Source organism: Onychostoma macrolepis, chromosome 11 (assembly GCF_012432095.1).
Source record: "Onychostoma macrolepis isolate SWU-2019 chromosome 11, ASM1243209v1, whole genome shotgun sequence".
In the NCBI taxonomy this organism is placed as follows: Eukaryota; Metazoa; Chordata; class Actinopteri; order Cypriniformes; family Cyprinidae; genus Onychostoma; species Onychostoma macrolepis.
Window position 1 is genome coordinate 2,484,349 of NC_081165.1, and position 120,722 is coordinate 2,605,070.

Sequence of the window (120,722 nt, forward strand, 5' to 3'; positions counted from 1 at the left end):
CTGATCTTCTATCGGAGTTAGTGCTGACTGCAGATAAAGTCCTAATCGTTGGTGATTTTAATATCCATGTTGATAATGAAAGAGATTCGTTGGGATCAGCATTTATAGACATTCTAAACTCAATTGGTGTTAAACAACACGTGTCAGGACCTACTCATTCTAGAAATCATACTCTAGATTTAATACTGTCACATGGAATTTTTGTCAGTGGCGTTGAAATTTTGCAGCAGAGCGATGATATCTCAGATCATTATCTAGTCTCCTGTATATTCCATATAACTAAAGCTGTAAAGCCAACTTCTTGTTACAAATATGGTAGAACCATTACCTCTACCACAAAAGACTGCTTTATAAATAATCTTCCTGACTTATCTCAGTTCCTCAGTATATCCAATAGCTCAGAACAACTTGATGATGTAACAGGAACTATGGACTCTCTCTTTTCTAGCACTTTAGATGCGGTTGCTCCTTTACGCTTAAGGAAGATTAAGGATAAGAGTCCAACACCGTGGTATAATGAGCACACTCGCGCCTAAAGAGAGCAGCCGGAAAATGGGCGCAGCTGGAGGAAAACTAAATTAGAGGTATTTCGTTTAGCTTGGCGGAAAGTACCCTATTCTACAGAAAAGCATTAAAACTGCTAGATCTGATTACTTTTCGTCTCTTCTAGAAGAAAACAAACATAACCCCGGTATTTATTCAATACAGTAACTAAATTAACGAAAAATCAAGCATCAACAGGTGTTGGCATTTCTCAAGAGCATAGCATTAATGACTTTATGACCTACTTCACTTCCAAGATCGATACTATCAGAGATAAAATTGTATCCCTGCAGCCGTCAGCTACAGTATCGCATCAGATAGCGCACTATAGACCCCTGAGGAACAATTCCACTCATTCTCTACTGTGGGAGAGGAAGAATTGTATAAACTTGTTAAATCATCTAAACCAACAACATGTATGTTAGACCCGATTCCATCTAAACTACTAAAAGAGCTGCTTCCAGAAGTCATAGATCCTCTTTTGGCTATTATTAATTCATCATTGTCATTAGGATATGTCCCCAAAACCTTCAAATTGGCTGTTATTAAGCCTCTCATTAAAAAACCACAACTTGACCCCAAAGATCTAGTTAATTACAGACCGATCTCAAATCTCCCTTTTCTGTCAAAGATACTAGAAAGGTAGTATCCTCACAATTATATTCCTTCCTAGAGAAAAATGATATCTGTGAGGAATTCCAGTCAGGATTTAGATCGTATCATAGTACTGAGACTGCTCTCATTAGAGTTACAAATGACCTGCTTCTATCATCTGATCGTGGTTTTATCTCTTTATTAGTTCTACTGGATCTTAGCGCTGCGTTCGACACTATCGACCACAACATTCTTTTGAATAGACTACAAAACTTTGTTGGCATTAGTGGAAGTGCCTTAGCATGGTTCAAATCGTACTTATCTGACCGCCATCAGTTTGTAGCAGTGAATGAAGAGGTATCATATCGATCACAAGTGCAGTATGGAGTGCCTCAAGGCTCAGTACTAGGGCCGTTACTTTTCACGCTCTATATGTTACCCTTGGGAGATATTATCAGGAGACATGGTGTTAGCTTTCACTGTTATGCTGATGATACTCAGCTCTATATTTCTTCGCGCCCGGTGAAACACACCAAATTGAGAAACTAACGGAATGCATAGTCGATATAAAAACTGGATGACGAGTAATTTTTACTGCTAAATTCTGAAAAACAGAGGTGTTAATTATCGGACCTAAAACCCCACATGTAATAACCTAGAACATTATCTAACACTTGACGGCTGCTCTGTCAATTCTTCTTCATCAGTCAGGAACCTAGGTGTGCTGTTCGATAGCAATCTGTCATTTGAAAGCCATGTTTCTAGCATCTGTAAAACTGCATTTTTCATCTCAAAAGCATATCTAAATTGCGACCAATGCTCTCAACGTCAAATGCAGAAATGTTAATTCATGCTTATGACCTCAAGGTTAGACTATTGTAATGCTTTATTGGGTGGTTGTTCTGCACGCTTGATCAACAAACTACAGTTAGTCCAAAATGCAGCAGCTAGAGTCCTTACTGGAACCAGGAAATATGATCATATTAGCCCGGTTCTGTCAACACTGCACTGGCTCCCTATCAAGCATCGGATAGATTTTAAAATCTTGTTAATTACTTATAAAGCCCTGAATGGTTTAGCTCCTCAGTACTTGAGCGAGCTCTTATCACATTATAGTCCTCCACGTCCGCTGCGTTCTCAAAACTCCGGCCGTTTGATAATACCTAGAATATCAAAATCGACTGCGGGCGGCAGATCCTATTCCTATTTAGCACCCAAACTCTGGAACAGTCTACCTAACACTGTTCGGGAGGCAGACACACTCTGTCAGTTTAAATCTAGATTAAAGACCCATCTCTTTAGCCTGGCTTACACATAACACATTAATACGCTTCTATTATTCAAATCCGTTAAAGGATTGTTAGGCTGCATTAATTAGATCAACCGAAACCGGGAACACTCCCCATAACACACGATGTACTCGTTACATCGTAAGTTGAATGGCATCTACGCTAATATTTGTCTGTTTCTTTCCTAGTATGTTTCTCAGTCCGTATCCGATCACATGGTGGATCAGCACCAAGAGATGATGTCTACAGCCCTGATCATCAGCGGAGACCAGGACACCCAGATGACCCCCAGAGATATATCCCCAGATATATCAACCAAAAATAACAAAATAACTAAAATATAATAAAATATCTAACTACATAATACTACTATTGTTAGAAATTGCAACAAATTAAAATAGAAATATAAACTTTTGAACTGCGGGTTTCGTCTGGTCAGAGGAGAACTGGCCCCCCGACTGAGCCTGGTTTCTCCCAAGGTTTTTTTTTCTCCATTCTGTCACAGAGGGAGTTTTGGTTCCTTGCCGCTGTCGCCTCTGGCTTGCTCAGTTGGGGACACTTAATGATTGATTTGATTGCACAGATACTATTAAAACTAAACTGAGCTAGACAATGACATCTCTGAATTCAATAATGAAATGCCTTTAACTGAAAATTGAAAATTGAGTGTTTAATCTTATCATTATACATTACTGACACTCTATCCTCCAATTTGATACTGTTAAGTGCTTTGACACAATCTGTATTGTAAAAGCGCTATATAAATAAAGGTGACTTGACTTGACTCACATAAATAGTATTACAATCACACACACAATGTTGCCTCATTTTAATATAATCTTAATTTGTGCACACTTTATAATATTCCTGTAGCTCGGTTAGTAGAGTGTGGTGCTAGAAACACCAAGGTCATGAGTATGATTCAGAAAGGCAGAACTTAAATAAAAAAAAAAATAATGCAGTGTATGTCTCTGAATAAAAGCATCTGCCAAATGCATAAATGTAAATGTGAAGCAGATACCGGCTTTGTTGCAAACCTAGTGATCTGCCTTTTTTTAAGGCAACATCCTAACGGAAATGAAACCCCATAAGCAGACTTAAATGTGTCTAGTGTGCTTGGATTTGCGAGCAATTCTTAGAGCATCTTAAACATGTTGGTATTATTATAAATCTCAGTTTTCTCCATGAACCACTAGGTGGAGGTAATACTTTAAAATTGGTTTCTCCACCTGGTGAAAATAAAGGGAATTTTACTGGGGAGTAAGTGCTGTCAGGGTAGATTCATATTATATATAAACAGGTGCTGGTCATATAATTAGAATATCATCAAAAAGTTGATTTATTTCACTAATTCCATTCAAAAAGTGAAACTTGTATATTATATTCATTCATTACACACAGACTGATATATTTCAAATGTTTATTTCTTTAAATTTTTATGATTATAACTGACAACTAAGGAAAATCCCAAATTCAGTATCTCAGAAAATTAGAATATTACCTAAGACCAATACAAAGAAAGGATTTTTAGAAATCTTGGCCAACTGAAAAGTATGAACATGAAAAGTATGAGCATGTACAGCACTCAATACTTAGTTGGGGCTCCTTTTGCCTGAATTACTGCAGCAATGCGGCGTGGCATGGAGTCGATCAGTCTTGTGGCACTGCTCAGGTGTTATGAGAGCCCAGGTTGCTCTGATAGTGGCCTTCAGCTCTTCTGCATTGTTGGGTCTGGCATATCGCATCTTCCTCTTCACAATACCCCATAGATTTTCTATGGGGTTAAGGTCAGGCAAGTTTGCTGGCCAAATAAGAACAGGGATACCATTGTCCTTAAACCAGATACTGGTTGCTTTGGCACTGTGTGCAGGTGCCAAGTCCTGTTGGAAAATTAAATCTGCATCTCCATAAAGTTGGTCAGCAGCAGGAAGCATGAAGTGCTCTAAAACTTCCTGGTATACGGCTGTGTTGACCTTGGACCTCAGAAAACACAGTGGACCAACACCAGCAGATGACATGGCACCCCAAACCATCACTGACTGTGGAAACTTTACACTGGACCTCAAGCAACGTGGATTGTGTGCCTCTCCTCTCTTCCTCCAGACTCTGGGACCCTGATTTCCAAAGGAAATGCAAAATTTACTTTTATCAGAGAACATAACTTTGGACCACTCAGCAGCAGTCCAGTCCTTTTTGTCTTTAGCCCAGGCGAGACGCTTCTGACGCTGTCTGTTGTTCAAGAGTGGCTTGACACAAGGAATGCGACAACTGAAACCCATGTCTTGCATACGTCTGTGCGTAGTGGTTCTTGAAGTACTGACTCCAGCTGCAGTCCACTCTTTGTGAATCTCCCCCACATTTTTTAATGGGTTTTGTTTCACAATCCTCTCCAGGGTGCGGTTATCCCTATTGCTTGTACACTTTTTTCTACCACATATTTTCCTTCCCTTCGCCTCTCTATTAATGTGCTTAGACACAGAGCTCTGTGCACAGCCAGCCAGCCTCTTTTGCAATGACCTTTTGTGTCTTGCTCTCCTTGTGTAACGTGTCAATGGTCGTCTTTTGGACAACTGTCAAGTCAGCAGTCTTCCCCATGATTGTGTAGCCTACAGAACTAGACAGAGACCATTTAAAGGCCTTTGCAGGTGTTTTGAGTTAATTAGCTGATTAGAGTGTGGCACCAGGTGTCTTCAATATTGAACCTTTTCACAATATTCTAATTTTCTGAGATACTGAATTTGGGATTTTCCTTAGTTGTCAGTTATAATCATCAAAATTAAAAGAAATAAACATTTGAAATATATCAGTCTGTGTGTAATGAATGAATATAATATACAAGTTTCACTTTTTGAATGGATTTAGTGAAATAAATCAACTTTTTGATGATATTCTAATGATATGACCAGCACCTGTGTATATATATATATTATCCAGACATGGCTTCCTGTTTCACCGAAATATAATTAGGAGGGAAAACAAAGCCCAAATTCCCTTAATCATCCATCACAATGAGAAAAACCAAAGAATATATTTCTGATGTGCAGCAAAAGATAATTCAGCTTCACAAATTAGTGAAGTGGCTTTAAGAAAAGAGCTAGAGCAGTGAAAATTCCCATTTCCACCATCAGGGCAATAATTAAGAAGTTCCAATCAACATAAAATGTTAAGAAACTGCCTGGAAGAGGACGTGTGTCCATATCGTCCTAATGCACAGTGAGAAAGAGAGTTTGAATGGCTAAAGATTCTCCAAGCACCACAGCTGGAGAATTGCAGAAAATAGTTGAGTCTTGGGGTCAGAAAACCTTTAAAAAAAACATCAAACAGCACCTAAATCACCACATGTTGTTTGGGAGGGTTTCAAGAATAATTATCCTCGCTCATCCAAAAACAAACTCCAGCATATTCAGTTATCAGACACGACTGGAACTTCAAATGGGACTGGCTTCTATGGTCAAATGAAACTAAAAATGAGCTTTTTAGCAGCAAACGCTCAAGATGGGTTTGGTTAACACAGGGATAAAAAGTACCCCATGTGTACAATGAAATATACTGCTGTATTTTTGATGTCGTGGGCCTATATTTCTGCTGGAGGTCCTGGACATCTTGTTTTGACACATGGCATCATGGATTCTATCAAATACCAACAGATAAAAAATCAATAAGTGACTGACTCTGTTAGAAATCTTATAATGGGCCATGTTTGGATCCTCCAACCGTACAATAATCCAAACACAAACCTCAAAAACAACACAAAAATGGGTCACTGAGCACAAAACCAAGCTTCTGCTGGCCATTCCAGTCCTCTGACCTGAACCCTGTAGAAAATGAGTGGTGAACAAGAGAAGCAGCACGAACATGGAGCTGGGAATCTAAAGGGTCTGGAGTGATTCTGGATGAAGGAATGGTCTCTGATCTCTTGTCAGGTGTTTTCTAAACTCATCAGCCATTATAGGAGAAAATTTAGAGCTGTTAAACTTGCAAATGGAGGTTTCAGAAAGTATTGAAAAAAAGGGTGCAGTTAATTGTGGCCAATGTGTATTAGAGAAAAACATTTATTTCATAATGATATTTCCCCCCTTTTTAAATTCTTATTATCTAATGAAAGGTTAGATTTTTGTGACTTTTTTTAAATAAAGATTAATTTTTTATAGGTATATAGGCTATATAGTGATTGTCAAAATCAGATTAAAAATATTTAAATGTTTAAAATATATGTGTATCTTTTTGTTGGTCTTCAACATAAATCACTGAGGTATTGAATAAAAGATTAAAAGAAGGATTTCATGAATGGGGTACTTTTTTAACCAATCATTATAGTAGACTTAATTATAATAACATTTCTCTTTCCCTACAGTCTAGAGTGACTGGACTGATCACTCTCCCATATGAAAATTATCAAACTCACAGAACTCTACTAAATTATATCTCCCTGATCAGGGCCTTTGTTAAATTGATTAGTATTTGTAAAGTCCATCCCACATTCTTTGCATGGAGATGTGGTAGCTACAGTGGGGCAAAAAAGTATTTAGTCAGCCACCAATTGTGCAAGTTCTCCCAATTAAAAAGATGAGAGGCCTGTAATTTTCATCATAGGTATACCTCAACTATGAGAGACAAAATGAGAGAAAAAAATCCAGAAAATCACATTGTAGGATTTTTAAAGAATTAATTGGTAAATTCCTCGGTAAAATAAGTATTTGGTCACCTACAAACAAGCAAGATTTCTGGCTCTCACAGACCTGTAACTTCTTCTTTAAGAGGCTCCTCTGTCCTCCACTCGTTACCTGTATTAATGGCATCTGTTTGAACTTGTTATCAGTATAAAAGACACCTGTCCACAACCTCAAACAGTCCAACTCCAAACTCCACCATGACCAAGACCAAAGAGCTGTCAAAGGACACCAGAAACAAAATTGTAGACCTGCACCAGGCTGGAAAGACTGAATCTGCAATAGGTAAGCAGCTTGGTGTGAAGAAATCAACTGTGGGAGCAATTATTAGAAAATGGAAGATATACAAGACCACTGATAATCTCCCTCGATCTGGGGCTCCACGCATGATCTCACCCTGTGGGGTCAAAATGATTATATGAAGGAGTGGCTTCGTAAGAAGCATTTCAAGGTCCTGGAGTGGCCTAGCCAGTCTCCAGATCTCAACCCCATCGAAAATCTTGAAAGTCCATGTTGCCCAGCGACAGCCCCAAAACATTACTGCTCTAGAGGAGATCTGCATGGAGGAATGGGCCAAAATACCAGCAACAGTGTGTGGAGACTTACAGAAAACGTTTGACCTCTGTCATTGCCAACAAAGGGTATATAACAAAGTATTGAGATGAAATTTTGTTATTGACCAAATACTTATTTTCCACCATAATTTGCAAATAAATTCTTTAAAAATCCTACAATGTGATTTTCTGGATTTTTTTTTTTTCTCATTTTGTCTCTCATAGTTGAGGTATACCTATGATGAAAATTACAGGCCTCTCTCATCTTTTTAAGTGGGAGAACTTGCACAATTGGTGGACGAACAGGCCCACATATACTGTCTTTATGGAATTTCTGTCTGCACCTATAATCTGTTCTCATCAGGCAACATTACATATTGTCTGTCCATGCTGACCTTGAAACCTATTTATAACAGTCTACTTACTAATGGAACAGCCATTAATTACAAAATTACAAAACATCTTTACCTATTCCTATTCCTAAATCGTGGCCTAATGGTAATCCAAAGGTTGCGAGTTCGAGTCTCGGGCCGGCAGGAATTGTAGGTGGGGGGAGTGAGTGTCCAGCGCTCTCTCCACCCTCAATACCACGACTGAGGTGCCCTTGAGCAAGGCACCGAACCCCCAACTGCTCCCCGGGCGCCGCAGCATAAATGGCTGCCCACTGCTCCGGGTGTGTGTTCACAGTGTGTGTGTGTTCACTGCTGTGTGTGTGCACGTTGGATGGGTTAAATGCAGAGCACAAATTCCGAGTATGGGTCACCATACTTGGCCGTATGTCACTTTACTTTCACTTTCACTTTCACACTATTCCTGCATCATGTCATTACTAACATACTTGTCACTTAACGTGTAAAATACCACAGTAAATACAGAATGCCTCCTTCAGTGTTTAACTGGGAGATGACAAAATGTGTTAAATCTAAAAATGAAAATTCTGTCATTGTTGACATTCATTTGGCAAAATGTAGAGGCTGCTGTTTTATTTTAGACAAGTGGGACAGTAAGCTACAGATATTTAATATTACTCCACATCCAGTGTAGTCATGAAAAATTATCTTTATTTTCACAAATTAAAAGAGTGCATGACAGCTGGAATGGCACGACAGTTGTGAGGTTATAGAGATCTCAGAAGAAAACATTCACTAAACAAACATTTTAATTACGAAAATTAAGAAAAAGTAAGAAACCGGCACTTTCCACTTCAAGCATTGGGTCAAACGCAAAAATACATTGGTACAGGCCAATCATACATTTTTTAACTATTTCCTTCACGGTTTTGTAGATTCTTATTTTTTCCACATTTTAACTGTGTAAGGGTAAGAAGGCATTTAAATGTCTTGAAATACAGATCATTGTAGTTTCTCAAATTGAGATAGTAATAACTTGTTTTTGCAGGTGCAATGGCAAGATTGACAAGTGGCAAACTGATAAATGTGGGTTGTAAAAATATGAGCTCAACGTTCTCTGACCTAATGTTTGACTGAATGTGTGAATGTTGGCATGTTTGAATAATTGCCATTTTTCTCAGAAATTCCGAAAGAAACAATGCTATCATACCAACCTATTTAAGACATAACATCCATTGTGAACAAAAAGATACTAAGATATATTCTTTCTTTCTTTTTGGTAGCAAAGTGACCAGTCCTGAATAAGAAGGTGAAACATCTTCTTCCTCATCATCACTAGACTATCTGATCCCATTCTTCATCACTTCTGGTTTTGACAGTGTCCCTGGGTTACAGATAGAAGCCAGATGCTTAAATGCTGGTCCAAGGTCTGAGAGCATCTCACGATCAAACTCATTCATAGGCAGGTCTATGGGGTCCAGGTCTACAAATTTATCAGAGTTGTCCTCAAGGGCGTAAAGCTGAGGTTCATAATCAAGCAATTCATTTTCTAGGCACTGTATTGAATGGAGCCTCTGAAAGTTGAGAAAGAAATATGTTTAGTCAATAAATGAATGTTGAATTAATCTGTTGCGTGTTTGGGTGGAAACCTGAAGGCAAATGTACCTGAGAGAGCAAGCTTTGTAATGTCGAGCGGCTGATGAAATAGGTACCCTGTCTTCTTTGTGAGCTCCTCCTACTAAATGTTGAACCCTAAGGGTGTAAGAAAAACCCTGTATATTACTGATTTTAAGATTTAATGAGTTCCACTGAACAGTAACAAGTTCAGAAGTTTCACCTGGTAGCGGTTGTCACTCTGATACTGTTTCCACATCCATGTCTGTTTTTTAAGAACAGAAGACAGTACAATAAATACTGAACTTCCATTTTTACGTTCAAACGAAATTTTATTGGGACAATTTCATACATGCACCGTTGAACTGCTGTATTACCTCACTGGAATGACACTGTGATCTGTCTCTAGACCAGCACTCATCCATTTGAACTGGGAGACTGTGAGTGGCTATATTTTTGCTAGATACCTGTAATCAACAAATAAAATGAATGCAATACAATGCTTTTCAGTGTAAAGAATGACAGTTGCTCTAGAAGTATTTCTTCGTGTTTCCAAGATCTAATTTTGAAACAAATAGAGATGTTTAGCATACCCTCTGAATGTCTGCTGTCTGTTGAACCCCATTATCGATAAGAGTTGCTTCCTTTGAGTTACTAACAGATGTCTTCTTTAATAGAAAAGTCGGGACCTTTATGAATGTATATAAAATAGAGTAGAACATTCATTTGTTATATTTGTATTAAATGTCACTCTGAAAGTGCCATTTAGCTTTTCATAAGAAATCTTAATTTAATGCATTACCACACAATCAGTGCCAGGGTTCTCGATGTTAGAAGGCAGAAGGGCATCTTCTAAGACATTGTCTACTTGCACCAGAGACTTCACAGGCCCACAAGAGCAAGTAAGAGCCAGCAACAGACATGCTAAAAGGAAAAACAGTTTTCAAAAATTCATGGGGAGTGCTTATTTTAGTATTATTTTTTGTGTTTTTAACAAGATGAGAAACAACAGAGACTTGGAAGTGTTTAATGTTCAGTTATGTTGATGGAAATTTAGAACTATTTCAATCAGTCTTGCTAACAGTTGGCCATAATTCAAACATTTAACAAAAAATATTTAAAGTTGTCATGAAATCACACAAAATCACTTTGCAACTACTTCATTTGGTCACATCAAAATAACTTAATTTGTGAAATTTGAGAAACAATTTAAAAAAATTGATGTTTCTTAGCTATCCTCCTGCCCCAATAATAGTAGGACACAGGATAGGAAATGCGTTTCTCAAATCATTTTATAGGGAATTTAACAGAATCCTGTGCTCACCCAAAACCATCAGCGGGGCAAAGATGGTAATCCCTATCACGCTACTTCCCGCTTTATGCTGTGTGTTTCGCTGCATCAGACAGTTCGGTGAAACCGCACAATCACACGCAGCAACAGAGAGGTTCTGGAGGACAAACCTGCCCTGTTTATCAGCGATTTTCACAACCAGCGTGTACAGACTGGCATGAACGCTTTTATCCTTCACCAAATGCACTGTGTTTCCTAAAAGACAAAGCAAAAAAGATGATGACCATGTGTTTTACATCAGAGCTTAGTAAAATCTAACCTAATGCTGAGAACACTGTATAAGGTTCTATATTATGCACTATATAAAACACAATGTTGTTGTTTATACTATTATTTACCGTGACTGGGGTCAAAGCTCCATTTTTCCTTATGATCTCCCATAATTTCAAAACTAAACGGATCGCTGTACGGATCTCCATCAAGGTCATAGGCTGTGATCTCTGTACTTGACTTTTCATCAGACTGACAGACAGAAACCAGGTTCTCCTTTAAAATAGGGACATTGTCGTTTTTGTCTTCAATGTGGATCTGAATGGTAGCAGTGCTTGTCATTGGAGGATGGTCATCTGGTGTGAAAAATCAGAGAACAATTGAAAATAATACTTCTATAGAGATGATAACAGTTTTAGTAAACTATGTAGGTTTTGTCTCTTTCTACAGCCCAAGACGCTGAAATAGGCTCCAGCATCTCTGAGACCCTACATAAGACAAGTGGTTTCGAACTTGGATGGATGGATGGATAGATGTAGTCGTTATCAGTTATTTGCAAGCTAAATGCAAAACAATTATATTGTATTACCCATCTCTGTCACAAGGACAGTGACTGTATAAGTCCCATTGGTCACATGACTTGACTCTCTGTCCAAAGACTCTTTTACAAAGATTTCCCCAGTTGTTTTGTTTACTCTGAACCAGCCTGCAGGATCTTGTTCAATAGAATACCTGGTGCGAGAGAAAATAAATTGTTTATTATTAACAAACATACTGTCTGGATTCCCCATATGGAGTGGCAACAAAAGTATTTGGACACGTTTAGATATGTCACTATATTAAATAAAAATATCAAGCATATCATGGTCAGGCCCCATGGTTTGGTATTTTATAAAACACATTACAGGACACATTTTAACTATGGCTTTATTGTCCAGATATATTTTGGAGCCAAGTGATTCTGATGATTGAACACATACTCCAGTTTGTGGGGACGTCCCTTGTCAGGATCGACTGCTGTCACTTTGTCTACAAAAGCTCCAACAGCACCGTTTTCTTCCAAAATTACTTTTCTTACTGGATCTGGGAAGAATGGAGGGTCATTGGTGTCTTCTACAGTAATGGTAATATTTCTAGAGGACGGTTTTGGTGGATTTCTGATGATTGTCCAGAGTCCATCTGCAGGTTTCTCTTTTATCTCACAAGAGAAATAAGGCTCTTCGTTCTCTACAAAGATGGTGAGTTTTTGTTCTGTGTTTTCTTCATAGTCTAAAGGCTGGCAAAGAATTGCATGAAAACAATACACACAATATCAGTATAGCAGGTAAATTTATTGCATGACAGGCATTTTTACTGAACATATGTCATAATAGCAAGACTGTGAATTTAATGATTTCACTTAATTAGAATAGATTTTAATGAATAGCAAAGACATCTGAAATGTTCATCTAACTTGTGGAATTACTGAATAATAACACCATGAATTACAATAAGGATTAAAGGTGAATATAATAACACTAGTACCAACATGCTGCTTGGGTCCTCACCCTCACAAATCTTTCACTTCGTAATATATATATATATATATATATATATGGTTTACTCAAAAAATCTAAAGACATTAAAGGGGTCATGAACTGCCTCTGTTTTTTTAAATTATTATTTTGTACTGTTCTCTGAGGTCCAAAAAACATAATTTAGAAGTAATAAGCTATTTTCTGTCCTATTTTTAACCCCCCTCATCAGAACGCTCTGTTTGAATAGGTGTGGCGGATTGTAGACTCGAAAGTAAACATCCACTGCTATGATTGGCTAATAGTTGTGTATGTTTGAAGTGTAAATTCCTCATAGATGGACACTGCTGTGATTTAGGTCAAAAATGCATAAATAAATACTCAATACATATCAAATGATCTAAGAAGAAGAGACAAAGCAAAAGTGACCACGTAATGAAAACCCTTACTCACACTTGTGTAGTGCAACATTACTGTCAGATCAACATAGTCGGCACAGCATCGTCTTTTAGTTTCAATCTTTTTGAAAATCCAATGTCGAATTGTAATCGAATTGTGCCTTGTTTGTAAACTAATCCATGGTCAGGTGCGGACAGACCATCGGGAGCACCGTGGGATGATGATTCGCGTTGGCCTGCCGGCTGATTTGGCTCGCTGCCTTATGTTTTTTTTTTTTGTACCCAATGTACTAAAGTGATTTTTTTACGATTTTGTCATTCGCTATAATGTCATTTATAATGAACTAATTTTGGCATTTAGGCAATTTGTTTTAATATATTTGTATGAATTATAGGTTTGTTAAATTTTGGGCATTTAAGCCATTTTAAGAGAAATAACAACATTATGTGCAAAAAAAATTGCAATGAGGTGGTTGTTTTGCAACAAGATGGACACAGTTCTGTTTATAACAGTAGACCTGCAGGTAAAGAAGTGACACGTACACGAAAAAAGGGAGAGACAGAGATATTGGAGAGAATGAAGAAAAGAAAAAGGGAAGTGAAGGTGCTGTTCAAGAGAGAACATTTATTTTCCACGGCCCCAACCAAAGATTTAGACCATTGGTCTCAAACTCAATTCCTGGAGGGCCACAGCTCTGCACAGTTTATCTCCAAACCCAATCAAACACACCTGATCCTGCTAATCAAGCTCTTCAGGATCACTAGAAACTTCCAAGCAGGTGTGATTTGGAGCTGGCTGGAGCTAAACTCTGCAGAGCTGTGGCCCTCCAGGAATTGCGTTTGAGACCACTGATATAGACCCTTTTATGTTATAGTCATACAAATAGGCTAATAGGGTTGTCTGTGTTTCAGAATTTGTTGTGGGTGTACGGGATGGCCTGGATGAGTTATTTCCCAGCTTAAATTTTTGTCCCAGTCAGCCCCTGTCCATGGTAAAATGAAGTGAAAAAAGGACCAAGTTCTTACTTACATGGTCTGGATCATTAAATATCCATTAAAAATAAAGTTCATTCACTCTTTCCTAACGTTGGGATCAGAAGGAAGATAACACAAACACTGTTTTTCCATAGCTTGCCACTGCACAGCGTCTTGTTGTCTTCAGAGCATTTTTATAGTTTGGTTTCTGCGTAGACCTGCACGTTCGCCTCTCTCGAAAACACTATATGCGCGAATCGATGGGAGGGGCTTAACAGGCAGTGATGTAGAAGCAGGCGTTGATCTAAAGCTGCGTAGACGGTGCTTACAATGACCTCTTTTGGTTTCTCAGTTCATGACCAGTAGCGTGTTTACCCACCGCGCAAAGCATGCAAATATGTGGGTCCCTGCGAGTCCGGGGGGATTTCCACGATTTCTCCCGAGGGGGACCCAGCCAATCAGATTAACGTGCTCATTACCGTTTACCTATATAACTAGGACGTATTCAATGAACACTGTGTCTGCATGCTCAGCGTGTCCTCTAGATCTGCTACAGGGATCTTCCCCTCAGCAATAGCAGCATGTTGCCTTTTAATTTTATGAGCTGAGCATTTAGCAGAAGCAAGTCTACTTTCTTTGCAGCAGATCTAGTCCGCCAAGACCAAACCTATACACATTCTATTTAACAATCTGAAAAGTGACTGAAATGTGTCTTTTTTGTGTAATCTGTGGTCAAGACAAAAACAAGGTGGAGAGTATAAGATGCAGTAAGATGCCCAACGGGGCAACTGTTGTGCATTTTACCACATCTTACCCTACTAATGACCTATAAATGAGTCAATATCCCTGAATAATTTATTTCTGCTTTGTAATGAGATTAGTGAACATAGCATGACATTTACAGAATAGATGCCTAGAGAGTGCAAACATACCTTAACCACTGTGAGGATTCCATCATTGGTGTCTGGATCAGTGTGGATGGCAAAGTGGCCACATTTATCCCCTTTTATGGAGTATCTGACCCTCCATGCAGCAGAGGGACGCGTGTCAGCATCAGCTGTATGTATTTTGAGAGGTGATGTACCATTTGTGTCTTCCATCACATTAGCTGAACCCTAGTGAAGTGGGAAAATGTAAAAACAGTTCACCCAAAAATGAAAATTCTGGTAACATTTGATAATATATTTGGAAGAATGTTGGTAAACAAACAGTTGCTGGTAGCCATTAACTTTAACTGCATGGAGAATATATATATATATATATATATATATATATATATTAATGGAAGTCAGTGACTTAGCAACTGTTTGGTTAAAAGCATTCTTCAAAAAAATCTGTTCTTCAACAGAAGAAAGAAAGTCATGCAGGTTTTCAACAACATGAGGGTGAGTAAACGAGTAAACTATCCCCTTAACATTTACCGTTTGCCCTGTGACAACTGGTAAATGGTTGTTGCCATCCTGAAGGTTGACATTTATGGTCGTTGTGCTTGACAGCTTTACAACTCCACGGTCCTTTGCTTCAACTGTTATAGAGTATTTATTAGCCACCTGAAAAGAAAACCAGTTAAACTTCATATGCATAATAAAAAATTCAAATTTTAAATAACCTGGCAAATGTCAAGATATTTTACAGGCATGTTTTCACATGTTACATGAACAGTGAAACTGGACTGTGATGCCTGTTGGTCTGTCAGGCACAAACATGATAGCTCATGTCTTTTTGCTGCAAAATCCCAATCCTAGCATGACACACTGGCTTTAAAGGCATGCATATGCTATAGGCTATTGTATGTTATGCACTGTGCAAGTCACAACAAAGTAACTATTTCTGTACTTGAAAATTATGCATTCCTTGGGCTTTTATTTTACCTCATAATCAAAGCATCCTTTGAAAGATATTGCACCACTTTCTTGGATGTAGAATTCCACATTCTTAGTTGTTGGAGTGACAGAAATGATTTTGTAATCAATGGTGGAATTCGGAGTTCCTGGTGCGTCCTTATCAATTGCTAAAACACCTACAATAAAAGCACCTGCAAACAGACAATATAAAGAACATGACTTCATTTCTTTAAGGAATATTTATTCTGAAAATTCAAATCTATTATTTGCTCATCGTCATGTTGTTCCACTTCCATATAACTTTTTTTTTTTCAAAATGAGAAAATCTAAATACTTTACTAGTCACTCTTTTCCATACGATTACAATATATAGGAACTAATTATGCTTCAAAAATGATGCAAAAGCAATTTCCTGTATCCTAAACAGTAGCACAAGCAACACTAAGGTCATGAATTTTAGTATTTTTATAAGCCATTAACTGCTGCTACTGAATCAATTAAATAGTCATTTGAAGTGGATCAAGCAATTAATTGAAAAGATCTGAAGCCTTAAAATCAGACACTGTTACTTATGTTGGGGATATCACGATTTTCAATAAATAACAAATTTAAGTTTTGTCACACGAAGATTGTATGGCATCAAAAAAACCTGAAATATAGCACACAAGTCATAAGGACCACCTTCATATTAGGTTTCATGGTGCTCTTTTTAAAAAAAAAAAAAAAAAATTATTGTAATTGTATGGGGAGCAACCAATTAGTTTAAAATATTGTGTTCCACATAAGAAAGTAAGTTGTATGGGTTTGAAATGACATAAATGTGAGTGAATAATACATGTTTTCCCTTTAAAATCTCAGTGAAGTATACATATCACATATTTTCGATTACAAATTCATATTTTGAGGGCTTATAAATAAAAGCCTATTGATAAAAGCTAAATTTCTTTTTATAGTGTTTCTTCAACAATAGGAGTATTTTTTCATGAAGGTTAATATAATAATTATAGATTCAGATTTTTTTTTTTTTTTTTTAATCATAGTAATTTTCAGATAACTTTACAGACCTAGACTCATAATCTTAACATATGTAAATCAGTAATAAGTTTCATTATTTATGCAATCTTGGTGATACAGAACAAATATATTTCAGTAATTGTTGTGTGAAATTTACATAAAATATTACAGTTGTCCCATATGAGACATACTGATTAAAAACAGAATTGAATGTAATTTCTGACAAAGCTGTAATTTTGTCAGATTATGCAAAAAAATAAAGCAAACAAAAAAAAATCTAATTGTATTTGCATGTATTTATGATGCTACAAAATTCAACTGTTTAGAAATTAATTTCCACCACTATCATTTCTATTTCAGAATCAGTGGTGATTTCAAATGTGGCAGAAATGACCAATTACGGCAGTGAAGCTGGTAGACACATTAAACTAGTCATAATGTTAAAAAAGCAACAACTCTGTTTTAAGGGAGTTTAAATTCTAAAAGTCGAGACCAGACATGTCCATAATTGAAGAAACAGCCATATCCACCTTATTTTTCAATGCGGAAGTAAGCTGTTTTCTGTGAATGTGCAAGACTTCCGGTTCATTAGCCGCTGTAGGGGAAATAATGAAAAGAATAACAAAGTGCAATAAGCGGTAAAACTGTTTGCATTACAAACCAGTGTGTTCATAATTAAGATAATACATTAAAATAAAATGGTAAGACACCAGTTTGCAATATCAAGCAGCAAAACGAGCTGTTTTGTGCAGCTAAAAATAGCTGGACGCCAATGACACCGGAAGCCAGAAACATTACATTTTCCCGCTCTTACGGGAAAAATAAGGTGGATAGGATTTACAAATTAATGTGCAGTAAATCAAATCTGAAATACACCTAATTACAGTTGATGAAAATTCAACAATTCTGCAATGATACTGACCTTGTTTTGCTGCTTCGTTTACAGTGATATCATAAACCCTCCTCTGGAATACCGGCGCGTTGTCGTTGATGTCCAGTATGTTGACCTCCATGCCTAGTTGTGTATCTATGGCCAAGTTGGACTTATTTCTTGCTTGGAAGGTCAGCTTTGAAAGGATTGATGAAATTAGTTCCAACCTGCCCTTAATATTACTTACTTACTTAATCCTCTTCGTCCCAAGAGAGACATAAGGTCACAAGTGAGACATAAAGGCCTTAATATTACCCATATCTACTAAAAAATCTGATTCCACCTACCATCAGAACACTGTACTGCTCATAGTCGATTTTCCGGTGGACTTTAATGATCCCTGTGTGTGGATCAATAGACAGGACACCCTTTGGGTCTTCATCCACACCTTTGCCTTTTAACTTGAACTCCACTAAATAGCTACGGTCCAGTTTAATCTAGAATTTGGCCAAAGAAATTTGGTCAGGATGGCATGTTTTACAGCATCGTGGCACCTTGTTTGCGATATTTGATAATTTGTCATTAAACTGATACTTTTTATGCAAGTAATTTAATGTCGTTTTTAATAAGATATTCCATGTATACTGTGAAATATTATTAATTACAATTTGAATTAAGTTTTCGGTAACACATTATAATAACTGCACACTATGAATCATTAGTTACGCATTAGTAAATAGTCAGTTCATCCTATATAAAGCATTGTCCCAACATTAGTAAGCAGTTTATAAATACAGCTATAAATGTTTTGCTCTTGAGCATATCTATAATGTTTAATAATTGTATTTTCATACTTTGCTAATGATCGATTTATCATTTATAAATTATTACGTTATTTACAAACCAGTTATTACAGAGGAGTTGTCAGTGGTTCATAAGATCATTTAGAAAGTGTAAGTAAATGATTAGTAAACTATTTAAATGTACATTTATTTAGACACATGAGTCTTATAGTTGCTCAGTGTGTTAATAAATGCTTTATTAACACATATTCCTGCAGTAATTCATGATTAGGTCAGGTAGTTATAAAACATTTAGTAGTTGCCAGCCATCTATTTTTGTGAGCTCATCTAAAGTGAGGACAATTTATACCTTTTATCGGCTGAGTTATCTTCCAAACAGAAAAGTTAAACAAACATAACAGAGTAATACAGAACACAGAAATATTTTTTCAAGATGCAAAAAATGAAACTGTACAGCTGTACACTTTATAAAAAATGAAAAATAAAAAATCAAGAATACACTTTCTTTTTTTTTTTCTGTATCCCTCTGTGTTGTGTTTGTTCCATTTATTCTGTTTGGAAGATAACTGAGACTTTAAATCTTCTTTGTAATAGATATGCTTATAAATCAAGAACAAGGTATTTATAGCTGTATTTATAAGCTGTTTGCTAATGCCTGTTAATGTTGGGGCAATGCTTTATAAAGGATGAACTGACTATTTACTAATGCTTACCTAATGATTCATAGCGTGCAGTTATTGCAAAGTGTTACCAAGTTTTCTATTTTAATATATTTAAAATGGCAGCTTATTCCGGTGTGGGTAAAGCTGATTTTTCAGCATTACTCCAGTCTTCAGTGTCACATGATCCTTCAGAAATCATTCTAATATGCCGTTTTGGTGTTCAAGAAATGTTTGAAAGTGGTTTAATATTTTTTTCTGGAATATATATATATATATATATATATATATATATGAATTTTTGCAAAAATTTAGAATTTGTTACTCTATTTTTTGATCATTTTAAGGCATACATATTACCTCAATAAAATATCAATTAATAAAAAGAAAGAAAGAAAAAGAAGGAAAGAAGCACAAAGTAAATTTATACAAAATAAATACATTTGTCTTTCTGTCATTCCAATTCAACATCTTCTGGTTTGTGGCTAATTTAATTCAAATTTACATACAAGCTTTTGAAGGGAGTTTTAATTGAGAATTTTTCTCAACCAAGCCAGCAACAAACCCAGATCTTTAACCAAAATGATATACCACTCCAATCAAATTGTTTTGCATTATTTCATTATTTAATACCCGCAATCCATTATTTGAGAGAAATGATATTTACCTGCCCCAGTACGTAAGGGAAAGGCCCCGGGTGTTCCTCTACAATGTCAAACGAGTCTATAATCCAGGATCGTTTATGGCGTCTGAGAGGCTCTGTGCTGCACAGACAGATCATTCCCTTTCAACAGAAACCGTGTGTTATTTACTGCATGGCTTTAAACATGTTACATGAATTAAGAGCAGAAAAAAACCTAAAGCTAAGAGAAATGTTTCAAATGCATCTCACCTAGATGATGTGAACATGATGCAACAGCTTTGCTTTACCACTAAAAATGCCATTCAGTCATTAACATTTAGATCATTTTTAGTCATTTCAGCCATGAAGGCAGAGTCAAAGGACATATTTTTTGCATATTTTTGAGACAGTTTGAGCTTGCAATGTATGTTTACCTGAGAGGATTCAAAGTTGTGAAACAGGTTTGGGAAAGGCTATATATTAGACTCTCCTTTGTTGCTGTTTTTCTCAACTGACCCCCAGAAAAGAGCTCGATAGGCACTCATGTTACAGAAATACACGTATAAAAGCACAGACTTTCATAAAATGTCTAATAGTAATAATTATAGTATTATTCAATCGCTAATAATTATATTATTAATTCTACTGCACAGAGTACTGATTATGTTTGAGGTCCCAATAATCACAATATCAGAACAAATACAAAGAAATAAACAATGAATCAATGGTTTTGACTAAATTTAGTTACATTTTAATTGTATTTTTGTTTTTTCCAAGTAATAAAAAATCAGTATTACTGAATTAGGTAGTGTAGAAATGATTTAGAATTAAGTTAAGGTAGAAATAATTACATTTTTACCATTAATTTCCTTTGTAAAACAATGTAAAAAGTAACTTACAGCAAACAAGCAACATAATAAAAATACATTTTTGATTACAAATTTCTCTGAATCTTGAATTAACCTATTGAATAACTGTGACAACAATACAAACTGTACTTACCACAAGCACCAAGTAGGTGAACATCATTGTAGCCATAATAATTTCAGTTCGTAATATGAGGAAGAAAGCTTTAACACTGGAATTTCATGAAGTCTCACGCTCAGACCTGCGTCTGCCTTGAACTGAGAGCACAATCACACTGGTGTAGTGCAGACGTACAGGTAACTACTCCCCAGGGCAGTGTTAGTTATGCAGTACCAGTTTGCAGTGTACATATGAAGACATTATAGAGAGAGAGAGATTATATGTTTCTATAGGAGGAGAGAGCAGATAAAAGGAGAATTATACCACAAAAAATAAATAAATAAATAAAAATAGTATGTTTAATCAGATGTTTTCCAGTACAAATCTCTACATATTCTTACAAGAAGTTAAAATTATTTAAGACTTAAATAAGATTTAAATAAGATTGTGTGAAATAACATTTTCAGAAAATATACCTTTAAAAAATAAGCTTATATTTCTATCCCACTATTGTTTTAAGCATAAACCTCATGCACATGTTGTTAGGTTAAGTAGGTTAAGAAGAAAATATTGCTGTAAAAACAAATACAAAAAACAAAGCTATTTTGTTTTTTTTACTGCATTTACCCATTATTAGCCATCAACATGGATTCAAATTACATCCAAACCTAAATTAAAGTTCCTAAACTGCAGAAGCAGTCACTCAAGCCCAACCAGGTGTCAGTCAATCACCAGTTCAAAGGTCACACATACCTGCGGTCATTACCAGCAATCCTGACCACGAGGTGACCACCCTTATTTCACTTCAATTACAGGTAGTTCCAGGGCCGCTTCTGGCCAAATGGGTGCCCAAAGCAGAATTGTATTGTTGTGCCCCCTCGCCCAAATATTATGGATGTTAAAATAAAAATAAAAAATAAAATAAAAAACACAATAGGGGTCAAAATAGAACTTTAATAAAATATAAAAGTAAATAAATAAATTGTTTTGTTATTTACAAATTATTTTAGCTCTAGACAGTTACCTATGGCTATTATTTTATTAATACAGTTGTCTGATTGATTTTATAGTCTCAAGCATTCAGAAATAACACAAAAGAAAATTGAGCGGTTCTACTATGATAAAACCGTGCTTAATTTTTGTAAGAGTTGTGATGTCCATATGGAGCCAAAAATGAACGATTAAGTGGATATTTGAATTAGCCTAAATGTTTGGTCAATATTAAGGGACTTGATCGTTCTGTAAGTGTATTACCAGGCCTTTGGCTCCCTTTACAGGCATTTGTAACGATATGTAATGTAAAAATCTAAATTGTTTTTTTTTGTATTACATTATGTATTTTAACAGTATTTTTCAATGAAACCATACAATTATTAAACCAATCATTATCGCTTCATTGTTTTTATAAAATGCATTTAAGTCATTTTAATTAGGTCTGTTTTTATAACCACAAAAAATATTATCTTAATACTTCTTTGTAAACTATTATTTGAAGTAACAAAACCATGGTTAATTTGTGGTTACCATCCATGGGTACAAGAAACATGATTTTTGGTTTTATTCGTAGTAAAACCTTGGCTAGTTTTCGTAAGGGAACATGGAAAGTCAGAATATTAAATGCGTTGTTGGTGGTTAAATTATTACAGACATTAAAACACGTTATTAACGTCAACAGCCAAAAAAGTTACATGATTATGAATGTAGGCTGCCTAAAAGTGATGCACGAGCTTCATCTTTTTTTTTTTTTTTTCTCGGCGCCAGATTGCTGATGTCTTTTCAGGGGCATAGCTGTCCATCAATTATGATCATTTGCGGCAGTACTGGGTAGTTCACACACACAAATTAAATTCAACAGCAAACAGAGACCATACCTGTCAAGCTCCAAAAAAGGAGCTTTTGCACCATATCCAAGTACTTTGAAGTCATGCAAACATACATGTTGTGTTTATTGATGTCAAGCCTGTTCAGTGCCCAATTTGTGAAACCATAAAATTGATGCAAATTACATTTCTGCTTATTTCTACTTATATTCTTTTGATATACCACAATTTATGGTTTTATAAGATGCATAAATTCTTGATTGGATCCTTTACAAGCGGCACTCCTAGCCCTCCATGCGTGTCACTGACTGACATGAAAATCCTCTTATCATCTCAAATGTGCCTAACCCTTTATATAATCAACTATAACATGCCAAAAAAAAACAGCTTTTGGCAGCTCAGTTGTGTTTTTAACCTTTTCTCTTTTGTTTGTCTTTGAATAACATTTGCTTGAATGACATCGCACTACATTCCTGTCATGAGGGTTTTGGTCGTGAACGCTACGAGCAATCACATTAACAGACTGCTGTTCAGGAACGTACTGTCACTTTTTACAAGTACACCTGCTATTTTTACAGGCCTAAATGTGCAGTCTGGGGTGAGTTTAAAATGATGTGGAAATGTTTGTTATGTGAGTTTCATAAATGATGTGATGTGAAAACTAATTAAAACGTAATGCAGGACAGATGACCAATGCTACGTTAACATTTTAATTGTTACTGTAACTGCATTTTTAACAATTCTGATGACTTTACTACTATACTGAAACGTAGCACATAAGCATATGGAAAGAGATGGTGCATCAGAACTCTTTACTGATTTAAAGAGAGTATAGTAGTATTAACCTCTGGCAATTTCTCATTCATTAAAATTTTGGAAATAAACAATTTAATTTTCACCCATACACTTTGGTGGCATTTGGCTTTATTTGGAAAGCAAAGAATAAGGTTCTGTGGACATCAGAAGTGAGAACACATTCCCAACACGTGGTAAAAAAAAAAAAAAAAGAATAATACAGATCTGACGTTCTTAAAAAAAAAAAATCTGACACAACCAGTTTTAGTGTCAACCTCACAAAAACTGTCAAGAGTGGGTCATATTTCACCCCAAATCAAAAGAAATATTAGTTTTAGCTTAAAGCAAATGAAGCCTGTTGATGCTGTGAAACAGTGGGTTGTGCAAATGCTCACAAGTCAAGACATGTCAAAGAACACCCAGGTTTAATTCCCCAACATTGCACCCCTACTTTATAGTCTATTGTCCTGATAAAGGCGAAGAAGTACAAGAAAACTAATGCTCATCAGGATTTTTTTTTTTTAATTTTAACAGTTTTCAAAACAATTAAGCACATATTCCTCTCAAATTCTCATTACTGTAATAAAAATTCATAAACTTGTTTAATAGTTTATTTACAGCAAGCTAGTATCTGTTGTATTGCCTTCTATGTTGTTTTAAATAAATAAAAATTTAAAAAACGAAAAATCTAATAATCTAATAAAAATCACCATTAAGTTACAAAAGAAAATCCCCCCAAAAAATACATGTAAAATAATGTAAAGATGCAAAAAACTTAAATAGTTAGCTCACCTAAAAATTCAAATTCTTTCTCCATCTACTCACCCTCATGCCCTTCTGATCCCATAAGACTTTCATTCATCTTCACAACACAAAGTGCACGAATCCAAAACTTTTAATAATCTACAAGGTCGTAAATGTTTCATGAAACTAGTCCATTTGAATTGAACCATTTAATCCAAGTTTTTTGAAGGGATGCAACCACTTTATATAGAAATGTTTTATGTAAACAATGGCTGACACAAATACATAAAGCACATCCAATATGACAATCCCAGATACGCAAATGTGCATGTGACAGGCAAGAACCCAATGCAGTTTATTCACATCTCAGCTTCCTTGTTTACCATATTTGATGTGCTCTATACACATTGATAAGAAAAAGTCAGACACCTAAATTAAATCTGTTTATCATATAAAGCAATTGTGACTTGAATTAAACTGCTCAATTCATAAGAATTAATTTTACGATGCCTTTTTGACCTTTTGCATCTTCAAACTTTTGCATGGTTTCTTATGGTTTCATGGCTTCTTATATCTTAGGTTTCATTAAAAATATCTACATTTGTGTTTGTAAGATGAATGAAAGTCTTGTTAAGAACCACATGAGGATGAGTAAATGATAACAATTTTCATTTTTGGGGGGGTGAACATTCCCTTTAATGTTATACAGAAGAAGCTTAATTTTCTTTAAGCAAAATATAATTTTATATTTATATATTATAAATGTTTTCATGTGACTCACCACCTTAATTCAAAATGGTGATGCATTTAGTCTCTCTACAGAGCAGTATCAGTCTTTGTAAAGAGCATTGCAAAATATTGGTGATGTGTATATTTATAAACCTATATTGCCAGTGCAAAAGATACAGTAAAATGTTGGTAAGATGCAAGTGGCAATACAAAAATGCAGGTCTGTCAAAGCGTGACACTCCCAGTGTGACGAAATAGGGGCCTTAAATGAGTTGAATTTCACAAGCATTCACAAAGGTCTTTGGTAGATTGATTTATGGCTAAAACCAGTCAACCCACCCATGAAACAGTCTCAACCAAGACATGTTAGTACACTTCCCAAATGGTCAGTAATTAATGAGAAGGCAGTTTATAATGAGAGAGAGCAGACTGGTCTTTTGTGGCATCGTTGGCTGTGGCCGCACCTGTTCGTAACAGGCTATCTTCATGCACGTCTTCATCATCTGATTGGACGACAGGAGTGTTTGATCCGTCCTCATTGGAGGCCTGACTGTCACAGGTGGAGTTGGAGGAAGTGGACAACATACGGGATTTGATCTCACAAGGGTCAGAAATTCTCAAGGACACGTCATTTCTCCTCAATCCATCCTCTTCTACATCAGTGTGGCCAAGAGCTGGAAAAGAAATGGCTGTTTAATTTACTTGGACAAAACTGTTCACTGTGGCATTTTAACTACAAGGGTAGAAGATCTGAACTACATGGCTTCAACATACAATGAGTGACAGCTTCTCATGACACTTCTATGAAAAATGTTTAACATTAAGAGAGTTTTTACTAGAAAGTAGTCTGTTTTCTCTTTAATGACAATGCTACAGTGCTCTAAGCCATTTTATGCAACAGCACATAGAAATGTTCCTATATACCTGACAGACAACTCTGAAATCTCCTGAGAAATCACACCTGTCTCTGTCAAACCCTTCAAGCCCTTTTCACACTGAAAATGTTTAAATTGCTGCCGTATTTTCTTTTCTTTGAACCAGTTGAGCGCAAAACCCCACCTCACAGCCGATACTAGAGAAACCCGTGTCAATACACAATTACAAGTCATCTGCACAAGTTCATTTCATTATCTGATGTAATTGCTAAAGAGAACCAGACTCTTTTTTTTTTTTATTCCCTGACCATTTTCAAGCGACAGCTGAAAACTCATCTCTTTCAACACTATTTGACTTCATGCTAAATTTAAAAAAAAAAAAAAATGGTCTTCTCTTTATTTATTCCTTCCCTTTCTAGCTTGTACTTATTTGAACAACACCTGAAACTTGGTATTACGAGCACTTCCTGTGTCTGTTTGCCTCTTTAAGATGAATCGCTTGATGATTTCCCCAATAAGTTACTTTGGATAAAAGCGTCTGCAAAAGGAATAAATGTAAATGTTTAAACGCTCAGACATACTATAATGAAATATTTGTTATTTATGTTTCTTGCAAAAAAAAAAAATTCTTCAGAATACATTGACGTTTAAATAGCTATTAATGGAATCTATACCACCAGGGATTAACAGGGCCATTTTAACCAGCCAAACCAAACCTTGGTCTTTGCACTATTACTAGTAGTGTGTGTGTGTGTGTGTGTGTGTGTGTGTGTGTGTGTGTGTGTGTGTGTGTGTGTGTGTGTGTTAATCCCCTAAAACAGTTAAACACGAACCACACCCAGCAAACAATTCTAAATATTTAATTGATCATGTAATTACCTTTTTCACTCACCAGCCAATTTGGCTATTATCAGCCATTCAGAACTTCTACAAGCAAAATACCAACAATTATATTATATTATTATAAACAGAAATCGCTGGTTTAGATTTATATTTAAATATGTTTATTATTAAATCTGATTCAGAATCATTGAATTGAAAGCTTTGAGTCAATCATTGTCTGAGGATACAATAAAGATAGTTTAAAAATATGTTTGTTTGTTTGTTTTTGTAATTACAAAGATAAAAGTCTGTCTGCATCCCGCTGATGGATAGGTTTAGAGGCGGACCTTCAAGTTTGCTTTTCTTTTAAAAATCGTAAGTTTTGGTACAAACCACATTGTATGAATCATCATACAAAATTGCCAACTTGAAAACCGCTGATTTTTTTCACGAGATCAGGTTAGTCTGCACACCACATACTAAAAATATGATCTTATTGGCAGTAACTTTATCACTTCCAGCAGTACTTCGCTTTCAGTGAGGATAGAAAAAGTACTGCTTTGCATACTACAGGAAACCTTTTAGGAAACCGTGTGCTTGGTTAGAAAACAATGTACATTTTTTCCCCTGCCATGGCAATTTTCAACAACAAAGTGACATGAGCAATGGAGACTACCAGCAATGCTATGAAGTTCTACTACAAATACCATAAGGAAATGCAGACAGTGGATCATATCACCTACCACCTGATACTGTTGTTGGATACTGAAGTCAAGCAAGAACACCAACCGGCAACCTATAGAAATATAGAAACCTGTTGACTGCTATTTAGACTGGTTTGGATATGTACCTGGAAGAGGGGATGTCAGTGATCCTTCCTCTCCGCTGGCACTGAAGAAGACATCCAAGGCCTCCTGATCAGAGATGTCCATCAGGTCCATCTGCTCTAGCATATCGACGTTCACCTCCATTGATGAAATACTTCCCAAGGGAGCTGCAACAGGAGAGTCAGACATGAGATACAAACACAGTTATTAGAGGTGAATATGTTGTATTTGGCTACTTATAATCTTATATATTATTATAAATATTTGTATATTTGTATTATTATGTATTATTATAAATATTTGGGGAGTATATTTGTAGCAATAGCCAAAAATACACTGTATGGGTCAAAATTAATTTTTTATTTTATGTCAAAAATCATTAGGATCATGTTCCATAGTAAATTTCTTACCAGAAATATATCAAAACTTCATTTTTGATTAGTAATATGCATTGCTAAGAACTTAATTTGGACAACTTTAAAGGCGATTTTCTCAATATTTAGATTTTTTTTTGCACCCTCAGATTCCAGATTTTCAAATAGTTGTATCTCGGTTAGGATCGGACAATATTTGGTCGAGATACAACTCTTTGAAAATCTGGAATCTGTGGGTGCAAAAAAAAAAATCAAAATACTGAGAAAATTGCCTTTAAAGTTGTCCAAATTAAGTTCTTAGCAATGCATATTACTAATCAAAAATTAAGTTTTAATATGTTTACGGTAAGAAATTTACAAAATATCTTCATGGAACATGATCTTTACTTAATATCCTAATGATTTTTGGCATAAAAGAAAAATGGATAATTTTGACCCATACAATGCATTTTTGGCTATTGCTACAAACATACCCCAGAGACTTAAGACTGGTTTTGTGGTTCAGGGTCACATATATGTATGTGTATATGTACATATATGTATATTCATGTAAACAGATATGTATCAATAGTTTATAATAGTTTTAAAAGACTGTTTAGTAAAATACAGAACTTCTGTCAAAATGTAATATTTTAACACTGTTAAATTGTTATAACATTATATGTAATTATAACACACACATACATATATATATATATATATATATATATATATATATATATATATATATATATATATATATTTTTTTTTTTTTTTTTTTAATAAAAGAGTCCCACCCATGTATGTGTGTGTTTAAACTCACGTCTCTTATAATCTATCTGCAGGTGTGCAGAGGAAAGGTAGACATCCACATCGTGTTGAAACACCTCCTCAAAGAATCGTTGTCTCTCTCTCAGCCTCATTTGCTGGGTCGAATCTGCGTCCGGGACTCTCTGCGCATGTTCTGTCTCAGCTACCAGAAACAACAGACAGTCACTTCACTTACAGTTTATATCAACATCAGAATATTCGCTCAAACTACATGTGTACACTTTCATGAAACAGTTAGTTAGTTCTAGTAGAATAAAGAAGAAGCTGCATTCTACAACTCCTATAAAAAAATACATGAATAATATAAAATTAAAACATAAGAATAATAATATTTCCACCAGCAGGGGGCATAAGTTACCACTTGAAATCTCTACACTCACTAAATGTTTTCAGTTTGCGTCTCCTTACATAAATATCTAACCCTGACCCTAACACAATTCATATGTCCATAACCTCATATCTTATATTTTAAATGCAAATCAAATTCAGACCTGTGGTTCGAAGTTGTTGTTGTTTCTCTAAATTAACAAAACGTCTTGAGTGATGTTCATTTCAGCCAATACAGTAACAAATAAGAGTGCCCGAATGAAAAGAGAAGATGAAAGTAACACAATTAGAAAGAGAACATGGTGTACTAAATGCTACACTAAGACAAAATAAAGAAACGTGTAGAATAAATGAGAATGTGTTAGAGATATTATGAACATCTTGTATCTGTTGGTTCAGTACGGTTGATTACTCACAGGGCTGATAACCCTTCTTTACTAAAGCCTCATTTGACAAGCTAGAATGTAGTGTGTATTAGACTCTTAAGAATATAATTAAGTATAGGATGCCATACAAACATTTGTGTGATTTTCTGACAAAAAAAAAAAAATGCACTAAAAGAAGTCACATCAAAACACATTTATTTATAATATCACAGTATTCTTTTTTATTTTATTTTATTTTTTTATTTTTTTTTAAACTTTGTGTCATGTACACATATACTGACACCTTGAAACATGGTACTGCCACTGCTTTATTGAATGGCTAGTAACGTGAAAGCAGGCAAACAGAGATGTTAGTCATTGGTCTATATGCAGAGACCTCTCAATGTGTGGTAGCTCATGCACAAGGATCTCCAAATAGACAATATGAGTCATCTGCCACCCTGACCCCAGGAACCTAATAAAATCATGAACAGCCAGTTCTGAGCAAAGCAATGCTGGCCAACTTCATTTCAGCTTCCATCAGATGCAGTACGGTAATATAATCACTTAATAGAGGCAGTATATTAGTAGACCAGAATCATTATGTTTTTTTTTTTTTAATTACACAGAATCTCTACAGTGCACACAAGCAATAATCGAGCTAATTATGGGTTGCCAGTATGACATGTTCAGCCTGACATTTGTGTTTCACTGTCCTTGAAAAGTGACACAGGAGCACACATCAGCTCAACTGAAATAACAGCCCTAAAGCTTGCACCATGGCTGTAACGTGTTTGAGAATAGCATTCTTTTCCTTTCACAAGTCATTAATACATCCAGACTCACAGAGACAGTGTCCCGCAATTCAACCATAATTAGAAGGCACAGGCTGAGCCTCAAATAATTGGATCTGCCTTTTAAACCTGGTCTAAAATAGGAATAATGTAAAGATTATCTGGAGTGTGCTGCGAGGGCTGAGGGCATTTTCAGCTGCTATCAGACGAGCTGTAGAACAGGGCCGTCGTCTGAGTGGGATTAATATGAACACTGCCCCAGCATTTTCTGGACCACTGATTTTTTTCAAGACCAATATATATGTTGCATATGTGATTTTTGTTGATTATCATATCTGATAACCCTTCATCAAGCTTTTATGAACCATATAAAATGATTTAAGATCATGTAGAGGTCATACTCTTGGAGAAAAGAAACGCCTCAGTTTTGTTCAGAGACCTAAACAGAGCAAAAACAGTGCATATGCTGGTACTTATATGCCCAAAAAGAAATAAGAATTTTTGATAGCTTGTAATATTAATCTTTATAACAGTATAGCAGACTTCTTACGCACTAATCTTGCATTTACTATATAAAAATAAGTAACAATTTTGCACACAAAAAAATACACATGTACAACCTGAGGGTGAACAATTTAGAATTATAAAAGGCCTTTTATTTGCTAAAATGTGTGGACAAGTTTTGATCATGTTTATAATTTAGAGGCTTTAAAAATTTACGCATGAAATATGCTACAGTAGGCTTTATAAGGTTAAAGAACCAGTGCAACTTTAAAACAGACCAGGCATTCAGTACAGTGTTTATTAACCATATCTTTAGAATGCTGGAAAATGTACATTCACACAATATATATATGAGTAACTTTCCAAAACAAACTGCCAACTCGTGTTTGTATTATAGACAGTGTGTATATCATCCATCACCCATGTTTGAGAAAATGTCTCACATCACTCCAAACCTGTACGCATTTCTTTCTATTGTGTAACACTTTCAAAGACTTCAAAAAAAAAGTGAGTAAACAATGAATGATGAAAGATTTTTTTTTGGGTGAACTACCCCTTTTAGACACTACCAAAAAGAATGATCACAAATAGAATCTCTTTACTATCTAAATTATTTTTCTAAGATAGCAAAACCTTTTGGAGAGCCTGGGTAAGACTGTGATGACTGCATGTCTTGTTTTTATTTCCGTTTAAAGAATTCATGAGTCATCACATTTGACAGGCAAACTGCCACAGTAGGCAGTTGTGTAAGGTTTAGATGGGGTCATTCTCTCTGGCCTGGTGGCGGCAGTGAGGATGATGGGAGGCATCCAGGGGCCACAGCACTGTCACTCTGAATAACTTATCAGATCTGCACTAGCTGACCACCACAGAAAGGGCAAAGGGGAAGCTAGATGTCCCATTTATGTTTCCATGTTTCCATCTGACAGCACTGTGTGACTCAGCACAGTGTGTGTAAGCAGGTGGGCAGTACATTGAAAACGTAATATATATTTGTGATGGTTTACCTGCTATGTAATCATTTTAATTCTCTTTTTGTAATGTGCTTACATTGGATTAGTTGTGTCATTTTTTTAACTTGCAAGAATGAGAGGTTGTTGTAACATATCATTTAAAAAGTTTGCTAACTGTCAATTTCAATGAACCAATTCAACAAGCGTATCAAATATCAAAGTCATCCATAAATATAAAAAATAAATATCTAATGAATAAATATCAAAGTTTCGGGACTGGTTAAATATTAATAATGTTATAAATGTTCTTGTCATTTGAGGAGTAACATAAAGAGTCTTGGAAATGCATATGCAACTTATGTCTTTAAGTTGTTTATTTGCCAAAAACTATAATTTTCTGCAAATCTTTGCCAGTTACGAAGGGATTTGGATGAGTCGATCCACAAAAGCTTTGGCGCCTATGCTCTATATGAATCGTCAATGTTCATGTTTTCTCAAGCAAAAAAAAATAAAAAATATTTAATCCACTTAAATCACATATTCTTACACTTTTTGACATAGATAAAATATGTTGAAGGTACAAATTATTTTGGAACATGCAAAAGCAAAAATAATCAAAGAGAAAATTTCAGAGCATTGTTATGGTTCCATTTGTTTTTCTGATGCTTAAAAATCTTGCGTGTGTTTTGTGTGTGTGTGTGTGTGTGTGTGTGCACCTGATATTTCCTACGTTACGGGGCCAAATGTCCTCAAAAAGATAGTAATACCAGTAAATTTTGACCTTGTGGTAAAATTTATTTGGTCCCCATAAGGAAAACATCTTATAAATCATACAGAATTATTATTTTTTTTTTTAAATACCTGTAGTTTTGTTTGTAGAGTACAACCTGAATTCCGGAAATGTCGGGAGATTTTTTTTAATTTGAATAAAATGAAAACTAAAATACTTTAAAATCACATGAGCCAATATTTTATTCACAATAGAACATAGAGAACATAACAAATTTTTAAATGGAGAAATTTTACACTTTTATCCACTAAATGAGCTCATTTCAAATTTGATGCCTGCTACAGGTCTCAAAAAAGTTGGCACGGGAGAACATCTAGCAACTAATTAAGTTAATTGACATCAGGTCTGTAACATGATTAAACATGATAAAAGAGAGGCAGAGTCTCTCAGAAGTAAAGATGGGCAGAGGCTCTCCAATCTGTGAAAGAGTGCATAAAAAGATTGTGGAATACTTTAAAAACAACGTTCCTCAATGTCAAATTGCAAAGGCTTTGCAAATCTCATCATCTACAGTGCATAACATCATCAAAAGATTCAGAGAAACTGGAGAAATCTCTGTGCGTAAGGGACAAGGCCGAAGACCTTTGTTGGATGCCCGTGGTCTTCAGGCCCTCAGATGACACTGCATCACTCATCGGCATGATTCTGTCATTGACATTACTAAATGGGCCCAGGAATACTTCCAGAAACCACTGTCAGTAAACACAATCCACCATGCCATCTGATGGCAACTAAAGCTCTATCATGCAAAATGGAAGGCATATGTGAACATGGCCCAGAAACACTGTTGTGTCCTGTGGGCCAAGGCTCATTTAAAATGGACTGCAGTCCAGATCTTTCATCTATAGAGAACATTTGGCGCATCATTAAATGAAAAATACATCAAAGACGACCACAAACTCTTCAGAAGCTGGAAACCTATATCAGGCAAGAATGGGACCAAATTTCAACACCAAAACTTCAGAAAATCATAACCTCGATGCCCAGACGTCTTCAAACTGTTTTGAAAAGCCTGTAGCAGGCATCAAATTTGAAATGAGCTCATTTTGTGCATAAAATTGTAAAATTTCTCAGTTTAAACATTTGCTATGTTATCTATGTTCTATTGTGGATCAAATATTGGCTCATGTGATTTGAAAGTCTTTTACTTTTCATTTTATTCAAATTTTAAAAAATGTCCCAACATTTCCGGAATTTGGGTTGTATATAAACTATTAATTGTTCTCAACCTCCAAACCTCAAAAAGCAATTTATTGTTCCTTAGAATTCATTCTAAAATGATCAGTTTAATTATTCCAGCTGCTGTTAGACGAGGTTACACAGATATACCCACACCAGATATAGCTTGCTAGCTGGGACTCCTTCTGTATACAGACATGAAGTAATGATGCAAAGACAAATGTCAGCAAACTCAGAAACCAAACTGATCCACCCAAATTTGAAAACATTATTACAAGCTCACCATTTGGAATCAGGCTAAGGTAACGATATAGTTTAACCCAAAAATGCAGGTTTAAGGCTTATAACAAATAAAAGCATACATTTAGAAAACATATTTTTTCATTTCATGTTGTATTGTATAGAAACACATTCCTTTAATCCTGCAGAGACAAACTAAGATTGTAGCAGGAACACAGTAGGACTAAAATAAATCCTTCACCTACAGTGGCATTCTAATATCCAAATGTCAAAGCATTCAACACATAAACTTCAACTTGCCTCTTTGAACCCTGCAGGGATCTCCTCTTCCATTTTTCCATGACCTTGTCCAAGTTTAATATTTAAAAACGTACACCAGTGTTTATATAAAAGGTTGAGAAGGTTGAGGCACTTAAAACTCGACAGACTTGCCATGAATGGATATTGCATAACTGCGGTGCTATGGCTTCGTCCTTGACATCTGCCATGCTCATATTTGCGTGTGTGCATGTGTGTGAAAATTAAATGATGACTTGGTGCTTCTGAAATAACACAGGGTTAAGTGCTTTGCTCAGGGGTGCAGCTACAGTGTGTGTTTTATTCTCTGGCATTCCCTTCCAGTCAAATCGCGTTTTCTCTGACGTGATCGAGAAAGGAGCAAGTCAGGGAAAATGTGATTTGACTGAGCTATTGTCCTTAGAAAACAAAATTTTGCTGCCCACTGTTGCACTTAGCGAAATGCCAGTGCAGTGGGCATGGTGTTTATTCAGGTCAGCTGGCAGAACTGGCAGAGCTCATGAGTGTTCCTGACCTGTGGGTCACATATCAATTTGTAGGCAGCAATAACTGCATACTGCTCATTTTATGTTCTCTTTATATTATTTTTGGTGTGAGCAAATGCAAACACTGTTGTATGGACATAAATGATACCTCAAATCATGCAGCTTGTTTTTCTAAGCAATCAGACTTATAATTTGGGTCCAAGTCCAGCTCACTCTCATAACAACCCTTTTGAAAAAGAAGGACACTTTAGCATAAAGAATACTTATTAAGGAAATAATGTACTTTAAAAGAATACACTTTTCAGACATTTAACTGCATGTTATTTACAATTAAATGAAAGTGTATATTAGTTTAAATTTGTAATAAATGCTAACAGTTGAACTAATGAGTGCAGTTTTTGACCATGATAAGTACATCATTTTAATATGTACTGCACTATACTAACATTAATTTATGTTAAAGTATATGGTAAAGTACTTAATTTTAAAAAATGTAATATCAAAGAATGCACTAGAGGGAAAATTATAATCAAGTACTTTGCATGTGCTTCAGTATGATAGTACGTAAAATAAGTATACCTTTTTAAAGCACAACAAAAGTCATTAAAGTAAAACATTTAACATTATTACAAAGTATATTTTTAAGAAACAGTCACATGAAGTGGTTATCTTTAAGTACACTTAAGTGGCTTTTATTTAACTTATTTAAAGTACAGTTTTTTATTCTTGTATTTAAAGTAGACAGCAAGAGCACATTTAATCAAATTAAGAACACTTTTTTCAGAAGGGAATTTATAATCTTCTCTGGCCCCTCTGAGGGTAATGTTTATGGGTAGGGTTAGGTGTGGACCTTCATGGTGCTGTTTCACCAACAAATTGTTCAAACTGTCATAGATTTAGACTGAATAAATTCATATGAAATTTTCAACTTGTACAATACTTCAATCCTCAAACTCCCATGAGACTGAGTTTGTGGGTCCTTTGACCTGTGCCATTAAAAAACACAGAGAACACTCAAAGCAACCATCTAAGTACACCCTAGAATAGAGGCAGCCGTCCCCGAGGGCTACCCTCCTGCAGACAGTTCCATCCCTGCTTCAACACACCTACTGTTATTTGCAAGTTAATCCTGAATATATTGATTAAATTTACTCTTAAATTTAGTGTTGTAGTTGAACTGTACAGGAAGGAAGCAACTACATAGAAACACTCTTGCAACCACCTAGAACCAGTACCGGGCCGTGGAATAGTTACTACCGGATTGCAAGATCATTCTGGGAAAAAAGGTTTATAGATATGACACTCATATTTACTCAATATATTTATTGTGCTAACAACTGTTCTAATCATTATGTATTTTTGTTTGCTATATGCGATTGCTATGGAGTGCCACCCCCCTCCAGCCATTCAGCAAGAATATTTTCAAAACATAACCAGTCCGTGGTGTAAAGGCCAGGGGCTTTCCGGGGCTTTTCCGACGGTAAAGTTGCCCCCGGTTTGCGATTTCTGCCGAGAGTAGGGGTGTTTTTGATCGTGGACTATAAAAATGTCTCCACGATTTGCTTTTTTGAAGAAATATCGTAGTATCGTACTTCAGCGCGCATTCTATCAGCTGCAGTTCTGGCGCTGCCGTCTCTGTACAACGCCACGTACATTCAGTGTTAACTCAGCGGTGGAGTTACTCTCACGGGACACTGCACTTATTCGCAGTCACCAAAAGTACATTATCTGCATCTGCTTCAAAGACTTACTGGTTAAACATTTCATTCGTGTGCTGTTCTGACGAGCGCCTTCTCTGAGCACATACACCCAAAGCGCGTGCTCTAAAAAGCCCGTCAAACAGCGCCTGATTACTGAAGTTATGTTTTGTGCTAATACTGTCAAAACACACCAGGTTTATGTATAGACTCAGTTGGTTATGTCTAAAATGAAGGTAAACAGCTGAGAGAAACACATGTGTGCCTGTATATTAGATGCGTGCAGGTCTTAAAGGGACAGTTCACCCTAAAATTGTAATTTTGTCATTATTTACTCACTCACATGTTGTCCCAAACCTGTATTAATTTCTTTCTTGTGCTGAACACAAAAGAAGATATTTTGAAGAATGTGGGTAACCAAACAGTTGCTGGTTCACATTGATTTTAACAGTAGGGAAAAAAATACTATGGAAGTCACTGTAGACCAGCAACTGTTTGGTTTTCCACATTCTTCAAAATAGCATTTATTTTCAGCAGAAGAAACTCGTTCAGGTTTAAAACAACTTTTGAGTGAGTAAATGAAGGTATAAAAATCAAACACTAGCTTTAATTTTGGGGTGAATTATTCCTTTAATGTTAATAAAACACCAAACACAAAGAGAAACATCACTCAACATCATCTTTGCTCTCATTTTTTAATAACAAAGATAAAATAATGACAACGATTTTTATCTTCACCTACTTTGGCCTAAATATCCGCCATACTTTTTTATATTTTGTTACCTTGAAAGGCTTTGTCTTTATAATAGGGAAATTAGTTTGGCTATACTGCTCAAACAACTTGGAAAATAGAAAATCCAACATGACAATGAATTGTGATAATATTGTGAATCGTGATATTTCTAAAAAAAAAATCGTGATATTTTTGCCATATCGCCCACCCCTAGCTGAGGGGGACCAAACCCATACAAACCCAGATTGTGATACATTTATTACATATGATGTTTTATTAACAAGGTTCAGGAGGAGCATGATCAGATAATCAGTCTGGCCCAGGTGTGCCTCGTCAGCTAATCACCTTAACAAGCACATCAGGTGTATATATACAGCCAACTCACCTCTGTTCTATGACAGTTTTCCAGCACTTGGTTTTGCTCCTTTGCTATCATTATCACAGACGCATCTTTCTGGACAACGACGAGACCTGGACTGGGGATTTTTCGTAAACCCCCGTCGCAATCTGCAAGTCCTAAACTCACTCTTTTTTTCAGCCAGTCACCGCCGGCCAAGCACCAGGCTTCATCGTGGCCAGCGCTCTGCTCGACCAGCCACACGCTCTCCACAATGCCGAGGCTTAACCTCGCCTCCACCAACATCCTCGCATCTTTCGGCCATTCCAATATATCCTCTGATCGGAAGCGGTCAGTATTTGAGCCAAGCAAACGCTGATTTATTCCGACGAACCATTCTCACGGAGGGCAAACAAAGCGGATCTGTGCGATCCATTCGTTACACTGCAAATTAGCCAACCTCACTCCTAAATCCACTCCAGCCGCAAAGGCGGCCAATAGATCAAGCAAAGCCTTACTCATCACCATCATCGTCCCGCACAAGACCCGGCTCTCCTAGAGCGTCCGGTCGCATGCAGCAGGCCTCAAACGAGCCTGGGCCGCACCCCAGTTCTCACTGCAGCAAAACCTTCGCTCCGGCTCTACTTTTCACCGCAGTTCTTCCGGCCGCAGCTCTGCATGTAGCCGGACCTCCAGCTCTCGTAGCAGTCAGCCTCCGGTAGCAGCGCAGGCCATGTTGCAAATAAACTTTGGGTAAAGTCACTAAAGCCAGGTTGTTTGTTGCTAAAAGTTGTTAAACAACGTAATGTCATTATGGATGTCGATGTCATTTTGGTAACCTTGATGCAAACTGCGTAGATCACACAAGGAAATTACTCATTTCTGTATTTTACCACTATTTTAAATTACACATCACTCAGATAAAATGTAAAAGATTGTTTGAACTTAAATTTCTGAACAAAAATTGTTAAAAGCCGTCATGTTTTCGCCTGTTACTTCTAATCCCTCTTTCTTTTTCAGTGGTCTCCAGCTCCCACAGCACACGCTAGCGTGAGTCTGCCTCCACTAGCTGCACAGGCTTTTCAGGATGTCATAAACCCCACTCCTGTGGTCTACAATAGCGGAAGGAAGCGTGAGGCTGCCTCCACTTGTAAATCAGGCCCACACATCTCGGGCTTTTCCTCCTGTTTCTAATGACCCCTTTTTCTTTTCAGTCGCCTCCAGCTCCCATAGCAGACACTAGCCCAGAGGCCGATTTAAAAGTCAGGTTGCCTCTGCTGCAGGGCTGTCAAATAAATTTGAATTTTGAATACTTGTCGAATCCAAAATAAAAATCCTCATTCGAATACAAAAACGATGCATTCGCATTTTAGGTGTGTGTGTCAGGCAGCCTCATCAGTGGCACACAGAACGCATATTTCGCACATTTTCTAAAGTGACATCACTTTTAGACTCTCATCTCGCACAAGAGAGAAGCATGTTAGAAATGTATGTAAAATGTCTAATTGGCTCTCATCTCTTTGTATTAAACCACGCATACATGATGCTGTTTTGTTCATCATTGTTTAAGCAACTTAATTCTTCATATTTGGTTCATAAAGATTATGCACTTTTTCACAGATAGTCATGTTTTATTGCTTTAATAAAACTGCATTAGTAATATTTTGCTCCATGTGGCCTCAGGAGAGAAGCCAAATGCTTTTTCCCCCTTACTGAAATTATGCCTTTCAAATTCGACTAGAATTCTAATATTGATATTTAGGTGGAAAATTCTAATTTAGTCTTTCAGCCATTTTGACGGCCCTACTCTGCTGTCAATTGTGTCCCATGCTCCTTTCCCCCATAGCTCCTTACTTCATTCAAAATAACGTTGTCTTCCAGATCAAGTTCCGGCTCCCCTCGAGATTCAAGACGCAGCAGGCCATCAGCAAGCATGGGCCACGCCCCAGACTCGGCCGCTCCTCACACCGCATTGCCTCTCTCCTCTTCTCAATAAATCACTGTGGCGCCTTCAGCTACAGCGCCACACACAACGTTGCCCGATGGCTTGGCTTCCCAAACTCCTATCCTTCCTTCTACCTCTGGCGGCAGACGCTAGCGTGAAGCTTCCTCCGCTAGCCACTCAAGCTCAGCCACCTTACACTCACCCTTTCACTACTCCTTTTCCCTATCAATGCCAGCAGCCCCTGCTGCAGACATCCAAGTAGGGCATCATCAGCCAGCAACGCAAGCTTACTGGCCTTCTCCCTCATTTCCTTCTACCTCTTCCTACATGCTTCCCTACGCACCAAAGGCTAATCCGTGCGTGAGGCTGCCTCCGCAATGGTTTCGGCCCCTCCCTATCTTCCTTCTAACCCTTCTCTCCAATCTAAACCCCAGTACACTTCATTCACTGCAGTACCACTACCTACCCCACCGAATGCTGCAGCTCAGGTCTCAGATTCTTGCAGAAATGCAGAGTGCTGGCTCCGGAGGAGGACCCTTCGCCATCCCCAGTTCCTCACTGTTCTCAACTCGTTTCCCTATAACACATCCTTCAAAGCCTCTCCTCGACGCATCACTCAATTCTTCCCTCCAAGCAGGTTTACCCAGTATCATCCATTCATATCCAACAGCTGATCCAAGCTCTCGGTCGATGGTCATCAGATGCCTTCAAGAGCTATATCAGGACCAATAATTTTCACAAAGAAAGCCCATCTAACTCTGATCAGTTTAACTTCATGCTGCCACTGCAGTACCCTGCTCATTTGATACCGCCGCTGCAGTGCCCCACTTAATTTGACACTGCCACCGCAGTGCCCCGCTTAATTTGATACCGCCGTTGCAGTACCCTGCTCATTTGATACCGCCGTTGCAGTACCCTGCTCATTTGATACCGCCGTTGCAGTACCCTGCTCATTTGATACCGCCGTTGCAGTACCTTGCTCATTTGATACCGCCGTTGCAGTACCTTGCTCATTTGATACCACCGTTGCAGTACCCTGCTCACTTGACACCACCGTTGCAATACCCTGTTCATTCGATCCTGCCGCAGCAGTGCCCTGCTCATTTGATACTGCCGCTGCCGTGGGCTCTCCCTTCCGGTGCAGCAGAGCTGCGGCTCCCTCCGGTCGCAGCGGGAGCCCTCCATCCATCGCTTCGAGCCCCATGACTCACTCAGCATCAGACAGGGCTCTCCCTTCCGGTGCAGCAGAGCCGCAGCTCCCTTCGGACGCAGTGAGAGCCCCTCACCCGGCCTTCCGTCGTGCTCCTCATTTCGCCTTCTCGCGCAACCTAATTTTTCTTCACGACAAGCATATTTTGGGGGGCTACTAACAATTTTCTCTCCGGCTGCTGTCCCATGTCATTAGCTTCTTTTGGGGAGTTCTCGGGGTTCGGGCTCTATCCCAAGCTCGGAGCCCTCCCTCCGGACAGCACGCCAAATATGCTTACTAATTGCTAAATCATATTATATGTTAGTGCGAACTCGTGAAACTAAGTATAATTCAACTCTCGGCTCATATTTACTGATGTATCGCTGGAGACTTATATAAAAGTTATAATTCAACTTTATTTGGAGTACTACTTGTGCACAATGCACATTTCATAGTATTAAGTTTAAAATGTGTTGTAATGTCACTATTGATGAGGACTGTATGGTCTTTGAATAATACTGGTCTTTAAATTTAAAGTGTACCTGAAGTATATTTTCAATAGTTCCACTGTAGCACAATCAAATATACTTCAGTATCTCTTTAGTTGGACTTCAGAACTACTTCTGCACAAAGTGCATTAAGTAAAAAATTAACTGTTGCAATTTAGCAGACTTTAAGTATACCAGTTTAGTGTACAAAAAGTACATTTACAGGGTATTTTTATTAAGTACATAAATACGTAAATGTGTTTGTAGCATACTTAGCATGAAATTAATTACAAATGCATTTTAGTGTGTTTATTTTTCACTAGGACACTTTTGCAAAAGACAACAATGTTGATTCAGTGTTGATGCTGCAAGATGCGATTTAGCTGTAAATCAGCTCAACAAAAGACAACAGTACCATCGTCCAACTTAATTACCTTCAAATTTCGTCATCTGATAGTGTCAGTCAATGGGCCATATCAATAAATTACTGAAAGTTAAGTGTCTTTCAGACCCCAGCTAAGCAAGCGAGAAGACCACAGTGGCCAAACTCCATCAGGTGACAGAAATAAAGAAATGGAGAAACTAGACTCATTTGGGGCACCTGTCGTCCTCTGGCCTAAGTGCTTGAACACGGTATGATATTAAACGAGTTACATCACACTGGAATTAGATGGGAAAGGAAGAGTTGTAGTGTGTCCATCAGGTTGGAAAATATGAGTCATGTAGGTCCCATAATTGATCCGCCAGTGTTTTCTAATAGGACTGAATCAGTGATTAATTTTAAGTGAATGACTCCATCATGAGGCTTTCTGACCCTGTCCAAAATCATCCAATAAGATCATTCATAACTCGAGTAAACAACCACATGAGAATGAGATCACTCTATTTTTCTCTTCCTCTCTCAGTCGCAACTTTTTCTGGCATCCATCCCCCTTTTTCAGACTGTGTTGTCCATTCACACAGCAGTAGGCCGGGAGGGGTGAGAAAGACTTGTTAGATCAAAGCAGAAGAAAGGCGGATTGTCTGTAAGGACTGATTTGTCATTCCCTCCATACAAGACAAAGCTCTGTTTCCACCACACCCCACCCCCAGCTTTCTTTGTCACAGTGGGTCTCGCACTAAAGCATTCTGGATTATGATCCAGCAGAGTACCGGAAAAGGCACAGCAATCCATGCAGGCCCTCTCAGAGTCATGCCAACAGTCCCAACCCTTTCAGACACAAGTAAAACCATCATGTAGGTCTTGAGTTGAACAGATCTTGGCCTCTCATTCACAGGAATGTCAGTTTGTATAAATAGTCATATGTTTGTTTAATTACTTACCACAGTAGGAATGCCTAAACCACACATCAACTTCTTCCAGGCATCTCACCCAAAACAATGACATTTTTCTTCTAGGAGACGACTTTCAGAAGCAATTACGGACCAAATAACAACGTTAAAAAAAACAGTCCACCACATCCCTCTGAGGACAGTTTAAAAACAGGACATGGGAAATGAACTTTCCAGATGAATGAGTTAAAAGTTCATGTGTTAAACCTCAGGGACTAGAGAGCAAAAGCCTGATTTACTAACTAAGAAACCATACCTTAAAGGGATAGTTCACCCAAAAATGAACATTTTGTCATTAAGTACTCACCCTCATGTCGTTCCAAACCTGTAAGACCTTCTCTCATCTTCAGAACACAAATTAAAATATTTTCATGAAATCCGAGAGCATTCTGACCCTCCATAGACAGCGATGTAACTGACACATTCAAGGTCCAGAAAGGTAGTAAGGACATCGTTAAAATAGTCCATGTGACATCAGTGATTCAACTGTAATGTTATGAAGCTACAAGAATATTTTTTTTTTTGTGCACAAAGAAAACAAGATTAATGACTTTAACAATTCCTTCTCTTCCGGGTCAGTCTCCTCCGCTATTCACGAGAGTACCACAACGCATTACAATTGAACCACTGATCTCACTATTGGACTATTTTAACAATGTCCCTACATTCTTCAAAATAAAGGTTCCAAAGGAGGGTTTTTGCAAGGATGCCACAGAAGAACCAGTTTTGGTTCCCCAAGAACCTTTCAGTGAACAGTTCTTAAAATAACTTTTTTTCTTTTCTTTCTTGGTGTGAAGAACATTTTAATAATCTAAATAACCTTTTTTCCATTGTAAAGAACCTTTAGTGGAATGAAAAGGTTCCATGGGTGGTAAAGGTTCTTTGTGGGACCACTGATATCTTAATTTGTGTTCCAAAGATGAGCGAAGGTCTTTCGAGTTTGGGACAACATGAAGGGTGAGCAATTAATGACAGATTTTTCATTTTTGAGTGCACCATCCCTTTAAATACAGATGCTGATTTCTCCCATTGAAGAATGGTTTTACCCGCTTTTGACAACAAATATGGTAACTTTGGATCAAAATGGCCTTTCTGGTGGTTTTGAAAGAAATGGGGATTTCAAACCCACAAACGAAAAGGAGTGAGATCTTTGGATGAAGGATGTGGTATTCAGCTGTCATTACAAACTCTTAAAGGGATTACTTCACCCAAAAAATGTAAGTTCTATAATTTACTCACCCTCATGTCATTTCAAAACCACAAGACTTTTGTTCATCTTCAATGCACAAATGAAGTTTTGAATGAAACCTGAGAGATTCTGTCCCTCCATTGAAAATATATTCCACCAAAATGCTTCAAAAAATTCATGAAGAAATCGTAAAAGAATTGAGTGGTTAATTATGTCTTCTGAAAAGGCTTGATCACTTCTTCATGTATAAACATTGATCAAAACACATTAAATATGCTAAATGGAAGCACAAAGAGCTTTCTTGACAGTACATTATGTTGCTGTATTCATAGTTTAGCATGGCCTTGACTGCCTTCCTGCTTTTATAAAACGGTTCTACTATATATTAAAAAATATGAAGGAAACAAATTTTCATTAAAACAGTATTTAATTGATTAAGTGGCGTCGTTCTGCTAGCTTCCTTGACATAACAGAACTTTGCTGTGCAACAAAAATGAAGATCTACTATGGTGAACAAGTGTTTTGTGTCATAGCTGTTAGCAGGGATTTTTACACAACGTTTTTGAAACTAGTTGACTGTTTTATTCAACGGGTTTTAAGAACACCCATCAAACATAGTAAACTCACTATAACACACAACTTCAGATTTCTCTTTCACTTCCTGCTTTATTTGTCAACTATAAGGAATATGTTACCATAAGTATGTTAGCCTCAATGCTAAAAATATAGCCTCAAAACTCCATAGGATACTATAGGGCACACATATCCAGGATGCATAACAGTGTTAAAATTAAATGTTTACGGCCACAAGTCGTTGCAAAGCATATAGCTTGAGGATTTTCTAGAAGCAAGGCCCACCCTAACAAAAACATAGCTGAAATGTGGTACTTTATTCACTAAAATAAGTTTAATCTTACCATATCCAAAAACTCGCTCACTCTGCTGTTATTTAATAGATTAAATGCACTAAATTTAATTGAATAGTACATGGAGACACGTTTTTAATTAAAATATTCATATTAATCAAGGATTTATTGACTTTTAATGCACCTTATTTTGAAATTTTCAGAATACATGCTTTCATATTTTTCTTTAGTTATGATTTAAATTTATTCACTAACGTTACACTGTATTACTAATGTCTCATTTCAGTTTTAGTTTGGCTCTAGTTTTGTATTTATTCCAGTTTATATGAAAAGGTTCATGTAAATTAGTGTGGATTAAAATTCATAAACAAACTAAATCCTTTTCACTGAACACGTTAAAAATAAGTTTGTAAAAGTTGTCGGGAGTGCGGTGGTAGTGACATTGAAGGCAAGCGACCGTGGTGCTGTAGTTCGTTTATAGCCTAAGTTTAGCTTTTTAGTTCTGTGCTTTTATTTAGGCTTCAAAATTCATAAAAGTTGTATTATTTTGTGAAGATTATCTTGATGGACAAAATGTGTACGTTTCATGAACTGTGATTGAACACAGAGCTTATTTTTTCCGATAATCCAAAAGCCTATGGACAAATCCTATTGGCTTTTTGTCGAGGGAACCAGTTTCATGCTAACAGCCGATCCGCCTACAAAGTGGCTATCCTGGGAAAAACGGGACGTCTGGTCACCTATCCCTTCGGCTGCTGAGGCCATTGTTTCAGATCGCTAGTTTGCATTTTGGTAGCCTAACCGTCCACTGCGGCTGCCATACTGAGACTAAATATGCGAACGCCCCTCATCCGATTGCAATCCAATGATGGGGACGCACATTTTGAAAGACAAGACAGTTTTGGATGTCTGGTAGTCCTCAAATGATTTAATTCTAAATTTATTATTCTAGTCCCGTCTCGTTTTGTTATCGAAGACGCGGCATAAATTTAGTCATATTTTTTATCATCAGATATTAGTTTTAGCTCGTCAACGTCTCGTCTTAGTCACAGAAAAAAGGTTCGTTAACGAACATTTTTCGTCGTCGTCTTCGTTGACGAAATTAACACTGATGTATAACAACAATGAATACATTTATTGAACAAGTAGTAATACTGATGAAATTCAAAGCAATGTATTATAGGCCTACCTATGCATCTTACAAGGAAAACAGCTGATCTTGTGTCCATGTACTCCTTGGGTCATCACGGTTATGTAACACTAAGTCTCAAGCACAACGTGATGATGTCACAGGCCTGTTATAAAAGATGTCATGTCTACCAATGTCATGATCTGTCAGGTCATTTGCATCTGCCGCTGTTTGTTAGCTTTACTGATCTCTGACCTGCTGCGCTTTCACAATGCCATCCATCAAACTGCAGACACAAGCATTAGTTCACATCATGTTATGAGTGACGTTAAAGGTACCCAAACATGTTTCCAAACAGAAACTTAGAGGAACAACATGCTTCTCTTGGAGCCATGGGCTAGTAGTTAACAAAGATCCATTGACTGACTGAGCTGCGTTCATGAGGGTAATCGTACTTTCAGTCTGGTAAGGTTTTCCTGATCCTGCTCCCCCTTTTCACATCAACATTTCCTGTCCAGTCTGTACACATATCAGTTGCAAAAAGTTTTTAAAAAGCATCTCTGACTTAAGCAAGTACATATGAGGTGAGGTCATGTTTTAGTAATCTTATTACTCATTATATTTGGGTTCATTATGCCATGGAAGCCGTACCAAGGTACAACCTAGAAGAGTCAAAATTACCAAACAGGTGTGCACATCCCAAACACCCAGAACGGGCTCAGGTGCAGGACAACTAAGAAATTTAAACAAAAAAAAGAGAGTGAAATCCGCACACTGAAAATAGCTGCTCAAAATGAATTTATTAATAGCAACATTTCGACCCTCAGGTCTTCATCAGGCGCAACCTAGAAGAGAACATTTTAATAAAATATGTTTTTAGTTATACGTTTTTTTAATGTTTTTTTTTTTTTAAACATGTTAATTACATTTCCTGTAATCACAATAATACATTTAAATTAACTTACAGATGAGTTGTATTAAAATATAAATACATTATATATATATATATATATATATATTTAATGTATTTATATTTTAATACAGCTCATACAGCTCACCTGTTTGGTAATTTTGACTCTTCTAGGTTGTACCTTGGTACGGCTTCCATGGCATAATGAACCCGAATATAATGAGTTAGATTTTTGTGAATTTTTTGTAATACTTTTAAATACAATACTTTTGGATGACTATATATATATATATATATATATATACAACACTCATTTTCTACAGGGGTCAGGTCAGAGGACTGGAATGGCCAGCAGAAGCTTGGTTTTGTTCTCAGTGACCCATTTTTGTGTTGTTTTTGAGGTTTGTGTTTGGATTATTGTACGGTTGGAAGATCCAAAGTCAGTCAGTCACTTTTTGATGTTTTATCTGTTGGTATTTGATAGAATCAGTGATGCCATGTGTCTAAACAAGATGTCCAGGACCTCCAGCAGAAATATAGGCCCACAACATCAAAAATTACAGCAGTATATTTCATTGTACACATGGGGTACTTTTTATCCCTGTGTTCACCAAACCCATCTTGAGTGTTTGCTGCTAAAAAGCTCATTTTTTTGTTTCATCTGACCATAGAAGCCAGTCCCATTTGAAGTTCCAGCCGTGTCTGATAACTGAATATGCTGGAGTTTGTTTTTGGATGAGCGAGAAGAATTTTTCTTGAAACCCTCCCAAACAACATGTGGTGATGTAGGTGCTGTTTGACAATTATTTTTAAGGTTTTCTGACCCCGAGACTCAACTATTTTCTGCAATTCTCCAGCTGTGGTCCTTGGAGAGTCTTTAGCCGCTCAAACTCTCCTCCTCACCGTGCATTAGGACGATATAGACACACGTCCTCTTCCAGGCAGTTCCGTAACATTTTATGTTGATTGGAAATTCTTAATTATTGCCCTGATGGTGGAAATGGGAATTTTCACTGCTCTAGCTCTTTTCTTAAAGCCACTTCACTAATTTGTGAAGCTCAATTATCTTTTGCTGCACATCAGAAATATATTCTTTGGTTTAACTCATTGTGATGGGTGATTAAGGGAATTTGAGCTTTGTTTTCCCTCCTATTTATGTTTCTGTGAAACAGGAAGCCATGGCTGGATAATTGCATGTTCATAATCACCCTGGAGTGCTCAAAATTGTAAATATGAATGGAAATATACTTCAGAGATATTTTACTCATAAGAATTTCTAGGGGTACCAATAATTGTGTTCAACGTGTATTTGAGAAAAACATTAATTTCATAATGAGATTTTCCCCCATTTGCAATTGTTTTAGTTCAATGAAAGGTCAGATTTTTGTGATTTTTTAAATAAAAGATCAAAAGGATTAATAATGTAGGTTTATTTTCAGAGCCTTCTTTGATCATATTTACCAAGGGTGCCAATACTTTTGGCCATGACTGTATATATATATATATATATATATATATATATATATATATATATATATATATATATATATATATATATATATATATAATATTCTTAAACAAAAGAATTAGGAATTGCTATTATCACAGTTTAAATAAATAACTTCATAGTGGAACCATCTGTTAACTTTGGCTCTTGGCTTCAATCCTGTTTGGCATCCAATTAATTTTCTTACTATTGTGAAAATAATACAATTAATTACATTTAAGTGTCTAGTATTACTAGAGCATATTTCTGAAAGTTGGACAATATAACAAAAGCATAAACAGTTACTGTATAAAACAGAAATCCCCTGTCATGCCATGTGTCGAATCTACATGCATATCTGTGGTTTCCTAAACTAACTGAATTATTAATAGTGGGAGTTGCTTTTGAGTGTGTGCGGAATGCGAGTTTTAGAAATAAGGAAACAAAACCCAGAAAGCAGCCCAAATCTCTCCAGCGATCTGACAATGAAGTCATTCACACACACTAACCTCCTAGACACATTTAATTCAGCATCTCTAGCTAAAACAACCCCCAATTCAGCTGCTGTTTCAGAAAAACTAAGATACAGTAAAGTACCACAAAGAACAGTGTGAGTGGAACACACTAAGAGGAATTTCTAGTTCTAGAGTCCACGGGATGAATGACATGAAAATGAGTCATGAGGAAAGTATGAAACAGGGAGTAGAGAAGTCTGTGCTGTCCACCACAAGGAATGTTATCTTTTTTCTCAGATGTCATTAAAACAAGTTCCTAAAGTAAGTAGATGAAATGTTTCCTTGTAACGCCAGTGAAATTTCTTACCATTTTTACGTTATCTTCTCCCACCATTCGATTTTCTGGATTTCCACATATTTTTACATTGATTACTTTCATATCTATCTATCTATCTATCTATCTATCTATCTATCCACCTTCATTCCATTTTACCATGTGGTCTTTTGACAAATCAGAAATATTATCATAATCATTAGTCACACAAGCCAAGACGATTAGTAAATTCCTAGACAATACCAAGACAAGTACAATTCCTGTAGAGTCATTCCACAAAACCTGAATGACACCATCTTAAACATCTGGGGTGCAAATCTCTAAATCTCTTTGACAGACATGGACATTTTACTCATAATGTGAGCAAAATTGAAAGATAGTGTGGCAAATTCTCCTGTGGCCAATCTAATTTCTAGTCTCAACCTCCAAGCATGTGTGTGTGTGTGTGTGTGTGTGTGTGTGTGTAACCAGTGAGTGTGGGAACTTGGATTGTACCCACAGTCCATCTGCTAAAAATGGCAGAAAAACAATCCCATTTAGAGGGATTTCAGTCAGGGTACACACAACAAATCTAGAACCAAGTACGTCTTTGCTCTCTAAGCTTTGGCAGGTCCATCAAGTCAATCTGGCTCTTTAAATGTTTGGTCAAAATAATGACTGAAGCCCCTTAAAATAGAAATTCTACATAACACAGTAGAATAAGAAAACTAAGCAAAACTTAGTTTATTAATGAAATCCCTGCAGTCTACACAGGAAACTTTGATAGACTAAAATAAAACAGAGCCACAGCTCAGACCGTTTTAGATAATCTTTCCTTATTCAGCCAAGGAAGTGTAGAGTACAAATAAGGGAGGCCTATTTAATGGTATCATCGGTGATACTCCAGTGAAAATAACAGGTAATTTGTTTTGACTTACATTCTCATATGTAGATTATGTGAATGTTTACTTTAGTAAACAATTACAAAAATGCCTGTTTTCTGTAGTAACAATCTGACAGTAACGTTGTGTGTTGGTTTAAAACATAATATAATATTTGTTTTATATATTCCATCAAACTTAAATCCCAATACCAGCGTTTATTAAAATACATAAATAAGCAAACAAACCAATCAGCTTCATCACAAATCAAGGCAAGTTGTCACAGGTGTTTTATTTATTTTTTTATTTTTTTAATATAAATAATAATAATAATTAATATAATTATGGTGGTTAAATAATGTGTACTGCAAGTACAAAATGTACTATTGTACAATATGCTTCATAATCATTTTACTATAACAGGTTGGCATGTTTAATAACAGTGAAAAGTTAAAACTTACTGGGCAATGAAAATGGAAATGTTCAACAGCTGTCAAGACTTTAAGGTTTGTATCTTGCAAAAATGATAATCAAAAATAAACATACAATGGGAAATATTCACTGGGGTAATAATGTGACAACTAGCCCCGGTCTTTCTAACACATATTCTTAAAGGACACAATGATTCGTCTGTTAATTAATGACTGGTCATCTGTCATGCTTGTTGTGAAGACAAGTTTAAGAAGATAAACAAAATAAGTCGACTAAAGGTGAAATACTCACACGGCAGACGTTTGTTATGGAGATTCGTCCCCTTTGAGCTCATGACTCCAGAGCGACAGAGATGCACAGCTGTAAAACTACCAGCAGCTTCAGTCAGTCTACCGTCCCGGAGCAAGACTGGACTCTAGCACAGCTCATCTCCCCCCTCTCTCTCTTTCTCTCTCTCTCTCTGTGAGGCTTTAGGCTGTAGATTCAGTAGTGCACGTCCTCTGCAGCAGTGCCAGTGGCCGTATCTCCCTGCTCAGACCCAGACCTCAGGTCTAGGGCAAGTGGATCATACCAAATCCACCCTTGCGGGAGGAGGAGAGCAGAATTTACAGATGGGATCAGACAGAGGAAGGAGGGAGGGGTTATGTAACGACAGAGGAGGTGCTAAGAAAACTAAAGCCAGCTCCTTCTCTTTCTTACATGTCATTCCATGAAAGGAGAACCATGTTTCTGTAACATCTGATCATGTGCACTTAAACACTTATTCATTTTTTTTGTGTATAAGTTTAACTTGAGAGGTCCAAAATGCCCTCACTAACATAATGAAACCTGTTGATTACCAACTAGTGACTTCACAAACTAAATCATGTTTCCATTTAAATCTAGTGTTTTGCACAGGTTTCTGATTGGGGAATACAAAATATTATTAACCTGATATAAAAAAAAAAAAAAAACTTTTATGAAAAACTAACTCAGAAACACTCTGGTCACTCTCAAGTTTATGAGATGTCCTGACTATACAGTGAAACAAATGTGTGTCTGTGTGTGTGTGTGTGTAGTAACTCTACACTCTAGGTAGTAGAAAAATAACAGTCAATATATAACATACACGTCAGTTTCAATGCTGTTTAAAAAAAATAATTATGGAATATGTACCAATATGGAGTATGTAATGCATTTGCTTGAGAGTGTGGAAAGCTGCAAATTAGACAAAGAGTTTTTAAGTCAAGTCACCTTTATTTATACAGCGCTTTATACAATACAGATTACGTCTGTATTGTACAGGAAAAACATGTGCTGATAATGCACAAGGACAATAGAAAAGTCAATTTGTCAGTTAAGGTCAGTTCATTTTTGATTTAATGATGTGATCATCCAGCTCAGTTCAGTACTCTTCAAACAGTGTCTGTGCAATCAAGTCAACAATATTGCCAGAAATGTGTCCCCAACTAAACAAGCCAAAGGCAACAGTGGCAAGGAACCAAAACTCCATCTGTGACAGAAATGGAGAAATAAAGTAAAATATAAACATGATGATAATAATAATAATAATAATAATAATAGTAATAAAAATAAAAGCAGAAAATTGTATTTGGACCACTTTCAGCTGCAGTGCATATGATCATGATTTGTAAGTAGAGCCGTTTTACTTTTTCTTTTTTTTTTTTAGGTTTGGGGGATTTTTTCAGTGCATTTAGCCTAGTTTTAAGATTACATACAAAGCGCCATCTAGTGGCAATTAACCAAAACCTGTCAGATCAGGGTGTGTATTTATTTATTTTAAAGGCTGTCTTTTATTCCAGCCCAAATATATACACTTTAGATGTGAAATGCAACACTTAAAAACTGAGACAATTTTTAATTGTGGTACATTTACAGTTAGCAATTGCCCTTTGTGTAAGTGTTGTCTGAAGACCCACATTCTAACTATATATCTAAAATATCTCTTAAACTTTAAATGGCATCACTCAAGTAACCACAGCAGCATCCAATAGATACACATTAAGGAAATAGCGAAATGCAAACCAAATCACAAAAACAATTCTGTTTTACACTGTTTCGTCTGAACATTCGCTAACCACTGGTGACAATATTGTGCATGTGAGGCTGAGAGGATCAGAATTGAGGTTAATGTTTCTCTCCGGTTTAGTACTGAAACTGCTCTTCAACTGTCCTCTGAAGATACACAGCCTCAAAAGTGCAGCTGAATGTCTGTTGCGTCTGAAGATTAGTTTACCACAGCTGTAAGAGTGTGTGGGATGTGTGGAAAACATGATTCTATCAGCATTAGTTCTTTCTAAATGTCACACATACACATATCTATCTTTACAATCCAGACTGACATGCATGCAATGTGTGTGTTTGGAGGGCTGTGCGGTGTTCTAGAGCTCTCATATGACTCAGACAGAGAATCCTTGTGACTGTGTGTGTGGGCTTCACTTCAGTGTTTGTGGCCTCAGCATGTCACTAACGTTTCAAGTGCAAGCAGAATAAAGCAAAAGTGCAGACGGGTTACCCTGATAATATTAACACGTCTGACTGTTGTTTGGATCTAAATTTGATGGGTGAAAAACAATGTAAAATGTGACCCAGTTAGGAAAAACATGTAATGAAATGATGTGAAGTACCATCAGTTAAAAGAAAGAGTACTTTCATGAGATCTGTTTTGCATAAAATGTAATCATATTCTGATGTACAATTATATGGACATAATCTTCAATGTAATTGACGCCCACTGATGTTATTAAATGTGAAATATATCATTTTTGCACCAATAACTTTACGCATTTGGTGGACACTTACTCGTTTTATTTATTTATTTATTTTTTAACAATGCATTCAGTGTATAACATTTTTATTAGTACATGTGCTTTCTGGAAAACCACATAGAACAGTAAACCACATAGAACACCCTAGCAACCACCCCGAACACCCTAACAACCACCCCGAACAGCCTAAAAACCACTCAGCACACCTTGTTACCCCATAACAACACACTAGTAACTAACAAGAACACCCTAACAAAAACTCAGCACACCCTAGCAACCACCCCAAACACCTTAAAAGCCTCTCAATACACCCTAACAACCACTCAGCACACCTTGTTACCCCATATCAACCAAGTAACCAACAACAACCACTCAGGACAACCTAAGAACCACCCAGAAACAACCGAACAACCACTCGGAACACTTTGTTACACCATAACAACACACAAGTAGCCAACAAGAACACCCTAGCAACCACCACAAACACTCAAAAAACCAATCAGCACACCTTGTTATCCCAAATCAATACACTAATACTCAACAAGAACGCCCTAACAACCACTCAGAACATCTTGTTACCCCATATCAACACACTAATAACCAACAACAACCACTCAGAACAACCTAACAATCACTCAGATCAACCTAACAACCACCCTAACATAACGGCTACTCAGAGCACCCTAATAACCACTTGGAACACCCTAACAACCATTCAGAACAACTTTAAAACCACTCAGTTCATTTACATTTAGTCATTTAGCAGACGCTTTTATCCAAAGCGACTTACAAATGAGGACAATAGAAGCAATCAAAACCAATAAAAGAGTAACAATATGCAAGCACTATTACAAGTCTCGGTTAGCCTAACGCAGTACACATAGCAAGGTTTTTTTTTTTTTTTTAAAGAAAACAGGTAGATAGAATAGGAAAAAAAGAAAGCTAGGGTCAGATAGATACAAAGAGGACTAATAGACACAAAGAAGATAGATAGATAAAACAAAATTAGAATAGAGAGTGCTAGAGTTAGAGGGTCAAATAAAGATGGAAGAGATGTGTTTTAGCCGTTTCTTGAACATGGCTAAGGACTCAGCTACTCGGATTGAGTTGGGCAGGCCATTCCAACAGGAGAGAACAGTTAATGAAAAAGTCAGTGAAAGTGATTTTTTGCCTCTTTGGGATGGTACAGTAATGTGTTGTATGCAAGCTTCTAGAGGGCACATAAGTCTGAAGTACTGAATTTAGGTAAAGGGGTGCTGAGCCAGGTGGTTTTGTAGGCAAACATTAATGCCTTGAATTTTATGCGAGCAGCTATTGGTAGCCAGTGCAAATTGATGAACAGAGGTTTGATGTGCGTTCTTTTCGGCTAAATATTAATCTTGCAGCGGCATTTTGGATTAATTGTAGAGGTTTGATGGAACTGGCTGGAAGACCTACCAAGAGAGCATTGCAGTAGTCCAGTCTGGACAAAACAAGAGCTTGAACAAGGAGTTGTGTTGCATGTTCCAAAAGAAAGGGCCTGGTCTTCCTAATGTTGTATAAAGCACATCTGCAGGACCAGGCAGTTTTAGCAATGTGGTCTGAGAAATTCAGCTTATCATCAATCACAACTCCAAGGTTTCTGGCTGTTTTTGAAGAAGTTATGGTTGATGAGCCTAACTGGAAGGTGAAATTGTGATGAAGTGATGGGTTTGTTGAAACCACCAGCAGTTCTGTCTTAGCCAGGTTGAGTTGAAGGTGATGGTCCTTCATGCAGCAATAAATGTCTGTTAGACATGCTGAGATGCGAGCAGCTATCGTCAGATCATCATGATGGAATGAGAGGTAGAGTTGAGTGTCATCAGCATAGCAGTGATATGAAAAGCCATGTTTCTGAATGTCAGAACCTAGTGATGCCATGTAGACAGAGAAGAGAAGTGGTCTAAGAACTGAGCCCTGAGGCACCCTAGCTAGATGTTGCGACTTGGATACCTCACCTCTCCAAGATACCTTGAAGGACCTATTTGAGAGGTAAGACTCAAACCACTGGAGTGTGGATCCTGAGATGCCCTTTCCCAATAGGGTTGACAGGAGGATCTGGTGGTTGACCATATCAAAAGCAGTGGACAGACCCGGCAAGATAAGTAATGAAATCTTGCAAGCCGCTCTTGCAAGTCTTATGGCTTAAACAACTGAGAGCAAGGCAGTTTCGGTCGAGTGTCTACTTCAGAAGCCAGATTGGTTGCTGTCCAGGAGGTTGTTTTGTGTGAGAAAGGCAGAGACTTGGTTGAACACAACTCGTTCAAGTGTTTTTGCAATGAAAGGTAGAAGGGAAACCTGTAGTTCCCTAAAAGAGTTGGGTTAAGAGTGAGTTTCTTAAGAAGTGGGTTTATACAAGCCTGTTTAAATGCTGAGGAAAAAACTCCAGTGTGGAGGGATGTGTTAACGATGTGAGTGAGTGTAGGTACAACTGCAGGAGAAATGGCTTGAAGGAGATGAGATGGAATAGGACCAAGCGGACAAGTAGTAGGATGACTGGAAATGATGAGTTTAGAGACTTCTGCCTCAGAGAGTGGAGAGAAGGATGTGAACGAGCATGCGAGAGTTAGGCAAATTTGTTATTAATTTTGTTGTGATAGCAGTGGAAACATTAGCGGAGAAGTCAGAGAGGAGTGATCGATATGAATTAAGGTCAGTAGGATTTTGTGATTTTCACCATACCCTTTCTGCAGCCCTGAGCTTAGAACCTTTTCTCGGAGAACATCAGATAGCCAAGGGGCAGAAGGGGTGGTACGGGCTGGCCTGGAAGATAAAGGGAAGAAAGTGTCTAAACAAGACGTCAGAGTGGAACAGAAAGAGATGATAACTGTTTAGGGGGAGGAAGCGAAGATGAAACCATAGCAGATAGCCGGGAGGGTGAGAGTGAGTGTAGGTTACATCGAAAAGTGACATGTGGAGGGGTATGTGTTGTGTCAGGAATCATTTTGAGGTTAAGAGTGAGTAGGAAGTGAGCCAAGGTGTGCAGTGAAGTAACCAGAACATGATCAGTGGAGCAGTGTCGTGTGTAAATAAGGTCCAGTTGATTGCCTGATTTGTGAGAAGACATAGTTGACACTCATTTGAGATCAAAAGAAGTAAGCAGAGTGTGGAAGTCTGCAGCCTGAGGTTTATCTAGGTGGATGTTGAGGTCTCCAAGTATAACTAGGGGAGTACCATCCTCAGGAAAGGTTGAGAGCAACACATGTAATTCTTCCACGAAGTTACCTAGTGGTCCTGGAGGTCGATAAACAACTACAAAATGGATTTTAAGAGGGTAGTTAATAGTGACCGAATGTGATTCAAAGGAACTGTTGATACCCAGAGATGGCAAAGGAGTAAATTTCCAATTATTAGAGATGAGCAGACCAGTACCTCCACCTCTTCCAATGAAACGGGGGTTTTGGAAAAAGGAGAAATTATTGGAGAGTGCTGCAGGTGTAGCAGTGTCCTCTGCTTTGATCCATGTCTCTGTCAGGACCATGAGGTTTAGCCTTGAATGAGTAATAATGGAATTAATGAAATCAGCTTTGTTGACAGTAGACTGACAATTCCAGAGATCAATAGAAAAAGGTTTTAAATTTCATTTTGCGGGTAAATATTGGCTTGGGTGGGTGGACAAAATTTTAGCTGGTTTTTGATCAGTTTGGCAGTTTTCAAAACATATACAGATGCATCTCAATAAATTAGAATGTCGTGGAATAGTTCATTTATTTCAGTAATTCAACTCAAATTGTGAAATTCGTGTATTAAATAAATTCAGTGCACACAGACTGAAGTAGTTTAAAGGAACACTCCACTTTTTTTGGAAATAGGCTCATTCTCCAACTCCCCCAGAGTTAATAAGTTGAGTTTTACCGTTTTTGAATCCATTCAGCTGATCTCTGGATCTGGCGATAGCACTTTTAGCATAGTTTAGCATAGATCATTGAATCCGATTAGACCACTAGCATCGCGTTCAAAAATGACCAAAGAGTTTTGATATTTGTCCTATTTAAAACTTGACTCTTCTGTAGTTATATTGTGCACTAAGACAGGCGGAAAATGAAAAGTTGTGATTTTCTAGGGTGATATGATTAAGAACTATACTCTCATTCCGGCGTAATAATCAAGGAACTTTGCTGCCGTACCATGGCGCAGCAGGTGCAGTGATATGCAGCGCCTGAAAGTAGTCCCCAGCTGGGTAGCTGGTTATAATAGCTGGGGACTACTTTCAGGTGCTACGTAATATCACTGCGCCATGGTACGCCAGCAAAGTTCCTTGATTATTACGCCGGAATGAGTATAGTTCCTAGCCAAATCGGCCTAGAAAATCGCAACTTTTCGCCGGTCTTAGTACACGATATAACTTCAGAAGAGTCAAGTTTTAAATAGGACAAATATCGAAACTCTTTGATCATTTTTGAACGCGATGCTACTGGTCTAATCGGATTCAATGATCTATGCTAAGCTATGCTAAAAGTGCTATCGCCAGACCCAGAGATCGGCTTAATGGATTCCAAAACGGTAAAACTCAACTTATTAACTCTGGGGGAGTTGGAGAATGAATCCCTATTTCCAAAAAAAGTGGAGTGTTCCTTTAAGTCGTTGGTTCTTTTAATTGTGATGATTTTGGCTCACATTTAACAAAAACCTCAACAAATTAGAATACTTCATAAGACCAATAAAAAAAACATCTTTAGTGAATTGTTGGCCTTCTGGAAAGTATGTTAATTTACTATATATGTACTCAATACTTGGTAGGGGCTCCTTTTGCTTTAATTACTGCCTCAATTCGGCGTGGCATGGAGGTGATCAGTTTCTTCAGAACTTCATTCTCTATGGGGTTCAGGTCTGGTGAGTTTGCTGGCTAGTCAAGCACACCAACACCATGGTCATTTAACCAACTTTTGGTGCTTTTGGCAGTGTGGGCAGGTTCCAAATCCTGCTGGAAAATGAAATCAGCATCTTTAAAAAGCTGGTCAGCAGAAGGAAGCATGAAGTGCCCCAAAATTTCTTGGTAAACGGGTGCAGTGACTTGGAAAACACAATGGACCAACACCAGCAGATGACATTGCACCCCAAATCATCACAGACTGTGGAAACTTAACACTGGACTTCAAGCAACTTGGGCTATGACCTTCTCCACCCTTCCTCCAGACTCTAGGACCTTGGTTTCCAAATGAAATACAAAACTTGCTCTCACCTGAAAAGAGGAATTTGGACCACTGGGCAACAGTCCAGTTCTTCTTCTCCTAAACCCAGGTAAGATGCCTCTGACGTTGTCTGTGGTTCAGGAGTGGCTTAACAAGAGGAATACGACAACTGTAGCCAAATTCCTTGACACGTCTCTGTGTGGTGGCTCTTGATGCCTTGACCCCAGCCTCAGTCCATTCCTTGTGAAGTTCACCCAAATTCTTGAATCGATTTTGCTTGACAATCCTCATAAGGCTGCGGTTCTCTCGGTTGGTTGTGCATCTTTTTCTTCCACACTTTTTCCTTCCACTCAACTTTCTGTTAACATGCTTGGATACAGCACTCTGTGAACAGCCAGCTTCTTTGGCAATGAATGTTTGTGGCTTACCCTCCTTGTGAAGGATGTCAGTGATTGTCTTCTGGACAACTGTCAGATCAGCAATCTTCCCCATGATTGTGTAGCCTAGTGAACCAAAATGAGAGACCATTTTGAAGGCTCAGGAAAACTTTGCAGGTGTTTTGAGTTGATTAGCTGATTGGCATGTCACCATATTCTAATTTGTTGAGATAGTGAATTGGTGGTTTTTAAAAAAAAATTGCAATTGTTGATTGCAATTTCACTTTTTTAACGTTAGTTAGTGTGTAATGTTGCTGTTTGAGCATAAACTATATCTGCAAAGTTGCAGTGCTGAAAGTTAAATTCAAACAGAGATATCGTCTTTTAAAATTCTGGAAGTTTAATGCCTACAAAAATGGCTGGTAAGGGACTACAACGAACTACTTACCGGGTCTGATCCGTCACTGACCCAGATAAACCCCGCCCTCGGGAACATGTAAGGAAGGGGGCGGGGCCATGCTGTGCTGCTTTAGAGAAGAGGAAGAGAAAACTAGGGGTGCACGTAAAAATCTATTCATACATGAATCGTGATTCTGTCTTCTAACGATTCTAATGGATTCACAAGTTTCCAAATTAATGTTCTAAAACAGCCGTTCTTAATACTGTTCCTCGCGTCGCCCTGCTCTGCATTTCTCTCTCTCTCATTCAGATCGTCAGATCAGCTCCAACAAACTGTTCCAATTATACATTTTCACATAGCAATGAGAAGCGTTATACATGGACGCGTGTGCGGTTGCCCTACTGTATTAAAGCTTTAATCAGAATAAAATCGTATATTAAAAGCTAACATAAGCAGAAGCATAATAACAGCGTATCTAAAAGTATGAGACAACAAACAAACAAACATACCATTAAGAGCCGTGCTTGCACAGGTTCTGCGCGATCCTCTTCACTAATATCCTCTGCGTCTCAATCGGGCTCAAATTGATAAGCAATATAGACAACGCCATTGTTTACAATACAACCGGAGCACATGCCGCTGAGCTGAGGGGCGGGACATTTAGACGCACGCTCGGCGGTTTAATGAATCAAAACACACTGAGCCAGCTAACCAATCAGAGCCCATCACGTATTTCTGAGGGAGGGGCTTCATAAAAACAGGAAGTAATCGAGGCGTTTGTCAGAGAAGGGACAGAGCGGTGTGGAATAAAGGTAAATTATATGAAAAATAATGCGTTTTTAAAAAAACGAAACATGAACACATGATAGACTGCACCCCATAAACACAATCAAGCCTAGAAAAAAAACAGTAAACCATCCCTTTAAATGTGAGCCAAAATCATTACAATTAAAAGAACCAAAGACTTAAACTACTTCAGTCTGTGTGCATTGAATTTATTTAATACACAAGTTTCACAATTTGAGTTGAATTACTGAAATAAATGAACTTTTCCACGACATTCTAATTTACTGAGATGCACCTGTAAATTGTATAGGCTAATTTGTTAACGAACAAGCCCAAGTGTGCATATAGCCTACTGCATACATCCAATCAGTCATCACAACGTTACTAAACACACACGCCCAATATCTGGGCTGCGTTCAGCCCCGAAAAAACAGTGCAAAACGTTTATTAAACGGAAACGGTGATGTGTTGAACACCTTGTTCTGATGACACAAGTGTTGCAACTATGGCAGCTGAGAAGGCCATTCTTTGTGTTCTTTTTGAAGAATTTTCAGAGCCTGATGAAATCGGTATAAATACGTGTTTAATACTGCAAAATACGCTCGATGTTACAGTCACTGCCCTTGCTGTCCAGAATAAAAGAGAACATCCCGATCGAGTAAAGGGATTTGTGGAAACTGTGGTTCCTAATGATTGTGATCCAACATTTGCCTCACATTTCAGATGAAGGATAATCCACTTCTTACCTCCGTACAGTGTTATGATCTGACCTTATTATTTTTATTGTGAGTATTACGCTTATCATTATTGCTGATCACTGTTGTTGTGCTATGATATTGTAATATTTACCATCAGAGGAGCAAACGTTTATGAAAGTGTCACCCACAATACAATAGCAAAATATATAAATATGTAGTATTTTTATGTTACATTAATAAGTGTCTAGCACACCTTCCTAAGGAAAAGATATGGACCAGAAGACATTGCAATTACTACATGATATTTAGACAGACTTAAAGAAGTTCCAGATCTATACTTGTGCTCTTATTATTTCGCCTTTAATGTAAATAAACATGTGCAAACAATATACTTGCTCTTGTGAATTTATTTTGATGTTAATTACATTTACTTACAAATTCATCATCATCATGTAACATATGCTATGTTACTATAAAACTCTTACGACAAACATGTCTTCTAATATCTTCAGTTGTTGTGTATACCGAGCTGCAGCGGACACATATTAAATGACTTCACTTGGACCCATTGTGCGAGCAGTCTCTTTAATACCGCGTGGTTAATATACAAGTTTCTGCTGATTGGGCTGACATTTGACACACCCACCAAACAAGAGAAAACCTATCTCAAACCCTGTTGCATACCGTTTCCAGGAAACATGTCATTCAACCCGGAAACCATAGCAAAACGTTGGGCACCGGTGTGAGCTTGAACGTGCCCCTGGTGCTGATGTTGACGTCGCGGCCACACTTTTAGCCAATCACTAGGGATCAGCATACAGACGTGATGATTCGTGAGTGACGGGTTTTTAGCGCAATAACGGATCTGATTTTGAATGCATTACTGTAAGTGTTCATAATGCTTAAATATAAGTTCGATGGTAAAGACTGGAGTGTGTTTTAACTCTTAAAACGCGAATTACACCTGTTGAGGGAGATGACACGAAGGTTATGTCACTGCAACTCCGAAATCAGAGCACAGTTAAATTATTTAATCAAAATCTATTCTATACGATCCTGTCTTTTATCTTTGAAACGGTCCAGATTGGTATATCCTTTAAAGCTGCTGGACTTGTTAGTTTTGACTGTGCAAAGTTCTATATTATGTTCAATATGAACCTCACGAAAGATTAGTTCTTTGTGAAATTATAGAGCGACACGGAAGTAAGAGCATTATTGTTGTTGTTAAATTTTTTTATTGTCGGATTATCATACAGAATGACACATTTTTGACTGTCATGGTGTGTGCATAAACGAGTGTGAAATACCTATAATTACATTGCTTATTCTGATCACTTATATTAGGCACTTTTTTGCATTTAAATTCTGACTGTTGACATTGAAAATGATGCATGTGTTTTTCGAGGGTATCGGTTAATTTCTTGATTGCTGTTTTGTCAGTGTCTGCTTGCATATGTTAAATCATATTTGGTAGTTCTCTTTAATGTATTTTCCCCGATTTGATCAATGGGAAATTTATCTAACATTATATTTATATTATTTTGTCGACATTATTTCATTATGAGGAGTTAAAAATGGTTCTTATCAACCTTGATTTACATTCTATCACATTATTTTGACAGTTAAAGTTTTGGGTGGGAAATCGTCCATCCAATCTGGCAACACTGTTTGCAAGTGGTAGTGATAGTAGGGATCTGGAAACACATAGTAAGAATTGGTTATAAAAAACTGAAACAGTAGTGAAACAAGTTGTAGGAAAAAGGACAAATAAAAAGCAATACTTATGTCCCTGCCCGGTTGAGTCGATGGTCTTTATACTCTTCGGTCTTCACACGAGGGCTGCTGCGAAACTAAGCTTTTTATACCCGTCTAACAAAACACTAATTGAATTCAGCTGGACACACTTTCCTGTTTATCACAACAAATGGCCAAGCAAGCGCACAACACTGACAAGGTACGCAATACAGTACGAGACCAGACGCGATTTCAGCAAGTCTTAACACAGTAACAAAACAAGCGTTTCCTAGCAACAACAACTGCACTAAACACTAATCAAGACAAGTAAATACACTTACGAGCTGCTTTTAACTAACGAGCGCTTGAACACACTTTCCTATTTATGACAACAAATGGCCAAGCAAGCGCATGACACACTTACAAGTACTCAGAACATAGTTACCCCATATCAACCTAGTAACCAACAACAACCACCCAGAACACCCTGACAACCACCCTAACATGAAAACCACTCTGAATACCCTAACTACCACTCAGAACACCTTGTTACCCCATGTCAACCTAGTAACCAACAACAACCACCGAGAACACCCTAAAAACCACTCAGAACAACCTAACAACCACTCAGAATGCTCTAACAACCACCCTAACATACTGTAACTACCGCTCAGAACAACCTAACAACCACCCAGAACATTTTGTTACCCCATTTTTAAAACACCTTAACTGCATAGCCGCATACCAACAACTGCAGAGAACACTCACAACCACACAGCAACATCCTGGAAACCCCCATAAACTGCATATGAATGTAACAACAAGCACTCACAACAATATCAGCTGCATAGCAACACCCTTGCAATGAGACACTAAACCCTAGCAACCACTTAGCAAAATGCTAAGAATACCTTAGCAACCATAAAACACCTTGACATCTTCCATTGCAGCTGCAATACAACATGCAAAAAAAGTAATCAGAACACTTTATCAACTGCATGCACAGCAACACAAAAGACACAAAACCCTAGCAACCACAAAGCAAAGCTCTACTAACCACTTAGAACAGCTTAAAAACCATATAACAAGACTCTGGCATCTGCCCTCATAATAACACTTTAGCAGCCACATAGTAACATCATTCCAACAGTCCAGAACACCATAGATACAATCAGAAATCCTAGCAGCTTTAGAAATGCATTAACATTATTGCTGGGCGATCTGGCTATGTAGAGTGGAATTTTTCGAGCAGAGTTGGATCTAAGATGTCGTCTCTGGGTACCAAAGAGCGTTCCTCAGGACCGTAGCCCTCCCAGTCAACGAGGTACTCCAGTTTACCACCACGACGCCGGGATTCCAGAATCTCCTTGACTCGATAGATAGCTCCTTCATCCAGGATTAACGGGAGAGGGGGTTCCTCGTCTTGGTCAGGCCCTGTGGAGACAGGAGGAGAGAAGGGTTTAAGCAGTGATACGTGGAATGTTGGGTGGATTCTGTATTGTGGAGGTAACTGTAACTTACAGGTGACAGGGTTGATGCGTTCCAGGATGGTGAAAGGGCCAACGAATCTGGGACTGAGTTTCTTGCTAGGCAGGCGTAGTTTGATGTCCCTGGTTGACAGCCAGACCTTTTGCCCTGGTTGGTAATTGGGGTTTGTCGATCTTCGGACGTCGGCTGTCATTCTCTGTCTGTGCACTGCCTGCTGGAGCTGATGGTGTGCTGCGTCCCAGACTCTCTCGCTCTCCCGGGAACCAGTAGTCGATGGCGGGGACGTCGGATGGTTCACCTGACCAGGGAAACAGGGGAGGCTGGAAACAGAGTACGCACTGGACGGGAGTGAGTCCAGTGGATTGTTGGCGAAGCGAGTTTTGGGCGTACTCGGCTCAGCCTAGAAACTGGTTCCAGGAGTTCTGGCGACTATGGCAGAAGGTTCTCAGGAAGCGTCCCACTTCCTGGATCTTGCGCTCGGTCTGCCCATTTGACTGTGGGTGGTAACCGGAGGAGAGACTGACGGTCACACCTAGGAGGGAGAAGAAAGCCTTCCACACTCGTGAAATGAACTGGGGTCCTCTGTCTGACACGATATCCTCCGGGATGCCATAGTATCGGAAAACGTGATTGAATAGCAGTTCAGCCGTCTGGAGTGCTGTGGGAAGGCCAGTGAGGGGTATGAGACGACAGAACTTGGAGAATCGATCAATGACGACTAGAATGCAAGTGTTTCCATCCGAAGCTGGTAGGTCGGTGATGAAATCAACTCCTAGGTGTGACCAGGGGCGTTGAGGTATGGGTAATGGATGGAGTTTGCCAGCTGGGAGATGACGGGAACTTTTGGAGATGGCACAGTCTGGGCAGCCTTGCACAAACCTTCTCACATCCCTGGCCATATTGGGTCAACAGAAGCGGTCTCGTAGCAGCGAGAGAGTTGCGTTGGCCCCTGGGTGGCCAGTACCAAGTGATGTGTGGGTGGTTTGAATTAACGGAGTTCATTGGGTTCTGGGAACATACTGAAGATCTTGAGGGCAGCCCGGCAGATTGGCGGGTGGAGTGGTTGAGGCGAGTGGTGGAGTGGTCCACTGAATGGGGCTGGCTATGATTTTGGGATGTAATATGGTTTTGGGCTCATCATTGTTGTTGTCTGGGTTGTGGATCCGGGATAGAGCATCTGCCTTGATATTTCTGGTACCTGGTCGGTATGAGATCTTGAAATGAAACCGGGTGAAAAATAAAGCCCATCTTGCCTGTCTTGGGTTGAGTCGTTTAGCGTCACGGAGATATTGTAAATTTTTATGGTCAGTTAGGACTAGGAATGGGTGTTTGGCCCCCTCCAACCAGTGCCTCCATTCCTCTAGGGCGAGATTGATGGCTAACAGTTCCCGATTACCAATGTCGTAATTTATTTCCGCCGGGCTGAGTTTGAGAAAAATAGGCGCATGGATGGAGTTTGGGAGGCTTCCCCTGCTGCTGTGACAGGACGGCTCCTACACCTGTGGTGGACGCGTCTACTTCCACTACAAATGGTAGTTCGGGGGCTGGGTGTGCGAGGAGTGGTGCGCTGGTGAAGGCATGTTTGAGATTTTCAAAGGCTTCTAGGGCTTTCGGGTTCCAGCTGAGGGTTTTGGTGCTTCCTTTGAGCAAGTCTGTGAGTGGGCTGGAGACGGAACTGTAATTGGCAATAAAACGACGATAGAAGTTGGAAAACCCTAGAAACCTTTGAAGTTCCTTGATGTTGGTGGGAGTGGGCCAGGTGGTGACTGCTTCCACCTACCCCTTGTCCATGCGGACGCCACGGTGGTCAATGATGTATCCAAGGAAGTGAACTGAGGGTTGATGGAAAGTGCAGTTTTCGGCTTTGAGATACAATTGATATTGTCTGAGTCTTTGGAGGACCTCTGCAACGTGTTGGCGATGGTCGGCCAGGCTCCGGGAGTAGATGAGGATGTCATCTATGTAAACGATCACAAAACGATTTAAAAACTCCCAGAGCACCTCGTGCATAAATCCCTGGAAAACTGAGGGAGCGTTGACTAGCCCATACGGCATCACCCGATACTCATAATGGCCGGTAGGGGTTATGAAGGCGGTCTTCCACTCGTCTCCTTTTCTTATGCGGATGAGGTTGTAGGCGCTGCGGAGGTCCAATTTTGTGAAGATGGTGGCGCTGTGTAGTTGTTCCAAAGCTGCTGGGACAAGGGGAAGAGGATATCGATACTTGATGGTGATTTCGTTGAGTTTCCGGTAGTCAATACAGGGGCGTAGGCCACCGTCCTTCTTCGCAACGAAGAAAAAACTGGAAGCAGCAGGGGAGGTAGATGGTACGATGTATCCTTGTTGTAAAGCCTCCTCAATGTACTCCTCCATGGCCTTTTGTTCTGGTGGTGAGAGGGGATAAATTCGTCCTAGTGGTACTGGCTCACCCGGAAGGAGGTCAATCGCGCAGTCCCATGGCCGGTGTGGTGGTAGCTGGGCAGCCCTCTTCGGACAGAAGACGTCTCTAAAGTGGGAATAACAGGAAGGGATGTCGATGGATAAGTTTTCAATGGAAGTTGTGTAGACTGATATCTGTACCGGCACTTGACAGGTAGGTTGAGGCAAGTTTGGGAAGCAGTGAGGGAAGCACTTCTCGCCCCACTTTAGGACTTCTCCTGTCCTCCAAGACAGATGTGGATCGTGCTGCACCAGCCACAGGCAACCCAAGATGATGTCCACTGTTGAACCCTCCAGAACCAGCAAGTAGAGCTCCTCCCGATGTAATTGACCAATTTGTAATTGTACCGGTCCCGTACAGAGGTGGACGGAGCGTCGTGTTAGTGGTGTACCAGTTATGGATTGGACTTTATACGCATTCGGCATGGTCGAGGTAGGGAGTCAGAGCTGCTGGAGGAGCTTCCCTGAGATGAAGTTCCCCGCGGAACCAGAGTCGAGGAGGACGGTAACTGAAAGGACACAACGAGCAGTAAGCAGAGCATGAGTGGATAGAGGCTTCAGCTTAGGAATGGTGGGAAGTACTGAACTCACCAGGACTCGTTGTGGTCGTAGAGAACACTCCAGGATGCGGTGTCCGTTATCTCCACAGTATAAACACAAACCCTGGTTAATTCTCCTTTGGCGTTCTTGCAACGATAAGGGACTCGAGTCAGATTGCATGGGTTCTGGAGGATCGTTAGTCTCTGGTCGGTGAGGAGGAGGAGTGGCGATGGATCCAGAGAGCAGGACCGAATACGGTTGGAACATCGGATGGCTAGCTGGATAAATTTCTCCAAACCGTAAGTGTCATCATACGCATGATGTAGACGTAGGCAGGGGTTTAATCCCTGTCGGAAGGCCGTGATGAGCGATGGCTCATTCCATCCGCTGGCAGCTGCGAGGGTTCTGAATTGTAGTGCGTATTGATGGATGGGCGTGGTACCCTGACGAAGTTGGTACAGTTTTTCACCCACAGATGAATCTCCTGGAGAGCTACTGAATACCTCTTTGAAGTGGTGGATAAAGTTCGCAAAGGTGTGGGTAGCCAGTGAGGGAGGTGACAACAAACGCCATCTTGGCTTGATCCGTGGAGAACACGTGGGGATGTAGATTAATCGTCAGGGTACACTGCATTGTGAAGCCATCGCATTCCTCCGCCGAACCAGAGAAGGGCGTTGGTCGGGCCATGGGACTGGCGAATACAATCGGTGAAGGAGTGCTCGTTGAGGCGTGAGAGGGCTGTGGTGGTTGTGGAGCTGGTGGTGCCGTTGGTGTGGGCGGTTGCAACAAAACCTTCAAGGAATCCACCAGCTCTTGAAAGGGGTCCGGAGTGCTCATCCTGTTCATGTATGTATACGGTACGATCTTCTGTTACAGTCAGGTTCGGACACAGAGGTAAGTGGTGAATCAGGAATGACGTTTTATTGAACAGGTGAAGCACTGCAATGTGAAAAGGTGATTTAGAGGTGAGTAGATGATCTTGAAGCGTGTTTCTCAGTGAATGATGAGGAATGATGACAGAGTTCTTTTCCTGCAGTGTGTTCGGGATGACAAGACGAGGGGATCCGTCGAGACACACACTCTGACGATTGACAATCTATGAAGACAGGACAACACAAGGAGGTAAGGTACAGGAGGTAAGGTACAGGAGGTAAGGTACAGGAGGTAAGGTACAGGAGGTAAGGTACAGGAGGTAAGGTACACAAGGTAAGTAGTAATCTTGGAAGGATATAACGCTGGGTAGTTAGTCCAGCATTGAGAGAGTCCACGTTGTAATGAACAAGATCAGACAGAGTGGTGTTGTTGGTGAGGATCTTTATAGTGTGTGTTGATGAGGCTGTGATCAGGTGCAGGTGTGCGTGGTTAGTACTCTGGTGAGGTGGAACACTGTGATTGGTGGGGCCTGACTGATCCGTGACAGCAACTGCCCAGAGCACACTAACAACTGCTTAGCAATGTGCTAACAGCCACACAAACACCTTAACTGCACAGGAACATCCTGCCAACCATAAGAACACCCTAGCAATCATATACTCAGAAACTCAGAAAGCCTTAGCAACCTAGAAATTTACATTTCTGTAAATTTGTGTAAATAACAGTGTAAAGCTGTAGCTACATACACTACAAAATACAATGAAAAGAGCAACTTTTATGGTATGTGTGTGTGTGTGTGTGTGTGTGTGTGTGAGAGAGAGAGAGAGAGAGAGAAAGAGAGAGAGAGAGAGAGAGAGAGAGAGAGAGAGAGAGCATCAGCCGTCAGACAGAGTTGAGAGGAGAGTGGGAGAAACTGAAAGAGAGTAGGAGGAATGAAAATAAGAGTTTATATGCAAGTCAGCATCACAACTGGATGCACAGCATTTCAACAGCACAGACCTTTATGTTATGTAAAGCAAGGGGTGTCTGAAGGTAAGGTCATTTATTTGTTTTATTGATGTGTTTGGTGTGCAGTGGCACTTTTCTATATTTGACAGTTCCTTTTACATAGTAAAAAATGTGCAATTTATTAGAATTTTGTTTATTAATTTTTTTTTTAATTTGCAGTAATGTAAATGTAATTAAGCACAAGTTATGTTGTTATGAAACTACTATTTAAAAAGCTACATTTTCTTTCATTTTTCATTTCATAACACTTTTGCTTTCATAAGTCAGCCTACATTATTTAATTTGCATAGAACTGCACACTTGTATATTTAGCTTTAGAGAGAGCAGTACAATAATACCACCTCCTCTTTAACAATATGCAAGGCATATTGCTGTTATGTGCTATAGACCACTGATAATTATTATAATTTTTTTTTTTGTTCTTTTTTTTTTTACAATTTAAAAAATTTTAGAATTCCTCTTGAACTGTTTGGCCAAGAATAGTTTTATCATGCTTTAGATGGGCTGCAGAACTGAGGTGAATTCTTGGATCGTTCTGCTCATTAGGCTCAAATTCATTTTTAGCATCATGACATTCCATGACAAATATTCACTTTTTGAATAAAAATATATATCTGCTGTCCCACAGAAATGAGCAATTCTTGTATTTGCCTATCACTTCAAATTCAAATAGTGTTAATCTTCTGTATTATTATTATTACCTGAAAAATGTATATAGATTGAGGGCTATAAGTATGACATCATTAGTCATTTCATTTGAATAAACAGCTGGGGGATTTGAATAGGTAAATACCTCTTTCCACAGTTCATTCCTCAGGTGATAGTGTGATAAGCATAATGTCTTTCTGACAGCGTGGGAATTGAAAACTTCCGTAAGTCTAGCACTGAATTTGGGGTGAAAATCGAAATAAATGTTGTAATGGACCAGGTGCATCCCATTCAGAAATGAGATCAAACAAAGATTGGGTTGAAGTTTTCATTTCATTTCAAAACGGTGTGTATTTGTAATCTCTCCTACTTGCCATGGTTATTTTATTCTTGACCCTCGTGAAAGTCAAACATGCGCTGTTATTATGGAAAATTTGTTGCCATAGAAACGCCCTGACTGGAGGGCAGACTGAAGTTTGTAGACTAAAAGCTGGAGTGAGGCAGGTCGTCTGGCGCTGAATGCTGTTATTAGTGTACCATTAAGCTATCAAATTGTTAGCAAAGAGACACTTGGAAAGTATAGAGCACATTTCTGCAGGGTTACACTTGAACAAAAAAAAAAGAAATTATATTAGCAGTTAAAGGAAATATTAAGAAAGCGCCATAAATTAAGCAGCTTATTTCGAATGAAAATTAGCTACATTACCTTGATAGTACTAATCTTGAAGTTATTGAAAACAATATTATGTTATTGTTTTGCATAAAAAACATGAAATCATTATTATTTTTTCTTTTTGGTTTAATTTCTGAGTGAAACAGGATATTCAGTGAGAGAAAATGTAGGACGAGGCTTGATTTTATCCGGCAATTTGAATCGTGACAAGTATTCTATATACTAGAATGGAGTCGAGTGTTTGGAGGGAAGCAATAGGCCTACAAATTAAGGGGATCAACTGTAGTTACCCAGTCTTTGGCATATACAGGACCTTGGAAATTTTTACCCTTACAGTCCTCTGACGAGTCCACACTTTGGTGACCTGATGCATAGACTGCTGAGAGACTACTGTGTGTGTGGTTCATTTCGGTCAGTTTCATTGGCTTATACAACAGTGGTCTTAGACTTTATACTGACACCTATTGGCGTGCATGCAGCATTGCACAAAAGGAGCTTCACAATATTTCTATTGTAGAAATATAATATTTGCATGCATAATGCCCCGCAATATTTATTCATTCCACAATCAAAAGTGGTGCCCAGCTGGTTATTTAAATGTTACATGTTTACTTAAAATAAAGGACGATGTTAAAAAAAAAAAAAAGTGCATCTTACACAGTGTACAATGAAGAAAAAGCACAACATAGTAAACATTATACATTATAATATACTGCATCTTGAAACTAAAAATGTTCTTTATTTATTTATTTATTTTGCAGTTTGACTTAAATACAGCAAAACTGCTGCTTAAAGCTGGGTTTTGCTACAATCATATCTAACATCATCTAATTTACACTTTTTTCTTTTCTTTTTCAGAAACCACCCAATAGTACCCCAGTCAATATGAAGCTACAAGTCTCCTTTGAGTCCTAAATCATTTTCCTCATCACAAAAACTATTAGCACCTTACTCAGCTGAACTTTAATCATCCAGCAAGTGTTTATGCCCTCAAAATATCTTCACAGCGTTTTCTGAAAACATCTCATATGGTCTCATTCTTCCCCATAAGCAAATTTCCACCATAAACAATGCAATGTTATTGACATTTCGCCACAACTACTAAACAAGTCGTTTTAACTAGAGAAAGAGGACAGCACAGCATTTATGTCAAATTTGATACTGCACGATCTTTGTTGTGCTCATGGCAAAAAACACAAGTTCCTCCTCAGTCTTCGAAAAATGGGATTCCGTACCAAATGAACAGCCATCCGAGCCCATTTTTAAAATCCCTTCACCCTTTTGGAATCAGGATTTAATCTACAGAAGATCTAGACAAGTACGTGAATCCACACCTGATGTTGTCACAGATGGATTTAACATGTATACTTACAGGTGTGATTTAGGCCCTGTCACAAGCCCAGACCTCTCATGTGTCATAGGAGCAAATCAGATCCACCCTTCACCGAGCCTGAACTCTACTAGCAGTAGGTATTTATCACCTTCATCGAAATTACTTGTCAGTGACCCAAATGCGCTGCACAGTATCGGAAGGGGTACTTCATACTGGAGTTATTTAACTCCAGAAGTAGGACATGGACTTGTCAAAGGTTTCAGAAAGCTGCATAATCCACAAATCGACCCACTGCCGGCTTCATATTTTTATAGAGGGTTTGTTAGGGATACTCTAAGAAGAGATATTCCAAATGAGGAAGTCAAAATGTGCATGCAAAAAGAGAGACCGAGATATTCACATTGGTACCACGAACCACAAAGTCAGAGAATCTGCTCTAAAAGAGATCGTGGGAGACATTATGAGAAAAACAACCCACTGCTAGGTTCTTTATTACATACAGATTATAATAAAGAATATTTTAAACACAATATCAAGTACAACCATCACCAGCCACTCAATTTGAACGACTCTACTCATGCTGTGCCTGAAGAATCACAGCGGGAAAGTGAAACGCAAACAAGAAAGGAGCTCCCCCTGTTGGTCTGGAGAGGAGAAGCAGAAAAACACAATCTCCAAACAAACACTAGCTCACAGTCTAAATCCTCCTCTTCTGCCCTTTGGGTTCTCCGTCGCTTTGCAGAAGGCACTTTGGTTGAGCTTGAGGGCGGCCGGCTGAAGCGGGTGGAGGATTTAAAGATGGAGGATATGGAGCAGTGTGCTCAGTTACATCCTGGGCTGATGCTGAAGCGTTTCACTGTGTTGAAGATGATTCCCTCACACACCCCAACGCTCTCATGTTTATGTGTAGAGATTGAGCATGACCACTCAGAGGTAAGAAATAAAATACTCCTGATATGCTGCACTTTGGACTTTGAAGGAATCATTAAATCTTACTATTCAGACTTTCTGTAAAACACACACACAAAAAATATGTATCCTTTCTAGGCTATTTTTGTGTTTTGAACATAGTTCTGTCATGACAACTCTCAGAAAAATTAGTATGATAATATACCTGGCAATGTTAATGCGTTTGGTCATGGCGAAATAGATCTGATACACTGCTGCTGGTGCGGCGGCAGAGCGAGTACCAAGACTTGCTTCTGCCAATACATCCACAGGCATGCTACTGTGAGCATGTAAGAAATACTGATGCTGCACATATAGCTTACATGAAATTACCTCGTAGCAGATCTATACAGGTGGAGCTGGGGAAGGTGGAGGGTTTCTGAAACATGTTGCAAAATACTTAGCAAACACTGGCTGAGTGTTTGAATGTTGAGCAGCAAGCTCATTGGCTGCTGATGCACCATGTGAATAATGATTATATCCGATTGAGTTAGAACCTATCGACCTGTGCCATCTAGAGTTTCATGCCAGAACTTTGTATTGAATGGAAGGATATATGAAATATTTGCATTGGTACCACAAACCACAAAGTTTTAGAATCATGAGAGACATTATGGGAAAAACAACCCACTTCTATTTTCTTTATTACTTACATCCTAATAAAGAATATTTTAAACACAATATTGAGTACAACCATCACCAGCTGCTTGATTTGAACCATTCTACTCATGCTGTGCCTGAAAAACCAAAGCAGGAAAGTGAAAAGCAAACAAGAGAGGAGCTCCCCCTGCTGGTCTGGAGAGAAGAAGCAGAAAAACACAATCCTCAAACAAACACTAGCTCACACTCTAAATACTCCTCTTCTGCCCTTTGGGTTCTTCGTTGCTTTGCAGAAAGCACTTTGGTGGAGCTCGAGGGTAGCCGGCTGAAGCATAAATTAAATTACTATTAACATAAATGAAATTACCCTTAGCAGATATATACAGGTGGAGCTATGGAAGGTGGGGGGTTTCTGAAGCATGTTGCAAACTACCAAGCAAACACTGGCCAAGTGTTTAAATGCTGAGCAGCTAGCTCATTAGCTGCTGACTCAACAAAAACAGGGAGGGACATAAGGAATAAATTATGCCACACTTGTCATTTTCTGGAGAAGTATGACTTTAAAATATTTACATTTTCTCTGCAGTTGTCACTAGAGGTGAGTGAAGGGCTTCCCTTCTTCGTTTGTGGTCATGGCTGGTCCTCCTGTAACCCTCAACATACAAGTCAAACCTGCAGACTACAATGCCGCCAACTAAAGGTGGGTGACATGTGCCTGGCACTGACGCATATGGCCGCCTCTTCATCTCAGCCTGCCAATCAGAGCCTAGCTGAAGTGAGTGGAGATCCTCCGGCCCCAAAGTGTCATGCCGAAAATAACCCCACACTGCAGAAAAAACATCAGTCACGAAAGAGACACTTCACAGCTCCTGAACTCAGGGAAATTTCCAAGGTACACAACATTGAAAATTGAGCAACTAAATGCTAAGTCATATATTGTAGAATTTTATTGAAGTTTTCACTTACTTTTTTTATTGTACATTGTAAATACCATGTTTTGCAAATATAAGTGTGTACATAGTAACTGCAATGTTACCAATTCAATTACACTACCGTTCAAAGGTTTAGGGTCAGTGAGTTTATTTATTTTTTTAAATAAATAAATATTTTTTAAAGACAATATTTTATTTATTAAATTGGTCAAAAGTGGCAGGACATTTATTTTTACATTGCTAGAAATAAAATCTATTTAAAATCTATGCATTTATTTTACACTTTACAAGTGTTTTTTTATTTACAAGAATCCAGCAAAAAAATGTAATTTTAATAATTTACACAAAAATACTAAGTAGCACAATGATTTTTCAACATTGATAGTAATAAGAATTATGAAGGATCATGTGACAGACTGACAAGACATGAAGACTGGAGTAATGGCTGCTGAAAATGTATTTTTGATATAACAGGAATTAAATCTTGAAAAATATTATAATTAAAAAAAACAATGCAATATAATAACATTTCTCGATATTACTGTATTTTGATCTAATCAATGCAGCATAGGCGAGCAAAAGAAACTTCCTTCAAACATTAAAAATTAATTAATTAATCTTACAGACCCCAAAACTTTTGAACAGTAGTTTATTTTGTCACAAAATACATATCAGACCTCCTTAAAACATTCTTACAACAACTAACAACCAAATTGGATATTACAGTAGTTATTTTTGCAGTCTATAATTTCCTGTATGCACATACACTGGTATCAAGAACATGCTAAAAACCCTGTACAATATCTGATATTCAACTTTTTGACACTGGACTTCATGGGCTTCTGTTAAAATTGGTGAAAAATCTATATACCTGTGTACTTCTAAAAGCTGACAAAATAAACAGCATATATATGCAAATAATATTTATTTCCTGTTCATGGGTGTGTGTGTGTGTGTGTGTGTGTATATATATATATATATATATATATATATATATATATATATATATATATATATATATATATATATATATATATTTATGTTTTGTCCAATAATATGCTGTCTAGAATGGAAATAGAAATTGTTATAAATTATTTTATTATAGAATAAATTATTTTAGAAATGCATTATTATACATTTGAAAAAAAAAAATATGTTGTTGTAAAAATACCACCTGCTTCCAACTAGCAAATCATGGGCTAAGTTTAGAATATATGTTTCCATGCTACTTTTATTTTCTGTATTATAGCATAGTATGCAACTCATAGATCTAATAAATAAACCTGACGTCAATCGATTTCATAATAATGCTGCTTTGCTGCAACAAGACCTCTCAGATGTATACAACTTCATGAGATAAGCAGAAACCACTTGCTGAATTAAACATGCAATATAATGAGGGCATGCAACAATAATGTAGCATACTACTGTTTAAAAGATTTGCATAATGCATACTGTTTTACATCCTATTTCTGAACAAGGGATCTGTGTAATGCCTAGAGAGTTAATCATTAACATTCTCAGGTCCAAGTGGAAACCCTCCCATAAAACAACGCAAAACATAAATTCTTAGAATATTTGCATTTGCATTGTTTGATTAATGAGAAGGGGTCATTTGGGATTTTCTTCACAACATAGAGAAACAAACTGTATGTTTTCTCAGTTCTCTAACCATCTGGTTTTGAAGGCCATCTTTTCCACCAGCGCCTCTTTGACGCTAACGCACAGCTACAATGTCGTATTGTATCGATGTTATTGGGAACAGCTGCACGGGTCACATTTTCGTCTGCCAAAATCTAACGCACCTGCTCCTCTTTAGACAGTTTTATTCATTTCATTTTATCATTTGATTTATTCCTAATGTTCAGATCATAACCAATTGCTCTCTCCTGATACCGCCCACCTGCTGGCCTGGCCGCTCTTCACAGGCGAGGACAGGCTAAGTGATGAATCTGATACTGCTGGTGGACACATACTGCAATACTGACCCTTGAGATGACCCACACACATTCACACTCTTCACAACAAAGGGTTCATTCACTAATGGTGCATACACGCATATATGTACGTAAATCCTGTGTGTGAACATTTTAACACATAATTAATCAATATAAGGTGTGTTTTTGTGTTTCAAAATGTTGCCTCTTTCACAATAATTTGGTCTTGTGCAAGATCTGAAATTTATAGGCTACCTTAGACTCCAGAAAGATCCCATCCAATTTTTTATGTTTACTCTTATTTGTTGTCTGATTAAAAATTACTTAAATCCTTGCTTTATTTAGTCTTATGAAAATAATTGTTGATGTATTTCAAGTTACATGTCACATTATCTTGCAGTAGTTATAAAAATAGTAAAATTAAGCATTTCCTTTTCTTTGTTTTTTTTTCAGTGACCTTTAGTTAGCAAGATAACAGCTTAGCCTATTAGCTTAGCATAGCACTAAAAGCACTTATGATTAGCTAAAACAAGATACCATTAATAACACCACAAGTAGTAAATGAGACCAAAAGAGAATAAATTCACAGAAAATAAATAACCAATTGCGCTGTAAACACTGATCTTGACTCTTCTGAAACCCTTCAAAAGCCAAATACAGGCACATGGGCTTTTTATGAACTGAATGACTGATACTGCTAAGAGAAAACACGTGTTCTTTCATGTATGTGACGAAACCAAAGTGATTCCAAGGCAAAATTGAGTTGCATATTTTCCGCAGACCTGTTTAATCGAGTGCTGAACATCTGTGTAAGGGTTTGTTGAGTGTCCTGAAAGACTGAAATTAAAAACCATTGCTTTGACTCACTGTAACGGACACCCATCATTTGCATTTCTATTTCACATCTCGTGCAAAAAACAGTGGGTCTAAAAGTCTACAACCACGTGGAAATTCTGTGATTCATCATCTAATTTAAACCTGGAAATAACCCGAATTTTAAACAAAGGGACATTATGATGTAAAACGAAAAAAAGATATTCTGAATTCTTCCATTGAAGTACATAAGATGCTCAAATTTTTTCCCATTCCCGGTCATTTTAACTCACATTGTTATGCTTAGTTGTTAACAGAAGAAGAAAAAAAATTAAATAAGAAAATCCCCAATAGAAACATTTTTACTAGTGGTCTCAGATAAGTTCAAGATAAATCATGGCAGGAATTTTCCAGGAATTACTTCAGTGAATTCATGCCATCTTATGAGTGGTTTTTGTAAAGAAGTCTCCATAAAGCAATCCATTGCCTTTTTCCTGATCAGTCTGGTTAAATCTCTAAGGCCAGTTCTTTCTCTCTGCTCATGTCCTCTTTGATATTCCAAACTTGGCTCTCTGTGCAGAAATGAAAGCCAGAACACCACACACTTGACTCAGCTGTGGTCAACCTCATACAGTTCCAGGAGTTTTGAGTTTTAAATGAAAATGTATGCTTTGGATGTACACTCCTCTAACAAAGGAGTCCAGTTTTGCTCCAGTAATGAGTCTCTTTCCTCTCTGGCTCTTGAAAAGTATTTGCATCCCTTATTTTTTCCAGGGCATGCGTAGTAATTAGTGGCATCCGCAGGCTCTGACGACCATGTTGCGGTACTTTTTCAATATTACGTTGGAACTATCATCAAAGTACAAAACAGAGATTCCATGTAACTGAGTAGGAGCACAGCAGGGCTTCGGGACTGTGTCTGGGTTTATGAAATGGACCTAGGATAAGCAGAGAAACATGATTTGACATGATTTCATTGAAACATAATTATAACTAGAACATAAGTATATAAAATACTGAATAGTCGAATTAAACTAATGACCATCAAACTCCTCAGAGAACTCTGCAAATTATATACAGTTTGATGTTATTGACGTGTTGCCATATTCGATTTGGGCTCTTGATCAATCAATAGATTTGATTTTAGAGTGAATAACCAATTCATTTTATTCTGTTTTGGATCTCATTGACTTGTACGGACAAAAACGGGCAAAACATTTAACTATCATTATATAAGAAACACAATCATGTGAATTTGATATTACATGGGGGTCAGTTAAAGAAGACCAAATTTTAGTTTTTGGGTAAGCTATTCCTTATCCAACACAGAAAATGACTGTGGTACTCACCAGTGTCTGTACAATAGCATGGTTTGTGGCATTCATATAAGAGTTCAAGGGGAACACACATTCCCCCTCACAGTAGTACGCAGCGTAACCCTCTGGAGCAATGATCCAGTCCTGGAAACGCAAGGAAGATGAGAAAGTTTAGAGGAGATAAAGGCACGCAATGAAAGAGGAGTCTAAAACAGGAAGCTGATCACAGTACCTGCCATCCCAGATCTCTAAAGCTGACATAGAGTTCATGCTTCTTGCATCCCTGTTTGGGGTCTATACTGGCACCCTCTGCATAGAACAGGAGGAAGAATAAATATGTAGCACTTTTGTTAATAACACGTTAATAAACTGTATGTTTATTAAGTACGAAGCTATATATTTCTGGTAGAAATTAAAAAGCCTGAAAATGAAATTACAGCAATGAACTAACACACAAAGTTAGTAAAAAGTGTCACCTGCGGCCTCAGCTGTCTTCAAAGCCACCTGGCTGGGCGCGACACCAGCTTTGGGGGTTTTAGAGCGGTGGTGACCCCTCTGTTTGTTTCCTGATGCTGAGCGAACACTACGGAGATGGATTCCTGACGCTTTCAAAAACGCCACCATAAATGGCTGCTTATTCCGAGGTCCAGTGCTGCCCACCAAACCTGCTCTCCTTGGGTTCATTCTTTCACCTGCAGAGGGCGACAGTGAGTTGCATGATATTCTGTCCAGTTAGAATACATAGTTAGAATACATAAAATTCTGAAATTCTAAAAATCATGTCATTCCAATAATTTGAATAATTTTTCAACTGTTTGGGTGTCCAGAAAATCACTGGAGCCCCCTGACGTTTCTGATGTGAATATCTACTTTTGTGTTTCAAAGAATAAAGAAATGTTTGGAACGACATGAGGGTGAGTAAACGATTACGTTCCTATCCCAAATGGCCATTTGACTGTTTAGGATGGTAGTTTGGCAGGTTGTGTTATAAAGATCTCTTAATATTTGAAGATGCTCACCGTATGCGGTTTCCAGAGAGAGCTGCAGTCCCAAGTTCTGACCTGGGTTCATAACCCAGCGGTTAGTGGTGACCGTGAGGTCAAATACCAGCCATCCCTCTTCTGCCGCCCATACCACTCGTGAGTCTAGCAGGTACAGCTCCCTACAAAGAGATCATATATGGATCAATAGCTCTTTACTACAAACGCAAAAAGTGGATATGATCACTGAAACAATAAAAAAAAACACCTAGGTTTTACATTAGTGCTCTTTACCCATGCTAAACCCAAAAACGCAATGCTAGAATGTTCTGGGATTATTGGTCTAAGTCTACGTTTCATATTGAAAGTAATGGTGGGGTCAATTTCATACAATTTAATGGATAAAAAAGGTCAATTGTCTGTTGTCAATAATGCATAAAGCACAGCTCACACAGAAATAACTTTCAAACTGTTGGTCAACGCGGCAAATCCTAAATGTGCTGCGAAATTTGCATGGTGAAAACTTTTGATCTAATGTGAAATTCCTGATTGTGTAGATTCCCATTGAAATGATTACATTTTGCAAAAAAATTGTCAGACAAAGTAAATATGACCACACATTAAATGTCCACTACAGTTAAATAACCCTCAGAGAGACTTTCACTTCAGTGGTTTAAAAACACCTTGTTCACATAATGTAGTCAAATTTGAGCTACTATTAGCATCACTGAGGTTTTCTCTGCAGGCAAGTTTACAAACTGCAGAAATGAGATGCGAAAATGCCATTGCATGCCAGGACTTGTTGTCCTTCTCAGATATAGATATCACAAAATAAGCTCTACTCCGTGAGATAAGAACTTGAGGTCTGGCTGATACGAGCCATGAAATCAAAAACAACTGACACTGCAACAGGCAACAACATGTTCCCAAGACAGCATCAAAGTTCGCTCTCATTAAATGGGATGTTTCAGAGATCAGATTGTCCTCCGGTGATGAAAACAGGGCTTCTGGATGGCTCTCCAGAACAATGACTTGACTTACAGGTAAGATTTCAGACCTTGAGGCCAACAAGACTAGGTCTTTATGTTCCTCCTGTCTAGTCGCCTTGCTGTCTGTGCGCATCAACGGGGCAAACCGTCTCTGCATGACAATAGGAGAGGTGCAGGAAGGATGATTCACAATGGGTGGTCTTCACAGGGAATGTGTGCGTCGGGGGTGGATAATGCTTTAGTGTGCATGTAATTTAGAACAAGCAATGGAGACCTCAAGAGAGACAGTCTGTCTGAGCATGTCTCACCTGGAGGACTTCTTCAGGTTCTCTGCTTTACGGACACAATCAGAAACTTTTCAAGGAGGTGTGATCAAGGATGAGGGAATGAAGGGGAAATCATTTTGGGTGGAGGAATGGGGTGTTTCTCCAGATGTCCAAGGCGGAGAACCTCCCTTCCACTGAGGACTTTGCATCTCAATAATTGACAGTAATGGCTTTGTAATGGCGGCTGCTCTCACTGCTTGTTAGCGGCCACACCGTAAATCAGATTGAGGAATTCTGTGGGAGCCCTGGCACTAGACATGGGCAGACAAATCAATGTGTGTGTGTGTGTCCATCCCTCCTACATTTAGGCTAAAAAGTGTGGGTGGTGGCATATGTTTCATTTCAGACATTTCACTTTGTTTTTTTATTATGCCTGCTGGCCTTTGCATACTATTCTTTAAAAAACCCAACCAACTATAACATACCAAAGTCATGAATTAGCTTTTACATATCTGAAAAATTATATCCTTGACTTACACAATAAATAACCAAACCATTAAATGCCAAGGGCAAACAGATGCACATCCAAAGTCAATGTGAAAAACTTACTTTACTTGCATAATCGGACCTATTTTAGAGTATAACAGGGAATTAATTTGATCATGAAAGTGGGTGTTAGGTACCACAATGGACCAGGAGGTTGGAAAGGAGCGGCTGAGATGGGATTTGCAAAGTCAGCTGAAAAGTTAAGCAATTAATTACATTTTGGAATATCATGAGTGATTGAATCATTCACAGTTGAACAAGTAATGTTCTGTATGATGTCAAGGACTGAACGGCCAAATACAATTATTTTTTTTAATGTATTTTATAATGACATACCTTTTGGGCTGCTGTTGGAGCACCTGGAACACACTGACAAGGAAAGTCTCATTTTCATAGCGCTCGTGTATGAAGTCCTTGTAGATGCGGAGCTCCGCAGCTGTCACGGTTTCTCCTGCCGGTATGCGGGACAGGTCAAAACGAAACTCTCTGTGGTGCTGATGATAGAGACGGAGGTCTTCATCTAGATCCACTACAGAAAAGGGGAAGATAAATTTAATGGGCAGTATATACTATATTATAGTAATGTATCTGTCCTTAAAGAAAAAGTAATCTCTATTATACTTTCATCATTCAAATATTATACATAATTTATTCAACCAGCTACACTCTTAAAAATAAAGGTGCTTAAAATGTTCTTCAAAGCGATGCCATACTGTATAAGAACCATTTTTGGATCCACAAAGATCCATTCAGTCAAAGGATCTTTAAAGAACCATCTCTTTCTTACCTTTTTTATAATCTGGAGAACCTTCTTTCGCCACAAAGAACCGTTTGTGAAACAGAAAGGTTCTTCAGATGTTAAAGGTTCTTTATGGAACCATTTAGACAAAAAGGTTCTTCTATGGCATCGTGAAGCACCTTTATTTTTAAGAGTGTACTTTATTATATTGATGAAGTTTTTAAAAATGTTTTTTATAATTTGTGGCATTTTGGCCACAAATGTCTTCTTCAAGTGCATGTCTCCTTCACAGCCGTGTGGTTTGCAGCCCATTATTAATAGTATCTTATATATAAACCAGCCAGTTGAATAAAAGGCTTTTAATATTTTGAAGTGTGACATTTTTGGATCGTATTTTTCCCTATTAGAGAACCTTCAGATATATGTAACAGAACATCTGAGCATAATGAATTTAATTACTTAAATATATTTTTATTATGTGATTGGAATTTTACATGGAAAATTTCTATGAATCTGTGCTTGCTTATATTGTGTGCAATATATTTCTAGCCTTAGGATGTAACATTTCCTGCCTCGGCTAACTGTGTGTGAGACACATGTGTGAGCTGGTTAAAAAAATCATCTAAATTTGCTTTGGTCTGAATGCAAACTGCGAGCTTTTCTTTTGTCTCATTTGACTTTACAGTACCGTTGCCAACCAATGAGCGCACACACTGACACCACAGCATAAGTCACTGTACCAGACTTCATTCTGTCAGAAACGCTGTGGAGTCACACTGAGCGCTTACGCTTGATTGCCTCACCCACATCACTGTGTCCAAAAAAGAAATGTTTGCTTCCATAAGCCGGTGATTGATCTGGGCGCTGGGTACCCCGGGGACCGAAGCTGGGGGAGAAACCACAGGCTCTGCACCCACCCACCATAGACTTCAATCACACACATGTGCCAACCACAAGAAAAGCTCTGTTAAAGGCCTGGCCCGGAAACCAACGGTGCCCCGCATATACATATACGTAATGGATACACATGCACGTTCAAGCTGTATATTGGTGGCTCCTCGCTAACCTGAGAGACCTGTTAACTGTGGTAAAATAATCTAATTCCGGAGGAGGAAGAGGTCTTGAGTAGCATCTGGCTTGTCCCAAGTATTCCAGACATGGTTGACCACATCTGGGAGAAGGTTGTCCCTATCCTGCTGAAAAGACCAGTTGGGTAGTGGATGCTGGGATCACCACCAGGCTTCTCAAGCAGCTTCACCAAAGAGGCCAGCTTGAACAGCACCACTCCAGCATAACCAGCATGAAAGTTCAAACTGTTCAAAGCTAGTCTTTTTAATAGTCTAGGCCTCATTTCCTTTTTTGTTGGCATCTTAATCTGTGTTAATCCACGTACATAAACAGCAAGAAAGACTCAAATAAAGTATCTCAATGAGTGCAGAGGAAAAAATTATAATGAAGTCTCGGTCAACACTGACTTAACCCCTGTGTTGTATCAACCCAGCCCAAACCCAGCTGAGCCGATCCTCAGAATTTCCAGCCTGATGGTGGCATAAACATTTCCTGGAGGTTTCGTGCAGCTTTTACAACCAATCTGTCATCCTTGAGTTCCACCCTTCCACCCAGTCCAAGCTTTTCAAGTGACCTCCTGCAGGTATGCAGGGAATCTGTTATTACGATTCCTCTTAATTTTATGCACATCCTGTCTGTAAGTTCATGACTGTCTTTTCCAACTTCTCACTGTCTTGCGAAAGCATGATTATTGGGGGAAGCACTCGGAGAGGAAGAACTCTGAGGCATGCACATACTCAAAATAGCGAGTCATTTGTTTGACCGCAATTAAACAGTGGAAAGGAAAACATGGGTATTTTATGAAGGCAATAATTGTTTGTAAGGTTTGGTGTGTTTATGTGAAAGGCCATATGATGCAAAGATCAGATATGCATGCCGCACCATGTGCTGTGTTTTAACACTTAGCTCTTGATCTGAGGACTGGAAAGAGGGCCAATACACTTGGCAGAACAAAAAGTTTTAATTGTTATAATCTCTGTTGAGTAAAAACAGTCATTACACTCACAGATGCAAGCGTAAGCCTTTTCCGCTGTGGGATATGGACTATCAATCAATTAAAGATTTTAATCAAATTAATTACGGCAATTAATCAGTCGGTTGCATTTTATTGCGTATACCAACATTTGGCTACAAAAACACATAAATGACCATTCAAAGATTTAAAAGTGTGTTTACAAAAATGGACCTTAGAAGTCAATAACAGGATGTTCTATTGTCTAAATTCCAGGCTGAATGCTAAACATCAGACAATGAAAAGTGTGTTTTCTGAGCGGGCTAAAAAAACTAATTGGAGGTCTAATCGGCTTTTGGTGCCGAGGCTAGAAATCTGATAGAAGATCTGCTTACTTTCTTTAAAATCGGCTTATGAACATAAACAGGTGGATTTGTACGCTTCTTGTTGTGCATGCGTCTACACTGAGTTTAGAGTTCGCTGGAATTTGGATTAACAATTCACATAAGCAATCACTATTTGTTTATGTTTAGTTATGGTAATCTTGGTTGACTTTTATCTTATATAGACCTTATGTCCCATGTCAAAAACTTAATTCAGCTCTTTTAGTTTAAAATCTACAAGGCCAGGTCTTGTAAATGATTCCCGTAAGAAAGACTGTGGTGGATTTTTACCGTTTTCTTAGTAGGAGCATCAGTATTTGTGTCAAACTCCGATAAACATGGAAAACAGGAGTCATTTTTACCAAAAGCTGCACTATAAGGTCACAGCCAGGTTACTGGAAACCACAACCTCTTTGCAAATTAAAACTAGAAAAGTAGCAAACTTTGATGACAAAGCATTGTTTAAGAGTTGAAAAGTAAAACCAGAACTTGAAAGCAAAAACCTGAAGGTCATACAGGCCTTTTTACACCATAATATGAAAAGGAAAAAGTTTGTCAAGACCGATTTGAATTGTTGGTCTAAGAAAGCCTTGCCTGGAAGTTTAAAACAGTTTGAAGGTTATATAAACATTGTGTAGTTTGATACATGAACAGTTTGAAATTTGAAGGTTATATAAACCTTTAGTATAGTTTGAAGAGAGATTTGAAGGGATGCATGTATAGGAGTATACTAAGGTGGTTTGCTTGATATATATATATATATATATATATATAGATAGATAGATAGATAGATAGATAGATAGATAGATAGATGTTTACTACAGGCATGCCAATATTGACACAACTCAACAGAGGGAGGAAATGTCTCTGCCAGTCATCAAAAACAAAACTACACCTGCCCGATCACCCCGTCCAACACAGATTCCAAACACATAAACCTGCCCTCTCATAAAATGTGTAAAACTTTTGATGAAATTCCCAAGAGGTCAGCCAACATAAACTGCAGCTGTCATTTGTGCTGGAAGGTATTGATGCTGTATGGTGACTTACAGCGCATTGGAATACTAAAAGACAATATAAAGACAGGAACTGGGTTTAAGAAATGCTCAAGGAAGTCAATGGCCAGATCATGCCTTTCCGAACTTAATAAATACACACACTTGCAAAAATATTTGTATCATTAGTTTCACACAGCTGCATTCACATCCACATCTCGGCCTACAATCAATGCCCAGTCATTCAAATATTCAGCATCTCTTTGGACCACACACACACACACACACACACACACGTAACACACACTAGAAGGTCTAGTCTTGAAACCAAGAGTGTTTGGATGATGTATGTGACCCTCCATGTCTACTGCCCTCAGCGCTCTTCAAAAATGCCTCCCTAAATCCTAGTCATGCGAAACAAAGCCCCATTAAACCCCGTGTCTTAGAGATTTGAGGGGATTCTGTGGAAGCTGGATATGTGCTTGCTGCCATTATATTTAACTGTGTTGAGCAAGTCAATTTAGAAAAGTAAATAATAATAAAAATAATAAATCACATTTTCTCAATCTCCCGGAAATGGCAAAAATTACTGCAAAACACACATTATTTGTGTATGAAATGACTGATTGACAGCTGCGAAATAAAAATGAATACATTTATATAAAAATCAGTTTAATAAATTTAAATAAAAATAAACACATTTAGCTGCTACTAAATTTGGGGATACATTTTCTGAGCTAAAATATTAGATATGAACTATGATTACAGTTTTTTTCAACTGCTTACACACATTTTCAAAACTTTGAAACAAATCCAAGAATTGCACACACAAAATGCACATCTCACATCTCTCGCAAAATGAAGCACTGAACTCAGAATATCACAAACACATCTCAAAAGCAAACATTTGCAAACAACATAATATTCATTCCTGATAGATTTTTGTGTTAGATAGAGAATTGTGTGTTGTTTTTAAAAAAAAAAGTGTTTTGTGAAATTGAAAACTGAGTCAAAGGCCGAGAATTAGCGTATGGTTTTGCAGATTCGGTGTGTGGTTCTGGTGTTTGAGTGTCAGGTTCCAGAAATTGTGTGACAAGTAAAGATTCTGTGTGTAAACACTTGAAAAAAAAACTGTAATAACATACATAATTTCATTCCTAAATGTAATTTAGAGTATAAAAATTTAAAACTAATTAACAACAAAATAATCCCAATGACTGCTAGTACCATTTTAGCATAAAACACTCTTTTTTAACAACTATAAGAATCGAGAGAGAGAAAAAACAAGAAGGTTCGTCATTGCCAAAGAGACATAGTTCTCAAGAATACAGCCAAAATGATTTATGATAAGAAGAGGGAGAATGATGGAATCCACCAAGAAACAGATAAGATCCTCTTTGATAAACTGATTAAAGTAGAATCTAACATGAATCATGTTTAAGAAATCCCATTAGCAATCCATAGACACATCTTTAAGACCTTTTTTTATATATATATTATTAAAGAAGACTGTATATCATAAGGTGCTCACCCAGATTGACAAAACTCATCACCATGTCGGCATCACTGAGAAAGTGACTGTCCTGTTGGGTCAGCATCGGGGGTCCAGGGGTGGTGTACGCCGGTTTATAAGAGTCCTCCAGGATGGCGTTATTATACAGATCAAGCATGAACATGGGAGCCGCGGTGTGCCTCTCCTGCAGGAGCGGACGGGGCCGCTGCGGCAGCCCGAGGATGGAGAGGATCTCCCGCTGCATCTCCCTGCGCTCCTGGCTCTTCAGCCGCCGCTGGAGGAAGCTGGACTGAATGTCATTATCCAGACTGAAGTTTGCTTGCATTGCGTCCGCGAGCGCGCTGCAACCACACACCACTATCAAGCTGAGAGCAGCTGCACTGGAATCATATTTAATAAAGATAATAAAGAATAAATCCTGAGCTGACAGTAAGTCTTGCTACTTCGTTTGATAGATCACAAAGTTGAGTTGACTGTGTTTAATAATCCAATCCTGAGGTAAGCACACATCCAGCATGATGTGTAATGTTGCATTGATGGTCTCACGCTTTAAATAGCCCGCTGCAGCTCGTGGGTGGGGCGCGCACACATGGGCTGTCTTTTACTACACAACAACATAAAACTACTAGTTTGCTGGAAATTATGTTCTAATTAGTACATACACATTTGTATGTCACGAAAATTAACCATGTTTTATTATAGTAAAAGTCTAGTAACCATGTCTTTTTGGTCTCTTTTTTCTTCTCCAGATTGATTAACCAGTTTTACTACAAATAGCTACCATGAGCATTAACCATGGTTTTACTACAAATAAAACGAAAACACCATGGTTACTTAAACCATAGTAACCACAAATTAACCAGGGTCTTGCTACACTAACCATAGTTTAACCATGGTAATTGTAGTAAAACTGTGGTTATACAAATGGCAATCAATGCACCAAAAAAAAAACATAGTTACTACACTTTTAGTATAATAAAACCATGGTTAGTTTTTGTAAGGGATGTTATTATAATTATGGATCAGTTTTACCGCTTTGATAGCTCAATGATGCAAACTGTAAGTAAATGGGCTAAATAAATAGCTTTTTTTGTTTTAAGTGAGAAGACTTTGCCTAGTCACGTGACTATTTACAACACCTAAAAGTTATCAGCTGTTGAGAATACTATGATACTGTTAGTAAAGACACACTTGTATTTAGGCAAGAGTTTCACGATTTGGATAGATCAGTGATGCAAACTGCTCATCATTTTTATTAAATCATTAAGTAAATAAAGTTAAATAATAAAGTTTAAGTAAGTAAATAAACTTTTTTTTTTTAAAACTAAAACTGAATGTTGGTCACAAATGTGAATTAACTGGGTTATTAATGCTATGGGATTCAGTTCATATGGTAAACCTTGCAAAAAGTTATTACAATTATTATTATCACAATAAAATTGAGATATCTTTCAGTCACCAGAGTTATTTAAAAAAGAAAATGTGTTTCAAATATTATTTAAATAATTGTTTTACAGTAGTAGGATAAACTTTCGCTATACCGTGATACATTTCTGTTGACAGTTCAGCGCTATCCCTTACTCGGTTCCATAACAGAATTCTGCTTTATAATTGTAGCCTTACCCGTCTGAGCACACACTTACCTCCTGACCTGATCAATGCAAACGCCAGCACATCTTTGACCTGTAGCCCACCACGGGTTAAACATGTTTCACTCTCCGTCTGCCTTAATCTCTGTCCGATTAGGGAACAAACGTCAGGCGAGTCACGACAGGACTCGGAAAGACAATACAATGACAGCTCCAGCATGGCGATCTGGCATGTTGCTGACCACCTGCTGTGGTTAGGGCCTCTTTTCCCTGTGCTGGAGCCTGGAGACACCAGTCTGGCAACCAGCACCACCCTCCTGCTGTGCTTGCAGTCTGCGTGCAGCGGCCAGCCTGAGCCAAAAGGTCAAACGAGTCCCACACCCAGGTTAGCTCATACGTACTGCCCATGCTGAAAGGCACCAGTGATCTCACCAACTCTACTAGTCTTTCCCTGACACTTTTCCTCTGCAGACCTGGGCTGTGCTATAGGGTGGGGGTTGATAGTTTGGGTGGGGGGACAACTTGGAAAGCTGTGATGAGGGTGGCCCACTAAGGTTAGGCTACCAAAAAGAGAACAGGCCTGCCCATAAAAATAGCTGTTTCACTGTAAAGAACATACCTTTTTCTCTTTGAAGCTGCCTCTCCTCTTTTTGAGACCTTAACGTGTATTTAAATTAGCAAGATCTGCTGTGTGTGTTTAACACTGTCAGGAAAAAATTACATTTGGACTCATCATGAGAATAACAAGACATCGACTTTAATCAACATTATTTGATCATGTAAAGCCAACGTATGAAATAATAGTCAGAAAAGGTTATTTTTGAAATGGAACAGTTTAGGTGAAACAAAAAAATCTAATTGGATTCATCAGTCTTTTATTACTGATATAGGAGAATATGGAGCTCATATTCGCGGAGGAAAAACACCTCAGATATATTCAGAGGCCCAAACCGAGCAAAACAATTTGCAATTTGGTGCAGTCGCTGATATTTATGTTGCCAATGAGTTCTGGAGCCTATAACCGTAATAGCAGGCTACACATAAAATGCATACTGTATCTCCTAATAATATGTCTTAGTAATATATTCAAATGCTTAGTTTATGATTAAAGCTCTGTAGTTTTTATTGTGGGGGCACAACGTACGTATGCATTGCAATACAATGATTGAGATAAATATTTCTCAAAAACTTAATGTATCATATTTGATACTTACATTTTCACATGATTTCTCCACAAAGATGTATGGATAATCAAGTAAACCTCAGTTGTATCAATCCAGTAAATGCTCATCTTCAATATAAAAGTAATTCTTACATTTACTTGATAAAAACCATTAAAGATTTTACAGCAAATTACATGTTAACCACGATCTGAAGGAGAACGTGTTTAGAAGGACTTGTACCAGGGGAAAAAAAGCATATACTACTAAGGATAAACTATCAATCAGATGTCAGAAAGTATAGTATAAGAGGTCTTAGAGGCCATAGAAATTGGCATCTTATAACCAGGTTAATGCCTTTCTACTTAAAAATTTAAATAAGCAAAGTGATGAAATCACAGCTGCATTTTCTTGTTATTTGGATCATTCTTTTATTTTGGGTCAACGTGGAATTTAAGACTTTGAGTCCTCACACCTAGTTTAAATAAACCAGAAATCAGGCAACATTAAACTAATCCCCAAACATGTGAACAAGCTACTCAAACAAAGCTTGGTAGAATCTCTCAAACTAAATTATGCAGCAAACAAAGCAAGCAGCCATTTAAACCAGCTATTTAGCCATCCAACCTGTTGTATTATTCTATATTTGCATTAATCACTTCTGCTAACTCAGAAATCACTTTGGATAATCTGCTCAAATATAATCGAAATTAGATTTTTTTTTTTTTAAATCACCTCAATACATTTAAAAAGTAAACATATTAAAATAAATACACAAAGAACTGCATTAATCATTTGTTTTAGAATCTGCGTAATTACAATGGTTTAGCAAGACTAAAAGTGGCACTTCACACGTTTTGAAGGGATGTTTTGCACCAGAGACACTTTTGGGGGAAGGGCTCTCTTTAATATAAACCGTTGATGGGAGATAATCCCACTACTGATAATTCACGATTTGAGTTTCTTTGTGCTAAATTAAAACAAAGAGCTGGGAGGCGCCCTTATGTGCTGACAACACATTCAGTCGCGCTCTGTATGTACTCGACTTACAAAACACAAGATATGTGCTAATGTAATCACTCAAATAGGCGCTAATTGCCCTACAGTGCGTGCTAGTTTGTGCGTCTCAAAGTGTGACCCCACAGATAGCTACTTGTACATGGATAACATGACGAAATTATTATAATAATAATTATTATTATTGTTGTTGTTGTTATCTGTATCGGGCGAAAAGTGTTTGGTAATGTTTTGCAATGATTCTACAATGTAAAACAAATAAAATAATAATAATAATACATTGCGCATTAATTAATTAATAATGATGTTATAACGCGACTATGCACAACGCTTCTGTGTTTTGAGGCACTGAATAAAAAACATCATTGTTCTGAAAAGTAAAAATCTCAACTGAATAAAGTTCACATAGAACTCTTGAATCACAACAATTCATTACATGTAGATGGGGAGGCTGTATTGGCCTCTACTGCCACCTTTCGGACAAATTATGGAAAAACAGAGAAATTGAATAGCAATCAGCAAGTGAAATGTCAATATAATTATGTTGCAAATGTAAGATGGTTTGTTTATAGATTTTTTGTATAGATATAGGCCCAGTGCTGTAAAAAAAAATGTAACCATCTAAATAACAAACAAGGATTTTTCAAAACTTTTAACATTTTATAATAATGATGGTAAATATTCTTATGCAACAATTTCATCAGGCATATTCTGTAGACTACATGACAACAGTGACATTTAAAGGAGGACCAAACATATGATGGCTTGCGTGCAACACGGAGGGTTAAAATGTTATATGTAACCTTAAAAATGTACCTCTTGTCCATTTCGTCTTTGAATGCTGAAACCATCGATTTATAATAGCTACATATAATGCATATAATACATATAATTTTAGATCAGAGGCTGGAACTTGGAACCCAACCTGACGTCATTGCAACAAACTCTCACTGCGCATGCGCGAGGACTATAAAATGCGGGTTCGCGCGCTCGTTCTTCCCAGTTCCGTCCTCCTTGTGAAGGGTAAGTAGTATTCACTTTGTGATTTTTTTTGTTTTTTTAAAATGCATATATCTACTAGAAAAGTTTTTAAACGCACGTTCTGTAGATGTTTTACCAAAATACGCACAGTGCTAAAGTTAAACTAAAATAAGGATTTTGGTGTAGTTCCGCGCTGACCACGTGGCTCGTTTTCGGTGCACGCGGGAAGGTTATAGACAATGAAAACCTGATTGGTTTAGGATTATATTATACTGTTTAGTGCATATGACTTAGTAAGATGAATAAACACAAGTTACTTATGATGTTCAATTGTTTTAACGCTGCAAACTGGCGATTATATAAGCGACTTTGTAGTAGGTTTTTTCCAGTGGCCAAATTATCTGAGCAACTGTATATGAATTTCCTGTTTGTTTTACAGTATGTGGGCTGTTGGACCATGCAGTTTTCCTATAGTGCTGACTCAGATTTTGGTGAGTTTAGATTTTTTTTTCTTTTTTCTAGACCTCGCTTTAAGACTTTTGGTAGCAATGATGACTGAACTTTTTTCCCCAGCAGATCGACACTGTTGACCTTTTTTATAACAAAAATAAGCCAAGTGATCTGAGCAACCATATAGTTGCCACAATCTGATGTTCACATTTTGGAGTGTCATTGACTTTTATAACTCCTATCCCCACAGATCATACTGGCACCAAATGGATGACCTTAAATTCATCAGACTGCGTTTCCGGAGTCTTTAACACTTGAAAACAGGTAAGGCTGAGCATGTTCTTGGCAGATTTGGTTGCCGTTTACCTGGTGCATATGATGACTGATCTTTTTTCCCCAGCAGATCGACACTGTTGACCTTTATAACAAAATAAGCCAAGTGATCTGAGCAACCATATAGTTGCCACAATCTGATGTTCACGTTCTGGAGTGTCATTGACGTTTAGAACTCCTATCCCCACAGATCATACTGGCACCAAATGGATGACCTTAAATTCATCAGACTGCGTTTCCGGAGTCTTTAACACTTGAAAACTGGTAAGGCTGAGCATGTTCTTGGCAGATTTGGTTGCCGTTTACCTGGTGCATATGATGACTGATCTTTTTTCCCCAGCAGATCGATAGTGTTGACATTTGCTATAAACTTTAAGCCAATTCACCTGAAGCACCATCAGAATGGCTTTGCATAGTGTAGTGGTGCTTTTCTTGTTCTTAAGGTTGTTGTTTTTTTGTTTTTTTTTCCAAAAAGGGAGAATTCTGTAGTTCAAGAGGACCTCACACAATGAGTGACCCTTGAGGAATGGCCACACATAGATCAAAAATAGGTATGCTTTTTTTTTTTTCCCTCTTTCCTCCATGATTGCATATCATTTTCCATTCTCCAACTTAAATGTTAAGTTATATCTAATGGTTTCTTCCTCTTCTAGGAGTTTGAGCGACCTGTGCCTCCTCAAGGCCCTTCAGTGCCAAACCCACGTGGAGCAGTGGATGACGTACACAATGGGTTTTCTCCAAGCAGTCTAAACTTTACCAGCCACAGGGGAGGAAGTGCCTTTTGAGAGTATTAAAGTTGCTCTTATTTTGACCTAGTGTTCCAACATGCTGTTTTTGGAGAGGCATTTAAGTTTGTTCACTTTCTCAGAATGCTGTCACTAATTATTGCTTGTAACTTGTTTGTTCTATGTAAGTGTAAACTAGTCTTGCAGCTGGCACTTTTACAATAAAATATTAAGCCATGAACTGACTTTGCATTTATGAAGACTTGTTCTCTGCGTCTCATCTGTGACATTATAGCAGTCAAATGTGTAAATCAAGCTGAACTGTCAAAGGAGTGAAATTTATGTCTAGGGAACATTCAAACAGGCATTTTGTACTCCACTTGAGCAATATTAAAATGCAACAATGATCACTGTAGGTTAAGTGTCTAAAATGCAGGAATTTAAAGATGTTGGAATTTTTTTTTTTTTTTTTAAGGTAATTGTACTTTATGCACTTAACACACCAGAATTAAATATTCTACTGCACACAGTTTTAAAGCATTCTTTCATGTTAACCAAGCAGTAGCTTTTTTTTATTTTATGAACATTACAAAGCTTGCTTCTCAAAGGTTTTACATTGGTGAATGGTACATCCACTAAGACAACTGCTAGTATTTGTATAGGGTACTAGGAAAAGACAACTCAAACTCCTCTCCGATTGCACTGCCCTGCTTTAAACCATATATAAACAAATGTAGTTCCCATGTGTTCCCCATTTGATTCACAAAGTAAAAGCAATGTTAATCATACACACTTCTGTACAAAATATACAGACGTCTTACAAGACGTTGGATAAGACTTAAAGGCTTCCCACACTAAAAAACCCATCACAATAAATCCACCCGATGCGGTCTGTAGTGATCCTCAATGTAATCTATGATCCAAATAATCTGAAAACAAACACAAGAACACTTTAAAATATGCAACAACGTTCCACAAAAACAAAGTTTGTTTTCAATAGAGCATAAACAGGATTATTTTGAAAGCATGAAAGTTGAAAACAAGATATAAGTCGATACTCACAAGATCATGCAAAACATGATGAAAATGTTCCAAAGAGCAATGAATATGCGAAAGTACCGCAGACTCAGCAAAAACTCTCTGATGTTGTCACCTAAATAATGCATAATAAGTGTCAAATATGATCCAGTGATATTTAGAGGGGAAAAAATGCAAAAATACATAATCTTTGATCTAATATTTGACCTATTTCATAAAAATGCATGCCAGCTCTATGCCATGATAGATTTAGGGCCTCTGTGGTGACCTGTAGCTGTCAGCCATCTGCTCACTGTACAATTAGTTAACATTATACTGTCCCAATAATATTAAATTAACTATTATTTTATAATGCAACGTTTATGAATTGCTGTCACCAGTGCTGGACGATCCAGATTCATCGCCGAACCCTTGAGACTGCGTTTCTCTCTTCTTCCTGCGCACAGACAGTGAACGGCACATATTAACAAGCGATCATCCAAATGAAAACTGGAAATGAAATCTGTGTTTTGACTCACAGTTTGAAGTTGAGCACCGCGCCGGCGTTCATGAGCAGAGTGCTGAAAACACAAGACAGTGAGTGACGTGGAGCGAGGAAAACACACTCCTGCTACACAGCGACAATAATACACTACACATATCAACATTACGAATAACTTTATATTTAACAATCCCGCGAAATGTATCCTGCTCTAGAAAAATGTGACATTTACCCAAAAATTAAAAGATCTCCGATCATTTTGGATGATTATATCCGCCTCGGTTCGTCGTCTTCTTCTTCGATCTTTGTATGAGTACAGTGTGAGTCCTCAGTTCATCATCGCCCCCTGACGGCAGATTTAGGACACGACGCACTCCAGTCTGCGAAATGACTCTTCTTCTTCTTTTAATTTTATAGGCGGATGGCAAACCAACTTAAAGGTGCATTTACCGCCACCTACTGAACTGGAGTATGGGCAGTAGCTCGATAGAGAGAAAGGAGAGGACTTATAATATCTATATATTTCGATTAAATTATTTCACTTATCCCAAGTACTTTTCAAATAATTCATTAAGAGACTATTTCCCTAGCAGATTTCCCATTGTCATATTTTGTTCTCCAACTTGTGTTTCTAACTCCCTTTTTTCACTCTAATAAAATGTGACCAATTAAGTGTAAATTTTTCGAAATTGAGGTTTACACATCATCTGAAAGATGAATAAATAATCTTTCCATTGATGTATGGTTTGTTAGGTTTGGACAATATTTGGCTAAGATACAACTATTTGAAAATCTGGAATCTGAGGGTGCAAAAAAAAAATCAAAATATTGAGAAAATCGCCTTTAAAGTTGTCCAAATGAATTCTTAGCAATGCATATTTACTAATCAAAAACGACGTTTTGATATATTTACAGTAGTAAATTTACAAAATATCTTCATGGAACATGATCTTTACTTAATATACTAATGATTTTTGGCATAAAAGAAAATTTATCATTTTGACCCATACAATGTATTTTTGGTTATTGCTACAAATATACCCCAGCGACTTAAGACTGGTTTTGTGGTCCAGGGTTACAAATATGTTTTACTGTCTCTTGTGTGTTGCAGTGGTTGCAAAGACCAGTGGGTTTGTTTTCCTATTCTCTGTAATGTAAAAATTAAACCAGCGTGACCTGTAATTCACCTGTACACCTCTAAGACGTGTAATTATTTTTCCTTCCTTTGGATTCCTGCTCTGCCTAATACTACTTAGTCCTAAGACACGAAACGATCGATTTGTGCGAGAAACTGAACAGTATTTTTATAATTTTTTACCTCTAATAAACAACCATGTCCAACTGCCCTGAGCGCGTGCACGGCATCCGGTGCGTGACGTCTTTATGTGCTCTGGCGTAGTTTACGAAAAAAATGATAAAAATCTTTGTTTGTGTTCTACTGAAGAAACAAAGTCACCTGCATCTTGGATGCCCTGGGGGTAAGCAGATAAACATCAAATTTTCATTTTTGGATGAACTATCCCTTTAAGGGACATACAAATAAAATATGGCAAGAATACTGGGAAATAGCTGATACTGGACGACATCTGTATAACATACAAAAACAAGTAGGCATAAGTAGTATTAGGCAGATGGTATGGGCGTGCATAAGTGCATACGGTATGGGCAGCTTGCATATTTTGGAAGGCACTATGAATGCTGAAAGGTAAAGGTTTTAGAGCAACAAATGCTCCAGATGACTTCTATTTCAGGGAAGGTCTTGTGTATTTCAGCATGTCAACGCAAATCCACATACTGCAGCTATTACAACAGCATGGCTTCGTAGAAGAGTCTGGGTGCTGAATTGGCCTGCCTGCAGTCCAGATCTTTCACCTATAGAGAACATCTGGTGCATCATTAAATGAAAAATACGTCAAAGACGACCACAAACTCTTTAGCAGCTGGAAACCTATTTTAGGCAAGAATGGGACCAAATTCCAACACCAAAACTCCAGAAACTCATAACCTCGATGCCCAGACGTCTTCAAACTGTTTTGAAAAGAAGAGGAGATGCTACACCATGGTAAACATGCGCCCGTCCCAACTATTTTGAGACCTGTAGCAGGCATCAAATTTGAAATGAGCTCATTTTGTGCATAAAATTGTGAAATGTCTCAGTTTAAACATGAATGAATGAACAATTGTTGAGTGCATGAAGTATCCACCATTCCACATTTCCTATTTTCGGTTAATTAAGTGCAACATTCAGGCATTTAAAGTGCACTTTTTCTTTTTGGAATTTTACATTTACATTTAATCATTTGGCAGATGCTTTAAAGGGATTCATCATAAGATGGCAGTAAACCTGAGAAGTGCCACTTGTATGAAGTTTCAGTCATCGTTCAAAAGAGACAGGAAGGGATTAAGGGATAATGATAGCATAGAAGAATTTCCAGCGTAGAAGAATGAGCACAGAAAAAAATTTCAGAGTGAACACACACACTAATCATACTATTTATACTACAAAACAGCATAGAATAAAACATGAGTATGAGTGATTTGGGACACATCTTATGCTAATGCTTTTGGTCTTGGCGGACTAGATTACTACACACTCTGCTGCTTGACTTTTTGGACTTGCTACTGCCAACAGATACACAGACACACTTTTGTGAGATTGTAAGATTTGCAGCTGCCACATGAATGGGCAGACATAAATCCCAGAAAAGATCTAGACAGGTGGAGCTGGGGGAGGTGCAGGGTTTCAGACAAACTCTGATAGATCTGCTGTATGAGTAGTAAACGTTGTGATTGTTAGGTTGCATGTAAAGGACCTATTAGTTAGCATCATCTAGAGTTGCATGACTCAGATATTTTTCCACATGAATTAGTTTAAAAACAATAATTAGTGGACCCCCTGTGCTCACAGTGGATCGCAGAGTTGAAGATCCCTGCTTTTAAGTTAATACTTATAACTTCGGTTTGTTATGTGACTATATGATACCATGGTACAATGATGGAATAAAATGGTAGTTAAAAAAAAAAAAAAAAAAACTTGTATTGCCATGGTAAGCCTCGTTTATACTTGCTTAAACCAGGTTGTAGGCTTATTACAGTGGTCCAGTAATGCACAACACAATGAAATCTCCACAACACAACGTAAACAAGCCACAACACAACAAAATTAGTACAACACAACAGAAACAAGCCACAATATAATGGAAAACAAGTCGAAAACGAGCCGCAACGCAACAGAAACAAGCCACAATATAATGGAAAACAAGTCGAAAACGAGCCGCAACGCAACAGAAACAAGCCACAATATAATGGAAAACAAGTCGAAAACGAGCCGCAACGCAACAGAAACAAGCCGCAATGCAACAAAATTAGCACAACACAGCGGACTTAGCACAAAATAATTAAATAAGTCTAATGCGTTGTGTTGTGGCAATTTCGTAGTGTTGTACTGGACCACCTTATAGGCAGTTTATATCAGAAATTGGCAAATATTCACAATGTTCTATAGTACTATGGCATATTTAAAGAGTAGCCTACTCTGGTACTACATGAACGATGGCCCCAAAACATGGCAGAAGTCTATAGGAATAGGCTGTTTCATTAGTGATATCTTTAAGTGTTTCAGTGTTTAATTAATCCTTTACAAATGTTTGAATAGCAAAATCGTATTTAAGTTTGGTTTAAGATGAGGTTTTTCAGCAGGCTATAAAATAAGGTCAGGACTATTTATGCAATGACAACAAAACCGTTACACCTGGTATTCGCGATCTAATGCTCGATTGATGATCGATTATGAGCGCGTTTCGCGGTCATCCAGTAAGGGGCAGTAGCTCCTCCGCAGGACACGCGTCCGTGTGTTGATTTCACCTCAGTAGTGCGCCTGAGCTTGTGCTGTGTATTAATAGGCATCTGCATGTGAGCGGAGCCTTTTACTCGTGCACACGGCGAGTCTCTTGAAGATCTGTTCATGCGGTAGGGTCAGAACATCATGGAGGTGCTGGATGTCCTAAATCTGGGCGAAATTGCCCAGTATTTCTCGAAAATGGCGATGTTTCCCGTTTTTGATGTCGCTTATTATATCGTGTCAATACTCTACCTCAAATATGAACCAGGTAAGTGGAATTGTTCTTTAGGAAAACAGAAGAATATTGCACTTGAGCTTTATTTGGGTCAAATTTAAATGACGGGGTTTTATTTATTTATTATTTTTTGCATATGCGCGTGGATTAATATGGCATTTAATACTGCGTTAAATATGAAATAATTCATTCTCAAGCCATAAGATAATTATTATTGTTTTCAACAAGTGTTATGTAATTTGGTTCACTGTCACATATGGCATTGTGTTTGCAACAGTATGCAGAACAGTCCTATATTTTATGAATGTCTCTGCGTATCATTCAATATGTTCTTTATTTTTGGGGTGGGAAGAGTTGTCCCACTCTTGAAGACCGTCCTCGAAACACGATAGAGTCCGTGCACATTCCACTGCGAGTCTCTTCGCAATAAATAGAAGCGCCCTAAATAGACAGCAGCAGAGGAAAGGACAAAACGAAGCCCAGTAAATTTGTTAAGCAAATTTATGTAACTTAGGGCTTGCTTCCTTTTAACGAGTCATATTTGAAACATGTCCAAGTCGTATTTTAGAATTAAACCACAGAACTAAGCACACTTTCTATTTATTAGTCTGCTGTAATAAATCTGGACTCTTTACTTTGGACTTTGTAATTGATTTTATTCTCAATGATGATTCTCTGACACTATATAATCCTACTTTTAAAACTATTTATTTATTTATATTTTGGGTAGGCCTAGATCACCTTTATTATTATAATGATAATTACAATGATAATTTTGTTATGTTAAAAATTAGAAGCTTTCTGACATTAAAATGATGAGAATTAACTATTTGCATTACATTTGGGATCATGAGATATTTTGCCATTATGGCAATGAGAATGAGATTTTATTTTATTTACTTTTATTATTATTATTATTATTATGTTGTTGGCATTACGGTAATGAAATGACTTGTTTGGCAATGTAATGCATGAATTGGGGGTCAAATGTTCTTAACTATTATTATAACATTGTAACAATACAAAATACAAATAAATAAATAAATATCAGCAACATTTACTTAATGCCAAATTTAAATTTGAATGTATTTCTTTTATTTTGAAGTGAATTAAATATCAATTAGTCCATTAGTGATCATTCAGTATTACAAATTTAAGCAGTTTTATTTTTACATGCTTTCGGAAAGCATTGGTTTGAGCAATGAGTTGATGCTGTCACTTAAAATTGCATTAGGCTTTCAGATATACCAGGGCACAGATATATAACTATTCATACCATAATACCATTCACAAACTTGTGATAAAGCGTATAGATGGTGAAGAATGTGATATAAATATCCACCGCTTCGTCCAAACGTTAGCCAGTTGCTCGCTGCAGTTCATCCTGTCAGCTGTTTGTGCGGGTTGGAGGTTGTGGTGTGAAACAGGCCTGCAGTTCGAGACGAACGAAAAGCTTTAGGCTTCTGTTTATTTTTAGGTTACATTTGAGAGGATCGTTTTTCATTCAAAATGCCTGTTGGGTGCGTAACGACCCAAGCTACACCTGTTCTGTAAGATGTGTTCATCCCTGGAGATTTGTGGACCTCTAGATATACAACATCTCTTAGTGGTGTCAGAAATCATGTGGTCCTAACACTGCTTTAGAGAGTTCACTGTGGAAAAAAAAAAAGGTTCACTTTTTGATGTTTACAAAAAAAAAAAAAAAGTATGTGTGTGTGTATAATTTTAATGGTAAAAGTAAATGCTACAGTAAAAACCTGTTAATTTAATGGCAAATTCCCTTACTACTGTATATTGTGAAAAACTGATCTAATGGGGCATTTCGTGTACTTTTACAGTAAAATACTGTTAAATGTACCACTTTGTATAGTTCTCTTGTAATTTACAGTAAAAAAAAAAAAAAAACACAAATTCCCAGAATTCTCTGTAACGATGTTACTTCTTAGTTTTTGTCTTATCTGTTATGTACATTAGGGTTAGGTTACATTTTATGTTGTTAATGCTTATTGAATTATTTTAGTGTTGTGTGTTACTGTGATGGTGTTTTGTGTTTATTTATGACACTGTGTTCCTTTTCTTTATTAGTATTTACCACAGCTTGTAGAAAAACTACTTGTGATGAACTCATTCCTCATGTGGCTTTCTCTTCACTACCTGAGTTTTTAAAGGTGGTTGTCAGTATATTATAAAGTTCAATCTGAAAACTTAAAATGTTAGTACCGTATTTTTTTATAGTAAAATGTGGTATGAATTAATGTAAATGTAAAATTCTGGAAACTACAGCTGCTGTTTTGTTTTTTTGTTTTCTTCCCATCCTCCAAAAAAAGTATCATAAGCGTACATTAGAGACGTTGTGGTTAAATGATCAGTCAAGTCTTTTCAATTAAATATTTCAATATTTCATCCAATTTTTGGAGAGTGGAGAGGAATAGTTTCAGTAAATAACAATGTACATTGTGGTCTGTTCACACAAAGCTATCAATTGGAAAACAAGTCATGTAGACCACTTTTATGAAGTTTCTCTTTTTGTGTCGCAAAAACTGAATTTCCGATTTTAAATTATAATCATGGGACATTCAGATTTTTGAACTCGCTGTGTATATATAAATGTATACATGTAAAGGTTAAGTGTTTAAAGTGAAGGTGATCTGTGTTGGTCTGTGTTAATCAGGTGCTGTGGAAGTGTCCCGTAAAAGCCCAGTGGCCTCTTGGCTTTGTGCAATGCTCTACTGCTTTGGAAGCTACATACTAGCAGACATCATGCTTGGTGTGTCTCCCATTGACTATTTCCATAACAACAGTCACATCCTCCTGGCCTCAGCTGTGTGGTGAGGATCTTTAAATGGTTCAGTGCTTGTACACTTTGCATATGACACCGAAGTCACTTCAAAGATAGATCTTTAAGATAAATCTGGAAAATCTGGATATAAAATCTGAAAATTGTATTTTTGCATTAACAAGTTTGTAACATGATAATTTGAACAGCTTTTCTTGCACCAGTTTATAACCAGATAATTTTATTATAATTTCATAACATATTGTAATAAGTTATCTTATAGTATTATATATCACAATGTGCATAGTTTTGATATATACATATACATTTTAGTTTTTTTTTTGCAGGAAATGTAATAAAAATTTATTTTATTGTAATAACCATGTCTGTTTTTGATAATCCAATGAATGAAATACATAATCTGATTATGAACTCTTAATCTTAAAAGTGTTATTAGTAGAATTATTATTACTGAGAGTAAAAGTAACATTATAAAACAAACAGATTTGAGTCTACATTCTGAAGCCATTATAAATAGTCGATATACGAACATGGGTTGGAACATGTGACAGCACATCAGTTGGTATTCTATATTAATGTGGTAAATTGCTAGGCAGCCATAAACAACTAAACTCTTCGTGTTACATCCCTAAATAACAACTTTGTCCATATCTTGATCTGAATACATCCGATATTTCCACATTTACCACGTCTTCATTGCTTCCATATACAAATAACAAAGCAGTTCTACAGACTAATAGAAGCTCATAGATTATTAGTATCAAATCCTCTTCTTCCAATATCATGACAAACTTATGTGAGTATCTATTATTGTATCTTTTTATCAGAATGTTTTTTTTTTCTTCTCTTTTTTTTCCAGGTACCTGATTTTCTTCTGCCCTCTTAACCTGTTTTACAAATGTGTGGCATTTCTGCCTGTGAAACTTGTCCTAGTTGCATTGAAAGAAGTGGTCCGCACACGTAAAATCGCTGCTGGAGTTCATCACGCTCACCATGCGTATCACCACGGCTGGCTAATCATGGTCATCACTGGTTATGTTAAGGGTAAGTATCTTATATCTCCAGAGGGATTTATTTTTAGGGGTCATGTAACGCTTTTATAAGACCCTTTAAAAACCCTTGCTCGGGAGATCTGTGCAGCTCTGCTGATTGTCTCTGTTAAAACTCACAGGGTCAGGGGTTGCTCTCATGTCCAATTTCGAGCAGCTGTTGCGAGGAGTCTGGAAGCCAGAGACCAATGAAGTTCTCAACATGTCATTGTGAGTGGAAAACCTTACACAGAAGGAGAATTCTGGAGAGCCATGTCTTTTCCACTGACTTTTTGTAAGATTGTATGTAAGATTGTCTACTAGTTTGACCATCTATATTTAGCCAAGAGGTAATCTGTCTTACTTTTCTGATTCAAACTGGGCCAATCTACCTTTTTGTAACTGACTTTGAAAAAAAAAAAAAAAATTATTAAAGTTTGAAAAATTGTCTGTTTACATTCCAAAAAGAACAAAAACCACCTTAAAATAGCATAGTCCATATGACTCATGTGTTTAATTCAAAGTCTTCTGAAGCTGTTCATGTTTTAGACTAATGACTTTTATAAATGTTTAGAATGTGATTCTATATTTTTCAGCCCTACAAAGGCCAGTCTGTATGGAGCCATTTTATTCACCCTTCAGGAGGCTCACTTGCTCCCTGTGTCTAAAAGCATGCTGATCTGCCTCTTCACACTATTCATGGTCACAACCAAGGTAATAATAAGCTTGTTTAAGAGTTCTTTCAGCTCATTTAATAAGTTGAAATATAAGGAAGAGTGTATTTTCGTGTAAAAAAAAAAAAGTGTAAAAATCAAGACACCTTGAAGTATTAAGATCCCTCAACAACTGTCCAAAACAATTATGATGACTTTTTGCCAATCCGAATTCGTTCATTGACTGAATGCCCGTAAATTGTCAAGGCAAATCTTTGTTCAGCAAATTTTCATGATACTTAACATGAAGTGAGCTCTGCTTTGCAAAATTAGCTCTCTTTCAGAGGGAAAGTTTGCCAAGATACAGTACATTTTATCTCATAGAATCTCAAAAATATGGACAAAAGTATTGGGACACACCTCTTAATTACTGAATTTAGGTGTTTCAGTCGGACCCAATGCCACAGGTGTATAAAATCAAGCACCTAGCCATGCAGTCTGCATTTACAAGCATTTGTAAATGCACACTCAAAAAAAATTGGAATCAACCCGATTTGGGTTATTTGGCAACCCAGCGCTGGGTAAATACTGGACAGAACACATGCTGGCTTATTTTGCCCAGCTGGTTGGGTTAAATGTTTTTACCCAACATGCTGGGTTGTTTTATTTAAGTCAACTATTGTTCATAATTGTCTGGGTATTTAGAATGCAATTTCATGGTGGTGTCATGGTTAGAGGTCTATATAGAGTATCCCCCAAAAAAAATCAGTATAAATTGAAATGCCCATTATAAAAACCATGGTAAAATCTCAAGGGAACCATCACCTTCTGGGATTGTTTTTGTAGTTTGCAGTGCTTTGTTGTTCTTCAGTATCATTGGTTTATTACTTGACAGTAAAACAGTAAGCCTTGGAAGTGTTGCCACCTTGTGGACAAACTTACTAGTGCAAAAAAAAAAAAAAAAAAGTGCGAACTCAGCATGTAGGGGCGATTACATTTACATTTACATTTAATCATTTAGCAGACGCTTTTATCCAAAGCGACGTACAATATGAGAACAATAGAAGCAATCAGACCATCGAGAGTGCAGCAGTATACAAGTGTCATGACAAGTCTCAGTTAGCCCAGCACAGTACATGTAGCTAGGGTTTTTTTTGTTTGTTTGTTTTTTTAAATAGATAGAATAGGTAAGTGTTAGTATTAGTTGGTCAGGTGCTGGCGAAAAAGATGCGTCTTTAGATGTTTTTTGAAAATGGCTAAAGATTCAGCTGTTCGAATTGAGATCGGGAGGTCATTCCACCAGCTGGGCACAGTCCAGGAAAAGGTCCGTGAGAGGGATTTGGTACCTCTTTGTGATGGCACCACAAGGCGTCGTTCACTTGCAGAACGCAATCTTCTGGAGGGTGCATAAGTTTGAACTAGTGAGTTTAGATATATTGGTGCAGTGCTAGTTGTCGTCTTGTAGGCAAACATCAGTACCTTGAATTTGATGCGAGCGGCTATTGGTAGCCAGTGTAACCTGATGAAGAGAGGGGTAACGTGAGCTTTCTTTGGTTCATTAAAGACCACTCTGGCTGCTGCATTCTGGATCAGTCGCAGAGGCTTGATAGTACATGTGGGAAGGCCTGCCAAGAGAGCATTACAATAGTCCAGTCTGGAGAGAACAAGAGCTTGGATGAGGAGTTGTGCGGCATTTAAAAAAAAAAAAAAATCACACTGCACACTAACTGTATGTGTATAAACATACCCTACCATATGCGTAAAAACTGCAGTTTACTTTTGGCTTTAGCAGCCCAATAGCAGTGGCCAATAACAATGCCCAATTTGACTTTTTGCACAGTCAAAACTAAACTATTCAGAAAAGGTAATAGCTGAGACATTTCTAACTTCATTACTCAAGAATATTTACCATTCCTCATACAGGTGTTTATGACGGCCCGTCACTCTCACGGATCACCCTTCGCCCTCATCGAGTCCTGGCTGTGCCACCTGCTGTTCGGTTCACCTCTTGGTATTGAAGATGCCCATGATCACCACCACTCCGCACCTGGCTTTGCGCCCCTCTCGCCTGCCAAAACCAAGGAGGAACTAAGTGAAGGAACCCGCAAGAGGAAACCCAAGAAAGCCGAGTAGAGTTATAACACAAAATCATCAACCCAACCTGTGATATGACAGAGCGGCCCGGCTCTGCTTGAGAAAGGAGGGAATTTGATATTAAACCAATGCAAGTTTCTCTATCAGTGGTGCTTTTAATGACAGACATGCCATATAGAGACTGTGTAAATAGATTCCCCCCTCTTTACCAACATCTATGTCTTTATTTTTCATAACGTTTTCCATCATTCAAGCCCCATTCTCCCCATGCATCTGATGATGTGCAGTGTGTCGTGAACAGGTGAATGAACGAAAGGCAGTGTGATGAGAACCTGCCTCTATCCGTTTGAGTTCATACTTCAAGGGTCCATCCAAATAACTTGATGAGACTCGTCGTCCACCGCTGGTTGACCCGACTTCCACAGAACACTGCTGCTTTTTAAATCCAGTTGAATTGGGGGAAAAAACCCAATATATTTTCAAAAAACTAATTAAAATAAATTATTTTTCAGCCAAAATCAGTTTCAAATTCTTCCAAATTTTGTGTCTTCAAGTGATATGGAGAAAAAATAGCCTACTATAAAAGTTCACTTAATGACTTACATTAATGGATAAATCCACACTGTGAATAAATTGTAAGTTTATTTGAATGATGTTATGTATCTCTGCAGCGAAAACATGTTTTTCATTTGAAAAAAAAAAAAAAAAAAAATAGTAAACTTTCGTGATGGGTACTTTTTCCCATGTCCTCAAACTGGTTTTAAATAATACAGGTTAATAAAGTCAACTTACCTTCAATGTGGACATCACTTCCACAAGAGAGTATTTTTGATCATTACCACAACAGAATTGTTTCACACCCATTTGTGAATGTTGCGGAAACTGAATAAATTGAATAAACTGAATAAAAACTAAATGATTAAATAGGCCTAGAAAAAGTGTGACTGATGTCAGGTTTAAATTTCCAAGCATGTATAGAGTGAAACTATTTTTAAAAAGTTCGAAAGTGTCTGACGTTAGTTATAAACCATTGATCTGACCTGCCAATACCAGCTGAATTATTTAACATTTATTAATTTAACATTTGTTCCAATTCCTAGGAAACGGATTTGAAGCTATACACACTATCGATATAGTTTGTCATAGTTTGGTTAAACCCACTCAAAATCTATTTTCCAATTCAAACAGAAGTTATATAGAGATGTATTTTTATAAAGCCATGAAACAGATAACATACAATTAACTACCTTACCAGCCATGAAAATTGCCTTTATAATAATTAAATAATTCTTTCTTATGTTTTCAAGAACTGCTAACCTAATGGATATATTATCACCAATTGTACAAATATCTAACAGGAGTAAAATCTAATGACCATGCTAATTCAGGGCTTTTGGAATAAATATTCCAATAAAATGTCTTAATTTACTGTCTGTACATTACGCAGATTACAGGTGGCATCTGAGCACTAACCCCAGGGATGCACATATGCCAGATCATTCAAAGACACCTAGTAAAATTCCTAATCTGGGTACAACTGTACCACAGCAATGACCATTTTGGATCACTACTTTATCACTTATCACAGTGTGGTGGATTAAACATTTCAGTGGATGCAATGCTGAAATGAAATTAATCCGTTTTGTAATTTATTAATTACTTTATCATTTAGTGTTATTTTGCTTTCCATGCAACATATTTTTTTCATTATTTTTACATTTTTCATAATGTCCAAGCTTCAAAAAAGTTTCAAGACATTTTTAAACAATACAAACTCAGTTTCAACATGAACACACATTTAAAAATGTAAACATTAAAAGGTGTAATGAAACTACATAAAAGCAACTACAAAAATAAATAAATAAAATAATATATATAAAATAATATATATATATATATATATATATATATATATATATATATATATATATATATATATATATATATATATATATACGACCAAACTGTGTTTGTCATCTTACCTTTTTTTGGAGCTGTTCTGTCAGATTTGGTGGGAATTCAAGTCCTAATATCTGCTAACTTAGAAGAAAAACAACTGTTATGAACAGTTTTGTGGCAGTGTTTAATGGCATCAGTCAAGATCACACTGACTTGTTGTTGTTACATCTCTCACACTAAAAAAACTGTAAAATAATGTGAGAAAACAAAACATTTACAATTACTGACCCATCTATCGTTTTGCATTGTCAGTGTACTGAGAATGGATCGATTGACCTGACTTATAAGAGTTTTCAATAAATCAAAAACAAAAACGTCTCACCTCGCCAGCAGATGGCATCAGACCCCCAAATCATGGTTATTTACAGCGTTTCAGGATATCATTAAAAGCTTCTCAGTGATTCAGGTCTTCATGTGATTCCTCGCCAGTCAAAGCCTTTATGGAAAGTTTTCTTAAATTTTCAGGATTTTCTAGATTTGGCAAATAAATTTTACAATTACAATTTTCTCTAAGTAACATCTTCATACTGATAGATAGATGGATAGATAGATAGATAGATAGATACATACATAGATAGATAGAATGTTGCAGAAGTCTTCAACCAATCGCGGGCTCCGCTGAGGATCATGTGACCGGAGCAGGAAGCGTGAGTGAGCGGCTATTATAGGTTCTTTGAATCGTTAAACACGCGGTGTTTCTACTGAGTGAGAGGAATATGGCACCTACAGGTAAGAAATACGTGCTACGCTAAACTTAAAAAGCATGCATTGTACCACCAGAATATAAGAACCTTAACATAATTGTCTGCCTTTTAAACGAAGCCGCTGTTGTGTTGTGGCTCGTTAGCGCACTGAGCTAGTACTCGGTGGGTCAGCTGGTGCCGCTAAGCTCCGGTTCCGACAACGAAAACACACCAGACTTCGGCTTTTGTCCTACACTGACAGGGCCTAAGTTTACAATGCAAGAGATTCGTTAAACATAATGATTTCTCTGTTTGCAAAAACATTTCTTATGTGTTCTTCTAACGCGGCTTCTCTCTTTATAATGTTGGTTTGGGCTCAACCCATTTAAATTAAATGCGCTATGTTTAAGGAGAGCATGGTTAGCTGGTTAACCTTTAAGCTCTAGGATTTATTACTTTAGCAAACTCATCACACGCCCTCAACAATATCAGTCATAATGACCGTATAGAGCAGATATCCATGTTCAGTTGGTTAGCAATACATCTTATTTAACCTACTTGTATGATGCATAACAGTTGTGTGCATTTAATATGCATGTGTATTTTTAGAGAAAATATCTTATTAAAATTACAAAAATATTATATTTTATTAAAATATTTTAAGTTGAAATTCCTGTTTAAAACAAATTCATTTATTTTAAGTTGATTTAAATAAATAAATAAAAGAGCCATAGAAGTGAAAATTCACTAACGTTAGCCAAATGAGTCTAGTCTACACACTTTTATACACATGTGACCCCGGACCACAAAACCAGTCATAAGTGTAGATTTTTCGAAATTCAGATTTATACATCATCTGAGGGTGCAAAAAAAATCAAAATATTGAGAAAATTGCCTTTAAAGTTGTCCAAATGAAGTTCTTAGCAATGCATTTTACTAGTCAAAAATTAATTTTTAATGTATTTACTGTAGGAAATTTACAAAATATCTTCATGAAACATGATCTTTACTTAATATCCTAATGATTTTTGGCATAAAAGAACATTTTGACCCGTACAATGTATTTTTGGCTGTTGCTACAAATATACCCCAGCGACTTGAGACTGGTTTTGTGGTCTAGGGTCACATATCGTCATTCATTCTGAATACACAGTATTTTCAGGTGGTAGAACAATCATGAGCCTAAAAGCATGATCGGTTGATGGATATGTTGTTTCAGGAATAATAAATGATATGGATCTCGAAACGGGTTCTATATGTAAATCACAGTTAAGTTCATACTGTTATAACATTCAGTGTAAGCCATGTTTATGAATGTTCAGGTGAAGTTGTGTTTGGCTCTGGGGACCGGGTCTGTGATGACAACCGTTTGCACTGGGATCTGTCTCCCGACCGGATCCAGCAGCTTACTGAAGAGCTTATTGTCAAGACCAAAAAGGTGTATGACATGGTCGGAGCGCTGGACTTGTCTAGTGTCAGCTATGAGAACACCCTGAAGGCCCTCGCTGATGTGGAAGTGGAATACACAGGTAGAAATCAATACTATAGATGCATCATAAATACAGTTTCATAATATAAACGCTGCTGAAAAACCTTATGTTCTTTTAGTAAAAGGCCTTTTAATATAATTCTAAAAATGCCCCCCTTGAGGTTCACACGTTTTTATTTGCTTCAATATCTTTACTGATTTTTTTTTTATAGTAGTATTTTTAAATGAACACTTGCTAGACTGAAGCTTTACTTGATTATCCATTATCAAATATGATACGCAAGGATTTTGAGGAATGTTTATTTGTATCTTTCAATCGTCACTGAAGTGTTTCTTTCCTTCTCAAGTATGGGCTCCATATTCTCCTGTGTGATACTATATGATCCGTAAAAGCTTGATATATTAAATTTGATATAAAAAAAGACAAATACAAACAGTTTATACCATTTCATGTTTGACAATAATAATTTATTATATAATAACTAAATAATTAGTATAACTTAATTGTAATTAAATTTATGATTGGCATTTATCAAGTCATTTTATTTAATTTTAAAATTTAATTATAGTAAAGAGGTTGTACACACAGTGATTTAACTCGTCAATTTTAAAAAAGTCACACGAGTCCTTAAAGGGACAAAAATGTCTGTCATAAAAAATAAAAATCCCGCTTTCACCAAGATAAATTTTTACCAAAACCAGTCCGATCATAACTACCAAAAATGTATTAATTATTAGGATTTTAATCCTTTAAATGCCAGTTTGTTTACATAATGCCACTATTGTTTTGTTTTTTTTAAATGGAAAAAAGTTCCATATACTAAATGCCAAGAAGAGATTGTTATTATTATTATTGTTGTTGTTATTTATGATCTTGGATAATTAAGTGATTAGAAACAGTATTAATTTTGATGCATTAATATTTGTTTATACAGAGTCAGAATAAAAAAAGGTTTCTTAGCACACACATAAACCACACTCTGATATCCATACCAATACACCCACACAATTATATTACATAACTTCAATGCGCTTGGTCTTTTTTTTTTTAGCAGAAGCAGAAAGTGTATGCTCTGTGCATTAACAGCCAAAATTAAATTAAATATACAAAAATGCCCCTAAAGATGCACAAGGGTTTAACAGGGTTTTAACGCCTATTTTACAAAATATCTTCTGATTTTTAATAATAAAAAGAAAAAGAAAAAATTATCAACAGCATTTCTGTTAATCATCTAAGTGGTTATTGCTTGTTTTGGATTACTTATATCCTTGTATTTCAGTCCAGGGGTGACATTTGCAAAGAAACATACCAGGTTTATCTATCCATCTACTTTTGTAAGCGCCATCAAAAAAAAGTCTGAGTGTGCAGGAAAACTGTGTGTAGTGGTATACGCCATTCAGCACTTTTTGCATAATGACATGCTGACCAGCTCGTGTGTTCTTCTGCGCTTCACCATTGTTCAGGTGTTGAATTAGCTGAATTTTAATTCCAGCCAAACAAAAATTAAAATATGCCCCTTTATATTCTTCTATTTTATATTTGTTCAATAGACGTTATGTTGAATTAATAATTACGGTAATATGCATAGAATCTCTGAGGACCTGCTGATTAAATTCAAGTATCAAAAACAACCAATTATGTGTTTTCTAAAATGGCACTTTTTTTCTTTTTGCAGTTCAGCGGAACATGCTGGATTTCCCTCAGCATGTGTCCCCCTGTAAGGACGTCCGCACGGCCAGCACTGAAGCCGATAAGAAGCTGTCAGAGTTTGATGTGGAGATGAGTATGAGAGAGGACGTTTATCAGAGAATCGTGGCTCTGGAGGTGAGCAGGGAGCGAGCACTAACACATCTCCCTCAGGAACTAAACACTAGTATCTCTCAGGGACAGAACTGAGGTCTGAGACAGCTGAGAAAACCTGCTAGCTGACTTAACCAAATTAGTCACACATTAGTGTGTTGTTCCACCAACTTGTGCATGAAGTTTTGCCATGTATTTATATATTATATATTAAAAACATTTAAAGGTGATGTAAGTTTAGAACACCTTTTGTATACGCCTCATTTTTTGAAGCAACTGAATTTTTATGTCTTGTCATTTTTAATGAATTTATAAATAACTAAAAGTAATAATTATGTACTTTTTAACAGGAGAAGCTCTCAGATGAGTGTTTAACCCCTGAGGCCAAGCGTTACATGGAGAGACTTATTAAGCTTGGCAAAAGAAACGGCCTTCATCTTTCCAAAGATACGCAGGAGGTCAGATATTAAGATCTTCCTTTCAGATTGCTGTGGAGCAGTAACACAAACGCTCTCGTTTAGCCTATAACAGAGTTTTATATTCCCTGTAACAGGAGATCAAAAAGATCAAGAAAAAAATGAGCACTCTGTGTATCGATTTCAACAAACACCTGAATGAAGATACAACTTGCCTCCATTTCTCTCGTGAGGAACTTGGTGGGTGGACAGAATACTTTCTTTTCAGAGACACTTAGTGCTTGCATGAACAATTATTTTTCTTCTCTTACATGTAGTTTTGAAAATAAGATATGATGGGTGTAAATGCTTTTATTAGGGGGGCTTCCTGAGGATTTCCTTAACTCTCTGGAGAAGGATGACTCTGGAAACCTGCAGCTCACTCTGAAGTATCCTCATTATTTCCCCACCATGAAGAAATGCTTCGTCCCAGAGACACGGAAAAAATTAGAGGAGGCTTTCAACTCGCGTTGCAAAGAGGTCGGACATCCCAGAAATCACCTGTAACCAAAATTAGAATGCTGCCCAATAACAATATGTTTTAAAATAATTGCAGTGAATCATTTTCATAATGCTACTGTAATGATTCCCCTGACAGGAGAACTCTGCTATCCTGAAGGAGCTTGTGGAGTTGCGCTCTCAGAAGAGCAGCCTGCTGGGCTTCAGCACTCATGCTGACTTTGTGCTTGAGATGAACATGGCCAAGACCTCCAAGACGGTTGCAACTTTCCTTGGTAATGACTGATACCTTTACATGGAAATAGACAAGAACCTCACATATATAAAATAACAAAGTTGAGACTGGAGCTGAAACTCTGGAGAAAAAAAACAAAACACTGAAATAGCGTGTAAAAGCAAGCATTTGAGAATCTTTTATTTATTTTTTTTATTTAATGAAAATTACGCTTTTTTTTTAAGCAATGATGCATTCAATTGGTCAAAAGTGACTGTGAAGCTAATATATAAGACAAAATATTTCCATCTCAAATAAATGCTTTTCAACTTTGTTTATCAAAAAATCCTGACACAAATTATTACAGGTTCCACAAAAGTATTTGCGTCTGTTTGTTTGATGTTTGAATCAGGTCTCCTCTGTTGGAATAGAATTGGCTAGATGGCACTGTAGCCTCCGGTATTGCAAGAACATAGCATTGGGTTGTTTTTGTTCAGACCAATGCAAAAATCGACCCATGTTTTTACCCTGCAAACACACATCAGCGACATCTTTATTCGTGGCATTTACCAAACGTCAACAACCGGTAAACAGAGAACGCTGTGATCGGAGCTGTTTTTGTTGTGTGATGTGATAATGGAGATGGAATGTAAACACACAGTTTGCGCGATTGAAAGAGCGTGAAAATCTGACTACCGTATTGACCCGAATATAAGACAATGTTTTTTTTCTTGGAAATGCATCTGAAAAAACACGGTCGTCTTATATTCGGGGTCTAGACTTTGACATGTCAATAATACACCCACAACAATAGAGGTGGCGCCACAAATGCATAAAACGAGTGTGCCATGAAATATGTAATGCAATGTGTGTTGTAAAGATCACGAGTGAAAAAAGAAAATGAAAAGCTTACAGCGGTAGAGTCGTGACTGTCATGTTAACCTGATGGGACCAAACTACCTCTCTAAGTGATTTAAAACATAAGACGGTACCCAGATTTGAAGACTACAGTAAGATTTCACTTCTACTGTTTTTGGTAGGCTACTATGAGATGGATAGCCTAAATGTTATATAATTCAGATGGGCTACCTGTTATTTTTATGGTATTTCAAATATTTTTTTAATGTCATTGTTGTTGGTACATTTTACCAGCATTTACCATACTTTCAAAACAAAAATTCAAATAGGAAAAATAATTTAAGAAAAAATGTGTTTTACATAGAGAAAGAAAAAACAAAAACAAATTTGGTTTTAAAAAAACCTTTTTCCAAAAGGTGCATCTGGAAAAAGGGGGGTCGTCTTATAATCTTTTATATTCGGGTCAATACAGTAAATCTCCTATGACAACTTGTAGTGTTACCATCGAAGCTGAGTAAAGAACACAATGCTGCAGACAACAAGTAAATGCTGTTATCGCTGTTTTCCATGTTTGTGGAATAAGTATTTTTACATGGCTTTTTAAAAATGGCCGATGTTTTGCGTGCATTTGGCTAATCAGCATACACTTTCGTCACTGGTAGTTCCTATCGAACTATTTTAGACCCTACTCTGAAGTGGGAGCTAAGTTAGTTCCCGCAAACGGAGTTCCTAGAACTAAAACCGTTCCTAGTTCCTCCGGTGCGAAAGCGCCTAATGTGAACTGGTGGATCGATTTTAAAAAGATCATTTATTATAAAAATCTAAACAGTAAAATGTGTGTTATTAAAATAAATATAATAATTAATACTTTTGACTCATGCATATTCTTAAAAATGCGTTAAAGCCGTAAATGTGAAGTGTATCATTTTATAAAACTTTGTTTTTGTGAAAACTTGTATCTGAACTGTAAATCATGCTTTTTGCAGTTTAATGTTACTATAGTCATTGCCCTACCCTGCTCATAAGGTATTCATTTTATTTGTGCAGATCTTAAAATCTTAAATTTAAGCTTAAAAATCTTGCAGCAACACTGTTCTCTGTTGAATTTAGTACATCTTTGTCTAACCCTTTGTCTTTCCATTATCTCCTGCACACTGTAGAGGATCTGGCTATTAAACTGAAGCCCTTGGGTGAGCAGGAAAGGGCTGTGATTTTGAAGCTGAAGGAACAGGAGAGCCAGAAGAGGAATCTGCCATTTACTGGAGAGCTCTACGCCTGGGACACACGCTACTACATGACCCAGGTGGAGGAGACCCAGTATGCAGTGGATCAGAACCAACTGAAGGAGTATTTCCCAATGGAGGTGGTGACCAAGGGCCTACTGGACATCTATCAGGAGCTGCTCAATCTCACCTTCCAGCAGGTGGAGGGCGCACCTGTCTGGCACGATGATGTTACGCTGTACTGCGTTAAAGATCGCAGCTCCGGCCAGGTCGTGGGCCAGTTTTATCTGGATCTTTTCCCCAGGTGAGCACTCATGCTTGTATTTTATGGAATTTTTCTCTGGTGATCTTCCCGGGGGATCTGTATGTTTTTCTCTAATTGGGATTCAGGGGCCGGAAAGTATTAAAAATACAACATATTATTAACCTAAGAATGTTCTTATCTTTTTTTTTTTTTAAGATAAGAGACAAATCTTAAATAAATCCCCAAAGGTAAGCTTTTTAATAAATTTATTGGATGGTTTAAATGAATTGAAGGTAGTAAACTAAAAATGTTATTTTTTTAACAAAGTATATTTTAAATTATTTTTTAAAATGACATTTTAGTTAATAATCACTTAAAATGTTAAATCATGCTTTTACCATTTTCATTATTTTAATAATCAGTCGTTTATAAACATTGAAATTATGCATAATGCAGTATAAAGGTTTTAATGACGAATGGAATTAATTGGTTCTACAAGTTGTTTAAATATAAAAATTTAAACAGTGGCAGTTTTAACCTGTTTTCTTGATAGAGCTATTCAAACATGCATTAAATAATAAAGACAAGTTAAGTAAACATAAAATTAATATTTAATATAGTGAATATATTTAGTAATAGTCCTCTCTAGAGGAAACAATGCAAAATTACACTTATGGTTTGAATTTCTTTATACAGTTGACAATTTGAAAGCTAAGACTTTCATCTCAAAGGTAACAAAGCACAAAGATATTTAAGGAAGTTTTGTTCAGACATCAACTACAGAAAACAGCACAGACTAAAATGTATTCCATACTGACAGTCAAAACGCACAATCAGAGAATCGCTGTTTATTAGATGCCTGTTTAAACTGTGTTGGCCAAAACCTTAAATTCATTTTTTGCCAAATATTTTTGATTGGTGAAATTTCAGCGCATCACTATTTGAAGTGTTTTTCATTGAGTTTCTTCTGATGAAAAAAATGTTAAAATGTTTCCTAAGAATGATATATAATATTTTTTTAAACCGGAATTACACTTAGGAGCATTCATATGAACTTCTTGGAATTTACCTTAATACATTTCTTAACATTTTTATGAATCCGGCCCCTGTATCTTGGAGTGCTTCACTGTCTGATTTCTGAGACGTAGACCCCATTCTTATCCTGAACGCAGAGCTTCATCTAGATCAGAGGTCCCCAACCACCGGGTCGCGACGCACTACCGGGCCGTGGAAGAATTGCTACCGGGTCGCAAGAACGTTCTGGAAAAATGTGTATAGATTTGTGCTGTCAAACGATTAATCGCATCCAAAATAAAAGTTTTTGTTTACATAATATATGTATGTTTATATTTATGTATATATAAATACACACGCATGCATATATTTCAGAAAAATGTTGTTTATATATTAAATATTTATTTATAATATAAATTATATGAATATAAACGTAAATATTTTCAAAATATATATTCATAATAAATATACACAGAACACGCATATATTATGCAAAGAAACTTTTGTTTTGTATGAGATTTAATTGTGATTAATCGTTTGACAGCACTAGTATAGATATGACACTGTTATTTATTGAGCGTTAATGATTGCTCTAATTATTCTTTAGTTTCATTGTATGCGATTGATATGGAGTATCAATTCGACAAAAGATCGCTCTGATCTGTCATAGCCTTGGGGTTTAACGGAGCACATTTGATCTGTGACTCGTACGGACCAGACCCCACCATTCAGCACGCATGTGATTCTTAGATTAATTTGCCAATTTACACGTTCAAGAAATTTTAAACCACAAGAATATGAAATGAACGAGAACTCCGATCATTACTCGCGCGCTGTTCTCGCACACTGCCAAAGTGCGCACAAGAGGTGTGTTTCAGACAGCGTGCGAATACCAAGTTGATTCCTCTTTCACGTCTCCCTTCATTTAAGATACATAGACATGAATTGTCAAAAGCCCTCAACGGCATTGTCATTCTGTGTGCTTGAAATGCATTTTTTTCTTGTTTATCCCTAAAATCATTATCTGACTGTGACTCAAAAACCACAATATGATAGAGAATATTTTCAAAACGTAACCGGTCCATGGTGTAAAAAAGGTTTGAGAGCACTGATCTAGATTAACTGCTAATTCTCCATTATCTCTGCAGGGAGGGGAAGTACGGCCATGCCGCATGCTTTGGCCTGCAGCCCGGCTGTTTGCTCCCTGACGGGACCAGGCAGATGGCTGTGGCTGCCATGGTGGCTAACTTCAGCAAGCCCACCGCTGACGCGCCGTCCCTGCTGCAGCACGATGAAGTGGAAACGTACTTCCATGAGTTTGGACATGTGATGCACCAGCTTTGTGCCCAGGTCTGAATTAGGACTTACAGTGACATTTTGCTTGCAACTATTTTGCAGTCTGTGAAGTTTAAATATGGACGTTCTTCTGTTTGTTCAGGCTGACTTTGCGATGTTCAGCGGGACTCATGTGGAGAGGGATTTTGTGGAAGCTCCATCTCAGATGTTGGAGAACTGGGTCTGGGAGAAGGAGCCCCTGCAGCGCATGTCCAAACACTACAAAACAGGAAAGCCCATTCCAGAGGAGCTTCTGGACAAACTCATGAAGTCTAGACTTGCTAACACAGGTGACCATAGAACACGCACGGGTCATTTCCACAATAGAAACTTAAACTGATCACACACTAGCCACAAGTTAATGTAACAAATGTTTACCCTGTTTGCTCACACTTTCCTAGTCTTCTTTTGAACAATTCAGTAAATTATTTTCTGAAGGAAAAGAATTGTCGGTCACTTTATTTTAAGGTCCAATTCTCACTATTAACAAACCATTAACTACAACTTTTGCATCAAGCTTCAAACGCCCACTTTTCACAATTTAAAAAAGTCCTGTCCTTTCATAAAAGACATTTATTAAAGGGTTACTCCACCCCAAAATGAAAATTGTTATTAATCACTTACCCACATGTCGTTCCAAACCCGTAAAAGCTTTGTTCGTCTTCGGAGCACAATTTAAGATATTTTGGATGAAAACCGGGAGGCTTGTGACTGTCCCATTGACTGCCAAACAATTAACACTGAAAAATATGAAGGACATCGTCAAAAAGATGTTACGTCAAAATTACGTCACCGTAACAGCGTACGCTATTTGCGTCCAGCAGATATTTTCCAAAATAGCGCTACGGTGACGTGGAGGAGACATTGTTGAATAATGTCGTTATTTTTGTTTTCTTTGCGTACAAAAAGTATTCTTGTAGCTTCGTAAAATTACGGTGACGTAACGTTGTTTGTGACGATGTCTTAAATACTTTTCTGGGCCTCCCAGTTTTCACCCAAAATATCTTAAATTGTGTTCCGAAGACGAACTAAACTTTTACGGGTTTGGAACGACATAGGAGTAAGTGATTAATGACACAATTTTCATTTTGGGGCGGAGTAACCCTTTAAATCCTCTGGCCTACTAACTTTTTCTTCCTGTTTTTCAGGACTGTTTAACTTGAGGCAGATTGTTCTGGCTAAGGTGGACCAGGCTTTGCACACAAAGAGTGGGCTTGACCCGGCTGAGGAGTATGCCAGACTTTGCCTGGACCTCCTGGGAATTCCTTCTTCACCAGGTGAAATAAGATTTAGGTCTCAGCAATATAATAATAATAATAATAATAATAAAAATCCTTAACTTATCTTTTTTAACCCCTTGATGAATATTCAATATGTAATTGCTCTGCAATGGCTTAAAGGGCAAATAAATGGATAAATATTTGTTGCAGTACAATAGCATTACAATATTTATGTAATATGCTTAAAAATCGGTAAATAAAATTGACATCACTGTAATGGTTTACCCCAAATCACAAATAAAAAAGGAAGATATGTTAATACAGGTGTGCACGTAAGTGGTGCACATGCACGACCAAAATAAAAATAAAAACAAGTGCTGTGTAAATAAGTTAAGACCGCTCATTTGAGTTTTTACCATTGATATATGTATAAGAATTTCTTATGGAAAATTGGATCTACACTTTGTGCAGAATTATTAGGCAAGTTGATATTCTGGTCGTCTTTTTTTTCCAAGAACATTTTACCAATTCCAAACCACATCAATCTTAATAACTACTATTGATTTTGTATTTAATAATTTCTAAGTTATATATAATTGTCCATGAAGGCTGAAAGTCAAAAGCTCCTTATTTCAGGTGTGCTGAATTATTAGGCAGGTTTTCTTTTACAGATAAAATGAGCCAAAAAAAGAGATTGAACTCAGAGTAAAAGTAAAAAAAAAAAAAAAAATTAAATGCCCATGAGAGGGATGCAATAATAGAATTAGCAAAGTTAAGGCATGACCATTGGGCAGCTAAATGCTCATTGGGTCAGCAAGGTCAGAAAAAACAGGTGGAGAAGAAAAGACACATTAACTGCACAAGAATTAAGAATTAAGGTGAAGAATTAGCTGTGAAACCATCAGGAATCATTTAGTCTCCAGCGCCACCATTTTTAGGAGCTAGTAAGTTTTAGGAGCTCATTTTAGTCAATCTCTGCAAGACAAACTTTTTAGGATAGGAGATGGAATAAAAATGAGCTCCTAAAACTTACTGCCAGATTCTGGAAGATAAATTCTTCAAACAGTGGCACAAGAGGATGTGATGCTGGTCATTCGAGAGTCACTCTCAACTTATCTGTCCATAAAGCCTATACAAAATCAGTCTTCATGTATTTCACAACACTTCAGCATGTTGTTCATATTAAGTGAGGGTTATTTTTTTTAGCATTTTTTACCCAAGCAAGGTCTCCGAGAACCTGACACATTGCACTTCTGGAGACTCCAGGAAGGCTGCAGTTCTGGAAAATGGTGGCGCTGGAGACTAAATGGTTCCTGATGGTTTCACAGCTAATTCTTCACCTTAATTCTTAATTCTTTTGCAGTTAACATGCCATACATCAATGGAAAGCTTAGTTATTCAGCTTTCAGATGATATATCTCAAATCTCAATTTTCAAATTGACCCTTATGACTGGTATTGTGGTCCAGGGTCACAAATATAGGCTACGCACTGCCAGTTTAAGAGCAGAAAATGCAAAACATTCACTGACATGCTTCACTCAGGCAGCACTAAAACTGGCAGCGCATTTTCCTGCGACTCACCAAAATAAATCATAAAAGCTTTCTGATTTTGGGTTTTAAAAAGTTTGAAATTATTATTTTAAAAAAAAAGTAAATTAGCATTTTATTTTTAAGTGTTCTATTAAATAATTTTTTTAAATACTCTTTCAAATATAATAGTATTATCACACTTTATTATTTTGTTTGTTTTATTTAAAAAAATAAGCTAAAAAAATAAAATCATAATTATTGCACTTTATTTATGGTTATATTTAATGGGTCACGTTGAGCAGTGTGAGCACCAAACCAAATCTCCAGGTGCTCTCATGAGAACCAGACCGAAAAACTTGCGTGCGCCCCTGACAATATATTGTTAAATGGTTCCCGTGGCGATACTGGGTGAATATCTCATGGTTGGAAAGATCTCTCAGCCAATCAGATTTGAGGACCAGAACTAAACTGTTATATATGCATGTATTATTGCTATCAGCACCTCCTCATTAATTTTTTTTTTTTTTTTTTTTTTTGTGCTCTTTCAGGGACAAACATGCCTGCTACCTTCGGTCACCTGGCAGGAGGATATGATGCTCAGTACTACGGTTACCTGTGGAGTGAAGTCTTCTCCATGGATATGTTCTATGCCCGTTTCAAACAAGAAGGCATCATGGACCCTAAGGTTAGATTAGATTAACCAATAGTGCTTGTGAATCCTGTGTGTAAATGTCCTTTATGAGTCTACTCATGTTTCTGTGTTGTCTCACAGGTGGGTCTGGGCTACAGGAAGTGCATTCTGAAGCCTGGAGGATCTGAGGATGCTGCTGACATGTTGAAGAAGTTCCTGGGAAGAGAACCCAAGCAGGATGCTTTCCTTCTCAGCAAAGGACTCACGGTTGAGCTGGAGCCGGGCAAGCCCTGTGCCTGCTGACTGCCTGAATGTTAGGCTAAGCACTTAAAGCCTCAGACTGATTACCTCCTAAAAAACCCAAAAAGCGCATTCACTTATCACACCTTCTCCCAACCCTGCACTTGTGGAAAGAGCTTTCACTATGAAAGCCTTGTTTTAAAGTTGAAAATTGTATTGACATCTGTCCAAAAAAAAAAAAATCTACAAATGACACTCTTGTTGCGTTTTAACTGTTTTCTGTTGAGCGTAATGAATTCCCTGTAGATGATGTCAAGGAGCTGCTTCAGTGCACTCATAACACATAATTCAGCTGATGTCACATACGGGACTCCAGCTACATGATTAACAGCAGGTTACCAGACAGCATTATCTTTGCTTTGTTTTAATGGGAGAATCTCACAAACACACGTCCATCTCACATCCCGCCCCAGAATCACAAGAAATAAAAACAAGAAATTAAATTTTGCATAAAGGACGCTTAAAATGAAATGTTTTGGTCTTGTTTGGTTTTTTTTCTTCACCTGTGACTGACTTGACTTGACGTTTTGACTTGAGTTCTTTTATAATTCCCTTTTTTCTTAATGGTCATTCTATAAACTTATAATACACTAAGGGGTAACACTTTAACGCGATAGTCCACGTTAGACATTTTGCTAACTATAAGTAACTTTGCAACTACATGTCAAACTGTCGTCTTAATATCTGCTTTCACTTTTTCTACTGAATATGAGTAACTTTGCAAGTGCATGTCAAATTAATCTATTAATCAACCGTACAGTCTACTAATGCTGTACTAATATGCTAATGAGAGTTAGTTGACATGTCGCAATGTTGCTTATTAAAGTTATTAGAATGTCTAAAATGGACTGTCAAAATAAAGTGTAAAACTGCAGTGTTTTGCAATGTAAATACTGAATCCAAGTTAAATCTGTTCATATTTAATGTGATATTGACACCTATAAAATTCCTGTAAAAATTTAACTTTGAAGGTAAAACAGGCTTTTTAAAATGATTTGGTCACACTTTATTTTAAGGATCCAATTCTCCCTATTAACAA

General features: G+C 37.5%; 7 protein-coding genes, 1 long non-coding RNA gene and 3 other non-coding genes across 11 annotated transcripts; 7 read left to right on the forward strand and 4 right to left on the reverse strand.

The window, feature by feature from the left end:
* Window positions 1-8,705: 8,705 nt before the first annotated feature.
* Window positions 8,706-20,987, reverse strand: cdh27 (cadherin 27). Its single transcript, XM_058791959.1, has 16 exons — window positions 19,921-20,987; window positions 18,139-18,288; window positions 17,843-17,987; window positions 15,934-16,097; window positions 15,484-15,612; window positions 14,995-15,177; window positions 12,156-12,451; window positions 11,765-11,907; window positions 11,304-11,531; window positions 10,939-11,160; window positions 10,417-10,538; window positions 10,208-10,303; window positions 9,992-10,081; window positions 9,838-9,879; window positions 9,666-9,752; window positions 8,706-9,574 (listed from the first exon to the last, which is right to left on the reverse strand). The coding sequence occupies exons 1-16, from the start codon at window positions 20,032-20,034 to the stop codon at window positions 9,341-9,343; spliced, it is 2,445 nt and encodes an 814-aa protein (XP_058647942.1). The 5' UTR covers window positions 20,035-20,987; the 3' UTR covers window positions 8,706-9,340.
* Window positions 20,988-23,539: 2,552 nt separating this feature from the next.
* On the reverse strand, window positions 23,540-50,513 carry si:ch211-253b8.5 (dysbindin). Its single transcript, XM_058792502.1, has 4 exons — window positions 50,245-50,513; window positions 28,630-28,779; window positions 27,477-27,620; window positions 23,540-25,603 (listed from the first exon to the last, which is right to left on the reverse strand). Exons 1-4 carry the CDS (start codon window positions 50,285-50,287, stop codon window positions 25,323-25,325), a joined length of 618 nt encoding a protein of 205 aa, XP_058648485.1. The 5' UTR covers window positions 50,288-50,513; the 3' UTR covers window positions 23,540-25,322.
* Window positions 50,514-68,099: 17,586 nt separating this feature from the next.
* LOC131549599 (uncharacterized) lies at window positions 68,100-74,307 on the forward strand. The gene is made up of 3 exons (XM_058791929.1): window positions 68,100-68,238; window positions 70,394-71,801; window positions 73,003-74,307. Exons 2-3 carry the CDS (start codon window positions 70,719-70,721, stop codon window positions 73,327-73,329), a joined length of 1,410 nt encoding a protein of 469 aa, XP_058647912.1. The 5' UTR covers window positions 68,100-68,238; window positions 70,394-70,718; the 3' UTR covers window positions 73,330-74,307.
* A 79-nt stretch (window positions 74,308-74,386) lies between these two features.
* Window positions 74,387-86,575, reverse strand: bmp7a (bone morphogenetic protein 7a). Its single transcript, XM_058790482.1, has 7 exons — window positions 85,864-86,575; window positions 80,532-80,724; window positions 78,434-78,576; window positions 77,891-78,106; window positions 77,647-77,723; window positions 77,448-77,558; window positions 74,387-77,036 (listed from the first exon to the last, which is right to left on the reverse strand). The coding sequence occupies exons 1-7, from the start codon at window positions 86,168-86,170 to the stop codon at window positions 76,887-76,889; spliced, it is 1,197 nt and encodes a 398-aa protein (XP_058646465.1). The 5' UTR covers window positions 86,171-86,575; the 3' UTR covers window positions 74,387-76,886.
* A 3,037-nt stretch (window positions 86,576-89,612) lies between these two features.
* LOC131549417 (uncharacterized) lies at window positions 89,613-92,345 on the forward strand. Its single transcript, XR_009273397.1, has 7 exons — window positions 89,613-89,627; window positions 90,510-90,634; window positions 91,032-91,083; window positions 91,293-91,366; window positions 91,566-91,639; window positions 91,851-91,926; window positions 92,029-92,345. It is a non-coding gene; the product is annotated as an uncharacterized LOC131549417 (long non-coding RNA).
* Window positions 91,131-91,226, forward strand: LOC131549965 (small nucleolar SNORD12/SNORD106). Its single transcript, XR_009273538.1, has one exon. It is a non-coding gene; the product is annotated as a small nucleolar SNORD12/SNORD106 (small nucleolar RNA).
* On the forward strand, window positions 91,408-91,499 carry LOC131549967 (small nucleolar SNORD12/SNORD106). The gene has a single exon (XR_009273540.1). It is a non-coding gene; the product is annotated as a small nucleolar SNORD12/SNORD106 (small nucleolar RNA).
* On the forward strand, window positions 91,681-91,774 carry LOC131549966 (small nucleolar SNORD12/SNORD106). The gene has a single exon (XR_009273539.1). It is a non-coding gene; the product is annotated as a small nucleolar SNORD12/SNORD106 (small nucleolar RNA).
* Window positions 92,346-92,479: 134 nt separating the features above from the next.
* smim7 (small integral membrane protein 7) lies at window positions 92,480-93,985 on the reverse strand. Its single transcript, XM_058791573.1, has 5 exons — window positions 93,852-93,985; window positions 93,657-93,698; window positions 93,516-93,574; window positions 93,163-93,253; window positions 92,480-93,029 (listed from the first exon to the last, which is right to left on the reverse strand). Exons 1-5 carry the CDS (start codon window positions 93,875-93,877, stop codon window positions 93,014-93,016), a joined length of 234 nt encoding a protein of 77 aa, XP_058647556.1. The 5' UTR covers window positions 93,878-93,985; the 3' UTR covers window positions 92,480-93,013.
* A 3,532-nt stretch (window positions 93,986-97,517) lies between these two features.
* Window positions 97,518-104,917, forward strand: tmem38a (transmembrane protein 38A). The gene is made up of 6 exons (XM_058790563.1): window positions 97,518-97,728; window positions 100,367-100,523; window positions 101,352-101,536; window positions 101,664-101,751; window positions 102,117-102,234; window positions 104,097-104,917. The coding sequence occupies exons 1-6, from the start codon at window positions 97,605-97,607 to the stop codon at window positions 104,304-104,306; spliced, it is 882 nt and encodes a 293-aa protein (XP_058646546.1). The 5' UTR covers window positions 97,518-97,604; the 3' UTR covers window positions 104,307-104,917.
* A 1,887-nt stretch (window positions 104,918-106,804) lies between these two features.
* On the forward strand, window positions 106,805-120,172 carry thop1 (thimet oligopeptidase 1). The gene is made up of 13 exons (XM_058792421.1): window positions 106,805-106,955; window positions 108,232-108,438; window positions 110,075-110,223; window positions 110,550-110,657; window positions 110,753-110,855; window positions 110,974-111,134; window positions 111,253-111,388; window positions 113,346-113,712; window positions 115,815-116,016; window positions 116,105-116,291; window positions 117,150-117,278; window positions 119,301-119,437; window positions 119,525-120,172. Exons 1-13 carry the CDS (start codon window positions 106,943-106,945, stop codon window positions 119,684-119,686), a joined length of 2,061 nt encoding a protein of 686 aa, XP_058648404.1. The 5' UTR covers window positions 106,805-106,942; the 3' UTR covers window positions 119,687-120,172.
* The last annotated feature ends 550 nt before the right edge of the window (window positions 120,173-120,722 follow it).

Excerpts from the sequence above, each read along its gene's own strand:
- LOC131549599 (XM_058791929.1), top strand. The coding sequence starts at position 70,719 with ATGGCAAAAAACACAAGTTCCTCCTCAGTCTTCGAAAAATGGGATTCC. Across the intron at positions 71,802-73,002 it reads TTGAGCATGACCACTCAGAG|TTGTCACTAGAGGTGAGTGA; the intron begins GTAAGAAATAAA and ends TTTTCTCTGCAG.
- smim7 (XM_058791573.1), bottom strand. The coding sequence starts at position 93,877 with ATGATCGGAGATCTTTTAATTTTTGG. Across the intron at positions 93,699-93,851 it reads GGAGATCTTTTAATTTTTGG|CACTCTGCTCATGAACGCCG; the intron begins GTAAATGTCACA and ends TTGTGTTTTCAG. Across the intron at positions 93,254-93,515 it reads ATCTGGATCGTCCAGCACTG|GTGACAACATCAGAGAGTTT; the intron begins GTGACAGCAATT and ends TGCATTATTTAG.
- cdh27 (XM_058791959.1), bottom strand. The coding sequence starts at position 20,034 with ATGATCTGTCTGTGCAGCACAGAGCCTCTCAGACGCCATAAACGATCC. Across the intron at positions 17,988-18,138 it reads AGCAGTACAGTGTTCTGATG|CTGACCTTCCAAGCAAGAAA; the intron begins GTAGGTGGAATC and ends ATCCTTTCAAAG. Across the intron at positions 9,880-9,991 it reads CACAGTGTCATTCCAGTGAG|ACATGGATGTGGAAACAGTA; the intron begins GTAATACAGCAG and ends CTTAAAAAACAG.
- thop1 (XM_058792421.1), top strand. Across the intron at positions 108,439-110,074 it reads TGTGGAAGTGGAATACACAG|TTCAGCGGAACATGCTGGAT; the intron begins GTAGAAATCAAT and ends TTCTTTTTGCAG. Across the intron at positions 117,279-119,300 it reads GGGAATTCCTTCTTCACCAG|GGACAAACATGCCTGCTACC; the intron begins GTGAAATAAGAT and ends GTGCTCTTTCAG.
- si:ch211-253b8.5 (XM_058792502.1), bottom strand. The coding sequence starts at position 50,287 with ATGAGCTCAAAGGGGACGAATCTCCATAACAAACGTCTGCCGT. Across the intron at positions 28,780-50,244 it reads CCATAACAAACGTCTGCCGT|CTGAGACAGAACATGCGCAG; the intron begins GTGAGTATTTCA and ends TGTTTCTGGTAG. Across the intron at positions 25,604-27,476 it reads ACTGACATCCCCTCTTCCAG|CTCTTGGCCACACTGATGTA; the intron begins GTACATATCCAA and ends TTTCTTTTCCAG.
- bmp7a (XM_058790482.1), bottom strand. The coding sequence starts at position 86,170 with ATGCAAGCAAACTTCAGTCTGGATAATGACATTCAGTCCAGCTTCCTC. Across the intron at positions 78,107-78,433 it reads CTCTCTGGAAACCGCATACG|GTGAAAGAATGAACCCAAGG; the intron begins GTGAGCATCTTC and ends CGCCCTCTGCAG. Across the intron at positions 77,559-77,646 it reads TTAGAGATCTGGGATGGCAG|GACTGGATCATTGCTCCAGA; the intron begins GTACTGTGATCA and ends TTGCGTTTCCAG.
- tmem38a (XM_058790563.1), top strand. The coding sequence starts at position 97,605 with ATGGAGGTGCTGGATGTCCTAAATCTGGGCGAAATTGCCCAGTATTTC. Across the intron at positions 100,524-101,351 it reads CTCCTGGCCTCAGCTGTGTG|GTACCTGATTTTCTTCTGCC; the intron begins GTGAGGATCTTT and ends TTTTTTTTCCAG. Across the intron at positions 101,752-102,116 it reads GAAGTTCTCAACATGTCATT|CCCTACAAAGGCCAGTCTGT; the intron begins GTGAGTGGAAAA and ends TATATTTTTCAG.